This window comes from Uloborus diversus, chromosome 7 (genome assembly GCF_026930045.1).
Source record: "Uloborus diversus isolate 005 chromosome 7, Udiv.v.3.1, whole genome shotgun sequence".
NCBI classification, from domain to species: domain Eukaryota; kingdom Metazoa; phylum Arthropoda; class Arachnida; order Araneae; family Uloboridae; genus Uloborus; species Uloborus diversus.
In genome coordinates this window covers 141,223,257-141,367,435 of record NC_072737.1, presented here as the reverse complement: position 1 = coordinate 141,367,435, position 144,179 = coordinate 141,223,257, and the positions used below count along the sequence as shown (strand labels likewise).

Sequence of the window (144,179 nt, the reverse complement as noted above, 5' to 3'; positions counted from 1 at the left end):
TGTCAGGGGCTGGATGTTGAGTGCTGGATACTGTTTTCGTGTAAAAAAGGATTGTGTCAAGTCGAGAAGGTCGTTTATAAAAAAACGAAGTTCAACTCCTAGGCACATGGACGCCTGCATTATAGGCATAGAAAAATAAAATTAAAGGATGGACCTCATTCAACGGTCACGTACTGTAGCAAGCAATTCGTGATCGCGCAAAAAAAAAAAAAAATATGGAGGGAAATCATAAATGGTTATTATCCAAAGCAAACTCAATCCACAATAAGAAATTTTGCTTTGAGTTTCCGTAGTACTTTCAGGCATATTTGCCGTCATTTCATCAGCTGTGTCATGTCAGCCTTAAAACAGAGCAGGTGGACTCAGGTCTATGTATAACGTAAAGTACACAGCCGATACGTAAACTTTGCTGATTTATTCCGAACGCGTAGCGGAAGTTAGTTACTGGGATGACAAAAGAGGAACATTTGCCCGCTATTTGTTTATACGTTGTTCGCCAGGGTGGTCTTAAAAATTCAGAAAAATGGATACTAATGACTATGCTATGCATAAACTACACCAGCCCTAAATCCAGGTCATGTTTTCGCAAGGGTAATGTGTTCGTTTGGGTTCCCTGATTTTTTTTGTGGTGATGTTTTTCTCTTGAGAAATCTTAAGGGTAAAAATTGAGCGTGGAGAAAACTTATGTCGAAAGATATTTGGGGCTATGCTCCCCATGAAATCATGGTTTCAGTGTCAAAATGGTTTTTTTATACAGTTGTAATAATTTTATTTCATGGAAAAAAAATACTTGTAACGTCTTCCCAAGGTTGATATGGAATTGGCAAACGTCCAGTTGAAGCGAGTCTATCTGAATGAGGGGGAAAAGTTAAAAAAAAAACACACATTGAGTCTGCTTAATTTAGAGCAATTTGGGACAGATCAGGGAATTTAGGAAACTTTATTAATCAGGGAAATATCAGGGATTTTCAAAAAAAAAAAAAAAAAAATAATAATAATAATAAATAAAAATTCAGGGAAAATTGAACAAATGAAGTTTTTTTTTTCTTTGCAAAATTATGTTATAATGCTTTTCAAAATTCCCCATCATTTTCCGCCAATTATCTGTTTGGGAAAAAAAAGTAAAATTAATGAGGTGCGATTGCACACTGCCGCATATTTGTGCCCCTTTTTTCATCGACGTCAAAGTTGTGAATCTATGAACTTATTACCCACGGGGTGAAATTCATAAGATTGCGTCTGTGTCTGTAAAGTTGTTTATTTTACTTAGCGTGAATTTCCTTTAACGCGTTCCATGCTAAGTAAAATAAACATCCCTACAGGCAAAGAGGAAGCTGTCATTAATGCTTTAGTTCCCTTGCCTCATTGTCTTGAAGTAATTAGCGTACTGTAATCCCGATTTCAAGAAAGAAATCTTTGGTTTTTAAATTAATACTGATAAAAGCTTAAAAGTTATTACTTCCCGTTTTTAATTTAGTTACTAAATTTGAATGGAAATCAAAATCAACTTTTTTTGCCATATTATTTTTTGATGTCGCCTCAAATTATACGAAGTTTTTTTTTCTTTTTTTTTTTTCTTTTTTCAAACCTTGAAAGTTCTTTTGTTTTAAAACCAAGTTATATGCAAAAATATATTGAAAGTGATTATTTTTTGCATTTCAATGTCGTTTGTTGAAAAGCAGATCTTACGGGAGGTTTTTTTTTTCCGACAAACAATGAAACTGAGTTAACCCTGTGTACATAAGTAAATATTTTTATTATTTAAATAGTTAAAACGCTGTATACCTTCATTAAAACCTAAGTTCTTGATTAAAGAATAGCTAAATATGATTGGTTGTTAAAAGGTTTCAATTTGTTTTACATAAATATGTCTATTTTACGTAATGAAAGCTACATTAGTTCTACACTTTCAATATCACTTGTTATTTGCAGCAATAATTATACTGCTTGAAAGTTTGCTTAAAAATTATTTCCATTTTAACTTTTTAGTTTTATCATGGTAAGATTAAGAGTGGTTTTAATAATTTCTTACAATTCTTATGCTTACTGGTTATTGGAAATTCAGTATTTGTTTTAGATTTCCTATAACTTTTCCTTGTAGATAATTTAATGTACTATTTTTACTAAAAAAAAAGAGCATCTTTTTAAAATATATTTTTAATTAACAGCTTAAAACATTTTTAACACTGCATTTCATTAAATATGCAATGGTTTGCAAGTTGGGCAAACAAAAGAAACCATTATCTCTGGTAACGCAAATTAGGGAAATTTGGTGAACTTAATCAAGAACAAGTCAGGTTTTTTTTTTTTTTCCCCCCCACCGTTCCTGTGGCCATCCTGTAAAGGGTAACATATGTCTGCAAAAGCGGACATTCCCCAAAACTAGTTTGAGAGAGAAGAGGATATCCTTTATGTTACAGTCGGACCCCGATTTAACGAACCTCTTTTTAACGAATTTCTCTTTATCTCCCACTAAAATGAAGGAAAAAACCCCTATTTACTGAACAATAAACCCCGAATTAACGAATTATTTTAACAGCCAAAAAATTTTTTATTTTGTTAATTTGAATTTTGAAATGTTCGATTGTTTTCCAAATGTTACATCCATGTGATCCGAAATAGAAAAAGAGTTTTTTGGAATCGGAAATTTTTGACGGGCGAGAGGGCAATCAACGAATATTGATTTTGATACACAAAACGATAATGAAACTTCCATTAAAACTTACTTTTTCGAATGCTTTACATGGCCCGGAAAACTGTAAAAACATATCTCGTGCAGCAGGCTGCAAATGACACAGTATTTTCTTCTCTCCATTAAGTCCATAGAGAACTATTTCGAGTCGAGTATTAAGGAAATTGTCAAACATCTAATACTAGTCAGTAGTTTACAATTTCAAATTAACTAGTGTGTAACAAGTCATGAAACGCTGAATAAAATGTGTACACTTTCTAATTATGGATATTTTTGAGCAGGTGCTTTTTGGGGGTTTTAGATAAGGTAAGCGCAGTTTTTTTTAATTTTTTTTCACACGCCGATTTTACGAACAACCCCGATTTAACGTATAAAAGTTTCGGTCCCGACGAATTTCTTTGAATCGGAGTCCGACTGTATTTTTTCTCGAACTGATGACTTGTTTTCTCTAACCAAATGCGAGAACAGAAAGCTTAATTTTGGAAAATAATAGTTATCCTTTTGTTTCAGGAAACATGAAAATACCCACTCCGAAGTACCATTGGTTGTGCGGTGCGGCTTCGGCTGGCTGACCTTCATCGCCGAAATCCTATTAGCTGGATCCCTCGGTCTCGTCCTCTTCTGGGTCTTCAACTATCACGGAGGTGTCGCATGGTCGGGCGATGGGTCCAAGCAGATGAACCTCCACTACGTTCTCATGGTGGCTGGATTCACCTTCATGAACGGTCATTGTGAGTATTTTTAGTCGAAAATACATGTAGGTCACCTGCTGAAATCCACTGGATGTTGCAAACGGTCGTATTCACCGACCGATCCGAACCTCTGTCAAACGCCCGAAGCGCTGGTTGACGCCTACATACGATCATTTTCACCAACCAATTCGAGTTTCCGTCAGACGCCCCCCGAACGACTGGCTAAAGACTTCTTCAACCAATAAGATGGCTTCATTTGGCAGTTCGGCAGGCGCGACGAGAGACCATGTCAGCCTTTTCGGAAACTAAGGGGCCGGTGACACAGCCGGGGAAAAATAGGGGGGGGGGGGGGCTTTGAATAAGCGAAAAGATAAAGTAAAATTTTTTTCCTTTAAAATCTTTTTTTTTTTTGAGAGAGAGAGGCCCGGCGACATAACTGACAAGTGGCCCGCCTTGGCTCGTGGCAGCCCTTTGGTTAGGATGTCTGACGGAGTTTCCGGGTTGGCTGGTGAATAAAGCCGTTGTTCGTGACAGAAGAAATCGATCGGTGGTTCAGGTATCTGCAGGGGAGTGCACAGGGGAGGAGGGGGGCGAGAATGGACACTTGTCGACCGAGATTTTTAAAACGAGGTGTGAAATATATGTAGAGATGTAGTGTAAATAATATCGAGGGGGAGCCCGTAAAAGTCATTTGTGACGGGTCTCAAAATTTCTTTGCACACCCCTGGGTATTTGACAGGGTTTTCGATTTGACTGGTGAATACAACTAACTCTAAGAAAGTAGTGTATTTGAAACACCAAACGCATGCAATGGCGAAAAAATATATATTTGTTGACTTATTGATTAATGAGAGCAATTTTAATAGGCTTTAGTAAAAATTGCCGTTTGGGGGTTTAAAAATAACCCATGATACTTTTTCGTTACTTAAATTATACCGAAATTTAAGTACATTTATTTTTTCGTGATTACAGTACTTCCTTTACTTTGCAAAAGGAAGTTGAAATCCAAACATTCGTCATCATCATCTCCTTCAAGGATTAGGTATATAGCCTGTTCCGGCTTCTTGGTCGCCCCACCGTTTCCTGGGCCTTCCACGGTCTCGTTTGCCCCTTGGTCTGTAATAAAAGTCAGCTCTTGGAAGTCTTCCTCGTGCCATACGTCGCACATGGTTTTTCCAATCGTTACGATATTCCGTAATTTTTTCATTGAGGCTGAATATCTATAATACCCTTCGAATAGATTCATTCCTTATTTTATCTAGGATATTTCAGTTCTTCAGTGATCGCAAATACTTCATCTCTGCTGCTTGAATTCTACTAGTTTCTTGACTGTTCAAAGTCCATGTTTCAGAGCCGTATAGTAAGGTTGGCACCGCCATAACCTTATAGAACTTCAGTTGTGTTTCTTTCTCGTATTTCCCCATAGGGTTCTTGTAAGGGTTCCACATAAGTGTTGAAACCTATGTAGTTTGTTTTGGACATCATTGTCGTGGTCAAAGGTGATGTCACATCCCAGGTAGTTGAAATGCTTCACCTGTTCAATAATTCCATTATCAATAACAATTTTACTTCTAATTGGCTCTTTACCCCTAAATGCCATTGTTTTAGTTTTCGGGATTGAGATCTTCATATTATATTCTTACCATATCTTGTGGAGTATGTAGGTGGATCTTTGAAGATCGTCTTCATTTGATTGGATAATAATCTGGTCGTCAGCAAAGAGTAATGTTTTAACATAGGTTGACATATTTAGGTTAATACCAGCATTAACTAGCGCTTTCCAAGTACGCAGGATATCATCAATATAAATATTGAAAAGGGTTGGGGATAAACCACAGCCTTGACGTGCTCCTTGATTAGTTTTGATCCAAACATTCATTTGCATTTTTATTCGCTGTATCATTGGTAGATACATGGTAATTCACCCTACCCATTGCCATCGCTTGAAATATTTTCTGAACATTTCCATTGCATCCCTGAAAGTCTTTATTCGTATTGCACGTGACAGCAAAGTGGCTTTCAATGACAAACTTTCACAAGAAGTTAGCAAATGTGTTTTAAATAGCTCGTGAACTCTGGTTTTAAACACGCCATTGCGTGCATTAACTAACTACCTTTTTCTTTTTGTTTGGTTTCGCTTAAGAATGCATTGCTGAAATTAATGATTTCTGTTATTAAAGACTATTTCTTAAATTAATTTTTCTGTCATAAGATCTGCCGATTCCGCCTTTTAATTGTTTCCGAAAACAAAAATGAGTAATGGTAATTATAAAGTTAACAAATTAATTTCAAGGATGAACTTATGCTAAAATAAATTCAGATTTCTGAATTTTTGAAACTATTCAGATGGTACAGAGGTTTTCGAAGCTCTCTTTGATTTCAATTAAGTCATCAGTTTAAAAGCAGTTCTAGAAGGGTTCCCCCCCCCCCCCCACCGTTTTGTTCAAAAATGTTTTTAAATTTGAGTATACTAACTTCTAACATTTAGAACTGGAGAGAACGGCACAGGAGAGATGGACGGGTATCCTTAAAGTTGTCTTTTTGTGGAAATTTGGGCTATATTATTAGAATTTCACCTCATTATTGACAGGGATTCCCCCCTAAGAGCAAGGGCGCAACCCCCCCTAAATATTGCAAAGATCCTCCCTTCCGAAAAAAAGACCCCCCCCCCCCAAAGTTAAAAATTACCCCTCAAAACAACTCCCTAAAAATTTCAATGGCACAGACTGCGCCATAACCCTCCTCCCCCCCCCTAGGTGGGCACCCCTGTTATTGATTAAATTTTCTTCTCAAATAAATTCGGGACACGGCCTCAACAATCAGGACCGATGACCACAGTAGATTCCCTCCTTCCAATTCACTCATTTTATTCAATTCATTCTTGCGATTGATACATTTTAATATTCATCAGTATGAGAAAAATTATAGAACGCACTTAAGTCGATTCTTCTTTCTTTAACGCGTGAATCAATCGATCAATACTATAATTTTTCAATTGATCGATAATTTGGAACTGAGAACAGTGTAAGGACAATGCCCCTTCACTTCTGAAGGTTTGGGGGCATTCGCACCCTTGCCCTCCCCCTCCCCCTGCGAGCCGCCTATGGAGAAGTTATCCCCCGAACCTCGCTACACCATAGAAGTTGCTAATCTATATTTAAATAAAACAAAGAATATGTGTGTATATATGTATGTTCCCTATATAAATCCAGTTTTCTTCGGATCTGGACCAAATTTGGCAGGGAGATACTTGGACACCCGAGAAGGAACGTAGGGGGGTTTTCGAATTCCAAAAAGAACCGAACGGTTCAAATTTAAATTTTAGGGCCCGAAAACGGCATTAAATGGCTCTTTCTACCCGAAATAGTTATCCGATCAGTTCAAGTTCAGCGCCATTCGAAAGCCCGCGAAAAATACTCCTGAAATTGAATAATTCTTTCGAATTTCCAAAAAAACCAAGGCTGTAAAATAACACCGAAAAAAATTAAAAGCATTATTAAGCCTAATGTAACAGAATTTCATATCGGAAAATTATCGTTTGCGCCATCTCATTTTAAATTAGCTTAAATAAAACCCTTCAGAAGGTTGCCACTATTATTTCTCGACTGTAACTATAAATAAAATTTTGTTTTTGTTTCGAGATAAAAATTTCTGCTTTTGATTATTATTTGGCGGTTTATCTTCTTTGTTTTTCTTGTAGTGCCAGCAAACGATAATCAGGAAGATTGCGTTTAATTTATTCGGGAATTTTTGATTTGCCGTTTTCTTTCTTTAAGAATGATTATTTTGACCGGAAATTTTACAGTATTTTTTTTTTCTCTGATTGAAGCTTGATTGTTGAACATGCGGCATTTGGCGTAACTTTCATTTTCGAGGTAGACCGTGCAAAGCCGGGCAATGCAGCTAGTGTTTCATATTTAAAACAATAACTCTTAATAAATATAAATGCTGTTATGTAAATCTAACGTTACGTCTATACATATAATAAAATAAGATGTTTGTGTGTGTGTGTGGCGCGCTTCCCGGAAAAACGGTAAGGCTTAAAAAGATGAAATTTGGTATACAGGTGCTGTTTTTGCCGAAGATGTGCACCTCGGGCTTCGATTTTTGATATTTTAATTAGAAAAAAAGTTATTTAATGTTTTATGTGTTTTTTTTGCACTTTTTAGTAATTTTTACCTCACAGATCCCGAACCAATCGCACCACACAAATATTTTTTGTACTATAGTGTAGGAAATTTAGTTTGAAGATAGAGCAATTTTTGTATTTTTTATAAATTTTTGAAAAAACCTTTAATTTGCATGTTTTCCTGGGTTTTATTTTTTTCTAACATCATCCTGCGAGAAGTATCAAAGCCTCATTTCTGAAATTTAAGTTGGTCATAGTAAAAACATTTCGCCCTCTTCAAAAGAAAAAAGTTTTTAAAAATACGCAATAGTTTTTTTTTTTACAATTTTTTTAATGCTGAACACATCATGTCCTTTTACGCATCAGTCGAAAAAAGCGTTCTTCAATCTTTTATGCCTGTGACGTCACTACTTGGATTTCGATTCGATATTTACGAGTGGAATCTTAATCGCAAGCAATGTTAATCTTTTTTTTTACTATATAGATTACATCTACATTTTCTGACGTGATGACCACGTGTTTTTTCCGGCAGCGCTTACGTTTTTTCTTTCCTTTTTTTGTTTTATTTAGGGATTGCATTTATTTCTTTTTCCATCCTGCCCCCCCCCCCCCCAAGCTGGACCTTTCGCTGTATCTATATTACGTTACATTTCATAGTTGTGCGCATTAATTCAATAAAAACAGCGATATATTTTTTTTAACTTTGTCAAACCTACTTTTTGCACACTATGGGGAATTTGGCCTTTTTTTTTTTTTTTTTTTGCTCAACTTAAATAAAAAAAAAAAGCGGTTTTTTGAGTGATCTTTGTTTTTATTAGGAAAAGGGCGGGGAGGTCAAAATAAATAGAGATGGATTCGAAAATGTAGAGGTAGAGGTAGATTGTAAAAGTAGATAGCCGCCGAAGGCGGCAATCTTGGCGTAAAAATGTGAATGGCACAAAAAAAAGATAGAGATGGATTGATTAATACTGCTGCCAAATTTATTTAAACAACCGCCGAAGGCGGCAAACTTGAAGTAAAAAGGTAAATGACAAGTTAGCCAAACAGCTGCCGTAGGTGGCTGCTTGCACAGAAAGGCGAATGGCGTAAGAAAGCGAACCAGCTGGTCGCCGCAGGCGGCTAGTTGTATAATATAGTTATTAAGGTATAGTTTCACTTTACAAAATTTTACATTGCATTGCTTTCTCATATTCAGGGGTGCCCATCTAGGGGGGGGGGTCATTGTGCAGGCTGCGCCCTTGAAATTTGGGGGGGGAGGGTGTTAAGCGATATTTTTCTCTTGTTTTGGATGGGGGCGCCCTTGCTGTTAGGGGGGTGGGCACCCGTGTCATAGTGCTTTTATTTGACTGATGAATCTATTTTTTCAACAGTATTAACGAAATATCGGTTTACATTTAAAACGGAAGAGGGGAAAAATTGCGTAGGCGAATATCACTTCTTAAAGATCCATCTCTTTAATCGAAAAGACATCGTAAATTTCTGATGAATTACTGATGCGTTGACTTTTTTAATTTGTACTTGGCTCAATAAATGACATTTCACCCTTGAATAAATTTTGAGATTTTCCTGTTATGGGGTTGCGGAGCTTCAAAGAACAGGAAAACCCAACGCGTTCGGCACACTCACGCTTTTCTCATTAACCTCGACTCGCGATGGGCAAGTGCACTTTACTGTTGGTTCCTGTTGTTTCTTGAAAATACTTAATCTTCAGAACAAAAATGTACTTCTGCGCGTGGGCAATCGCCGCCGATGCCGTATCGAGTCGAATTTGAGATGACCCCAAGCGTAGTGTCAACTGATATCAAATGCTCCAGGGGAGAAAAATTGATTTATGCGTCTTTTAAGTGATAGGTGAAAGAAGGATGCCCTGGAAATGTTTCAAATCTTGCCTGCAAAAATGTTCGTAATATTCTTAGAAACAAACTTGACCCCTGACGGCGCGCTGTTACATTCAAAACGTATTTTATCTTATTTATAAACAAGGGCTGTCCCGAACCTAAAGTTTTTAGGAGAGGAAAATTCTCAATTTACTGAATGAAAAATAAATAATGCGTGCATGCGTACATTTAATGAAAAGAGACGTTAGACATCATTAAGAAATAATAAATAACAATTGCTATAGTACTATCTTCAAATTTTCAGAACCGCCAGACAAAATTTTGCCGAATGAATTTTTTTTTTTTTTTTTTGGGGGGGGGGGAGGGTCATGGTGACCTGAAGAAAATCGGGGTGTTTTCGCTTATATCACTTGCTAAACAGTATCATCGCAATAAGTCCATGAAGACGTAATTGAATGGAGAAGGAAGCAGGGTTCGCCGATATATATCATGATATATATCACGATATATATCCGATATTTATTTTGACAATATCATGATATTTTGATATTTATTTTTTCAACTATGGTATATGTAAAAATTTTATATATCATAGTAATATTGTTTACTAGCTTTTACCCGCGGCTTCGTTCACGTTGATGTAGTTTTTTTCAATCGATTCAAGTTAATGGTCAACACAGACATAGGTCATATACTTAAGAAAAAATGGTTTGTCTCCAGTTTCGCCGAAATTTCAAATTGCCTGCCCCCTCCCCCCCCCCTTTTAAATGTATCAAAAGGTATGATTAAAACTGAAAATCAGGGGGAAGGGTGGCAAATGAAATGTCGGCGAAACTGGGAAGACACTCAAAAAATCACACAAAATAAATCTTGGAAACGTTCAGGAGTTGTAAAGAAGGTAGTTTGGGTAGGGGGCAGACTCTATTTCATGACTTTATTTAGTTACCAGATAATTGTACGTTGCCTGGGTCTGTAATAATTATGAGAAGCAATCGCTACTTTTATTCGTTCTCTGCTGTAAATGAAATAACTCAAAAGACACCGCTTTGACGTGATTAAAAATAGAGCTTCTTCCTTACCCATAAAAGTAAAATAGCAATAAGAATAAAGAACAAAATAGTACTCTTTTAGAAACGAAAAAACGATATTTAAGCATATACAAATTTGAGGAATTTCCAAATATAAAATTAAACTTCACTTGTTTAAAAAGACTTATCTTTTTCTCTTTCTTTTTAGTCTAAAACCTTTTCTGTGTTGCTACTGAAGTACAAACTTTTAAAAAGTGTAGCTGCCCTTCAATCCCTTACTGCGATTTAAAATTTTATTAACTTTGCGTTAATCGTTTTGGGATACCTTAAATGAGGCTCCTCCTCCCTACTTTGTAAAACTGTGTGTTACTAATTTTCATCGAAGAGATAAGAGTCGCCAAATACAGAGATACTTCTCTGGTGATTATAAAATGATGCTACCCGAAATGTTTCCAATAAACAGTAAAAATTTGGCAATTGTTTGAAATTGTGTGCGAAGACAATTTTCTGCTGTTTATGGATTCGCGTAATTTAGTTGACGAATTATTTTACCTGTTAACAAATTTAAAGAAATAAATATTAAAGAAATGGCGATATTTGGTTACATGGTGAAAACCGAGAAACAGTATTGCGTAGTCTTTAGCTTCAAAAACAGCGACAGTTGAAAATAATGCCAAATGCCTTAGCTATTGAAATGTTTCCACAAAAAAAGTTTGGCTAGATTCCTGCTGATCGATTAAATACCCAGTCAACACAAATAAATAAAAAAAAAAACATTAATTGCCTCAAAGTTGAATTAAAATGGAAAATAATCAGCCAAATCCATGTATTATTTGCCAATCTTGTGCAAAAATCTTACTTCAAGATTTGACTTGAGAAAAGCTTTGAACAGTCACGAAAGGCAAAGATAGTCAACAATACAACAATAGTCGCTAACGACAGGGAGTTGAGATGATACACTAAATATTGTATTGAGTTGAGGAAAGCCTTCGAACATGGAACTAAAAAGCTCATAACTCGTTTTTTATTCTACTTAGGAATTTCGAACAGGCGCAATCTTCAGCAGAAAAATCAGAGCTTTCGATGGACATATAATGTTAATATGTGCAGGTATTTTTTCATCCCCATATTAAAGAATTTATACTAAAATTGTGTTTTATTGCCTTCCTAAGGGGGTTTTGCCCCCCTCATAACGGGACGAAAACTACCCTATGTGTTATTCTGATGCATAAGCTACATTATTGTAAAGTTTCATCAAAATCCATTCAGTAGTTTTTGCGGAAAAGAGTAACAAACATCCATATAAACTTTCGCATATATAATAGTAGTAAGATTTATTATTAATAATGACCAAAAAGTTATGTACTATATTTTTATGATTACATCATTAATATAACAAAGTAATCTAGTACCCTTTTTTTAAATTTTATGTACATAAAGTTATTAGTAATGTAACAATTGTAAGTCATATTAAAAGTGCCTAGTTAAATATTAAATGTTGGTCAGAAAAAAAGAAAATGTCTTATGACTATGCACCGATCAAAGCATATTTTTTATTATTGAATTATTAGCTGTGTAAAACTAGCTAAAACTAGTATGTTGAGGCCATCACGAAACTTTCTTCTATATTTTTCTTTTTTTTTCTGATCCCTCCTCATGCTTGACGAGGAAACAATATTCCCAACAAAAACAAAACTACCCATGCAAAAACTTGACGACCATCCCAATGTCTGCATTATTGCAAAAGCAAAGCAAAGAGCGAAAATTGAAAGTTATTTTAAAAGCCTTGCTTGAATTAATTACAAATATTTTATTTGTTAACAAATATAAGATGGCAACAGTTAAAAATTTTAAATCATTGAGATAATATTTCCGATGCATATCGACCGATCCCAAGCGGTAATTCTGTAATCCACGCTATGGCTTGGTTTCTTCTATGCTCGATAGATGGCGCCACTACTTTTTCATGAATTTTTTTTTTTTTGCTTTCTTTTCAAAAATGTCTTACGATCAAAACGAAAATTTAACTTACAGAGTAAAAGAAATCACTGATGAAAATGCTGAAAATGTAAGTTTTAAATTTTTTTTTTTCTTAATTTAATTGCGGATAATCCCGGGAAAAAAAATGTTATTAAAGGGACAGAACAGCCGATTTAAATTATTCGAATTTAAGAAAAAATGTGAAAATGCATGTGCCTAAAGGTTTAACGTTGTAATTAATAATTTAATCAACGGTCTAATTGATACAACTATATCAATTAGGTAACATTATATGCAGTATTCGGGGGGGGGGAGTATATATATATATAGTGTGAAATGTAAGTTAGAACAGCTCTTTTACAAAAGTACTCCAATAGGCTTTCCAGTTTTTTATTTATTTATTTTTTTTTTTTTTTGAAAAACACAAAGACACACATATATAATATATGCTAATGATTTTTTTTTTTTGGTGTGGGGGGGGGGGTGTGATCGCTTCCTTTTGGGGGGGGGAGGGACACATTCACCCTTAGTTTTATTTACCCATGTTTTGTAGCATTTTTTAAAATTAATTTTCTGTTTAGTTTGTTCTTTGACTTTTGTTGTTTTTTCCACCAGTACTTACATGTTCTTTACTAAATTGCTATGTTGGGCCTTTTTTGGTTAAAGATTTTTTAGATTGTATTTGTGTTTCATTAAAAATTGAATTAATTTCTCTTTTGAATGGCTTATACAGATTTAACTTAAATATGCTTGTTAATTTTATACACAGAACTGGTTACATCAACCGATTCCGATCCGCCAATATCAACTAATTCCGTTCCGCCGGTCGAAATGCGATCCGAAAACTGCTGGAAACGACAGTCCGTTTTGGAAAATTATAGGCTATTTTTTACTTGAACTTTTTGATCGCCAGAAAAAAAGTCTTTGTTCAGTAGAAATATTTTTCTAAACAATCGGGACTGAACCCCATTCGGATAATTAGAACCAGAAAATGTTCTATTGAAAAAAAAAATAATTGAGTGTATGTGATGTTACTTAGTTGTAAAATATTTTATTGAAAATGAAATAATAAAGTAAAATTGCAAAATTAAGGAATAATTATTTGAAAATGGGACTGATATTACACCAAAAAAATTATAATTTAAAAATGAATAAATAGAAAAATGAAATAAAAATGAATTATAAAAAAAATTGTAAACAAATTTTCAGAACTTATAAAAATTCTCCCCGAACTTCAAAAAATACCCCCTGGAATCTGAAGTAACGGGGGACATTCCCCTTCTAGAAATTGAACCTTATTTCAAACCCTGTTATATAAACATTTAATTGAAAGTAACTTGCCTTTGCATTGTGATTGTCAATTTAGCAGTGCATCCTGTATGCTTTGAAGGACCATCCCCAGAAACTCTTCTGTCTGTCTTATGCACACAGCGATAGCTGATTTTGTATTTATTAAATCTCCCTGATTTCGGATATGTTGTTGCAACATGCCAAGTACTTTTTGTATCTTCACTGTGTTGCTGTAACCAGTTCCGTGTATAAAATTAACAAGCATATTTAAGTTAAATCTGTATAAGCCAATCAAAAGAGAAGTTAATTCAATTTTTATTAAAACACAAATACAATCTAAAAAATCTTTAACCAAAAAAGGCCCAACATAGCAATTAAGTTAAGAACATGTAAGTACTGGTGGAAAAAACAACAAAACTTAAAGAACAAACTAAACAGAAAATTAATTTAAAAAAAATGCTACAAAACGTGGGTACATAAAACTAAGGGTGAATGTGTCCCCCCCCCCCAAAGGAAGCGATCAACCCCCCCCCACCACCAAAAAAAAAAATCATTGGCATATATATATATATATATATATATATATATATATATATATATTATATATATATGTGTGTGTGTGTGTGTGTGTGTGTGTGTGTCTTTGTGTTTTTCAAAAAAAAAAAATAATAATAATAATAAATAAAAAACTAGAAAGCCTATTGGAGTACTTTTGTAAAAGAGCTGTTCTGACTTACATTTCACACTATATACATGTACTCCCCCCCCCCCCGAATACTGCATATAATGTTATCTAATTGATATAGTTGTATCAATTAGACCGTTGGTTAAATTATTAATTACAACGTTAAACCTTTAGGCACATGAATTTTCACATTTTTTTTTAATTCCAATAATTTAATTCGGCTGTTCTGTTCCTTTAAGAATCTTTTTTTTTTTTCGGGAATATCCGCAATTAAATTAAGAAAAAAAATTTTAAAACTTACATTTGCAGCATTTTCATCAGTGATTTCTTTTACTCTGTAAGTTAAATTTTCGTTTTGATCGTTTGTAATATTAATATTTGAATAAGTAAAGCCGGATGATAAGCTATCCATGGTTAAAACTTCAAAAGACACAAGACATTTTTGAAAATAAAGTAAAAAAAAAATCATGAAAAAAGTAGTGGCGCCATCTATTGAGCATGGATGAAATCAAGCCATAGCGTGGATTACAGAATTACCGCTTGGGAACGGTCAATATGCATTTCCGATCATTTCCATACAATTAAAATCACGAGAAATACGCAGACGACAATCTATTACGATTTATCTTTCTTATTGTTGCATTAATAAAACTATTTTTATTCGCTAAAAAATAATAATAATAAAAATAAATCAGCACCTCTTGGCGCGATTGGCGCCAAAATTGAACCAAAGCCTGTTTACATATGGATTCACATATATTCCAAATTTCAACCAGAACGTAGCATTACTTTTTGAGATAGGGCACTCACAATGGAAAAAAAGAACGGGCGATTGCGCTACCCCCTTTTTAGCTGTTGACACCAAAATAAAATCAGCTTTTATACCCACTAAGGGCTACTTGCCGATAAATTTTTCTTTTCATTCCGTTCATTATTTCTTGAGATACAGCAGTCACAATTGACGACAAAAAACGTTCTATAGCTCAACCCCCGTTTGAGTTATTGACACCAAAATTGAATCAGCACCTGTTCCTGTTACTGGCAACATATGGACCAAATTTTGTTTGATTCCGCCAGTTACTTCCTGAGGAATAGCAATCACGCGTAACTCAAAAAACGTCCCATTGCTCCACCCCCTTGGAGGAATTCGCGCCAAAAACCAATGGGCACAAGTTCACATAGGGGCACATATGAGTACCAAGTTTCGTTCGATTTCATGCGGTAGTTTTTGCTGTAGAGCGGCCACAAAAAACTGGTCACACACAGACGTGACACACATACACACACACATACACACACACACACATACACACAGACAGACAGACATTTTCCAAAAATAGTCGAAATGGACTCAGCACACCTCAAAACGTTCGAATCCGTCAAAATTCGAAATTCGAAAATTTGCACGAATCCAATACTTTCTTCTATATATTAGATATAGAAGAAAGTAAAAAGAAAAATGAGTTAAACAGCTAATGATAAATTGACTTCATTAAAATTGATTAAAACGTTAAATGAAATATTAGATATAGATTGTTCAATAGCTGCGATAGCGGACTGTATTTTTATGCGGAAAGGTGCTGGTAAATGCGGGGTTGTTCATATTTATGCGATGTGATGAAATTTATGCGATATAATGAATAAAATAAGACAACTGACCACACATCATCCTTGTTCCACCATTTATTGCGACTTAAAAAACAAAACAGAATGAAAAATGCATGCCAAAATAAAACTCGTCTGCAGATAAAAACCATCTGCGTTATTATTCAATTCAGAGCAAGGCTAAACTTAAGCAGCGGAACTTCCCTTAACGCTAAACACACAACATTCCGCCCGTCATTGAAAGAATTTTCAATAATTGTCACATTATATGAGATGAGTTTTTTCACAAAAAAAAAAATTGTTAACACTCCTTTTGTCCTGGCAGGACACATATCTTTGATATCCCTCTTGTATAAATATTTGATGAGGTTTTTACTTTGACCACCCTAATATTTCCATCTGAACCAGGTGTAGTTTGTATAATTCTGCCCAAGGTCCATTTACCTGGGGGTAAGTTATCATCTTTAAAAGAACCATAGTACCAATAGGAATATTACCTTGTTTGAAACACCACTTAGTACGGTTTTGGAGATGATTTAGATAATCTCTTTGCCAACTTTTCCATATCAATTGCGAGTACCTTGTAAGTTTTTGCCATCTTGACAAGTGATTTTCATTAGTATCAATTAATTGTGGCTCTGGAATTGCGTTAATTGGACGACCGATTAAGAAATGGCCTGGAGTGAGAACTTCGTATTCATTAGAATCTGATGGCAAGGGAGTTAAAGGACGCGAATTTAATGTGCCTTCTATTTGAATAACGATAGTCAAAAATTCTTCTATTGTAAGTCTATTGTTTAAATTTCTTTTCAAATGGTATTTAACCGACTTAACACCAGCTTCTCACAAACCTCCAAAATTTGGGGAATTGGGAGGAATGAATTTCCAAATTACTGATTCAGAAGTTAAATAATTAAAAAAACTGCTATTTTGCTTAGTAACAAGTGATAACAATCGTTTTAACTCCGAATCTGCACCTTTAAAATTAGTGGCATTATCTGACATAATAGTTGAACTATTCCCTCTGCGAGCAAAAAAAAACGCTTTAGAGCAGCTATGAAAGCTTCTGAAGTCAGCTCTTTGACTAATTCAATGTGAATAGCTTTTGTAGCCAAACAAATAAATAAAGCTAAGTAAATTTTGGAATAGATTCCCTTTCTTTGGTTCTTGTATTTAATTTCAAACGGACCACAAAAGTCAACTCCCGCAACATTAAATGTAAAATTAGGGTTGGTCCTTTCAGGTGGAAGATTACCCATAATTTGTTGTGCAGTAACAGGTTTATTTTTGAAACACGTAATGCATTCATGAACTATCTTTCGTGCAGTACTTTTACCATTAATTGGCCAATATTGCATGCGAACATGATGCAGCAATGATTGTGGACCCAAATGTAAGTACTTTTTATGGAAATATTCAAAAATTATTGAAGTGAGTTTATAGCTCTTAGGTAAAATAATTGGATGTTTATGATCAAAATTTAAGTTGGAATTACTTAACCTACCTCCCACTCTAAGAATTGAGTCCTTATCTAGAAATGGATTTAAAAATTTAAGTTTACTTTTCCGAGCTACCGATTCGTTTTTCTTCAGCAGTTCTATTTCTTCTGCGAATTCCACTTCTTGAACAGATTTAATCAAGAATTTAGTGAATTGCTCCAACTCTTGGATACTTATCTGACCCTTAGAGCTGCTGCGGCCCTTAGCAAATCTGAAAATAAAACATAATGTGCGAATAATTTTAGAAAAACTGTTAGAAATATTTAGGACTGTCTCAATAAACGAAGTGTCATTCGTTAATGTCAAATAAATATTCTTTTTGAGTTCAATTTCATAGGTGTTAGAGTCTAGATAATTTGTAGAGGTTTCTGTCATTTTCTCTTCCGACATGTCTTGTTGTAGAAATTCTGGACCCTTAAACCACAAAGATGAGAGTTGAGAGCTGCTTGCTGCGCGTGAGATCAAGTCTGAAAGGTTCTGTTCGGATGCTACATGTTTCCATTGGTAGGCTTCAGTAAGTTGTTGAATGGTAGAAACTCTGTTGCCAACGTAGGTCTTTAATTGATGCGAAGGAGTTTTGATCCACGCAAGTGCAATGGTGGAATCTGACCACAAGATGACTTCCTTGATACTTATTTTCAAAGATTTTAAGGTTTTTTGTGTTAATTCTGCGAATAGATGGGAGAGTTCTAAACGGGCAATTGACATTTTTTCTTCAGTGGAGCTACCCGAGATTTGCTACATATTAGATGCGAGGACACTTCATGAGATTCAGAAATGCTCTGAAGATAAATAGTTGCTCCGTAAGCAGCTTCTTAAGCATCTGCGAAACCGTGTAATTTTAATGTGTCACCGTCTTCATTTTCTAGGTAACGCTGCACTTTAATATTTTCTATCTCCTTTAAGGATATCACAAAATTACGCCATTCGGTTGCGATTGAATCTGGTAACTTGTCTTCCCATTTTAGTCTAAGTAGCCACAGTCTTTGCATAAAGATTTTTGCCTTGCATATTATGGGGCCAATTAAGCCAAGAGGATCATACAATTTTGCAATGTCAGATAGAACGTCTCGTTTGGTGTAACTTATCCTGGGTTTCAAGGAAACCTTGAAGGAAAATTTGTCTTCTGTTGGATTCCAATTTATCCCTAAAGCTTTTTTCTCATTTTCCGATTTCTCGTCAAAACTATGATTTTCTCCAGCCGAATTAAAAATGGAATTGCTGACATTTGAGCTCCATTTATGAAAAAACATGCCACTGGTTTTAAACATTTCCAAAAGTTGTTTTTGGACCTCTTCAAATTCCTTAATGTTTGAGGCTCCGGATACCACATCATCCATATAGAAATCACTTAGAGTTACAGCAGACGCAAGAGGAAATTTTGATGCTTCATCATATGTAAGTTGTTGAAGCGTTCTAATAGCTAAATAAGGGGCACTTGATGTCCCGTATGTTACAGTCTTTAACTTAAATGTGAGAACAGGGTCTTCTGCCGTCTTTTTCAACAAAATTCTTTGGAGATTTTGCTGAGATGGATGAATTCCAATTTGCCTGTACTTCTTCTTAATATCGGCTATGAATGCGTATTTATGTTTGCGAAATCTGACCATTATGTCAAAAATATCTTCTCGGACGTCACCTTTCAATAAAATATCGTTAAGGGATTTTCCAGAAGTTGTTGCGGCCGATGCGTTGAAGACGACACGTAATGGAGTTGTCTGATTTTCTGGTTTATATACTCCGTGATGCGGCAGATAATAAGATTTTTCTTTGATATCTTCATCTGAGATAACTTCCATGTGATTTAGATCTTCGTATTCTTGCATGAAGTTTTTATATAATTGCATCATTGTTGGTTTGTTTTTCAATTGCTTCCAAAGGCTTTCAAGTCTTCGTTCTGCATTTGCTCTGGAATCTCCTAAGCAGGAAAGTTCTTCTTTAAGAGGCATAGAAACAATGAATCTACCGTCATTATCTCGATTATACGTTGATGTAAAATATTCTTCGCAAAATTTCGCTTCTTCGCTAATGATGCGTTTATCGTCTTCCACGTTTTCAATGTTCCAAAATTTCTGAATACTTTGTTCAAGAGAGTCCAAACCTTTAACAAAACCACAAAATTTAAATTCGGATGCGCTTGTGCTTGTTCCAGTAGCTATATAGCCAAAAACTGTCTCTTGAAATCTTAAATCCGGTGAAGGGGTTCGAAATTGTCCAGTTTTTATGATTTCCCAAAACAACTCTGCGCCAATTAATAAATCAATTTTATTTGGAGTGCCAAAACCCGGGTCTGCTAGGATTACACCTGGAGGCAATGTCATATTTTCTGTACTTATGACATAGGATGGGATGACATCAGTAATTCTTGAAAGAATTAATAAATCTAATTTTCTATTAAAAGTGCGATTTTCATTCGAAATTACTGCTTTTATTTTTGAAATTAGTTTCACTGTACTACCATTGATGCCCGAAACGGACGCGTGAAACCTTTCTTTCCTTAAATTCAATAAATCAGCGAATGCAGCTGTAGTAAAGCTGCTTTGGGAACCACAATCTAGGAGAGCACGTCCAATAACTGGATTTCCAGAAGCATCTAAAACTGAAACAAGTGCAGTTGACAAAATCACATTTCGCTCTGCTGAGGGAGTGTAGCTAGCGAAAGTCCTAACGTCTTGGACAGCGGGAGAACCATTGTCTGGGAACTGCAGTTTTTCAATTGTATCCAAAGACTGGAGAGGGGGTGTGGGTTTCGTCGTCTCTCTGACTTTGTGCAATAAGCTGTTATGCCTTTTCCCACAAGTAAAACAGAAATGTTTGGATTTACATGAATTAAGTTGATGCTGATAGCTTAGACAGTTAGTACATAAATTATGTCTCTTTACTGTGTTCCATCTTTCTTGAACATTAAGCTGTAAAAACTGCTTACATTTAAATATTGCATGATCGGGAGATGAACATAAAATGCACAAATTTTTATCACTATTTATCATTAACGATTTTGAGTTAAATTTTTGTTCTGACACATTTTTTGAAGTTTTATGATAAACATTCCTCGATACATTGTCCAAAATTTGACACCTTTTTTCTAAAAATGATAGAAGCTCTTCCAATTTCGGAACTTCTTTGGAGCTTGCGTTTAGCTCAAATTGCTTGCGAGATTCTATGTCTAGTTTTTCTAAGATGATATTTATCAATAAAATATCACTTAAATGATTTCTCTCATATTTGAGGACTTTAAGGGCACGAATATTTTTATTAATAGTGTCAATTAGATGTCTTATTTCTTTAGTAGATTGTTGCTGAATTTTAGAATACTTAAGAATAGAATTTATGTGTGTTTCTACAATTATTCTTTCGTTTTCATATCTTTCTTCTAAAGCTTTAAATAATGAGTCGTAAGTGTCTTCTGCTGACATTAAATGTTTTGCTTCACCGAACAAGCAAGATTGTAAATACTGAAGTTTGTGTACATCTGATAATTGGTTGTTACTATTAATTATACTATTGAATTGCATTTTAAAATTGTTCCATTCTTCAATTTTACCTGCGAACTTTGAAATCGAAAGTTCCGGTAATCTATAACTAATGCATTGTTTTTACTTTCATTGGTAGAATTATTTTCTTCATGCGTTGAAAGAAATGTATAAATTCTTACCTCTAATTCTTCAGTTTTCGATTCTAATTCATCGAGATCCTTTTCAATTGGAGGCAAATCTTCATCTTTTTCAATTAGCTGATAATACTGAGAACGCAATTCTGAAGCACTTCTTTCAAGGCTTTAAGTTTAATATCCAGTTCAATTTTTGAAAATGTCCATTCTTTGTCCTCGAAGAATAGTCCTAATTTAGTTACTTGCGTTTTTAGTGCGCCCTTTTGGCGGTTTAAGGCAGTTATTTTCGCCATTTTCTACTGAGAACAACTGTTTTGAAGTTCTGTAATGCGATGCAAATAATCAATGTTCTGCTGCGAAGACGGACCAATTTGTTCAATAGCTGCGATAGCGGACTGTATTTTTATGCGGAAAGGTGCTGATAAATGCGGGGTTGTTCATATTTATGCGATGTGATGAAATTTATGCGATATAATGAATAAAATAAGACAACTAACCACACATCATCCTTGTTCCACCATTTATTGCGACTTAAAAAACAAAACAGAATGAACTAGTATGTTGTGGCCATCACGAAACTTTCTTCTATATTTTTCTTTTTTTTTTCTGATCCCGCCCCATGCTTGACGAGGAAGCAATATTCACAACAAAAATGAAATTACACATGCAAAAACTTGACGACCATCCCAATGTCTGAATTATTGCAAAAGCAAAGCAAAGAGCGAAAATTGAAAGTTATTTTAAAAGCCTTGCTTGAATTAATTACAAATATTTTATTTGTTAACAAATATAAGATGGCAACAGTTAAAAATTTTAAATCATTGAGATAATATTTCCGATCATTTTCATACTCAAAGTTAATGCCAACAAAAGTATAGCTACCTGCTTTTTTTCAAGAACAACTGAGCTCCCTCCTATTAAACTGCATCTTTATACCGACCCGATTGACTGGTCTCAGCGGGCGAAATATTTAGGCATAACGTTCGACCGTAATTTAACCTGGCGACCTCACATTGAAGAGGTACGCAAGAAGTACCTCACTTCCAAAAAACCACTAAATTGTCTCCTGCACAAAAAAAGCGTTTTATCAACGGATAATAAACTGCTCATTTATAAGTCCTGCCTAAGACCCATTATTACCTATGGAGCGCCCATATGGGCGACTTCTGCAATCTCTAACTTTAACAGAGTTGAGAACTTGCAGAGAGTGATGGTTCGAGCGGCGGGCGACCCTCCCTGGTACGTCCGTACGGACAAGCTGGTGGAAGAGGTTGGCATCCCGACACTCCACAACTTTTGCAAAAAGCTCACCAAGAGATTTCACTACAACATCCCCCGTGTTGGCAATCCACTACTTAACAACCTTCCAAATTACGATCCATTGGATCCGGCAAATTCTCGCAGGCCTCGCGCTCTGCTAGCTTAGTTTCAATTTCGAAACGGGGTGAGTGAATCCCTTATCGGGTTCATACCTCGTTTCGACTCTAGTTATTGTGCTACACTCTGGCTGGGAGCATGCTCCTATCTATTTTCATTTCACTATTTTCTTTTTAAATTTCTTATCAACATTTTATCATTGTCTTAATTTTATTTTATTTTTATTCATTCAAATAGCCTAGAAATCCCCCACGGGGAAAAAAAAGTATAAAACTTAAAAAAAATATGTAGGAAGCGAAAAAAAATAATACTTAAACTTATTTAAATAAAGAAGAACTTTAGTTGAAATTTACTTTGAAGAGCCTTCGGCTAACCATTATGGTACTCCCGTTAGAGGAAGCCACATCTCTCGTACATCCACGCAACCATCTTCTGCGCCAAAATAAAGCCATGGCCCCAACCGGGGAACTATCAACATACCACACCAGAGGATAAGGGGCAGAGCCCCAGGTGCCTCAAGCAACGAACTTATATTTCCGTGGCATTTTCATACAATTAAAATCACGAGAAATACGCAGACGACAATCTATTACGATTTATCTTTCTTATTGTTGCATTAATAAAACTATTTTTATTCGCTAAAAAATAATGATAATAAAAATAATCAGCACCTCTTGGCGCGATTGGCGCCAAAATTGAACCAAAGCCTGTTTACATATGGATTCTCATATATTCCAAATTTCAACCAGAACGTAGCATTACTTCTTGAGATAGGGCACTCAGAATGGAAAAAAAGAACGGGCGATTGCGCTACCCCCTTTTTAGCTGTTGACACCAAAATCAAATCAGCTCTTATACCCACTAAGGGCTACTTGCCGATAAATTTTTCTTTTCATTCCGTTCATTATTTCTTGAGATACAGCAGTCACAATTGACGACAAAAAACGTTCTATAGCTCAACCCCCGTTTGAGTTATTGACACCATAATTGAATCAGCACCTGTTCCTGTTACTGGCAACATATGGACCAAATTTTGTTTGATTCCGCCAGTTACTTCCTGAGGAATAGCAATCACGCGTAACTCAAAAAACGTCCCATTGCTCCACCCCCTTGGAGGAATTCGCGCCAAAAACCAATGGGCACAAGTTCACATAGGGGCACATATGAGTACCAAGTTTCGTTCGATTTCATGCGGTAGTTTTTGCTGTAGAGCGGCCACAAAAAACTGGTCACACACAGACGTGACACACATACACACACACATACACACACACACACATACACACAGACAGACAGACATTTTCCAAAAATAGTCGAAATGGACTCAGCACACCTCAAAACGTTCGAATCCGTCAAAATTCGAAATTCGAAAATTCGCACGAATCCAATACTTTCTTCTATATATTAGATATAGAAGAAAGTAAAAAGAAAAATGAGTTAAACAGCTAATGATAAATTGACTTCATTAAAATTGATTAAAACGTTAAATGAAATATTAGATATAGATTGTTCAATAGCTGCGATAGCGGACTGTATTTTTATGCGGAAAGGTGCTGGTAAATGCGGGGTTGTTCATATTTATGCGATGTGATGAAATTTATGCGATATAATGAATAAAATAAGACAACTGACCACACATCATCCTTGTTCCACCATTTATTGCGACTTAAAAAACAAAACAGAATGAAAAATGCATGCCAAAATAAAACTCGTCTGCAGATAAAAACCATCTGCGTTATTATTCAATTCAGAGCAAGGCTAAACTTAAGCAGCGGAACTTCCCTTAACGCTAAACACACAACATTCCGCCCGTCATTGAAAGAATTTTCAATAATTGTCACATTATATGAGATGAGTTTTTTCACAAAAAAAAAAATTGTTAACACTCCTTTTGTCCTGGCAGGACACATATCTTTGATATCCCTCTTGTATAAATATTTGATGAGGTTTTTACTTTGACCACCCTAATATTTCCATCTGAACCAGGTGTAGTTTGTATAATTCTGCCCAAGGTCCATTTACCTGGGGGTAAGTTATCATCTTTAAAAGAACCATAGTACCAATAGGAATATTACCTTGTTTGAAACACCACTTAGTACGGTTTTGGAGATGATTTAGATAATCTCTTTGCCAACTTTTCCATATCAATTGCGAGTACCTTGTAAGTTTTTGCCATCTTGACAAGTGATTTTCATTAGTATCAATTAATTGTGGCTCTGGAATTGCGTTAATTGGACGACCGATTAAGAAATGGCCTGGAGTGAGAACTTCGTATTCATTAGAATCTGATGGCAAGGGAGTTAAAGGACGCGAATTTAATGTGCCTTCTATTTGAATAACGATAGTCAAAAATTCTTCTATTGTAAGTCTATTGTTTAAATTTCTTTTCAAATGGTATTTAACCGACTTAACACCAGCTTCTCACAAACCTCCAAAATTTGGGGAATTGGGAGGAATGAATTTCCAAATTACTGATTCAGAAGTTAAATAATTTAAAAAACTGCTATTTTGCTTAGTAACAAGTGATAACAATCGTTTTAACTCCGAATCTGCACCTTTAAAATTAGTGGCATTATCTGACATAATAGTTGAACTTTTCCCTCTGCGAGCAAAAAAAACGCTTTAGAGCAGCTATGAAAGCTTCTGAAGTCAGCTCTTTGACTAATTCAATGTGAATAGCTTTTGTAGCCAAACAAATAAATAAAGCTAAGTAAATTTTGGAATAGATTCCCTTTCTTTGGTTCTTGTATTTAATTTCAAACGGACCACAAAAGTCAACTCCCGCAACATTAAATGTAAAATTAGGGTTGGTCCTTTCAGGTGGAAGATTACCCATAATTTGTTGTGCAGTAACAGGTTTATTTTTGAAACACGTAATGCATTCATGAACTATCTTTCGTGCAGTACTTTTACCATTAATTGGCCAATATTGCATGCGAACATGATGCAGCAATGATTGTGGACCCAAATGTAAGTACTTTTTATGGAAATATTCAAAAATTATTGAAGTGAGTTTATAGCTCTTAGGTAAAATAATTGGATGTTTATGATCAAAATTTAAGTTGGAATTACTTAACCTACCTCCCACTCTAAGAATTGAGTCCTTATCTAGAAATGGATTTAAAAATTTAAGTTTACTTTTCCGAGCTACCGATTCGTTTTTCTTCAGCAGTTCTATTTCTTCTGCGAATTCCACTTCTTGAACAGATTTAATCAAGAATTTAGTGAATTGCTCCAACTCTTGGATACTTATCTGACCCTTAGAGCTGCTGCGGCCCTTAGCAAATCTGAAAATAAAACATAATGTGCGAATAATTTTAGAAAAACTGTTAGAAATATTTAGGACTGTCTCAATAAACGAAGTGTCATTCGTTAATGTCAAATAAATATTCTTTTTGAGTTCAATTTCATAGGTGTTAGAGTCTAGATAATTTGTAGAGATTTCTGTCATTTTCTCTTCCGACATGTCTTGTTGTAGAAATTCTGGACCCTTAAACCACAAAGATGAGAGTTGAGAGCTGCTTGCTGCGCGTGAGATCAAGTCTGAAAGGTTCTGTTCGGATGCTACATGTTTCCATTGGTAGGCTTCAGTAAGTTGTTGAATGGTAGAAACTCTGTTGCCAACGTAGGTCTTTAATTGATGCGAAGGAGTTTTGATCCACGCAAGTGCAATGGTGGAATCTGACCACAAGATGACTTCCTTGATACTTATTTTCAAAGATTTTAAGGTTTTTTGTGTTAATTCTGCGAATAGATGGGAGAGTTCTAAACGGGCAATTGACATTTTTTCTTCAGTGGAGCTACCCGAGATTTGCTACATATTAGATGCGAGGACACTTCATGAGATTCAGAAATGCTCTGAAGATAAATAGTTGCTCCGTAAGCAGCTTCTTAAGCATCTGCGAAACCGTGTAATTTTAATGTGTCACCGTCTTCATTTTCTAGGTAACGCTGCACTTTAATATTTTCTATCTCCTTTAAGGATATCACAAAATTACGCCATTCGGTTGCGATTGAATCTGGTAACTTGTCTTCCCATTTTAGTCTAAGTAGCCACAGTCTTTGCATAAAGATTTTTGCCTTGCATATTATGGGGCCAATTAAGCCAAGAGGATCATACAATTTTGCAATGTCAGATAGAACGTCTCGTTTGGTGTAACTTATCCTGGGTTTCAAGGAAACCTTGAAGGAAAATTTGTCTTCTGTTGGATTCCAATTTATCCCTAAAGCTTTTTTCTCATTTTCCGATTTCTCGTCAAAACTATGATTTTCTCCAGCCGAATTAAAAATGGAATTGCTGACATTTGAGCTCCATTTATGAAAAAACATGCCACTGGTTTTAAACATTTCCAAAAGTTGTTTTTGGACCTCTTCAAATTCCTTAATGTTTGAGGCTCCGGATACCACATCATCCATATAGAAATCACTTAGAGTTACAGCAGACGCAAGAGGAAATTTTGATGCTTCATCATATGTAAGTTGTTGAAGCGTTCTAATAGCTAAATAAGGGGCACTTGATGTCCCGTATGTTACAGTCTTTAACTTAAATGTGAGAACAGGGTCTTCTGCCGTCTTTTTCAACAAAATTCTTTGGAGATTTTGCTGAGATGGATGAATTCCAATTTGCCTGTACTTCTTCTTAATATCGGCTATGAATGCGTATTTATGTTTGCGAAATCTGACCATTATGTCAAAAATATCTTCTCGGACGTCACCTTTCAATAAAATATCGTTAAGGGATTTTCCAGAAGTTGTTGCGGCCGATGCGTTGAAGACGACACGTAATGGAGTTGTCTGATTTTCTGGTTTATATACTCCGTGATGCGGCAGATAATAAGATTTTTCTTTGATATCTTCATCTGAGATAACTTCCATGTGATTTAGATCTTCGTATTCTTGCATGAAGTTTTTATATAATTGCATCATTGTTGGTTTGTTTTTCAATTGCTTCCAAAGGCTTTCAAGTCTTCGTTCTGCATTTGCTCTGGAATCTCCTAAGCAGGAAAGTTCTTCTTTAAGAGGCATAGAAACAATGAATCTACCGTCATTATCTCGATTATACGTTGATGTAAAATATTCTTCGCAAAATTTCGCTTCTTCGCTAATGATGCGTTTATCGTCTTCCACGTTTTCAATGTTCCAAAATTTCTGAATACTTTGTTCAAGAGAGTCCAAACCTTTAACAAAACCACAAAATTTAAATTCGGATGCGCTTGTGCTTGTTCCAGTAGCTATATAGCCAAAAACTGTCTCTTGAAATCTTAAATCCGGTGAAGGGGTTCGAAATTGTCCAGTTTTTATGATTTCCCAAAACAACTCTGCGCCAATTAATAAATCAATTTTATTTGGAGTGCCAAAACCCGGGTCTGCTAGGATTACACCTGGAGGCAATGTCATATTTTCTGTACTTATGACATAGGATGGGATGACATCAGTAATTCTTGAAAGAATTAATAAATCTAATTTTCTATTAAAAGTGCGATTTTCATTCGAAATTACTGCTTTTATTTTTGAAATTAGTTTCACTGTACTACCATTGATGCCCGAAACGGACGCGTGAAACCTTTCTTTCCTTAAATTCAATAAATCAGCGAATGCAGCTGTAGTAAAGCTGCTTTGGGAACCACAATCTAGGAGAGCACGTCCAATAACTGGATTTCCAGAAGCATCTAAAACTGAAACAAGTGCAGTTGACAAAATCACATTTCGCTCTGCTGAGGGAGTGTAGCTAGCGAAAGTCCTAACGTCTTGGACAGCGGGAGAACCATTGTCTGGGAACTGCAGTTTTTCAATTGTATCCAAAGACTGGAGAGGGGGTGTGGGTTTCGTCGTCTCTCTGACTTTGTGCAATAAGCTGTTATGCCTTTTCCCACAAGTAAAACAGAAATGTTTGGATTTACATGAATTAAGTTGATGCTGATAGCTTAGACAGTTAGTACATAAATTATGTCTCTTTACTGTGTTCCATCTTTCTTGAACATTAAGCTGTAAAAACTGCTTACATTTAAATATTGCATGATCGGGAGATGAACATAAAATGCACAAATTTTTATCACTATTTATCATTAACGATTTTGAGTTAAATTTTTGTTCTGACACATTTTTTGAAGTTTTATGATAAACATTCCTCGATACATTGTCCAAAATTTGACACCTTTTTTCTAAAAATGATAGAAGCTCTTCCAATTTCGGAACTTCTTTGGAGCTTGCGTTTAGCTCAAATTGCTTGCGAGATTCTATGTCTAGTTTTTCTAAGATGATATTTATCAATAAAATATCACTTAAATGATTTCTCTCATATTTGAGGACTTTAAGGGCACGAATATTTTTATTAATAGTGTCAATTAGATGTCTTATTTCTTTAGTAGATTGTTGCTGAATTTTAGAATACTTAAGAATAGAATTTATGTGTGTTTCTACAATTATTCTTTCGTTTTCATATCTTTCTTCTAAAGCTTTAAATAATGAGTCGTAAGTGTCTTCTGCTGACATTAAATGTTTTGCTTCACCGAACAAGCAAGATTGTACATACTGAAGTTTGTGTACATCTGATAATTGGTTGTTACTATTAATTATACTATTGAATTGCATTTTAAAATTGTTCCATTCTTCAATTTTACCTGCGAACTTTGAAATCGAAAGTTCCGGTAATCTATAACTAATGCATTGTTTTTACTTTCATTGGTAGAATTATTTTCTTCATGCGTTGAAAGAAATGTATAAATTCTTACCTCTAATTCTTCAGTTTTCGATTCTAATTCATCGAGATCCTTTTCAATTGGAGGCAAATCTTCATCTTTTTCAATTAGCTGATAATACTGAGAACGCAATTCTGAAGCACTTCTTTCAAGGCTTTAAGTTTAATATCCAGTTCAATTTTTGAAAATGTCCATTCTTTGTCCTCGAAGAATAGTCCTAATTTAGTTACTTGCGTTTTTAGTGCGCCCTTTTGGCGGTTTAAGGCAGTTATTTTCGCCATTTTCTACTGAGAACAACTGTTTTGAAGTTCTGTAATGCGATGCAAATAATCAATGTTCTGCTGCGAAGACGGACCAATTTGTTCAATAGCTGCGATAGCGGACTGTATTTTTATGCGGAAAGGTGCTGATAAATGCGGGGTTGTTCATATTTATGCGATGTGATGAAATTTATGCGATATAATGAATAAAATAAGACAACTAACCACACATCATCCTTGTTCCACCATTTATTGCGACTTAAAAAACAAAACAGAATGAACTAGTATGTTGTGGCCATCACGAAACTTTCTTCTATATTTTTCTTTTTTTTTTTCTGATCCCGCCCCATGCTTGACGAGGAAGCAATATTCACAACAAAAATGAAATTACACATGCAAAAACTTGACGACCATCCCAATGTCTGAATTATTGCAAAAGCAAAGCAAAGAGCGAAAATTGAAAGTTATTTTAAAAGCCTTGCTTGAATTAATTACAAATATTTTATTTGTTAACAAATATAAGATGGCAACAGTTAAAAATTTTAAATCATTGAGATAATATTTCCGATCATTTTCATACTCAAAGTTAATGCCAACAAAAGTATAGCTACCTGCTTTTTTTCAAGAACAACTGAGCTCCCTCCTATTAAACTGCATCTTTATACCGACCCGATTGACTGGTCTCAGCGGGCGAAATATTTAGGCATAACGTTCGACCGTAATTTAACCTGGCGACCTCACATTGAAGAGGTACGCAAGAAGTACCTCACTTCCAAAAAACCACTAAATTGTCTCCTGCACAAAAAAAGCGTTTTATCAACGGATAATAAACTGCTCATTTATAAGTCCTGCCTAAGACCCATTATTACCTATGGAGCGCCCATATGGGCGACTTCTGCAATCTCTAACTTTAACAGAGTTGAGAACTTGCAGAGAGTGATGGTTCGAGCGGCGGGCGACCCTCCCTGGTACGTCCGTACGGACAAGCTGGTGGAAGAGGTTGGCATCCCGACACTCCACAACTTTTGCAAAAAGCTCACCAAGAGATTTCACTACAACATCCCCCGTGTTGGCAATCCACTACTTAACAACCTTCCAAATTACGATCCATTGGATCCGGCAAATTCTCGCAGGCCTCGCGCTCTGCTAGCTTAGTTTCAATTTCGAAACGGGGTGAGTGAATCCCTTATCGGGTTCATACCTCGTTTCGACTCTAGTTATTGTGCTACACTCTGGCTGGGAGCATGCTCCTATCTATTTTCATTTCACTATTTTCTTTTTAAATTTCTTATCAACATTTTATCATTGTCTTAATTTTATTTTATTTTTATTCATTCAAATAGCCTAGAAATCCCCCACGGGGAAAAAAAAGTATAAAACTTAAAAAAAATATGTAGGAAGCGAAAAAAAATAATACTTAAACTTATTTAAATAAAGAAGAACTTTAGTTGAAATTTACTTTGAAGAGCCTTCGGCTAACCATTATGGTACTCCCGTTAGAGGAAGCCACATCTCTCGTACATCCACGCAACCATCTTCTGCGCCAAAATAAAGCCATGGCCCCAACCGGGGAACTATCAACATACCACACCAGAGGATAAGGGGCAGAGCCCCAGGTGCCTCAAGCAACGAACTTATATTTCCGTGGCATTTTCATACAATTAAAATCACGAGAAATACGCAGACGACAATCTATTACGATTTATCTTTCTTATTGTTGCATTAATAAAACTATTTTTATTCGCTAAAAAATAATGATAATAAAAATAATCAGCACCTCTTGGCGCGATTGGCGCCAAAATTGAACCAAAGCCTGTTTACATATGGATTCTCATATATTCCAAATTTCAACCAGAACGTAGCATTACTTCTTGAGATAGGGCACTCAGAATGGAAAAAAAGAACGGGCGATTGCGCTACCCCCTTTTTAGCTGTTGACACCAAAATCAAATCAGCTCTTATACCCACTAAGGGCTACTTGCCGATAAATTTTTCTTTTCATTCCGTTCATTATTTCTTGAGATACAGCAGTCACAATTGACGACAAAAAACGTTCTATAGCTTAACCCCCGTTTGAGTTATTGACACCATAATTGAATCAGCACCTGTTCCTGTTACTGGCAACATATGGACCAAATTTTGTTTGATTCCGCCAGTTACTTCCCGAGGAATAGCAATCACGCGTAACTCAAAAAACGTCCCATTGCTCCACCCCCCTTGGAGGAATTCGCGCCAAAAACCAATGGGCACAAGTTCACATAGGGGCACATATGTGTACCAAGTTTCGTTCGATTTCATGCGGTAGTTTTTGCTGTAGAGCGGCCACAAAAAACTGGTCACACACAGACGTGACACACATATACACACAGACAGACATTTTCCAAAAATAGTCGAAATGGACTCAGCACACCTCAAAACGTTCGAATCCGTCGAAATTCGAAAATTTGCAGGAATCCAATACTTTCTTCTATATATTAGATATAGAAGAAAGTAAAAATGCATGCCAAAATAAAACTCGTCTGCAGATAAAAACCATCTGCGTTATTATTCAATTCAGAGCAAGGCTAAACTTAAGCAGCGGAACTTCCCTTAACGCTAAACACACAACATAGATAATGAAAGAAACCTTAATTTTAAGGCTAAATATTGTAATAACAATATTCGCAACTCCAACGAACTATAGGGGGCACTGCAGTCACTGTCTAATGGCCAACTTAAAAACTAAAACAAACGCATGTGGTAACGAAGAAAATGCTAAAAGTGTTGAGATTTTTGTTCGTATGTATGATTTTTTCGCTTTATTCATTTGAAAAGATTTTTCAAAGTCTTTTGGTTATTCTGACCCATATAGAAAGAGATTAGAAACCAAAAAGTATTACGAAAGTAAACAATTAATGCAGAACACACAGTAAGTTGTTCTGAAGCAGCCGTTTTCACGATGTTGAATTCGGAATTCATAAATTTTTGGTTCGCTTCGAACGGCATTTTCATTTTGTACCGTTTTTCCTATACATTAGTACATATTAAGTTCAGTTTCGTGACATTTCCGGCATTTGTTGACATTTTTGTCACATAGTGCACATACGTGGCAGACTGTCAAGAGTAACGTTTAACACTAGATAATTTATTTCTATGACTATATGATTGGATATCCAAAGAAATCATGCATTTAATTCATTCGTCATGGAAATGATTTACCTGATATGCGAAATCTTGTCAAGATACATTATTCTTTCACACAATTTTAAAACCTTAACCCTATGAACAGATTTTTGGCGAACTTTTATTTTTTATTGTTCAAATTCTTAACGTTCTTTCTGGATTTTTCAATCTGTTCTGCGATAAATATTTTCAAGAAAATTTATTTGCATACTTTCTATTTCAGTAGGATACTGTAGTAACAAAGGTTATTTAAATCATTTATGTGGAATTAGGTTAAGGAAAAGTGTCCAGTCAATGTTGTTAAGTTCGTTTTTTTTTTCATCGAATTGAAAAACTGATATTTATTCAAATTCACTCAGAACAAAATAAATAAAATGTGTACTCACAGTTTATATATGGTGGTAGTTTTCTTTTCAGTTGATTGACCATTATTTCTTTTTACTTATCGAATTCTGTAATCTTATTATCATTTTATTCCACTCATGATAAAAATGGTTTAACTAAAAACGCGAAATCTCGCCAAGGCTACTTTGCTCGCACAATACTAAAACTATAACCCTAAACAAATTTGGCGAAACCTTTCAGTTGAGAATAAAAAGAATAAAGTAAATTCTTTCTCAGTTAAACATTTTTCATTTTGTTCTACGATAATAAATTCCAGAAAATATTTTGCATACTGTCCATTCCAACTAAATGCTGCTGTAAAATATGATTAGTTAAATTAATTTAAGATTTAAAAAAATTCATATTCTTACAAATTCATACAAAACAATAAAAAATTTTACCTGGTATAACGTTATCCAATTTTGTTAATCCAGAGTTTTCTTGTTTACGCTTCCACCATTTAATACTTTTTTGAAAGAAATAAGGAAAACTAACATTATTTTGAGAAGCTCGAGAATACTACTAAGGGACGAATTAATTTCTGTAGCTGAAAGCAAACTAAGACACATCGATTGCGTTAATAAATACTCAGAACAAACTGCCTGTGTTTACGTCAACAGACACACGTGGAACGCAACGTGGCAATGTTTTAGTTTCATCGGCAGTTTTGTAAATCACCGCAAGGTAGCGTATTCGAGCGCTGGAGTTCCGAATAAAAAAAGAAAGTGATTTGAGGATGCATTTACTCGTTTGAAGACTAATTTGTGCCGATTGAAAGTATCGGATATATATCAAAATATCGGATATTTTCGAAAATATCATGACGTTTTCGAACCCTGGAAGGAAGAAGTAAATCAGGTCTTGAAAATAGAGTTCTTGTGGACTCCTAAGCAGTCTAAAATGGAAATATGTAGCAATCATCTTCATATATATATAATAGCCAATGATCAAGTAACCCGCGAATTTCAACAATGAAACTCGCACCACGGCATGATAATTTGATAATGTGTTTTGGTAATGTTTAACATGCACAAGGTTCGTACACTCCGTGAAAACCTGGAATTGCAGGGAAAATGACACGGTTAATAATGTCACAGAAAAGTCGGAGAATTTTCCAAATTCGCCCCCCCCCCCCTCCATTTTTTTTTCGAGGAAACGTTTACCATGAGATCTAATCTTTATTTTTATCTATGTTTCCTAAAAATAATTGTAAAATTTTGGGGCAAAATGACGCTGGCAATAAAAAAAACAGGATTCGTACGCTCCTTTAAAACTCCTCCAATACTCCTTCATTCGGGAAATTTTTTTAAAGGGCCCTTCAAACTCCTTCATTTTGGTTTTAACTCCTTCAAAACTCCTCCTGTTTTAGTTCAAGACTGCATAATTTTCCTCTATGACAGTAACTTAAAATACTTCGATTGACAACTTAACATCGTCACAAGGGCAAGGACAAATGTATAAGGACGATTTTGATGTTGTAATTTTGTATTTTTATTTTTTTCAGAAAGATGTGATTTACAAATTGATCATAGAAGTCGTATAAGTTGAGGTGAAAATATTATTTGATGATTAAGACATTCTTTAAGTGAAGTAAAACATGCTTAAATGGTGCTTGGCTATTTTTTTCAAGTTTTATGATTATTGCTTTTCCCTCTACCACACTCTCAGCAGCAAGTCAGTTTGTCTAATTATTATTTAAAGATTAAAAAAAACATAAGTAGATATACCATATTAAATGATTGTGTTAAGAAAAAACAATTGTTTAGTAAATTGCAGTTATGATAGTGTAAAAAGGGTCATTCACATCCACAAGTGATATCATGCCTTGAGGGGGAGAGGGGTTCATGAAGTCGTGACAAGGGGAAGGTGACAAAAAGTGACATCACACAGCTATTATGACAATATGTTTATAAAAAGTATGACATGTGACAATAGTAAGAGTAGTAAGGTGTGAAGTGTAACACTTTGAGACAAAAGGAAAGGGAACTGAATATGTTAAAAAAAGTGCGACATCATTTAAGGACGGCCCATTAGTACTTCAAAATCTCATTTTACTCCTTCAAAACTACTCCAAAACTCCTTCATTTTATTTCTGAAATTAAGTACGAACCCTGAAAAAGTGGCAACCCAAAAAAAACTTCCACAGCCGCCATTTTTGGCCCTCAATAGTTCCCAAGAAAAATTCCTCGGGTGAACAGGAATTATGCACAAACTCAACAGAGAAGAAGACAATTTACTACTTCGGAAACACTAGCCTGAAGATGAGGGTCGATCGGGGGAAAATGGTTTTTTTTTTTTTTATTTAAAAATACATCTGCAAGATGGGATATACCAAGGGGTTTTTCCCCTTCCAAGGCGTGAAAACATAAAAACATTTTTTACTGGTATGAAATTTTGTTTGAAGGAGTGAAATACATGAAACCAAAATAGAGATAATAGTAACGAATTCCACAAAAAACTAATATTTTAAAAGGATGAAATGGAAGAGAAGGGAAAGAGAAGTGTATTGTTGAGCAATTATGATTGCTTATTGTCCTTACTTGACCGTCTTTGATGTCCGGTTCCTTTTTTAGCTTAGATCAGGGTTTTTAATGTAAGAGTAAAAGTTTCAGTTTTTCCGCATTGCTACTTTAAACAATTTTAATTACGTACTAGCTGCGTCGCCCGGCTTTGCACGGTCCACCTCGAAAATAAAAGTTACGTCAAGTGACGCGTGTTCAACACAAAAAAAACTTAAACAAAAAAAAAACAGTAAAATTTTGCTGCAGATTGCGGAAAAATGACCAAAAAGTAAACATTTTAAATCCCCCGATTACAGGATAAGCCTTTGAAACAAAGGAAGAATTTTACTTGTTCATATTCGAAAAAAAAATGGCAACAGATCTTTCGTCTCAATGATTTTCTTCACGCTATAAATTTCAATAAAACAGGGTGGCGACAGATCAGGGAAAAGTCAGGGAACTTTATTAATCAGGGAAATAACAGGGAATTTTGAAAAAATAACAAACAATCAGGGAAAATTGATTTTATGAAGAATTTTTTTTTTCTTTTTGCTTTACAAAATTAAGTACTCTAATTCCCTACGCATTTATCTGTTAAAAAAAAGTAAAATTATTGAGGTGCAATTATACACTGCCGCGTATTTGTGCATCTTTTTTCCTCAACGTCAAAGAATTGAATCTTACTTATTAACCACAGGATGAACGTCCTAAGATTGTGTCTGTTAGGTTGTTTATTTTACCTAGCTTGAAATTTCCTTTTACGCTTTCAATGCTACGTAAAATAAACAACCATACAGGCGAAGAGGAAGTCTTTATTAATGTCTTAGCTCCTTTGCCTCTATTCCATTGTCTCGAAGTAATTAAGTACTGTAATCACGATTTCAAGAAGAAATCTTTGGTTTTTAAATGAATACTATAAAAGCTTAAAAGTTATTACTTCTTTGGGTTTTTAATTTAATTGCTAAAATTGAACTTTCAATAAAAAATACTTCGTTTTTTGCCGTTAGACTATTTGTTGTCACCGCAGATTATAAAGGTTTTCTTTTCTTCAGACTTAAGTAATTCTTTAATTTTATAACCAAGTTGTATTCTTCTTTTATATATTTTTAAATTAACTAATTACTTTTTTTTTCTTGCATTTCAAAGTTGTTTGTTACAAAAGGAATCTAAGATTTTGTTTTGTTAAAATACTGAAATCATTTGAAATAGAGTTAACTTGTGTACTTAAGTAAATATCTTAATTTTTTTATTGTTAAAATGCTGTATTCATTCATTAAAACCTATGTTTTTGATTAGAAAAAAGCTCCCTATGAATGGATGTCAAATGGTTTCATCTGTTTTGCATAAATATGTCAGTTATATAATAATAACTTCATTACTTCTATTCTTTCACTATTACTTGTTATTCTTGCAACAATTATTATACTGTTTGAATACTTAGTTCAAAATAATTTAAATTACTTTTTAGTTCTATCATAAATACACATATGTTTTTAAGAGTAATTTTAATAGTTTCTCAAAACTCTTATGCTAAGTGGTTTCTGGAAGTAAAGTTTTTTTATTTTAATTTTCTATAATCTTTCCTTTAATATACTGTTTTGTAAGTCCCCCCACCCCAAAAAAAAATATTTTTATAACTATTTTAATAAAAAAGGAGCATCTTTTTAAAATATATCTTTAGTTAAACAACTTTACACAACGTAAAACGTTTAAAATACTGCACTTTATACAAACATACAATGGGTTTCAAGTAGAGCAAAGAAAGAAAACCATTATCATTGGTAACGTAAATCAGGGAAATTTGGTGAACTTAATCAGGGAAAAGTCAGGGAACTTTTTTCCAGTTCCTGTCGCCACCCTGTAAAAGCATTATTGTGGAAAGTTGAGATGAAGCACTGAATAATAATTTAAATGGAGGAAAGCCTTCGAAAAATAGAGATTTTGTGTCGAAATCTAAGTGTCATAATGAATAGTTTTTAATTGATATCTCTGCTAATTATTATCGGAGGATTATGTTAAGTAGCCAAACATAAAGACGGGAAGATTACGAATCCATCGATACCTGGTTCGATAGTCAGTTCACTGTCGTTCGGGAGAAAAAACTTGGACATATATACGTAGGTACATACATAGATACATACGCTCAGTTTTTAATTATATAAGATTTTGAAAGTATTGCTATTTAAAACTTAATTTTGAATCAAGCGAGTAACCTGGGCTTTTCTAAAAAAACCATCTGGAATATTCAGGGAATTTTTTTTAACCACAAGTGTATGAACCCTGCATTGCAGGGAAAGGCTTTATTGTGACAAGGCTGAACTGGATCCGGTAACTTAACTGTTTTACTGGTAAGACGGTGTCATTTCAGGGAAATGAAAAAATGGTCAACAATGAACGCTATCCACTGGAGTTAGGGTTGATATTTCAACTATCAATGGCAATGGCTTCGTTCAAATTTAGAAGCAATTTTCACCCGTTATTCATTGATGGGCGATTTTCTAGTTATACAAGAATGGAAAAATAAGTTTTCAATGAAAAAAAAAAGATTATGAAGATCTATAATTCTTTCAGAAAATGTAATTGGAACTGAAAAATTTTTATTTCTTTTATCTATTTTTTAAATTTTTTGAAAAATACAAACATAATCTTTCCCATTTTTTGGTGGACGAACGAATGGTAATCTCTTTTTTTTTTCTCCTTGAGTACATTCACATCAAAGGCCCCGAGAGGGGAGGGGGTGCAACAAAGGGGCAAAATCCATAATGTCCGACCGCAGAATCCTGGGTAAAGGGCAACCAAGGGGATATGCGTAAGAGTTTGGTGAAGGCCCGAATGTTGGTATTTTTGCACCGGGCCCGGGCGCAGCCGTTAGCTCAAAACTGATTCTGTTTCCGTCTCATTTTCCAGCCATGCTCGTGTACCGTTGCTTCCCTTGCTGCAAGAAAATCTACAGCAAGATCGTGCACGCCATTCTTTTTGTGATGTCCATTGCCTGCATCGCCATCGGTATGTACGCCGCCATTGATGCGCACAGTGATGGACCCAACCCCGTCCACTTCTACAGCATGCATTCGTGGATTGGACTCGTGGCTTGCGGACTCTTCGCACTCCAGGTGAGAGCACTCGATATTAACAGGATGAACGATTTTGAAAAAATTCTTCCCTTTAATGCAGAGATCATTTGGGCGAACGGGGGGGGGGGGGCAGTTGTCTTCATTAAGAAATGAATATGTTAACATAAAAGTGGGCGTGGTTTTTGTTGTTTTCCGATGTAGTTTGCATTGAGTTGAGTATGTATCCTTTTCCACCTACTCCCCGTTCACTTCTACAGCATGGACTCGTGGCTTGCGGTCTCTTCGCACTCCATGTGAGAGCACTCGATATAAACTTAATACCAACAGGATGAATGGTTTTGAAAATGCAGAGGTCATTTAGGGGAAGGTTGCTTTCTTTGGGAAATAAATGTATATACATAGAAATGGGCGTGTTTTTGGTTGTTTTCTGGATGTAAGTCAACTCTCGCTAACTCGGAAGTCCCAAGGACCGGATAAACTAAAACGTTCGATTTATTGATAGTTCGAGTTATGTGAAGTTTCCACAGCAGTGTCAAGAGTTTGGGACCTAATAAAAACTATGAGATAAATGAATATTCGAGTTATAAGCTTCGAGTAATCGAGATCCGACTCTAATTTGTATTGAGTTGAGTATGTATCCTTTTCCATCTACACCCTATCCACTTCTACCGCATGCCCTCGTGCATTGGACTCATGACTTGCGAACTCTTCGTACTCCAAGTGAGATTGAACTCTCCCTTAATGCAAACATTGTACCAAAAGGAATAATGAATTGGGGAAAAAAAGCTTTTAATGCATAGGTGGCCGACCTTTCCAAGAAGGTTCTAATATCTGGTGAGAAAAATTGTGTGTCACTTTCAATTTTATCCTACATGGTGAATTCTTCCAAAATTTGAAGAAATGATAATTGCAGGGTGGTTGTTTGATTTTTACTTAAGTAGCACTTTTTTTCCCATGTAAATCCGAGCGGTGAATATTTCAAAAATTATACAGTAAAATAAGTACATATAAACTTTAATTTTATTCTATGATTAATAAACATTTTTATGTTCAGTCATTCAAGTTTAATGCATGCAAAATAGTATTTAGTTTTCGATTTTTTTCCCCCTTGCGAAATTGATTCGTATGATTAGTTTTGAATTGACTTGCCTTTAAAAAAATTAAAAACATATTTTTCCAAATGCGTAAAACTACTTCGGTTATAAATCGATGAACAAACAAAAATTTCATTTTCGAAGCAAATAAAAAAAACATAAAACATTTACAACACAAATACAGAAGACCCTTTTGTATTGTCTTTTTTTTTCTTAGGTTTTAAGCTGCATAAATCAATAAACAAATACAAACATCGTTGGTTTTTTTTTTATTATTTTTATTAAGAAAAAATGTTTTAAAAAAAAAACGCTTTTACAAATAAAGAAAAATCAAGTTTTTATGATCATATAATAAAGTACAAAAGAACTTATTATTTCCTAATGAGAAGTATTTGTTTATCTGAAAAAGACTTGCGTGGAATAATGAATTTCATTGTGTTAAAATTATAAAGCGAATGTTAAACTTTGATTTATGTTACTCAGTTCTTTGTTGTGTAGATAGCCATCATTTCATTCTCGCTTTCTATGAGCTCCAGAAAAATTTTACTCTCTCTCTCTCAGGAAGAAAAGGAAAATGAGCCTTTGTTAATGCCTATAAGAGTGATGTTAGATAAAAATAATTTTTGCTTGATTGCGTGTAGAATTATTAGAAAAAGGAAGGCACTATAAGCAAAGTCGTGCGAACCATCGCTTTACGGAGCACGATCCGTTCCAAAGTCTTTTTCGTAATGAGAAATGCTCGTTAGGTGCCACAGGTATTATATAATGTAGCACCCTGGCTTAGGGTGGATTAACTGTTACAGAGGTTAATAAAATAGGGTAACTGTTAACAATCTTACAAGTCAGTCTGAAAATTGATGTTATTGAAACCATTCCACAAGTAAAACAAAATTGTTAACTATCTGTGAAGCTGAAACACAAATCAAAACTAAAAACAAGAATGGAAGTGCAAGTTATACAAAGTAGATGTAGAAGGTATTTGTAAAAGTAGAAGTAAATTGCAGAGTTGGGGAGATGTTTTCCCCTCTTAGTCATGAAAATTCCCTCTGCAGTCATGAAAACTCCCTCCTCCCTTCAACCATTCAGGTTGATTCTTCTGTTCTTGTCCTTTTCCAGTTCATCACAAATATAAATACTTAATCAAAATAGGTTACTGATTTTATTTTTACAGTGTGCGGCGCAAAATGCATTATATATTTTATTTATTAAAACATTGAACTCTATTACATGATTATTCCATTTCATATATTCGAGAATCCCCCCCCCCCACACACACACACCATAAAAGTGATGGTGCACCCATAAAATGCTATAAAGCGTTCCCCCCCCCTTAAAAAAAGCAACCCCCTGAAAATGTCAATGGCACAGCCTGCGTGGCGAACGCCCCTCGTCTTCCCCCCATATGTACATTGCATATTAATAAAATAGTTTTTTAAAAAATGATCACTTTTAAAACAATGACATGAAATAATATTACTTTTTATTTTGGCATGTAAATGCAGCTGTTCCGTTTTTGCCACTGACTCATTCCTCCTGACTGTCCTACATTAAACTAGTATATCCACGAAGGAAATGTTAGTTACGGAACAACTAATGTCAAGAAATTTTTTATGTTAACCACATTTAACAAAATGAATAAGCAGATGAATTAATTGCATAACTATGTTGCTTACTAATAGATAACTGGGTCATTTTCCAATGGTATAAATATTTTAAAATGAATGAATAAATTATAATAAAAAAAGATCAATAATACTGGCACATTTTTGTGAAGCATATTACAATACAGTGCCCGCCGCTTATTAAAATCACATTGGTTCTGAGGACATTTGATTTTATAAAGCGGCTGATTTTATAAACCGGCACACATGCACTGAAAAAAATAAAAGGTTTTTAAGTATAAATACTCTAAAAACGAAATAAATTACGATTAGTTAGTTGTATTGTATTATTTTAGTTCAGTTGCAAAATACAGTTGACATTTTAACTTACATAAGGTACATTTTTAAAATTTCTCAAGGGTCTTAAAATATTGACTTATTGTTGTTTGAATAAGAGAATTTGAAAGTAAAGATTGAGAAATCCCTAATTTAATTGCAGCATCACACTAACTACATTTAGGAAGCTTGTCATACTAATTCAAAATTTCGAATTAATCTTTCACACTCAAGTCGTCACGACTTGCTAGCTAACAATTTTAACTCAATTGTAAAACTGAACCGTCAACCGCTGTAGATAGCTGAATGAGCACGAACTGATTGACTCTGCGAAGTGGAAACAGGCATCAGCACCAACTAAATATATGGCTCTGAAACAATTATCTTGAGACTGCTTCATTCTTCTTTTTTTTTTTCATTCAACCCCCCCCCCCCCCCCCAAAAAAAAAAAAACGTACAACCTTTACCTTTTGTTTTCGGTTTTGTAGAATTTGTTATTTTATTAGTGCTGTAATGTTTTAAATCCTTGAAAGAAAAAATAAAATCCTGGTTCTATTCAGAGAAGAATTAACACATGCTCTCTAAAAGTTTGATTTTATAAAACGGCGAGGATGATTTTATTAAAGGATAAACCTAACATGTTTTGATATAGAAATGATTCTGTTCTTCTAGATTTGATTCTATAAAGCGGCTGATTTTATAATCCAGTGATTTTATTAGTGGCGGGCACTGTACTAGAAAACATTTTTTTTTTTTTTAACCAATGTAGTATATCCAAACCGTATTCGAGTATTTCAGAATAACTTTTCTGTGATTGCTTTTCAAATATAAATCTTCTTTCTTTTGCGTAATTAATCAGTTTCAATTGGTTACAACAAATAGTACACTGCGCACATAGGTATATGTAGGATAACTTTAAATTAATTAGATAAACCCAAAAACAGTTACAATTGGAGCCTCATCAAATGCAAATCAGCAAAAATATAAATGTATATAACATGTTTTAAAATATTCATTAATACTTACAAGTGAACAAGCGGAATAAAATCTAAGTACCTCCATTACAATTGGATAAGAGTAATCCAAAGTGTTTCGTTTCATAAAGTATAGACGCGGGTGTTGAAGTTATTCCTTCTTAAACATATGTCTAATCATGGTTGCACTGGAAATTGTAAAGAAGCAAATCGTTATTAACTAACTTAATAGCTGGGAACATAGTTTAAAAAATCAAGGGCAGTCCAAAATGCAAAGGTGCAAAATTAGTTTTAACACATATTACTACTCTCTAGACATGAAATAACAAGCAATCCAATGCTAAACAGTTGCTGACTGCAGCAACCATAGATAAGAAAAAAAGAAGTTCTCGTTATTTCCGACTCACAGGCGCCCATGTTGGAAGGATAAAATACGTTTCGAAGCATTGCGTCACCACTTCCGCTTCTAGATTTTTTGAAATAAGAAAAAGCTTTCTGAATAATGAGGATTTCGCTATTGGATGAAGGATTCTTACTATCGGAAACGTTTCCGATATATCAAAAAACGTTTCCGAAATTTGTTACAGTGTATGCCCGCCCAACCCCCACGAGCGATGGCGCACCCGACAAATGCTAAAAAAGATCAAAACCTTCTAAAATTAAGACTACCACAGACAGGGCCCGATTGAAGCAAAGGCACATGGGGCACAGGCCCAGAGTACCAAGATTTTGGGGGCACCAAATCAATAGCAAAAGTTTTTACAAACTGCGATAATTCTATTTTCTCATGTTTTCACTAAACCAAGATGTGAATATTAAATCTAGGAAAACATTTTTCTCTATACAATTTTATAACCGTTCTAGCAGTATTGACATTTAATTTTTTAACTTTATTCGAAGGGCTAAAGAAGAGTTAATCGTTTAACTACTGTTCCACCAAATTTAGAAACCTATTTATCAGTTACTATCGAACTTAAAAGAACCATTTGAATTGCAAATTACACATTAAAAAGAATAATTCTGTAAAGTTTGTCTGGTCAGTTTTAACTACTTCATTTGAATTTGCATTAGCATTTAAATGTTTTTAAAGCGACGGGGGGGGGGGGGGGTAAAAAATTGATTGTTTAAAAAATGCAAAGAACCAAGGTTTTTTTTTTCTTTATTTTAAAGAATCAAAACATTTATTTTAAAACTAAAAGTAAAATGTACTTTCAAAGAATGTAATCTTGTTTATATTTGAGAGAAATTTAAATTTTAAACTCATTTTTGAATGAAAGGCAAAATTAATGAATAGCATAGTTTTCATGCATTCTAATTCGTGCGTTACATTTTTGTCCGGTTGCGAAAAACACGATCAACAAACATTTTTTTATCAGATCACTACAGATAGTATGCGAAGGAGAAGGGCACCAAATAAATTTTATGCCCATAATATTTAAAAGTCATCGTCAGGCCTTGACCACATCACAGGCCCGACGAGAGGCCATGTCAACCTAGTCGGAAACTAGCTCTGAATACGAGAAGATGTGAAGATCAAGTAAAATTTACTCTTTTAGTATTTACTGTTGTGGCATTGAAAATAGAGTTAATTGTTTTCTAGTAAGCAGTTTTGATTTTTCTCCCCTTTTTACCCTTTTCTTTTTTTGGGGGGGGGGAGGGGCCCGCCTTGGCTCTCTGCGGCCCTGCCACAATAGTGGATGTTTTGCGTGATTGAACTTTACGAAAATAATGCGTTTGTGATTGCTTTCACTAGCTTTTCTGTAGGTAATATGTTTTCATCCATAGCAGCTTCTTGCTGCCATGAACTGGAACAGTGGCTTAGACTTAGAGCATTTACGAATACGTGATTTTGGTTTATCAAAGCCAAGGCTATTGACTTTTAGATTACGAACTGAATAAGGATCCTGAGAAAATATTGTCATTTTTTTCTTCCTATTATTATTGACATAATTATCTCCATAACTTACACTTTTCAATCTTTTCCCTGTAGTTTATCTTTGGCTTCTTCACCTTCCTCGTGCTGCTGTGCTGTGACGGCGCCACTGCCAAGTTCAGACAAGCTGTGCTGCCGACCCACGTGACTTTTGGATTGGTGATCTTCAGTGTTGCCGTTGCTGCTGCGCTGACAGGCCTGACGCAATCGGCAAGATACAGGCTAAGGTGAGAAGTTCCATTCTATAGTTCAGTGAAATATTTCCTCAGATTTGTAAGAGATAATAAGAAACACATAGTTCCAAGTGCGGTTCTAAAATACAAACTTCTATTTTCCATCAACTAGCCGCCTTCGGCGGTGTACATTGGGAGCTCCGCTCCCTCCTTACCGCACGCATCAGTTCCACTTCCGCTTGAAACGGATTGAAGGGAGGAGTGAATGAAATGCAATCTACCAGTAGATTTCGGAGGGAGAAAAAAAAAAGTTTTCAATTTTTATCGCCTTTAATTAAAAACGCATAATTATGCAACCTAGCCAAACACGTAACCTAAAAAATTGCGAATCTATCGATGCCTGGTTCGATGGTCAGATCAGTGTCTTCACCAGGAGTAGCGATGACATAGATGCATACATATGTTCATACGCTCGTTTTTTAATGAGTAAGATAGTATATACTCGTACACTTTTCATTCTCGGGTAACAAAAGGTTCTGTTTTTGCTGTCTTGCCTTTCACTGTAGAAATTTTCAACTAATTCTAATCAATCACAAAAAAATCCGTCTTTTCGGAAATTTCGTTATTTTGAGGAAAATTCGGGAGACATTTTCTTCATTAGGGAGTTCCGAGGAAAACATTAAAATTCGGAAGTTGAGTAAAATGGAAGGGTTGGCAGCTCTTGCAATGTTATATTTTTTGCCTGTTATTTTTCAAAATAGCTAACAAATGTGCTCTGATTGCAGTGGCAAGGACGGAAAGCCGAACTATAAGGACTTCCCGGAGCAAGGTATAGTGATCAACGTTCTTGCAATGTGCCTTATTGCTTTGGCCATCATTCTCCCGTACATCATCAGGAATAGCAACTACAAGAGATACACCACGTTGACCATCAACTGAAAAAATTGTGACTTCAAATGAAGGGAAGATTTAGTTGGGTGAAAACCACAAAGGGGATTTGTGGAGCCGGACAGTCGAATTTTGTATTCCTCTGTCAACTTTTCTTTACTGCCGCTCCTTATCACAAAGCTATTTTATCATAATTAAGGGTGTCCTTGTAATTTTGAACTTATTCCAACTTTTAAAGCAAGGACAAAGACACATTTGTATGTGTATTTGATTTTTTTTTATTATTATGTAAATTGGAAATACCTTTAATATTCATACTTAGTATTATTCATTCAATAATACGTCAGATTCAAAAGAAAACTTCGGCAATAGCTGGAATTACTTACAAGTTAAAAATACTTACTGTGTTCATGACTGCTGCTAAGTTTTTACCTAATGTATTTTGTATGGTGTCTTACTCTATAAGAATTTTCTATGCTATTTTTAAAAAAATTTTAGAGACATATTGTACAACATACGTCATCATTTTTATGTGCTCTTTTCAAACTAGCTTAAAAATATTTTTCATTTGTGTTAGATAAAAAAATTAATAAATAAAGTGGCTTAAAGAAGCAAAGGAATGGCTTTGAAAATTCCAACGAACTCATTATTTTACTATGAAATATTCTGATTGAATGACGCGTTGTTCTTTTAGCCATCTCGAATTCATCTCTGTTTCCACTGATTTCTTGATTGTATTATTAATTTCTGGGGGGTTAATATTAAAACTAAGTATTACAGACAGCTATATTATTGTTTTTTTAAAACATGTCTTGCACGTTTTAGTGAGAACAAGATTTTATCCGAAATTTTCAACATTTTAACGTAAATTTAAGATGAATTTTCTCTTATTAAAATAGATGAATCAATTAATTAAATTCTAACTCCCCTTGACATAAGTAGCTGAAATAAAGTACTCATTCTTTTATCCGTTTTTAAAGTATGACAAAATGTATAACTGTTTTTAAATATATATATATATATAAATACATTTTTAAAACTTCTCCTCTACAACTTTTAAAACTTATAATTTTTACCAAAGCTGTGTAAATGCTCAAAAAGCATTTTGAATTCGGAAACTTTTACATGCCTTTGTATTATGTGCTTATGCAAAATTATAGAAAGTTTTGATCGTCTTCGTACTTTTATAGTATCATTATTTTAATCAAAGTATTATTCGCCTGATTTTTTTTTTAAATCTATATCTATATATTTTTTATATCTACTATATTTTTTTATGATATATAATCGCTAGGAACGGAAAACAAGATTTGGCTTCCGCCTGACGAATTTGTTGATTTCTAAATTAATCTCGACTTTTATTTGAACTATTTAATGCTTCTCCATAAACTTTTCATATAAAATGGTAGCAAATTGTTTGTTTAACGTTAAAAGTGGAGTAACAAAAATGTAAAAACTCCAAACTAACTTCCAGAAACAAATTTTAAATTAAAATTTCCGACTTTTATGTAAACATTTATTTACATTAGATGCGTTCAAACTTTTATACAGCGAGATCTTTCATCCTATCCCGGAAGGCCATGATCCTGAATGCCTCAAGAACAATCAATTTCCAGAGGGCGATTTATATAAAAATACCCAGGGTGCCTTGTTCATATTACTTAAAAGTTACTGCTGATCGTGATACTGTGGATAAGCTATCAGCACTTCTGTTAATATTGGCGTCGCATGACAAAATAATTATTGTCCTCTTGGCTAGAGAATAGGGCACTTTAGTTAGAAGACCGACGTATCTACCATTTCGGATCAAACTGGCACATTGGCGTGGTTGTCTTTTCTGGTATGATGTCGCCTTTTGGCGAAATTTCACTGTGAGCAACTGGTGTTGCTGTTTTTTACACTACATTTGAACTAAGCGAAATCCGCGCTGTGTAGTGTGTAGTGCTAAAATAGTTTAGATCTGTAGAACCCGTAATATTTTACCCCAAAAACCGCGTTTTGAAATCGGATCTACTGTTCCAACATGGCGAATATATGTTTTTTTCTAGCATTTAAACGTTCATCAATTTGATGAGAATTTGCAATGTTCGAAATTTCAATTTGTAAATCCTAGCGTTTTAACAATGGGCAATCTGATCCAAAATGCACGTGATGCGTCTGCCCATATATCTATAGTGCATTCAACTAGAAGTGATAGTTGAAGTAAACAAAACAACGTGAAACTTGGCGATAGCGTTGTCTGCTTGGCGCTGGAAGGATTGAAAAAAGTGCCAATCAGACACGCAAATGTTCATGAACTCTAAAGTGAGAATCGCCTATCTAATGAGTTATTGATGAAAGTGGCAAATGTTGACGTGAAATAGCAACCCTCTTTGTTTACTTCCGCTATCATTCCTTCCTGAATACTCTATACTGGCATCAATCTTGGCTGGATTGGAGGCACCATGATTTTCACCTTGATTGCTTGAGGAGATCAGTCGTGTGTGGGTTGTCAGTGATTGTTTTTTACCTATTGATGCCTCTATTCTGCTGAAACGCAAGATTGTTTTTCTCTAATGAATTTCATTTTATTTTATGTATTCATGTGTCCTGTGTGCATACTTACTTTTTCCATTGTCATATAACATTATGAACGTATTTGTATTTATAAAAAATTGTATTAGTTTGAATGTAATAAATTTCTTTATATTTATTTGCCTGTTTAGTGTGTTTTTAATTTTAGTTCATTTCATTAATGACCTCGCACAAATTACAAATTTTTATTGACTAATCTTTAATATTAATCCTGTACCTGACTTACTCCAATTTAAACAATGATTGAGTTACGCGTATATCAAATAGTTCGAATAAGTTGAAAAAGTGCTTTTTAAACTATGACCAGTGTTGCTAACTGCTGAGCTATCTACAGTGGCTCCCAAAAGTGTTCGCACACCTTGAAATTTTGTAATAAAACCAAAATAACGCGAAATTGAATTCGAATATGAAGTCTTTTTTTTCTCCCCCCCCCCCCCCCACACACACACACAACATTCCCATGCCATTCTAAATGAAACTCAGTAGTGTTTTTCAAAACATTGGCTGATTTTATTTTTGAAATTTGTCAAAAAAAGAGAAGAGAGAAAAAATACGCCACAAAAGTCATCATACACCGAAATATATTTTTGAATAAATGCATGTTTAAAATTATCACATGTCGTTTTTTCAATATTTTTTTATTGTGTTAACAGTGTAAAGTCGTTTGACTGTTTTTTATATTCCCTAATATTCTGCTTATTTTAAAATGGCTGTTATTCATAAAAAACAACAAACACCATTCGAAATTTGTTTTTTTTTCCCTCCCAATACCGGTAAATTGGTTTGAAATGTCTCTAAATTAATTAATTTATGCCATTCTACAGTAAAATGCTTTAAAAAAAGAATCTGATCGAAAACAAGGTAGGCAAAGTTAACAAAGCGTGTGATCGGAGATTTACAGTTAAAAAAATTATGAAAAATACACATTTGATGGAAAAAGTAAAACATTCCGTTCCACGTGTGTTCTTTCTGGCAAATTACTGGCTTCAGACAGTTTGTGGTGTAATGTAATTTCAGAGGAATAGAAAAGAAAGCTTCCCAAAAACACGAGGAAAAATTACTGTCATTCACTAAGCTTCAAAGCAAGTTAAAAGTTCCGGTATGCATTTGTTTTACCTTTTTCATTCGCCAATAGACAGTGGCTGCAGCGCTCCTATCAGGGCCGGATACAGGATTTCATTTTAGGAGGGGGGGGGGGCGTCATGCTCAAGAATGTACTCTTACGTACAATTTTCTTGAACCGTAGTGTCTTTTGGTGTTAACAAAAAGCACATAATCGGCTATTTGTTGGCTGAAAACTTAGCTAGTTTTAACTATTAGAAATTAATATTTATATTAGGATTAATTTAACTTACTAATAATTTAATACATTAAAATGACTTAGTTAATTTGTATTATAACCTGTTCTAGACCAGCATTCGCACAAACAAACACAATAAATAAATAAATATTGCGGAAATCTAATAAAAGTTAAAGTTTCATGAATATGATGAATTCAGATATTGATCAAAATTGAATGTTAGCAGGACACACGTCCATCTTTGATTATAAATTTGCATGATACTCGACACATCCATTTTGTATGCAGAAAAATACTATTAAAACTTCACATAATATATTAGTAAAACAATCGGCGAAAATCTTTAAAATTAAATATTTTACGAATATAATCCAGACATTGATAAATACTCGCCGATTTTTTTTTTTACTTTCTTCTATATCTAATATATAGAAGAAAGTATTGGATTCGTGCAAATTTTCGAATTTTGACGGATTCGAACGTTTTGAGGTGTGCTGAGTCCGTTTCAACTATTTTTGGAAAATGTCTGTTTGTGTGTGTGTATGTGTGTCACGTCTGTGTGTGACCAGTTTTTTGTGGCTGCTCTACAGCAAAAACTACCGCATGAAATTGAACGAAATTTGGTACCCATATGTGCCCCTATGTGAACTTGTGCCCATTGGTTTTTAGCGCGAATTCCTCCAAGGGGGGTGGAGCAATGGGACGTTTTTTGAGTTACGCGTGCTTGCTATTCCTCAGGAAGTAACTGGCGGAATCAAACAAAATTTGGTCCACATGTTGCCCCTAACAGGAGAAGGTGCTGATTCAATTTTGGTGTCAGTAGCTCAAACGGGGGTTGAGTTATAGAACGTTTTTCGTCGTCAATTGTGACTGCTGTATCTCAAGAAATAACGAACGGAATCAAACAAAAATTTTTTAACAAGTAGCCCTTAGTGGGTATAAGAGCTGATTTTATTTTGGTGTCAACAGCTAAAAAGGGGGTAGCGCAATCGCCCGTTCTTTTTTTCCATTGTGAGTGCCCTATCTCAAGAAGTAATGCTACGTTCTGGTTGAAATTTGGAATATATGTGAATCCATACGTAAACAGGCTTTGGTTCAATTTTGACTCCAATCGCTCCAAGTGGTGTTGATTTTTTTTTTGCGAATAAAAATAGCTTTATTAATGCAACAATAAGAAAGATAAATCGTAATAGATTGTCGTCTGCGTATTTCTCGTGATTTTAATTGTATGGAAATGATCGGAAATATTATCTCAATGATTTAAAATTTTTAACTGTTGCCATCTTATGTTTGTTAATAAATAAAATATTTGTAATTAATTCAAGCAAGGCTTTTAAAGTAACTTTCAATTTTCGCTCTTTGCTTTGCTTTTACAATAATTCAGACATTGGGATGGTCGTCAAGTTTTTGCATGTGTCATTTTGTTTTTGTTAGGAATATTGCTTCCTCGTCAAGCATGGGGAGGGATCAGAAAAAGGAAAAATATAGAAGAAAGTTTCGTGATGGCCACAACATACTAGTTTTTTTTAATTGTAGAAAAATCAGAAGCAAATGAGAACGTCTCCGAGTCTGATACAAGAACTTCGGATATGTTTCCCCATCAGTTTGGGTTCTTCAATTTTTTTCATATTTTCAAAAAAAAAAAAAAAAAAAACAATGGTTTGTCACCCGAACGCTTTTTTTTTCTTTGTTACAGGTAGTCTCCCCCCCCCCTTTTTTTTTTTCTTTTTTTTGTTACAAGTAGTCCCTTTTCTAACCAGCCCGGCTTTTTTCAGCACAGTTCCGTCTGAACCCTCGTATAACTAGGTTTTGGGCTAACACGATATTAAAATTTTACATTTTTTGCCCGACCATAAGCTTAAAACACTAATTTAAACTATTAATAGCTCATCTAAAAATAAACTTAGTACGAACAAAAACGAAACTATCTAAAAATCACATCAGGAAGGAATCGGACGGCATACACTGCTTTGTTTTCATTGTATTGGCGCCTAAAGACAGCGCTGTGAAGAAGAGATTGTCTTAAGCAAAGCCATTTCACCGTCTACATATAAATAGAAAAGTGACATGTAATGCCCCCCCCCCCCCCTCCAAGAAAAAAAGAATTCAAAAATTATTTATTACTTTTTTTCGGATTTTCTTCTCGTTCTTTTTCAAGCAGTTATTTTCACTGCTCAAATGCGATGAACCTTATAATAGATTACAAAGTATTGTCGCAAATTTGGGGGACGCCCCCTCTTGTGTCTCCTCCTTCATGTAATGCCATAAAACATTGAATTCAAAAAGACATTTCCTTTTCTTATGGCTTCATTTTATTTTAATTATTCCACGCAAACATTCAAATATTACCACGGGTTAGGGGGGTTCATGACCCCCCCCCCTATAGTTTATTGGAATTGCAAATTAAATGGGCTGAGTGGTTTTTTTTTTTTTTTATTGAGCAATATTGTTTGTAATCAAGGCTGGATGTAGACTTAACTTGGCTCTAAGCTATTTTCAGTCGTTCCGGACAATTTTTCTGTCGGTGGCGAAAAAGGCCATTTTTTCAACACCATGCCTTACTTATTTTGTGTCGTTTTAATTAATATGTTGACTGCTGTCCTCCTGAAATTGAACTCGGTGGCGTTTTTTTAATATAATAGTAGAAAAGTAATGACTTGTCAATAGGAAAAAACTTTAGAGGAGAATTTTTATTCATTCTGCCAGCAGTGAATTTACCCTGTCAAAACTATCAGTGACCCCGAAGGAGATTCATAAATGCACACGATAAATGATTTACTTAGTTCTGTGATGGACAAAGAGGAGCCAAAAATGCATTCCGCCGAGCCTCAAACTTATAAATCAGTCCCGGTTTTTCCTATAGAGTCTTCAGAGGGCCTCCAAATTATTGTGGGCCTAGGGCCTCAATTTTAATTAGTCGGACTCATTTTGAATAATAAAGGTTTGATTTTCAATTATAAAATATCTGAAAAAAAAAAAAAAAAACTTACCGTTCTTGGAATAACTTTTCTTTTCTGTGTGAATCTAAACAAAGTTCTAAGTAAGCAAATCTTCTGACCTCAATTAGTAATATTCATGAATTCATTATGCATTACATTCTGCACTGCTAAATGTAAAAGTAAAGTAATGTATCATTCTAAATTTCTTTTAGGACTGCTGACTACGTTTCCACAACGTTCATTTCGATTAAATAGTAGTACTTATTCAGGGGCTCCCCCCACCTGAGAGCAGGGGCACACCTCCTAAATATCACGAAGACTCCCCCAGAAGTGAGATCCCCAGCCCCCGAAGAAAGGAAAAAAATATCCCTTAAGACACCCCCCCCCCCTTCCCCCAAAATTTAATTGGCGCAGTTTGCGCCACGACTCTCCCTAGGTGGGCAACACTGACTTATTTAATCTAAAGCAATATAGAGTTATGAGTTGAAATAAAATCTTTCCTCCTCAACTTAATAACGACTGCTGTTGGAAATTAACAAACGCTGCAAACTAATACAATTTTTTACATCATTGGAAAAAACAGCATTAAAAACAAAACAAAAGCACTTTAAAAATGATTAAGTATTGTGTTTCTACACTTATAATAAACAAACGGGGGTGCCCACCCCTAAAGGCAAGCCCCCCCCCCCAAATACTACAAAAACCACCCAATCTAGGAACCCCCTCCAAAAAAGAAAATACCCCTTTAAAAAAAACCACCCTAAAAATTTTAATTGCGCAGCCTGCGCCATGACCTCCCCTATGTGGGCACCCCTGAATAAAATGTACTTTATTTTTCTGCAGAAATCGGAGTTCTTACCAGAGCCGAGGAGCGAGGGACTCACCTTTAAGAAGGGTATAAAATATCCTCAACTTTCGGGGGTCTGGGGGTTTCTCTCCCGGAGGAAATTTTGAAAATTCGATATAAAATTCTGCATTTTGAAGCCTTATAAGAGGTAATTGAAACTATAAAAATATCAGGAAAAAAGGCAGTAATTAATATTCGCAAATCTTATATCTTTAAACGAGCAATTCTTGTGGGTATATATATATTTCTTATCTCGGAAATGGCTCTAACGATTTGGATGAAATTTTGGATTTAATTGTAGTTTTGCATTCCAAGTTCATCTACATCAGTGTTTTTTCTGTAAAAGCGCGATTTTTTTTACGAAAAACAGTTATTTAATATAAAGTCAAATTGAGTTAAGCCTTGAAGTAAACTGTGAGTTGACGCATCAGGCAGACGATTTGCAACCATAACAATGAAAATTTGTCTCTTCTCGCTTTAAAATTTTATACTTGCTTAGGGTTGCCAGGCTTGGCTGATATTGGCCACTTTGGCTAATTTCAAACACACTTGGCTGAAAACAAATTCAAAAGCATTATGTAAGTCGATGTAGGCTTTTTTTCTTTTTTAAGTGAAACTATTGCTTCACCATCCTATTTTATTTTATTTTATTTATGTATTTTCTTTTTACACTTCAAATAGTTTAACATGTTTTTTAAATCACGCATCTAAATTTTATTTCGAAGAAGTGTATGTCTTGAGATTGTTTATGTTTTGTTAAAACAGTTATCATTTGTTGGAATGGTTTGTGGATCATCAGTTTGGATGGATATCATGCTGTATGTAGCATTTTCTGGCGTAAAAACTAAAAGTACTTATTCAAAAAGAAAATCTCAATTGGGATAAAATCGTGAAACGCATCATAGTATGAAAGGAAGTATTCGGTTAAAAACCGATTTCACCATAGCAAAACTAAGGTCAAAATATTTTAATTACTGACAAGAAAATTGTATAGTGGAAACAAACGTAACAGATAGTTTAAAGCAAAATGTTGATTTAATTACATTCAGAATCTTCTTTTTGACAAAAAATAATTTCTTTTAAAGCCGAGCGGGACTCGGTCGTCCAGGTACTTAAGATAATACGCCGTAAGAATTGTTTTTGATTCGACAAACAAATGACAGCAGTCAACAGAGAGAAAAAGTGAAAGAGGAGAAAAGACAATGCATTCATCGGCTTTCGGTAAAATTAGCTTTTGATCACCCCTTCAAACCACTGACAAATGAAACAATGAATTAAACATAAAATGATCAATAGTAAAAAATGCTTCTAACGAAATGTTGTGCAGATTTATAAAATAATTCACAAGAAAGAAAAATACTGTGTGCATATGGGTAGTACAAAATTTATTTACTTGGTAAGAAATAAAATAGAAGCAATCGTTGTTTAGGAGTTTCAAACGCATATCTTATTATTTTCAAGGACTCTAGAAGAGTTAAAATTATTTAAGAAGCTTCAATTGCATTTTCCAGTCTCTGACATCTTAGTACTCGATTGTATAGTTTTACCGAATTGTTATAACTTAGTCAGAAACAGCTATTTTAAATTTAAAAGGAAAAAAAAACTATAGATTTCTCATTAGAACAACGTTCTCAATTACAAGTAGTAAGTAGAAGCAAGATAAAAGCAAGCACTAACAAAAGAATTCCCAAAAAATACTGTATTAGGGATTAAATATGAGTCACAAAAACGGGCAAGATTATGAGTCACAAAAACTTATCTTAAGTAATAAATTACAGAAACGTGAGAACCATAATTTTTACATTTTTAATGCATGATATGTAGCAAGGAGCTGAATTTGAGATAGTTTGGAATCCCCCCCCCCCTTTCTACATCATTCTGCTTGCTAGAAATTTCAAAATTCAAGATTTGTAGCACGCTTTTCCAAAGTATTCTAGCACTTGAAAATTCACGCAATTCGCCGCCTCTAAAATTAAGTTGAATTTCTAGTAAAACTTCGGACTATGTTTTGCATATCCCTCCAAGCACTGTCACACTCTGTCCCCCTGCCCCAACCCGAGTTGAAACTGAATTTTATAGCACTGAAACAAGTATTCATTAAAAAAAATGTTTCGACTTTGACATTTGCCACCCCTAAAATCTGCCGCCCTAGGCGGCTGCCTAGGTCGCCTACCCCAGGAGCCGGGCCTGCATCTTACCTTCGTGAAACTCGTACTAACCGCCTGCGTGAGGTCACGTGACACTGATTTAATTCAACCGTGAGTTCAACGTTCAGGCCTGATATATAAATAAGAATAGCACTCCAACTAGACATACAGATCTGTACACTATTTCAATTGTGCTCCATATGTTTCTTAACTCTTTAAAACAGCCTGAAACAGTACAATAAACCCGAAACTATAACTCTGGGCCGTGGTAGCCCGATCGGTAGAGTGTCGGATTCGGGGCCGGAGGGTCTTGGGTTCGAACCTCGATGGTCGAAGACCCACCGTCGTCATTAAAGGGGACTGGGCGACGTTAAATATGCTCCCCAAACAGCACAAATCGTCCTAAAATCGTAGAAGTAATGTAACATCAACGTGATCACATGTACCGAAATCCTCTTAAATTCGTAGAGAACTGGTTGATAAAACAGCAAAATGTCCGCCCAGCACAGCGATTTTACGTGAAATCGCTGTAGATATGACTTTCAACATTTTTGGGAGCAATTATCAACGTTTTTTGGATGTTTACAAAATATCAACGATATTTCTATTTTGGTTATATTGTTCTCTGGAGGAGTTTTCAACGGATTTAAGAATTTAAATGGATTTATCTACTAATATTAGATGAACTATCAACCTGTTTTAGAGGATTTATCAACGATTTTCTCATGTGTTTTTGTCACGAAATATCTACATAAACTGCATCTTGGTCAATTAATTACCAATAATTTATAGACTGTTTGCACACTTTTTGAAAGTCTTAAAAACGTTTTTACCCTCAAATTTTTTAAAACAGTAATATACTTAAAAAATTTTTAAAATCATTTGAACGAAATTCAAATTTGGAATATAACTCAAAAAAACAATTAAAAAAAGACAAGAAAAATTAAATAATTTTTAAATTAATTTCAAATATAAATAAATATGTATATTTTCTTTACTAATAATAAAGCAGAAAGTCTCTCTGTCCGGAGGATGTCTGTAGGATGTCTGTAGGATGTCTGTGACGCGCATAGCGCCTAAACCGTTTGGCCGATTTTCATGAAATTTGGCACAAAGTTAGTATGTAGCATGGGGGTGTGCACCTCGAAGCGATTTTTCGAAAATTCGATGTGGTTCTTTTTCTATTCCAATTTTAAGAAAAAAAACTATCATAAATTACGAAATTATCATAACGTGGAACCGTAACATGGGCACAAGCCAATTGGCGAGATACGAAATTATCATAACGTGGAACTGTAACGTCGGTAAGAGCCAATTGGCGAGAAAATTCACCATACATTATTTGTAAATATACAAGCGAACCAAAAGACCTTTAATTTTTCTATTACGGGCGAAGCCGTGCGGGTACCACTAGTATTTAAATAATTTAAGAAAATAACTATTTTTAGCGTTTTAAAGAAGTAATTTTAAAGATTTAGGACTTCCAAGAAACATGCAAGTAATCTATGAATCATTGATAACCTATTTTGTATTCATATTTAAGTAGACAATAAACCATTTCTTTTGTATGCACAATTCAAATTTTATTCCAGCAATAATCTGAACAAACAAACAAAATAATAATAATAATATGAAAACTTTTAATTCAAAGCTATCTCTACGTCGTTTGGACGATCAGAACATTGTTTCTTGAATTTAGAAAATAAAATAAGGGCAATAGAATAAGGGCAATAAACTACGTTTAGGGACCATTTATAGGCCACCCAACTTAAGCCAGGGTCAAGATGAACAGATGTTTAGTATTATTAGTGACATTTCAAGCAAGGGGTCAGTCATTACAATGGGAGATTTTAATTTTCCAGGGATTGATTGGAATAATTTTTACCATAAAAATAGCAGAGAAGAGGAATTTTTGAAAGTAATTGGTGACTGTTTTTTAGATCAAATTGTAACTTAGGGTACTCGACAGGACGTGATTTTGGATCTATTTTCTGTGATATGGAAGGTTCTGTTCAGGGATTATGTGTAGGGGAACACATTGGAGACAGTGACCACAACAGTATTGGGTTTGGGATTAAATTTGATACGCACAAAGTAGAGAATTTTAGGTTTGTGCCCAGTTTCAGAAATACTGATTTTGTGGCACTTAGGCAGAGTTTGAAAGCAGTTTTTTCTTCTGGATTGGACAATAGCGATGTGAATCTTCAGTGGGCAGAGTTTAAGGAAAAGCTAGCGAAAACGGTTGGGGATCATATTTCTTTTAGGAGAAAGGGTGTCAACACTAAAATTTGGCAAATGTGGTTCTCCAGGGAAACTAAAGACGCTCTAAATTACAAGCAAGCTGCTTTTCATAGGTTTAGATAAACTGGTCACAGTGCAGATAGGCTCCAATATTGTAAGGCAAGGCGTAAATTTAAGTATTTGGTACGGATTCAGAAAAGAGAGTTGGAGTAAAGACTGGCAGATAACATAAACAGGAATCCCAAGAGGTTTTTTGCATACGCTAATTCGGGGAAAGTTCGAAATAGTCATATTGGGCCACTGGTTGATGAGCACGGAATTTTAATTCAGGACGATAGTGATATTGCTAATGTTCTTAATAACTTTTTTTCGAGTGTTTTTAACGATAACTGTATCGCAACAGTTGACTCCAACAAGACACAAGGTATAGTACAGATTAAGGACTTTGTATTTTCCAGGGATGACGTTTTACTTCATTTGAAAAAAACTAAAGAGACTAAGGCTCCGGGGCCAGATAATATTTATCCGAAAATTTTAGTTGAATGTGCAGAGGAATTAGCAGATGTAATCGCAAACATTTTCAATGCTTCTTATAACTCGGGGACAGTGCCAGAGGACTGGAAGCTGGCTAACATTACACCACTCTTCAAGAAAGAGTCTAAAGGGAGTGCGGGGAATTATAGACCTGTGAGTCTAACTTCGGTGGTTTGCAAAATTTTTGAAACATTGATGAAAATTAAGATAGTAAATTTTCTAGAGACTAATAATCTATGGACTAGTTTTCAGTACGGTTTCAGGAAAGGTAAATCTTGTGCAACTAATTTATTACATTTCTATGACAAAGTTACCATGGCTTTGGACAATAAGAAGCCTGTAGATGTTGTTACATTGATTTTCAAAAAGTTTTCGATAAGGTACCGCATGTTGCTCTACTTGGCAAATTAGCTGATATAGGAATAGGAGGGAAAACTTTCTTTTGGGTAAAAAACTGGCTGACCGGAAGGAAACAAAGGGTAGTTGTAAGGGGAAATTATTCTAATTGGAGTGAGGTTTTAAGCGGGGTTCCTCAAGGATCAGTGTTAGAGCCTGTTTTGTTCATTGTTTTTATGAACGATATTCACAAAAATATTTCTGGGAACATGAATTGTTTTGCTTATGATGTCAAAGTTATGGGCACTGTAGAAAATGAAGAACAAACAAAACAGCTGCAAGAGGATCTAGATCATATTACGGAGTGGGCTGATAAATGGGGTATGGCTGTTAATGTTGGGAAATGTCAAGTGCGACATTTAGGGCATGGAAATAAGTGTACAAGTTATTATTTGTAAGGTTCAGCCATTAGTCAGGCAGACAAAGTTACTGATCTGGGGGTCTTAATAAGTCAGGATTTAAAGTTTAGCCAACAGTGCAGCATTGCTAGTAACAAGGCCAATAAGATGCTTGGGTTTATCAATAGATCTATTTCAAAAAAATCTAAAGAAGTTCTTCTGCCCTTATATAGAAGTTTGGTAAGACCTCATTTGGAGTATGCTGTTCAGTTTTGGTCTCCTTATCTTAAGAAAGACATTAATGTATTGGAAAGGATTCAAAGGCGAGCTACAAGGTTAATAAATGGACTTTCTCAGACTATGATTCCAGGCTTAGAAGGCTAAAAATGTACAGTCTTGAGCAAAGAAGAGACCGAGGGGACATGATTCAGTTGTTTAAATTTATTAAAATGAAAGATGTTACGGGGCTGAAGTTTAGCACTGAAAACAGGACAAGAGGTCATTGTTTTAAGCTATTTAAATCTCAGGCTAACATGGATCAAGGACGTAGCCAAGGGGTGGGTCCATGGGGTCCGGACCCCCCCCCCCCCCCCCTTCCCGAAAGACTCCTCTCCTTTTTTCTCAATTGTTGCATCTCGCATCAACAAAAATTTTCCGAAAGACAATAATTTTATAAAAGGCAGCATTCTCCCCTTAAATATTTCCAGTAATCAGCAATTTTCTCAGCGCTTGAGTCAATTCAGAACACGAGAACCTCGTGCAACAACTGCAGGTTCCCAATTTTCGTCCGTTTTTTGCTGTGTCACCTACTCCGTCCGAAACGGGGAAATGTCCCTTTCGACTTTCAAACCAGCTGGGTCCTGTGACCTTGAAATTCAGCCCCTCTCCTTGGTCCATCAAATTGCCATTGGCAAAGTAAAAACAAGCATTTATTGCCACTTCCGCCGTATCCCACAGTCTAATTGGCGTGGTTTTCTTTATTTCTTTCTCTTTTCTTTTTGGATTTTCGTGGATTTCGTAGACGCATGTTGTACGAAAGACAACCAGAGTGAGGTGCGTTCCTGGTGAATCAGTAATTGAATTCCGATACTTTTCTGTTTAAACACGCAGTTTTTATCTATGTCATACTTATAGGAAACATATCTTGAACAAAATTGTATGCAAAAGAAAATTAAATTTACCCAAACTAGGTAAGTCGCAGTGCTCCCTTTTAAAGTTTTCTTGATAATACGACCAATTTTACGTGTTAATGTGTTTTTCCATTTAAAAACTAATTTTAGATTCTAAGCCAGCAGCGAAAAAAGAAATTCTACACATTTCGTGTGTTTGAGAATGAGAAAAATAATTATTGATTTTTTTTTTCATTTTAACTCTATATTTTTGGCATGGTTCATTTCAGATTCATTTTATATTTTGATAAAAATTTTATTTGAACTTTTAGATTACTTTTAACATCTCTCTCCTGTCTGAGTAACAAATTACGTGGATTTTTTACTGATGTTTTCCCCCCAATATTTAAGCATGATCATGAAACATATTAAATGCCCCCCCCCCCCCAAAATCGTGTTTGAAGGTAAAATAAATAAAATAAATGAATAAATAAAAACTTGAAGTTGATGTAACAAACTTTTTACGGTATCAAAGTTTGATAGAAAAATTAAATTGAAAGTTACTTGAATATTTTACCGTGATCAGTTAATGAAATTACAAGTTCGGTCATATTAACGCATGTAATAAGTAATTTATTAGAAATTATTGCTTTTAAATATTACTGAATTGTGATTCTATGATCCCAAAAGAAAAACAGTTAGTTTTTAATTGACGAAAAAAAATCTTATTCGATGTTGTTCCATAAAACATATTTGTATTTGCATCATTGGAACACATTTTCTGATTGTTATTCACTGGCTTTGTACTAAGGAGTTATTTAATTATTAGCATCTATGCATCCATCTTTAGTAAATTGTGAAGGTAGCATTAAACGTAACAAAAAACAGGCATGTGCATTTAACTATAAATTACTAGGTGAAAATTACCGCTATTTACTGCGTTACAAGCAAAGAAACAAAAAAGGTGAATACGAGGTAAATGTTTTTTAGCTTTTCTTTTATATATTGCCTTTTTTTTAAACACTTATTTTCTTCAAGCTAAAGATATTTACTATTTCTTGCAATAGAGTGTTTTGCTAACATCGTATTAAAGAAAAAAAATCATTACCTGCGTCGTAAAATATGATATGTACTGTTGTTAAAATTAACAACATGTTGTTAAAATTAACAACATGTTGTTAAAATAAAATTACACAGATGCTTAATTTAATTCATTAGGTATACATTCCATTAATCGTCATGTAAAAGATCCCTTAGGTCGTTTGACTGTGAATACTCTTGACAAAATTAAATTCCTTTTGCAGTTTCGCATCGAAGAGAGCTCAGGTGTTTCCATCTGGTGGAAACTGGGCATGAAATTTTCCTGTGACATTCACATCCGCGCCTTAAGGGTGGCATATGAATGACTGGATGCCATATCGTTGGTTCGCACTTGTTCCGCAAAAGGCTAAAGCCTCTAACACAGCCCCGTTAGAAAGAAAAAATAATGATAAAATACGCCTTTTCCGATATTTAAATTTTTTTCGAACAGCTTTCACCCTTTTTAGGAATAGCGACTTCACTTGAGAACACCATTTATTTCTTGCTTCTTTTTTTTTTTTTTTTTTTTTTTTTTACAGCTAACTGAAATCACTGTGTCAGTTGGCTGAAGAAAGAAAATATATATATATATATAATGGTTGCAACAAAGGAAGCCTCCGTCCCTCAAAGAGTTAATAGTTTGTTCAAGCTTTTAATTGATGATTAGGAATGATAATTAGAAAACGGATAAGATTGGAAATATCATTCTATTTTGTGTTATCAAAAGAATATTATAAATGTAAATAAATAAAAACCAATTCAAGCTTTTTAAATGAAACCTTGTTAATATTTTCGTTGAGAGAGTTGTGGGATTTTGTCTGAAATGTTGTTCAAATCGGACAGGGTTACGTTATGTAACATTCATATAGTTATACATTCGACTCCATAGATATAGATTTATTTATCCTCATAAAAATAATGCCGATGATCGAGTAACCCGCGTGTTTCAACAATGAATTCGCACCACGGCATGATATGTAATTCGATAATATGTTTTGGTAATGTTTAACATGCAAGGAAAGGCTTTATTGTGACAAGGCTGAACTCGATCCGGTAACTTGAACAGTTTTACTGGTAAAACTGTGTCATATCAGAGGAATGAAGAAACGAAAACAATGAACGCTATCTACTGGAGTTTAGGGTTAATGCACTGGTGTTAGAGTTAAAATTTCAACTATCAAAATATCACCAAACAGGCAATTGCTTCGTTCAAATGAAGAAGAGTTGAAGCAATTTTCACCCGTCATGCCTTGACGGGTGACTTTCTAGTTTTCAAATAAAATGGCATAAGTACAATTGTACATATTTTGTTGAAATATATTACAAAGCTTTAATATTTTATTAAATTATCGCATGCATTTTCCAAGTAATTTCTAGAACAGTTTTCGTTTTCCGTTTTTCTTTTATTGTGCCCTTTTTATTAATAGAAAATATATCACTTATTTTCAGGAGGACAAAGTTTTACCCATATTTGGAAACTTTGTATGTGATAACCTTCAGTTTAATGTTAATTTACAAACTGACAATAATTAATTTACCACTTAAAATAAACTTTTTGTTAACTAATTTTAACTAATGACTCTATTAATTTCAATTATTTAATTAATTTTAATTAATTATCATATTTTAATGATCAGTTTTAATTGGATTTATCTTAGTCTTGTGTAATTATCAGCTACTAATTCTGCTTTAGCATGCCTCCTCTTTTGAAGTTCGTGCAACCTTGGACCCTCCCCTTAACAAAGTTCTAGCTACGTGCCTGCATGGATGTTAGGAAAAATTATTATTTTAGCAGGGTAGTGGAACCTTGGAACAGTTTACCGGAAGAGGTGGTAATGAGCAAGGGAGTAGATAGTTTTAAGAGGGCCATCGATCTTCACTGGTGATTGTGAATTGACTAGGACCAGTCTAGCTGGGCCCAGAGCCTGTTGCTGTCGTCACTTTTGTATTTGTATTTAAAACATAATTTAAAAAAACTTAAAAAGCAGGCAATTACTTACTTCACGTTAATACAAGAAATCGCTAATTCATTTACACACTCACGCTCGCAACAATACACAACCCGACAACTGACAACGTGGAACATACTACAGTCAGTAAATAGCCATTTTTTCTAAACTGAAATTGTTGCGCATGAGCAGATTAAACAGTTTTCAGACATGTAAAAACTCGTCAAAATTATTACAAAAATTAGAGATACGTTATATACTATAAATGTAAACTTTCAAACATATTTTGGATTTATTTTGAAACCTGTGCCAATTTCGTACTTTTGTCAACCATATTTGGAAAAGCCCAACTACGTGAGGAAATCTACATCGCGTCGATATCCGTTTGTGATATGTCATGAGCTTTGCAACCAGTTCAACGATATAACAACGAATATTGGAAGACCTGTGCTGTCTGGGTCAATACTAAAGAGAAAGGTAAAACATTCCATTCCACGTGTTTTCTTTGGGGTAAATTTCAGGCTTTAGAACGTTTCTGGTGTAATGTAATGTAATTTCAGAAGAATAGAAAAGAAAGCTTCCCACAAGCACGATGAAAAATTACTGTCATTCACTAAGCGTCAAAGCAAGTTATAAGTTACGGCATTTGTTTGTTTTACCTTTTTCATCCGCCATTAGACAGTGGCTTCAGCGCCCCTATAGTTTATTGGATGCGAATTCAGTTCTTTGGGAAATACGTGACAGTTATAGTTTGATGGTATTTTGTGCTCTTATTGATCCGTTCTCTTAATAAGTCCTTCTATTTTCGTAAACTGGAATTTCGGGTCAAATAAAAAAGTAAAATACATTTAAAAAAATGGATTTTACTTTTAAAAAATTGAGAAAGCAGCTCGTACTCCTAATTCTGTTTTTAAATACCTAATATTTCTTAAACCTCACAATCCATAATTTAAAAGGCTGATCTTTACAGTATCAGTATAATATCTGGCATTTACAAAACTCCAAAAACGCGTCATTTTGTGTAGCAGAATTAAATGTCTAGATATGATACCCACGATTTATTTTTGAAATTTATTGCACAAAATTTAAAATATTTATAATATGGCTGTCAATTAATTATACGATTCTAAAATTTTTGAATTCTCCGGGAAATTTTAATTCCCTTAGCTCGAGATGACCGTAATCAAGATGGAGGTTTGGTGAAGTATGTCATAACAATTTTAACTTCATTTTAATTATTTTCATGGTGTATTTTACATTTATTTGAAGAAAAATAGGCTGCTGTTTTTTGCATAAAGTAATTTAATGTGTTAATTTTATTTATTTATTTATTAGCAAATTGAAATCAGGTTTTTCAATATATTGATGTTACGCTCTCATGCAATGTTTCTTCACTTTTTGTCATTTGTTATTCTTTCTTCTAAAATTTAGTTTTAGTTCTTTCCACATCTTTTTAATAGTACATCAGTTTTTATGTATTATTACTCTCATTGTATTCTGAAAGTTATACTTAAAGCTTTATTGGACACTTCCGGTAAATTATAAGTGATACACTTTTCAAAACTGCTAATATAACTTACTATCTAAATTGAAATTAATGAAGGGAAGATTTCGATGATTGAGAATCCGGCGACCTTTCTTAATTGGCGTCAATGTTTGGTTTCAGCGCCTGCTTTGTACTCAAGTTGTTCTTGTTTCCTCAAAATAAAAACACATTATTAAATTGGACCACACTCATCTTTTACTTCAGCTAATAATTTGTAACGTTGTTAGTAATTTTTGTGGTATTAGTAATCAAAGATAAAAGGGAGCACGTTTTTTTTATAAATATGTATTTTGTCTATTTATAATGTGTAATGTGAGTGTATTGGAGGTGTGATGTGTTATGTCGATTATGAATTATTGCTGGGATTTTTTAGCGTGTAGTTGTGATATCTTATTTTCTTAATATCTTTTATTGATTAATATGGCCTTTAGCATTTTTAATGAAAAAGATAAAATTGGACAAAAATTAAAATCAGAGCTATTGTGTATTATAGTTTTAATAAAAAATCCACATTGTCTTGTTTTTTCGAAGGTTTGGGCCTTTCAAGGCAGCCTCCCCCAACCCTTAAAAAAACAAAAGGTCAAGATTGGGAAAATATTCTACTCGTCAGTTGCCAATAGTAATTACACTCTTATGGGCTATTCTTTCTTTTGAATCACCAAATATATAGTTCAGCTTTTCAATTACTTTTAACACTAGAACGCCGACTGATGTCATTTCGACACTGGTCAAAACTAAGTGAGATATTCGAACAAAATAAATGCAATTTTCTTTTTAATATCTTTTTAATTTGTAAATAGTAATAAAATAATAAAATAACATCAAGTTGGATTGATAGATGAATTATTATATCTATAGGGAAAAAAATTATACAGAATATCTTTTTCAGAAAAACTTAACTACATCATGTACATTAAACACAGATAATTTATATGTTTGGTGCACTTTCCATATTCTACTCTTTTACCTCTTTTACATGAAAAACATATTTTGATCGCTACATTTCCAATACATTTTTTACCTGACATTTTTTGTGCTTTGGTTGGCTGTTTTGAATTCATGTTCATTCCTTTTTTTCCCCCTGCAAATTATTAATATGGGCCATTCCACTATCATGTATGTAACATTTGTAAAAAAAAATTCAACAAAATAAATTTTTTAAATGGATTTAAACTAAATATTTTCATGATTTTTTTTTAATTTGGTAAGAGTATCCTACTACATTTCTATACAAATTTTTTCATACACATTGCATGAATTAATTAGATGCAAGATAATTAAATTGTATCTATCGTGTATGTGACAGTTTTTGGAAGTCCCTTTCCACTTTGAAACTTTCAATTAATTTCAGCAAATGTACAAAGATTTCAATGTTGATATTTTTTGTTTATTTAACATCTAAGTTGAAGTTAATAAAAAGTTTTTTTAAGCTTCTTCAGGCCCAGGTACATTTAAAAAAAAATAAAAACCAGGTATCGTGTTTGTGATATTGCAATCATGTGTGTGACAGAATACGAAATGAATGCAATATTTTAAGCATAGCTTTGCTTATATAAGTTCTTTATCTGTAAGAACGACAAAATTATTTTTGACATACATCTTATATCTTTAAACGAGCAATTCTTGTGGGTATGTATATATTTTGTATCTCGGAAACAGCTCTAACGATTTGGATGAAATTTTGGATTTAATTGTAGTTTAGCATTCTAAGTTCATTTACATCAGCGTTTTTTCTGTAAAAACGGGATTTTTTGCAAAAACGAGTTTTTTAATATAAAGTCTAATTGAGTTCAGCCCTGAAAAAAATTGTGAATTGACACATAAGGCAGATGATTTGCAACCATAACAATGAAAATTTGTCCCTTCTCGCTTTAAAATTTTTTTAACTTGCTTAGGGTTGCCAGGTTTGGCTGATATTACCCACTTAGGCTAATTTTAATCGCACTTGGCTAAAAACAAATTCAAAAGCATTATGTAAGTTGATGTGAAGTTTTTTTTTTTTTAAGCAAAACTATTGCTTGACCATCTCATTTTATTTTATTTATTTATCTTCTTTTTAACATTACAAATAATTTTATATGTTTTTTAAATCACGCATCTAAATTTTATTTCGAAAAAACAAATGTCTTGAAACTGTTTATATTTTGTTAAGACTGTTATAATTGGTTGGTGTGGTTTGTGGATCATCAGTTTTTATGGATAGCATGTTGTATGTAGCATTTTCTGGCGTAAAGTGACCAACTACACTAAAAGTACTTATTCCAAGTGAAAATCTCGATTGGGATAAAATCGTGAATCGCAACATAGTATGGAAAGAAGTATTGGGTTAAAACCGATTTCACCATAGTAAAATTGGCTCCAAGTTTAAAATCCTTTGTACAGTGGAAACAAAAATGTAACAGATAGTTTAAAGCAAAATGTTGATTTAATTGCATTCAGAATCCTTGTTTGGTACTTTAGTGTTATAAGATGGTCGCGGCACATTTTCAATTCTAGCAATTTTTTCATATTTATTATTGCAATGTTTGGTCTTAGTTTTGGCAACACCGTGCATTAAATATGTATACGAAACCAGCTCGGAGCTTCCCTATGTGGATGACTGTGGGGGAGAGGAGGCCTATATTCAGTAGTAGACTTCTTATAGCTGAAATGATTATAATGCTGATGAAATGATTACATGTATATCTCTCGTTTCTCGGAAGCATATCCAACGACTGGTGAGAACCTTAATATATCGTTAACGTGATGCTTTTCAAGCATATTTGAAAAAGTATCAAACCTTAGAAAAACACGAGTTGACCAAAAAAACAAAAAACTTTTAAAGCCGAGCAAGGCTCAGTCGTCCAGGTACTGATTTTAAGATAGAACATAATAAATTTGCGTTAAGTTTAATTTTACAGTTTCGTGTCTACCCAAATTGTGCATCGACAGGTTCATTGAACATTACAAATCTATCAGAAATTGTAGGCAAACTTGTAGGTAAATTGTAGGTAAGACTTTCACAATATCACTTCTAGACACTTGATATTGGTCAGCATTCTCTACATAGGAAAAGCTTGTTGCTGATCAGGTTTGGCTTTCTGCCGGCAGAAACTGGTTTCTGCCCTGCCTTTGGCAAAAATTGGTTATAACCGGTAAAAAACGTCAGAAACTGGCAAAAATTAAAAAGCATCTTTATTAATTCAAGTAATTACAAAATGATATCTGTTAAGTAAACTAAAAATTGTAATCCCATTTCATCATTGTAAAAAATGAAACTCATTGCTCTTGATTTAGTTTGATCAGAAAGAGAAATGTTTGATTGCAGGTGCTCATAACATTTAGATTAATCTAAAGATCGAGAATCTTAAGGGCACTTGAGAAAAAGAAGTGACATACAGATTTAAACAGGCAGTTACTGTCTGACCACGGATTGTATGGAAAGACAAACATCCATTTTACAGCCGGAAATGGACGAATCTATTATTTTTTTACCGATGTCAGCTTTTCCAGAAGCAGAGTCTCGTTCAAATGAGCGAAATATGCTCATCAAATTTTAACTTTTCCCCCTTATTCACATAGATTCGTCTTATCTGGACATTTGAAAATTCCATGCAATCCGTGTTTGGACAGTACTGGTCGTCATTTGCTAGCTTATACACGTCATCTAAAATGCTCAAGATTAAAATTATCATCTGCTCAAGAAGAAAATGCCAGAATTTTACTTGCCGATAGTAACCTCGATTTTATACCTAATATCACAGCTTTACGAAACAAACTGACCCTATTTCCCAAAACTTATTTTTCCGGTCAAGTTTTAAAACCACCCCAGTTACTACATAATGGACCAGTTTAAAAAATATATACAACTGATGAAAGTTTTATGAATCTTTGCTGGATCCTTGATGGCATGCCATCTAGTTCTTCTGTTGCAAGAGTATTCTGTAATTTCTCCTCTATTCATATTAAATTAAGAAATCATTTACATTTTCACTCTACCTTTCTTAGAGACAGCTGCAGAGTGCAAACAAAAAAAAAAGTTTGACTTTTAATGATATTGTAATTAAACTGTGCTTTGGCTAACATTTCATTATTTTCCCGTGCTAAATTCCTATTAGAAACAAAGATTTCTTTTGTGACATTTTTTGAGTTTTTGCCAGTTTCTGCCACAAATGTGGCAGAAAGGGGTTTTTGCCATGCCGGTTTTAAACGGTTTCTACCAGTGGTTTTAACCAACCCCGGCAGAAACTTGTCAACCCTGTTGCTGATACTTACTTTAGATACGAGACAGTTAAGTCATGATTTTCATCTTCGGGAATTTGAAACTTAACATACAAAATTTTGCTATCTTTTTTTCCCTGCAACTTTTACTAAAAGGAATGAACCTGTAACAATTACTTTTGACATTCGTTTGTTATCTACTTCTAATTATCTCAAAATGAATGCGGTTTCTTTACAGCCACAATTAGTGTAGAAATGCAATTCAGAATTTTCAAAAATAATCGCATGAATACTTTGTATTCCTTTCACCTCTCGCATTTTGACCAATCTATAGCTTCAGATTCTTCATCGATTTGATGTTGCATTATTAACAGAACTGTGATATTAGGCATAACTTTAGCAGCCACTCTCAAAAAATCTAAAGCTGTTTGGACTGTTTCTCATTTGGCCATAACCTCTGCACGAACCCGTACTTTTGCTGATCCACTGATACCATCGACAACTCCTTTGCCATGAGAAGTGGCAGTATATTTTCAACTTATGTTATGAAATTTTCCTTGGAATTTAGTTCATGCAGTAAATATGCCATGTACCGATTCTGAAATTCACTCGATGGGCCATCGGTCCAAATTATTAATTTTGATCTATTATTAGCTGGAATTACATTTAGGAGGTTAGTTAAAAACACTGCAACAGTGTTTTTACTTTTATCATTAGTGTCTGATTCAATAAGAAAACAGGGTATTTTGTGCATCAAACAATGCTGCAGTAAACAAAGTAACAGAGCTCTGACTCCATAATGCTGACAGCACCTCTCCTTGCCACTCACACCCATAATTCATCGCAAAATCTAATTGAACTAAACCATGCTTTTTGTCGTTCTCGAATGCTGATGCTTGGATTCGCTTAATGCGAGCATGTTCTTGAAATTGTAGAAGAGCAGTTTTAATATCATTCAGTATCACTCTAAGGATAAATTAAATGTTGCCATATCTGGAAAATTATTTATTATTCTACTGTTGTACTGAAAATTGTACTACTGTAAGTACAATTTTTAATATATTTTCTAAATAGCAATTTTAAATTTAATTTTAATTGGCTTTACTTTCATTATACGTACAATGTCACATACATGATTAACTTTGAACTTTGTCACATACATGATAGCTTGTATCTCTGTAACTAATCGTCTGAAAAATTAAAAACATTATTTGACATAATGTGACCAATTGTGCTTTGCATAGAGTAATAAAAAAAATTTGCTTTACAAATGACATACTTATAAGAATAAGAACAAGTCTTTATCATGTATGTGACATATAAATTTGATGTGTTCCATAGACATTGATTTAGCCAAAATCAATTCAATGAATGTCAATTTTTAAAGTGTTATTTAATACGTAACAACATGCTAATATTAATTTACAGTATTAAAAAGATTAAAAATAATCATTATTAAGTTTAATTATTTTTTAAAGATGAAAGTTGAATACCTGAAATATGATCATTTTTAAGAAACCAAATTTGAAGCATTCACTTTAAGGCTTAAATATTTTTGTACATAAATAAAAACAACACCATTGGAAAGAGCATGTTTTTGACATACAAAAGTGATTGTTACCCATTAAAAAAAATAAAAAAATGTTCACTCTGGTTTCATTTTTCCTGGAACGGCCCATATATTCTCTGCGTATTTCGCCCTTTTTTGCGATACATTTTTAAATTTTCAAACTATAATAACATAAAATGCTGGAATAAAAAGCATCATAAGTAATCCAAAGAACTGCCAACACGTGTGCAAGCGTATCAACTAGTTCAGCAAAAAAGAAAATCCAAAAGCCTGGTGCAATTGATAAATTATAACACGAGCGCTCATATGGCATCAGAAACTATCACGTGATAAACAGGCAGGGTTGGCTTTCTGCTGGCAGAAACTAGTTTTTGCCGTGCCAGTGGTGGAAACTGGTTATAGCCGGTAAAAACCGGAAAAAACTGGCAAAAACTTAAAAGTGTCTTAAATTCTCAAGTAATCACTAAATGATATTCGTATATGTAAAATAAAAAAAAAAACTTCATTTCATCATTTTAAAAAATAAAATCCTAGCACTTGATTTAGTTCGAAAAGGGAACTTTTCAATTGCTAATGCTCGTAATATTTGGATTAATCTAACAAAGGAAGAAAAATTATATAGGTGCTTAGGAAAGAGGAGTGACTAAACAGGCATTACTGATTGTAATTTGCTCGCTTATATGCTTCATCTAAACTGCTTGTGATTGAAATTAACGTGTACTTCAAGAAGAAAGTGCCAGAATTTTACTTGCTAATATTAACGTAGATTTTCTACTTAATGTCACAGCTTTGAGAAATTGGCCACCCTTCTCAAAACTTCTTCTTCCCCTCAATTTTTTACTATTACCCCAGTTACTAGTTGGTCCAGTTAAACAAAATATACAATAGAGGAAAGTTTCACGAACATTGCTTGTTCCTTGATGCATTGCCTGCTAGCTCTTCTGTTCGAAGAATATTCTAAAACTTTTCATTTGTACATATTAAATTTAAAAAACTGTTTAGATTTTAGAAACCACGTTTTCCAATGGGTAACTGCAGGGTCTAAACAATGTTACATTTTTGATTTTGAATTGTGATGATATTGTAATTAAATTGTACTTTGGTTAACAACTAATTATTTTCTCCATGCTTTTTCTATTGTATGTCAATAATTAATTTTTTTAGTTTTTGCCAGTTTCTGCCACAAATGTGGCAGAAAGTGTTTTTTGCCATGCCGGTTTTAACTGGTTTCTACCAGTGGTTTTAACCACCTCGGCAGAAACTTGCCAACCTTGTAAGCAGGTGTGAAAAATTAAAATTTGCTTACACGTATTGGTGACCTTCAGTACTCTGAGGCTTATTAATGAACTGCTGTTTAAAAAAAAAAAAAATCAGTATATTGGAGATAAAATTATTGCAGTGTCGAAATGACACCGCACCGACCGGCGTTCTAGCTAAATTCACCATAAGATCAATTTTTAAAAAGCTAATTTCTCATAACTTTGTGCGTGAGTTTCCTTTCATATTAAATAAAAGTCATGAAATTCGAATGGATCCCATGCAAATTTTACATTTTGCATAAATTTTAAAACACTGAGTTGTCGAAATGACACCTTTCAGCGTTCTAGTGTTAAAACATAAGGCACTTTTTTTAATGGTCGAATAATTCAGCTTCTAAATTGCTTTTAAAACAAAAAAATTATCAGTTAAAGTAAATGATAATGGGTAGAGATTCACCGAATACCATATTTTGCTGAATATGAAATGTTCGATTAAAATTCTGATAAAACATTTGGTTGAGCACTGAATACTTGGATAAACTGTTTTAACTGCAATGATTGTATTTTTATTTTATGCCACATTAAAAAAATATATATATATATATATTCATCTATTTTGTGTCTTTTCAAAAGTGCAAATGAACTTCCATCAAATATCGTAAATTTAGCTACATTATTACTAATTTGAAATAAATAAATATTTAAATCATTGGGAAATGGCAAAGCTAATGGCTAATTTGGATCTGTAATTCTGTATAATTTATTCATTTCTTTTCCGCTTTGGTTTATTAACTGAAATCCCAGGGTTGCCCATCTTCCCCAAGAACAATGGCATACCCCCTTAAATGTTGCAAAATACCCACTTCCAGAATGAGAGCCCCCAAACCCTGGCAAAGTAAAGAACAATTATCCTTGACCTCCCCCCACCCCACCCCCTCTCAAAATTTCAATGTTGGCAGTTGCGGACATCGACCCTTCCTAAGTCCTCATTGACACTCCTAGGCAATCATGGTATCATGTTTTGTCAGAATCTTGCATAAAAAAGAGAAACAAGTTGCTTAAAACATCATTGCAATTTATACAAGTGATTTTCTGCCCTTTTTTGTTTCTTTAGTTAACAGAACAGTTGCTGATAACAGTAGCTGATAATTGAAAGTGTTTTCTTTATCATTAAAAATACTTTGAAAGTGGCAATATTAGTAAGTAACAATTTGAATTCATTTTGTACTTTTCATTCATTATATTAAAAGCATTTGTTTACCAATTGTCAGAAATTGTGTTTACTATTCGGTTACTGAATATTAAAGTATTTGGCTGAACCAAGTATTCGGATTGCCTGCCAAATATGTAACATACAAAATACTAAACAATTATTCAGTGTATCTCTAATGATGGATCTTATTAAATGCATTTAACATTATTATGAAAATACAAATTATTTATTTATTGCACAATAAAACATTTATTATGAAAAAAAAAAATTCATGTTTTTAAAATGGACTAAGAGTGAGGGTCAATGTTACAGGATATATTGATTTATATAGAAGTTTGGTAAGACCTCATTTGGAGTATGCTGTTCAGTTTTGGTCTCCTTATCTTAAGAAAGATATTAATGTATTAGAAAGGGTTCAAAGGCGGCTACAAGGCTAATAAATGGACTTTCTCATTTAGACTATGATTCCAGGCTTAGAAGGCTAAAAATGTACAGTCTTGAGCAAAGAAGAGACCGAGGGGACATGATTCAGTTGTTTAAATTTATTAGAATTAAAGATGTTACGGGGCTGAATTTTAGCACTGAAAACAGGACAAGGGGTCATTGTTTTAAGCTATTTAAATCTCAGGCTATCATGGTCATTAGGAAAATTATTATTATAGCAGGATAGTGGAACCTTGGAAATGGTTACCGGAAGAGGTGGTAATGAGCACGGGAGTAGATAGTTTTAATAGGGCAATTGATCTTCACTGGGGATTGTAAATTGACTAGGACCAGTCTAGCTGGGCCCAGAGCCTGTTGCTGCTTGTCACTTTTGTATTTGTATATAGTACAGTTAGTGATGTGGATCGGGTAAATACCCAGCGGATAGGTAAATATTTTTTGGGTATTTACCCAGGTATTTACCCAAGGCCTGGGTAAATACCCAGAAACTGGGTATTTTACAAAAAAATGCAGAAACTGAGTGGGAAATTTTTTTTACAAAATCTAAATGTGAAATAATTGGTAAAACTGATGCATATGTATTACACAGTTTAAAATATTTTTTATTGAAAGACTTGATGAAATTATAAAAGAAACATATTGTGAACCAAAGAATCTTTCTTTTCAATGTCATAACTCGAGAAGTATGAGCAATTCAATGATGAACTTCAGGATTTCAAAATCAAACCGTCATGTCCAAAATGAAAAAAAAAAAAAAAAGGAAGCATGAGGGATGTTTGGAAGAATAAACTGAGAATTTATTAAGACTATGATGTTATTTATTTTATTGCTGTTTAAGTGACAACGTGGTAAATATAAAAACAGATTGCACACATTAATAAGCAAAAAATAAAATAAAACCTCATGATGAAAATTTATTCATCATGAAGTTGTATTGAATTTCATCATTGAATTGCTTATACTTCTTCCAATTATGACATTGTACGCATCTCAGATATATATATATATATATATATATATATATATATATATATATATATATATATATATATATATATATATAAGATGCAGAATGCGCCTGAACACTTGAACTAGGTTTGGAGGAAATTTCTGCAAAAGATATTGGTAAATAAATAGTAATAATAAATTGAGCGACATTTCGTTGCATTTTGATGTCATGCAGGGATATATTACTGGGTTATAAAAGACTAGGGCCTTAAAAAATTGATGTTTGCTTTTTTTGTAACCAGTTAAGCTTTTTACTTTTTGTAGAATGACTTTTTATGTCTGAAATTTCGCTACCAACATTGATTAGGCATATCCAACACATTTAATATGAATATCATATTAGATTGCTAAGTTGTTTCACACAATAATTCTTTAAATATGTGACCAAAATACAATTTTTGGGCAAAAATGTATTATTTTGTATATGGTTGGTTATATATAATACATAGTGGAATACATACACAGAAAAGTATTTTAGTTGAATATAAATTTTTAAAATAAATACCCGGGTAAATACCCAGTTTGGGTATTTAGCCGGTATATACCTTGGGTATTTACCCCTAAAAATAAATACCCGGGTATTTTACATCACTAAGTACAGTACACTCCTGATTATCTGCGGAATTAGGTGGCACAGGTATTGCGGATAACCTGAGAAAAGGTTTAAAATGAGGGGCAAAGCAGATAAAAATTCTCTTTTACTTAAAAATGGTTGTAGTGTACATAAAACGTGATACTGGTGAAAATAGGTTTAGTTTAGTTGACAACATACATTTCGAGTTCGTGTACTTGGTCACACAGCACCTGTTTATGAACTCACGTCCAATATGACAGTACAATGCAGGGACATAGTGTAGGACAGAATTAACAGCACAGAGAAGGAAATTACAACCAGGGGCTACGGGTGGGAATCAAACTCACCACGTCGGGATTACTACAATGACGTGCCAACCAACTGCGCTACCGAGGCCGCGAAAACAGGTTCTTTATTAAAAATTATTGCTTATGTATGCAATGGCTTTAAAAGATCAATATCGCTGGCATACATTTAAACTGTATAGCTAAAACAATAACAGTGTGTGTAAAAAATCAATGGAAAGAATAAAAAAGATCACTCGTTATTGAAAGCGGATTACACACATATGCAAGCAAAGCGTGCAGATTTACTGAGACGGATCAAACTAGGTTATACCAAAAAGATCGGGGGCGGGGGGTATATTTTTTCAAGACTAGTCGGGTCACTAGTTTTTTCGTATATTCGTGAAGTGATAAAACTGATTCAACAACTAACCTCCCTTATTTGTTGAGAATTGCATTACAAACAAAATGCAAATTCCGACATAAAAATTGTCATATGATATAAATGTACGACATTTATGTGTTGGGAGGGCAGATAAGCTTTAATCTAAAATCAATTCAGATAATTTTAGAAATAATACTTGTAGCATTAGTTATGTTTCAATGTGTGAAGAGTTTTGCTAAAATTTTCCTGCCAAAAAGTGAGAACCAGACCTGTCATTTCAAAGTTTTCCAGGGACCAGCAAAATGGATATACTTAATGCATTTTATAGGAAAAAACGTTGAAATGCATAACTTCATGATGTTTTTAAAATCCAGAGGGGTCAATGACCCCCTCCACCAATTGCCCAAATGAGGAGATTGAGGGGCCTGGTGGAAACTTCCAAAATAAGACTGACGACCAAATGGCACGAACTTGAGGGTCATGGATTTGGATAAAATTCTAGATATAGGTCAAATCCCACTAGATATGAACCCTGGTAAAGCAGTTAGACTGCATAGGCCCTAGTTTGGCTGCAATTGGGGTCCAAAGTTGCTAATTTTGACCCAGAAATGCAGACATTTCTATTGAAATTTGGGATTTCGGCACAATGTTCGTTTTCCAACGCACTTGGAGCATCTTTTTTTAGTACAACGAGTGAAAGGGAGAAAGTCGATTTATTTATAGGCATTTTTAAAGTTATTTGAAAAGTTGAAACGTTCTTGTATTTTGTTTTTTTTATATGCCATGTGCAATAAATCAGTGTTTTTTTTTCCTCTTTGATTTTTTGCTTATCATTGTGTAATATCTCTGATAGCAAATGATAAACATCCAGTTAAAGTAAATTTTTTATCAACAAATGATAGATATTTTTTATAGCAGACAATTAATATAAAATGAAAATAAATAATTTCATTTTGCAAACGATAAATATCCTGCAACTATGTTAATACAAGAAAAAACTTATTTTTAAACATCGCTTAGTTTTATCATCGAACATTCAATATTTTATCGTAAAAAGATTCTTTGAATGTTGGCAGCAAAAATATTTTCCTTTGGATTAAATAGAATTCATAAGCAATGTCTCTGATTTGTACTTTTTCCACCACTCTTCCATAGTTTGTAAAAATGTAAATATAAAATGTTTTTCGTATTTAAATCATTTTGTAAATATTTTAGTTTACCCATTCTCTTATTCCTTCTGCCATATTTTTAAACATTTTTGACATGAACTAGTAATCATAATGCAGCACATCAATAAGCACAGAGTTATACGCGATTTGGTTACAATAATGCAAGACAATTTTGACATGAATGTTCAAGGTCACTTGTCGAGCGAAAAAGTTGCCTTGGATAGAATTCTAATTTTTATGAACCATGCTTCGACAATGACGAAATTGATGGTTTGGATGTAGATCTTGAAGATCAAGATCACTGCGACAATGAGCTAGACGAAGACGAAGAACTGGCATTTTTTTATTACTTTGATCGCCCTATGATAGAAGAAATTCATGATGATCATACTGAAGGAGAGCAGAATCCATCTTATGCTCTTCCAGTAGACAAAAAACAAAAAGTTGAATTATTCACTAAAGACAGTCCAGAAAATCTTCAATACAATCAAAGGATATCCAAATTCCAGTATTGAGTGGTTATCTAACCGCCTATGTGTGTCTCCAGCTACGGTGTCCAGATACAAGAAGCAACTAGCAGAAAGTTCATCTCTTTTGACGTAATATCCTATTTTAGATGAGAACTGTTTGCACGTTTCTGTAACATTCGCAACATGGGTACTCTGATTCGTGATCACGATCTCCGACAAATGGCACTTGACATTGCTCGAAAGCTCGATATTCCACCGAACAAATTCTGTGCGTCCTCTCGATGGGTCACAAAGTTTAAAAAGCGAAGACGAATTAAGAAGCGATGAGTAACACATTTTTACACTCATCGACAGCTGGTTTCCCTAAATGAGATTGAAGAAAGTGGCAAAGACTATATCGAAAAAGTTAATTCCATGCTTTCCATGTACAAGCCGGAATGCATGGTTAACTGCGATCAGTCTAGCTTCTCCCATGAAATCCATCGCAATATCAAAATGGAAGTAATTGTTACGAAGAAAATAATTGGTAAAACACATAAGATCAATGCAATGACCCACTCATACACTATCCTCCCTCTCCTCAGCCTATCAGGTCAGTTGGCACCAAAGTTGTACATAGTACTTCAGGAGAGTTGGCCATTTTCCACCAACACTAGTAGCAAAGATAAAGGAATTGGTCATTGCTCTCGGTAACATTTTCGTTGCGTGCACAACCTCCGGAAAAATGGGGACGAAGGAACTTCGTCACTTTTTCAACATTTGCTTTTGGCCATACGCTGCCGATAATGAGGATAATTTATTGAGCAGTGATAGCTGGACACCTTTTAAAAATGAAAGCAACTTTGTCGCACCAAGTGGTTCTAGGAAGACTGTCATTATTGCGAATATTCCACCGAAGATCACCTATGACCGGCAGCCTTTCGATCGCCAGTTCTTTAGAACATACAAAGGCATGGTTAAGTACCTGTCGGATTACTCACTTCGCGATAAAGATTTTAAAAGCAAGCTGCATCATTGTGAAAGCGTAATGTTGATACACTCTATAGTATATAATCAGTTTTCCTCCCATAGATTTGTTTCATGGTTGAAAAGAGCTTGGCAACTGTGTGGGTTCAACATTGATGCTCCGTCAGAAAGGATACACACGCAACAGTTTTGCTTTGAACTGAAGGAATTCTTGAACTGTGACACATGGAATTGCCCAAATATTTTTTAGCCGCTGTAGCTGGTGTAAGCGTTTGGCTTGCTTTAACCATTATTTTAATGATGAAGCTTTTCATTTTTCCACTTGTAAAAATTGTATCCGGTGAAATTTTACTGTAACTTGATACATTTTGTAATTTATTCCAACTCCAAAGCATTAAAATTAATTTTATTCTGTTAAATACTTCATCTTCCGACGTCTTTTCCAATTGTAATTTGGTGGCTTACCACCTTTCTCACCCTCTTCGTATATTTGGAAAACTTTTTTCACCTTTGTGTACACTGCATTTTTCTCCACAATTTATGGTGTTTTTGGTATGAATGTTTTTAAATAACACTTTATTTCAAATTATAGGATTAACTGAATATTTTTGTCATGAAATTACGAATGGAAACATTTTGGCATTCGAGTTATTGAGTTTAAAAGAACAATCCAATTTTAATTTGAGAGCTACTTATTAAAAATTTGTATTCCAAATATTTAATTCAAAGGTAAGTGCTACAGTAAGATAGCAGAAAAAGAAGTCAAAACGGTAATTCTAAAAGAAACTCCATTGCATTTCTGGGTCAAAATTAGCAACTTTGGACCCCCGTTGCAGCCAAACTAGGGCCTATGCAGTCAAACCGCTTTGCCGGGGTTCATATCTAGTGGGATTTGACCTATATCTAGAATTTTATCAAAATCCGTGACCCTCAAGTTCGTGCCGTTGGTAGTGAGCATTCCCTAACTTCTGAGTTTAATCAAGCTCTGAGTGTTGTGAATTGTGCTCTATAATCCTCCCTTTTGACTCATAAATGTTTTTACCCGACAGGTGGACCGAACTCCAAGATGTGAGTGAGAGAGAGAAGAAGTGTCCGAGCCTTCTCTGCCCTGGCATCGTTTCGATGCTAGCTGAGCGTCCAAGTGGCCTCCACCCTGTGCTGCGGCTGGGACACCCACCTGCCATCACAGCAGGAGGCGAGGATCCCGAGGACGAGCCCCCTCCACCTCCCCAGAGGACTGTCTCTTCTCCTACAGGTAAAAATCTCCTATAACCAACTCGCCTGATTCAGCGACAATGCCCATCACTCCCTAGTACTTGAATGAATTAAAAAAGGCAGGAAACAAATTTTTGCCCTTACACCATCATCTTTTTATTTTGCATGTGATGAAACATAATTATTCACTCAAAGAGGATATAAAATAACTGTATTTTTAGAATATTGCTGTTAAACACAATGTTTTTCCGAAGGTTAAAAATCTAATATCTTCTATGAATGTCCAAGAAAAAAAATTTGCTTAAAAATAGATGGGAGCTTTACTGTCTTTCATTACAAGTATATATATATTTTTTGTTTGTTTAACTAAATAAGTAAATATGACTTTGGAGTTGATATTTTTCTGAATGATGGACATCATTTAAAATTTTGATGCAAACTACAATATCAATTGTTATTGAATTTTATTGGGTCATAATCTTCAAACTTTTAGAATTTTTGAAATTATTTTTTAGGTTTGTCCTCTCCCACCTCCGCACCTCCACCTGCTCCTGCTCGCAGGCCTTTGTGCTTACAATCTCGCTCTAGCCTTACTGTCTCAAAGACTGAATACACTCTTAATTCATCAGAATCATTAATTGTAAAATGGGACATCAAGGAAGAAATATCATCTTCTGATTGGATTGGATTGTATAAAACAGGTAAGAAATCAGTTCTACGAGGAGGAATATATTTCATTCAGGGTTTGAAAATATCATAATATTCTCCGAAATATTGAAAATATTCAGTATTTTGATATGTATCATATTTTGATATATTCAGTCAAGACAAACTCTGTTTTTTTAAATAGTATCAACATGCTCAAATCACTGTTACTTATTTTCCTGATATAATCAGGGCTGCGGAGTCGAAGCCAGTCATTTTTTTCTCCAACCAGCCTTTGACAACTTTGACTAAAAATCAGTCCCGACTCGGACTCCACAAGCACTACCAAAGTTACGGACTTTGATGGAAAATTACTGACTCAGACTCTTGACTCTTGAAATTTTAAACCTTTGACTAGGGGTTGCATAGCGCGCTACAAATAGCGATGCTACTATAGTAGCTACATTTTTTAGTAGTTTGTAGTGTAGCACACTACTGTTTAAAAAAGTAGTGTAGTGAGTAGTTCGATACAAAAAAATAGTTTGTAGCGATTTCTGGAAACTACATTTAAATAAACTTTTAAAAAAAACAATCAAGGTTCAAACGAATTTGAATAGTGCAAATTTTACACAAGTACATCAGTGGATGCAATGAGAATGACTCATAAAAATACGAACTGACCTCAGTTTTGGCACTGTACGTTCTATCTGTTTGGTGCCATCAGTTTGTTTGCTATTGTAATTTTTATATTTTGCCAATAGTTCTTGGAAAAAAGCACTCATTTTTGCAAAAATGAAAGTCAATGATTTCGCGAGTTGAAAATTTTGTGAATTTTATATAAAGAGACCGAAAATTGAAAAACAATATTTCGCGAGGCTTTTTGTGACTACGACGGGCACTCGAAAATAAGTGCTTTTAACAGTATTCACCAAATAAAGAAGCTACTGCAAATATTATAGAAGAGGATGGTATTCAACTGTTCTGGCAGGCTTACAATAAATATGAGCATTACAGTGTATGAGAGTATGATAAGGAACATTTTTGAAAAAAGAAAAAAAAGAAATAACTGATACATTTTAGTTTTCGGATGAGCTAATTTATCAATCTAAACCTTTTTTCGTTCCATCCTCTTATGGTGCGTGTGTCTTAGGGTGTCGCAAAAAAATCACAAGTTGATTTTTCAAGTCGCACACCCTCTTATATTTTTCCTTTTACGTCAAAACAACTGTAAAAACGTTTCATATAATTTGAACAATGCCAACCAGTGCCGACTTGTGTCTGAAAGGGTGAACCAGCACTTGTAATTCTTGGCCAATTTAAAAAAAAAATTTTTTTTTTAGAAACTCGAAATTTCTGTTAGTAAAACGTTGTCCCTAAACCCCCCCCCCCCCCCCTCCCACATGCATCACAAAAACATAAAAACATTTATTCAAATTAAAACATTTAGGTATCCCACAATTGGCCTAAAATTTATAATTTTCTTCAAAAAATTATTATTTTTTCAATAAATATTTTAAAACGTAAGGTTAATTTTACGAAGTTATTAAGGTAAAAAATATAAATAGTAAAGTAGGTAATAAGTGTCAAATTAGAGGTTCTCAAACTTCTTTGACTCAGGGCAGGCTCTGTAGAAATAGAACTTTCTCTCGCCACCCCCAGTCCGTGTCTATTATATAGGATAAGTGCACCAAATAAGAGCAACCTGAGGTTCATAACCTAGTATCTCGCTCATTTATGATTAAATTGGCTTCAGCTTTTGCATGTTCATCAGATGACTCATGAAAACTAAGAAAAAAATTAACAAGTGAAAGTTTAAGTTTTAATTATGTTTGTTTTTCAGAAGTTTTAACAAAGGAACTTTAATTAGGCTTCAAGCACAATAAATACCTTTTTTCATACTAGTAACCTACAGTAATCCATATCGAAACAAAACTTACCCTAAAATAAGGTCAGGTAGTTTTAACATCACTTTTCTGTAATAACTTTTGTTACTAAGTTTCTATTTGTTTCTATTGCCAGGTAATTGGAAACTGGCTTGTTGTTAACACTTTATCATCAGTTAATGTTTTTGATGACGATGAAGTCACGACTTAGTAAATTTTTACTAAGCTACATCAATAATGGGATGAACTTATTGGTGGAAAATACAATATTTTGCGCACCCACCTTCAATATATATTGATACCATGAACACTTCACACAACCCCCCTTTGGCGTCAGAGATGGGCATATTAGTATTCTTAAATTCAAATCCGAATTTTATCCGCAGCATTTTAATCTGTCAACCCGAATACGAATACATTCATATTCACTAGTGTGAATTTGAATACATTCATATTTGCAAGTGTGAATCCGAATACGAAGTTTGGATTCACATCTATGAATCCAAATCATTTTGGATTCACATCTTATGAATAGGAATCCATCTGGATTCACTGAAAAAATCAATTCAAAAGGCCAATATAAGTAAATAAATGTCTGTCCCTCGCTACAGGTTGAGTTTTGGGTGTTAGGGAATTTTCGGATGTATATTTATTGGCGTCAAACTTAGCAATTGACCCGAAAATGAATTTCCTACTATTTGGAGCTCCAAGTGGTATGTGACTAGTCCCAGGTTTTAGGAGTCCATAAATAGTTTAAAATATCTGATAATTTTTTGTAATAAATTGTATTATGAACAAGTTTATCAACCTTTCAACGAAGTTAGTGTTTTTATTATTTAGTTTTAGTGTTTTTATTTATTGAGAAATATTATCTTATCTAAAATTATATTAACGAATCAAAGTTTCAATTTATTTGTAAATATAATTTTATGTAACATAATTTTTCTCAATTTCACAACTTCAAAATATAATAAATATACAAGTTATTTGATGTTACAAAGGACCAGGGCCGATCCTAGCAGGTGTGCAAAGTGTGCACCGCACAAGAGCGGCCAAAGCAAGGGGCGGCCGCAGGCCGCATCATATAGTTATTTTAATCAAGCAAAATTCCTCAAGAATTTCTCACAAGATGACATAATAAGTCGAATAAATATGCAGAATTTTAAATGTTTTAATTATCAAATTAGGTGCAATTTTCCAACAACATAGCATATTTTTAAAAAATGCAATGTTAGAGCACATTGTGTTGCTCAATTATCCATTAATATCAACTCTTTATTCACATGCTTTATTTGGTTGCAAAATTTGTGACAGAACTGGTAATAAGGCATGGATACAGGGGAGGGGCAATGACGGAAGTCCCCCCACCCCCCAAAGCATGAAAGGGTGCCTTCCAAAGACCACTAATGCTCATCCCCAGCCTCCCAAGCTTTTATTGACCCTTAACATTGAAGACATATTTTGTGTAAAAAAAAAAACCTATGCTGATAGGATACTTTCGCAAGTGTTTCAAACTACAAATTCTGTATTCAGCAGTCGTAGATGCGTAGAGACTGGAGAGACAATGGAAAATTGCGACTCCCCTGAGAGTCAAACATATATAATCAACGAACTAAAATTTTTAATTTTCCCCCTTTACTGCAATTTTTCTAATTAAAATCAAGAATGAACTGGTCGGTTTCAGATCAAGTAGGAGGACAGGGCCCTTGCCCCGGGCTGCAAATTTTAAGTTTGACTTCAAAACGAAGATCCAAAAGGATGCCTTGACGAGTCTAAAGAAGGCTTCAAACTGCGTTTTTAGGACTTTAATTCCGGAAAATTTCGCTGGTTGAACCACCGATTTTAAGGATCCGATTAAGTTTCTTATTCACCCTTTCTACCTTAATGTAATCAAACGTAGCCTAAAAATGATGGCTCCAAAATCCAAAATGTCTTTTCTGGGGACAGCCCTTCCTAACGTCATCAAAAAATTGCTCAATGGTATTTTTCGAATTTCTTTTTTGAAATTTTTGCGGTAGAGGGCCCTGAAATTCTTTCCCTAAGATTACTACCAAAGATGGTCTGAATTAGCGTCTCTAAAGAGGCCCCCAATCCTACCCACTTAACGTATTCAAAAACAAACTAAAATTGCGTTTTTCAATCATCAGTTTCGACGAACTTTGGGAGAAATACCGCGGTTCCCCCTTAACGTAATCACAATAGCTCAAACTTTCGTTTTTAGATGGTTCCGTGAAGCCACCAAATCCTTCCTGCCTAAACTAGCCTGAAATTGACTTCAGTTTCAAAAAAAAAACAGTTCTTGAGGGCACACTGAATCCCCAACTGCTCTTTGTCCCATCGTTATCAAACAATGCCTAAAAGACGATTTTGGTACTTCTATTTCTAAAAAATTCCGGATGGCTTACGTAAATTTTCACGGCACTAGGGCATCCCTCAACAATCGGAGACAAGTCTTTAGTTGTATTTTTCAGATATTAATATCGAAAAATATTCAGAAAGATCCGCTGAAGCTTCTCGGTTTCCTTAACGTCACCAAAGATAGTACAAAATTGCGCTTTTTAGAGCCCTAAAACCCTTCCTTCACAAAAATAGCCTAAAATTGATTTTAATTCCGAAAAATATTTCCTCAGTTCGGAATATTTTCCCCTATCGTGTCCAAATCTAGCGAAAAATGTGTTTTTGAAACAATAGTGCCGATAAATTATCAGAGGAAAGATGCCAGACCCCCTACTGTCACCAAAGACAGCCTAAATTTGAGTTTTAAACTTCAATTTTGAAAACTTTCGATAGGAGACAACCGAATCTCCTTCCCTCCAGCAACGTCAACAAAGATAACCCAAAATTGTTTAAAACTTCCGTTTCAGAAAATTTTCAGGGAGAGCGCCGATCCTTTCACTATCGGTCCTTTGCTAAGGTCACAAAAAATAGCTGCAATTTAACATCAATTTTTAAAGAATTTTAGGAAAGAACTCCAACAATACTTTCCCCTCAAGTTTCGAAAAATTTCCTAAAATTGCAATTTTTGACGTCAATATTGAAAATTTCTCCATGGACCTTGAATGTTCCCGACTCTTTTGTCCTTGCAACCAAACAAAACCAAAAATTAATTACAACTATTTTTCATACGCCAATTTCGAATATTTTCTGGGGGCGATACCCTCCCCCCCCCCCCCCCCCCCCCCGCCCTCCGTTTCTTCCTCCTCCGTCTTTCTTCTGACGTCACCAAAGGCTATAAAATGCGTTTTTACTACTATTACCATTTTAACAAATTCATCCTTATGTTTTTTTTTTTTTTTAATTAGAACTTGATGGGCAATTCCACGGTGTCGGACGTAGAATTTGCACGAAATTTACTAATCAAGGTTCATATTTTTCAGAGTTAAAATGGATGAACTGAGCCAATTTTTTTTCTCAATACTTATATGTGTAGGAACAATATAAAAACTTATAGAATTTCTGAAAAAAAAATTCAAACTATAAATATTAAAAATAAAAAACCTCATGGTGTCGGACGTAGATGAAAGGGGAACTGAAAATTGACGTACGTTGAAAAAACCCAAGTTTCAGTTCAATGAACTGTTTTCAGATTTTTTGAGTACTTGAATGTTGAAAAGTAAAACTGAAATATGAATAATTTTTCCTTTTTCACCAAATTAATTCACGGATAAATAGCACAATTTTTTTCCCCTTGGTGTCGGACGTAGAATAGTTGGTGTCGGACGTAGAATGTGCAAAGCAGACAACATCCGACATGAAATAAACATCTTAAAAAGCTGTTTGACTCTTAATTTGTTTATGGAATTACTAGTGGCACCCGCACGGCTTCGCCCGTAATAGAAAAATTAAAGGTCTTTTGGTTCGCCTGTATATTTACAAATAATGTATGGTGAATTTTCTCGCCCATTGGCTTCTACCGACGTTACAGTTCCACGTTATGATCATTTCGTATCTCGCCAATTGGCTTGTGCCCATGTAACGGTTCCACGTTATGATAATTTCGTAATTTATGATAGTTTTTTTTCTTAAAATTGGAATAAAAAAAGAACCACATCGAATTTTCGAAAAATCGCTTCGAGGTGCACACCCCCATGCTACATACTAACTTCGTGCCAAATTTCATGAAAATCGGCCGAACGGTTTAGGCGCTATGCGCGTCACAGACATCCTACAGACATCCAGAGAGACATCCTACAGACATCCTCCGGACAGAGAGACTTTCTGCTTTATTATTAGTAAAGATATATTATGGTATTTTAAAGCATAAAAAAGGGGAAAATATGCATAACAGGAGTCTGTTCAGAATTTTTCCCAGGGCTCCATTTTTTTGTGAAAAATCAAACAATTTTGTGAAAATTGAAATAATTTGAAACTAAAAATTTTATGCAAAAAGAATGTAGGGAGGGGGGGGGGGGGGGGTCATGGCCCAAGTTATGTCATAGAACTTGTTTACAAGGAATGTTTTTTAAGACATTTCTTTGTTTTTCTGACAAAATATTATTCTTCTGGATGTTCTTGAGGGATTTGGGGGGGGGGGGGGGCAGAGGGGATCTCATTGCTTTTGGGGAGATGGGCACCCCTAATGTATCAATATCTGTATACCATTCCAGGAAATTTGTATTTTAAGTCTTCAGTCATTAAATAAGGAAAACATTATAACGAGAACAAGAGAGATTAGACGCATTTTGTCAAGTTTTTTTTTACAATCTCTATGTGAACAACAAAAAACTCAATCTCTAGGGTAAAAAGAAATGAAAATTGATTTGTAGAATTTTAATGAAGAAAAATCTAACTTATTAACAAATAATAAGAAATTTGGATGTTGGTTACAAATTGTTGAAAACGAAACTGTGCATTTCTAGGCACAAACAGGGCTTGTTGTGAGTTCACCAAAAATACCTGAGAGTTTTTAAGTGAAAACTGGGGAAGGGGGGGGGGGGTGTTATTTTTAAACTGAGAACTCTAATGCTTCTTAAATATTCATAACTTTATACATAACTACTTTAATCGCTATTGATAAACATATGAGACTCATTTCTTATCTTCAGATATTTTCAGCAGTCTAAATATTGTGTATATGTTTTTTAAATTTATGTTATGTGAAATATAAATATAAATACATAATCAGGCATGAATAGCATGTGTGAATTATTTAATTTAACCAGGAATGTTCGTATACTTATAAACCTAGTTTCAGTTAGGAAAATATTGGTTTCGGACGTAGAAATTTTTTTGACCATTTATTTTAGCATAACTAGTATTTTGAAATTTAATTTAAATGATTATTTTTAATTGCATATAACATCTTTATTTGCAGACAAAATATTTTGTAAAAATCTCCACTCAGTTTTACATAATATAAACTTTCAGCCAATTTGGTGTCAGACGTAGAATTACAAAAATGCCTTATATGAAAAAAAAAAAAAAATCCCTAAAAATTAAGTTTTGCAGTTAAAGTGCAACTTTTTTGTATATAACTCTTCTAGAGAGTTCTGAGAAGCATATTTAAGAGAGAATATTTGAAAAATGCGACAATGCAAGTATCAAACAGCCATTCTTAAGTCGTACAAAAAAAGTTACTTGTAAGAACATGGTCATAGCAACCTGATTTGAAGCCTCAGAACTCTAATAAATTTTGCTTTTGTTGCATATTTTTGTTATTTCTATACACTTCAGATAATTACCTTTCCATTGATACCAAAATTGTGAGAAAAAGATTATTATAAAATTTTGCCACCTTTTCCCCTTTTCTGTGGAATTGCCCTGATACAGAAATTTGAAGAAAGATTTATATAGATTTATATGGGCGTTATAGTCAAAATATGCTAATTGCTCTTCAGGGGCGGCACATCAGGTCTTTGCACACGGGCAGCCGACACCCTAGGATCGGCCCTGCAAAGGACCAAATTTGATTGTACAAATTTGTTGGAGTTATTGATACTTTTGAACTCTTGTACCATTGAAAATGGAGATTTTCTCAGAAACGTTATGTTTATAAAAAAGAACAAATATATTATGATGGAGGAAAAAAGTTTTTTGTTCAATAATACAAACAAAAATTAGTAAATAATAACAAAGATAAGATGGTTGAAAGGTTGAAAAACTTGTTCACAATGAAAATTTGGTAATGTTCATATCACGTGAATCCTATTGATAAAAAGTGTAGTAAAGTAACTTGCATAGCAAGTGTACTCTAAAGGATTTCGTTGGCTATAGTCCTTTGAATTTTGTCTACAGAACCCTTAATTTAGGAGAAAATCTTAAAAAGAGTTTTATACCCTTACCCAGTTCGTCGAGATCTATCGATTGATACCCCACCCTGGAGGATTCAGAATACTTTATTTTTCAACTACACATTAATTAACTAGAGATAGTTATTTTGAGCTGCCAATATTTTTAGTGTGTTCGGGTGGTTGAGTTGTACATGTGTCAAATTTCAAGGTTGAATAGTGTTGCCTCAATTTCCATGGCACAGACAGACACACGAGCTTCCCCATGAGGGTTTCTGGTTTAGTAAACCAACGAAACCCTAAAAAGGTTTTGTCATGCAGCATGACCTAACGAGCGAGCGGATTTTCGATGACTCTGAAAAATTTACCACTACCCATAATTTTGTTGCTGATTTTATAACGATTTGTAGCATTTTTTAACGAAAAAACCAAAATCTGAACATAGATAGATAGAGATCATTTATTGTAGAAACCATAGTCAATTTTATGTACAAGGTAATTTATGCTTCATACTAAAGAGTTACAGCATATTGTACAAATTAAGTAGAGGTCATAGACATGATATTAAAAAGTCAATTTTAGATAGGTACAGGATAATTAATTTTATATATATACTAGACTACCAAAAATGTACAACAAAAATCATATTACAATTATTTATTGTTGTTAATTGTTATTATAATTTATAGTATAAAATAGAGTATAATTAATTAAAAACTCATAACACATTGAGATCTGCTTCTAAAGATTCATCAAAGCTATAGAATGTCGTATTTGTTAGAATTTAATGCACCAGTAGTTCAGAATGTTTTGATTAGCTTTTAGATGATTATACTTGGTTGCTAATAAAAGGTGTGATCTTGTTTTATAATTATGATTTTCATTTGTTCTAACAAATTTATCTCTATTTTTATGAACACAAACCAAACATTGAAGAATGTACAAAGAAGGTAAAGTTAATATTTTTAGTTTATTAAAAGACAATTTACAGTTTTCCCTGTATCCAATATTGTCGAGCACCCTTGTTACCCGTGTTTGGATAGCAAATATTTTTTCCAGTGAAGGGGACACTTTCTTGTGCTTCAAAAAGGCTTTTCTTAGAAATCATCCTTATGTGATTCTTGATTTTTTGCTGAAATAACCAATTTTAACATGGAATATGTTTTGCCATCATCATCATCCCAAAAATCACCGAAAAAGGCACACAAAAGCATTACGAAAAAGTGCCCTGATCATTTTTACTTATAACCAATTGGTTGCAAAGATGTAATAACTTTGTCAGTTTTCAGTTCTCACTAAACGAAAAACCTTTATTCATTCGATGGAAAGCTCTCAATTTATTCAGTAGTTTTCTTGTAGTTACATATTTACTTAAAATCAACTCATTGTGAAGCTGGAATACTTCAATAGTTACTTGTATTTCATTATTGGATAAGATTCGTCCATTTATTGACAGCAACAGACTGTGAGTTACAAACATATTCCTAAATTAAGTTACATAGGTACAAAAACTGATGCCAAACGTAAGAAAGTAGTTTAGATCAGTATAATAAAATACGTAGTCTTCCCAAAAACATCTTTTATGCAATAAAATTAAACAAACAGTATCTGAGGTTAAATGCTTTAATAGATTGTGGGATGCGAAAACATGTTCCATGAGCTTTCATGTTTATACATACATGAAAAAATGTTAAACTTTGGGTTTTGCTTCAAAATGGATTTTGGCATAAAATTTTTTGAAAAATTCCACTTCTAAAATTTTTCGACCCATCGCAATACCGTCATTTTCTTCAGGAATTGGCTAACATCCAAATCTCGACCTTTAACAAGGTACAGACGGACATTTATTAATTTATATTGGCCTTTTGAATTGAATTTTTCAGTGAATCCAAGTGTGAATCCAAAAGGATTTGTATTCATAGATGTGAATCCGAAATGATTGGGATTCGTAGGTGTAAATCCGAATGGAGTCGGATTCAAATTTATCGGTAAGAATCCAAATTTCGTATTTGGATTCCAACTTGCAAATATGAATCAATTCGAATTCACACTTGTGAATACGGATTGACACATTAAAGTGCCGTGAATCAAATTCGGATTCGAATTTACGAATACGAATCTGCCCATCTCTGCTTGGCTTCTCTTCCCACGACACCCCAGGGTGCCATGGCACCCAGTTGTAAAATGCATGTGTTAAATAAATTTTTTTGCTCTCCTACAATATTTAAGTCTCCCATGTAGTATTCAAAGATATGGATTTTTCCAGGTTAAGTTAAATTTTTCATTTTAAATATCATATTTTTTTATTATTTGTTTGTAAATGTTGATCTGAAAATGTGTTAGCTAATAATTTTTGAACTTGATTTATTTTTCAAATTTATATGTGATTTTTTAAAATATAAGTAGAAAAAATTTAATTTTTTAAAGAAAATTATAAATTTTAGTGTAGGATATCTAAATGTTTTAAATTTCGAATAAATGTTTTTGTGGTACAGGTGGAGTGTATAGGGCAACGTTTTATCAACAGAAATTTCGATTTTCTGAAAAAAAAAGTTTGATTTGGCCTAGCCTACAAGTATTGGTTTGCACTTTTAGACGCAAGTCAGCACACTGTTGTTCAAATTATATGAAACTTTTTTTTCGCAATTGATAAAAGAGGAAAAATATAAGAGGGTATGCAACTTGAAAAATCGACTTTCATTTTTGTGGGACACCCTAGAGTGTATGCTCTTTATTTACTTATTTTTTGAAAGGTAGAAAAAGTAGCGACTACATTTCAAAAGTAGTTTGTAGTTGCTACTTTTAAAAAAAAGTAGTTATAGTTGTAGTTCGCTACAAAAAAATGTAATTTTTCCAACCACTGCCTTTGACTCCCAATTCGAACTCTTCTACCCCAAATTCAGTCCAACTCCTCAGCCATGATTATAATTATAATCAACTTAAAATTGATATTTCTCACTTTATTAGCATTTATTTATTATTATATGTTCCTAACATCAAACATTGCAGATGAAACTGATCCAGCTAGATTTCTGGAGTGTAAAACTAGACGCCCATCAACAACTGCAAGAGGTCAAATTTCATGGACAATAGAAAAGGATGACTTCTTTACTGAAGGTTAGTAAAGTTTTTCATAGCTTCTAGTCAGTTGGATGGCTAGTTTTGAGTGAAGGTATTTGTTTCCAGAATTTTGTGGTTTTTGAAACTTTATTTTATTTTTCTTTCAGATCTAACTAATGTGTGCTTTAAATATTATCATGGATTATCCGGAATGTTGCGAGCAGTCAGTCCCGTGGTTACTGTTAAAAGGTTCCCAGATTCCTGTGGACCTCAAGTAAGTATATTTAATTAGTTTTAGTTATAAAATTCTTTTTTGCTTTCTTTTGGGATCTGTTAAACAAATAAAAAATAGAGCTCTTCAAAGATAAAAATTCCAAAATATTTTGCTCTATGTCATTAGTATTGTGGTCAGTAATGATCCAAATTATAACTAGGATGCAAAGAATTAATGAGATACTGATGAGGATACAGGTTTGCAATGGTAATAGTCGGAGTTGCCAGTGGGGGGGGGGGGATTTTTCTCATTGCTTGTAAATTTTCCCGAGTTTGAGTGATTTGATCTCTCATTCGCTCACTCCTTTCAACAATATGATATCTCAAAATACTTGACTTTTCAGGTGCATAATTTTAAAGTTTTAAAGACAACATCTGTTAAAGATATACAGGGTGTTTTTAAACTCTTTTGTAAAAAACTTTTAGAGTGATAGTACATATCAAAACAAATAATATGAAGTAAAAAGTAAGGGTCCCAAAAGTCTTCCGAAGGAGAGAGGCGCCATTAAAGTTTAGGGTCCAAAATTTCATATGATCATAAAAAATAGACAAATAAATTGGTTGATTAGTTTGCGGTTTTCGCTAAAATACGTTACTCATTCGTGATATTCTAAAAACAAACATAACTCCAAATCGTTAATTTTTGAGTAATGACATTCTTGAAAGGAATTAGCAAATTGATTATGTGGGGGGGGGGGGTAACTATTGAAGGGAGTGGAGCAGTGATACATTGGTGTAACGAGGCTCTTTGTCGCTTTCACAATGCTGCCAGGTTTAGTTTGCCCCAACTATAGTTAATTCTTTGTTTCTTTTGTATAGGCTTCTATTTTAGCTGATGGATTATTAATATTCGAGATTTTTAAGTAGACAAATGATAAGTACTAAAATTGATCTCTCAATAATTATATCGTTGTAATAAGTTTCTTTAAAAACTGTGTAAAAAAAAAAAGTTCTGTCCTTCGGAAAAAAAAAAAAAAAAACCCTGTATGAATAAACTTGATACTTTTGCTTGATATGATTGATAAAACTGTGCAGATAGTACAAAACGAACAAGCACGAAAGATGTAAAGAAAAAAATTATATTCAGAGTTAGAGCAGGTAATTTTTTTTTTCGCTATTTGTTTTTGTTTTTTTCTTCAATGCAATATTTTATATAGTCACTGCATGTGCATGACAGAAACGTCCATTCGAGGTTGCTTAACCAAAGAATTATATTTTATCGAGAATATTTATTACCATATACATTAGGAATGTATCTTTTTTGTCAATAAAATCTAAAATCCAAGAATTTGAAACAAAATCCAAGAACCGTACGCCTCTGTTGAAAACCCAAGATCTTTAGAGGAAAACCCAAGTTTTTGCCGCCCAGGTAGTGACGCAGTCAAACCATGGCCGTATTTAAGGGGTGTATCTTTAGGGTTCAAATCCTGTCCGAAAATTTTCAAAATTATTCTAAAAAAATGCTTTGCATTATACTTGTTTGAAAAAAAAACCACTACTATTTTATTAGTTTTTTTTTTTTTTTTTTTCATTTTCATGAAATTATCATTGAAAAATTTTACAAACTCATTGCTTTATCTGCAATAGTTATTTGTATTCTAGTTATTGTGAAAATCATTTCTTACAGAGCACTACAGCACTCTCTTTTAAATTTTGATTTCCAGGCACTAAAAAAAAAAAAAAACTTAAAATTTGAAAATGCCAAATTCTGTATTTAACATGAGTGTCAAAAAATATAAATATAAGAAGCTTATTTAAAATGCAAGTATATGAGTACACACATCTATTCTTTTGAATTGTTAAGGAAATATCAAATATTTAACAAGGGAGAATATGTATGTAGTACACTTGTCAGTTTTTGTCTTTCATTTAATAGTTGGGGCATTCCACAGTATTTTTGACATTATGTAGAGTCCGTAACATGACCTTTTTTTGCCATAACTTTTTAACTTACCATTTGATTTGCAAATTATTTTAATTTGAGCTGGTGTGTTGGCAGGAAAAGATCAAAATAAAATAATATGCTAATCAAACAGTAAATTAAAAAGTTATGGCAAAAAAGGTCACATTACGGACTCTACATAAATGTCAAAAATACCGTGGAATGCCCCAGTTACATCATCTTTTACATTTGCTCATGTCGATGATCTTAAAGCAGCATTCCATCATTGAAATAACCTGTTGTTGCAGAAATCAATAGAATGTACAAATGAAATAAAATTTTATTAATCATACAGATTTCACAAGAAATGTGTTTTCTAAAACCGTACCCAAAACAGAAGTCTGGTTACAGCTCTGAGTCAAACTATTACAGTACTCTTAGTTTTTCTTCGAATTTTCCGATAAAGTGTATGTACAGTAAAAGTAAAGTAATATTTCTTTATTCCCTAAATAAAATAATTCTTGTTGTATTTATTTGCTGTATTGAACATGTTAAGCTATAATCTATATTTAAAAAAAAAGTTTTTTCATTTCACAGTAATAACTTTTCATCTACAGGGTTGCCAACTGTTCCGCATTTAGCGGAGTTTGTTAAAATAGTGGAATTCTGCAGCTCCGTAAAGAAGTTGTTTTGCTCCGCATTTCCTGTTTGGTCTAAATGCTGACCAGACTTACCAAATATTTTAATAAAGTTAAATTTATTTTTATTATATTCTGCTAGTTTATTATGACAGGCATGTTAATAAGGCAAAATAAACCTTTGTACTCAAAGCATGACATAGTGTTTAAACCTGTTTTATTAATTTAAAAATAATTATTCATAAGCTGGGGCTTCAAATGCTCAAGCTCAAAAATAATTTTGGATAAGAGGTTTAATTTTTTTAATTTATTTTTATACAAAATACTGATCTGCTCCGCAAAATTTCAAAACGCTCCTCAAAATCACCGCAGATGCTCCTCAAATTGTTTCTCCAAGGTTGGCAACCCCCCTACTTCATAATTTATGTTTTTCTGTTCTATTAGTGTTACTTTTTTTCTCCTCAGAATAGTCATGGGACTGATGATGTGTTGGTGGGATACTCCTCTCAGCAATATCCTGTAGAGATGGTGAAGTTCACTTTATCTAGTAAGAACACTTTATCTTACTTCACTTTATCTAGTTTCATAAATTGCATGTGTTGTGCATACAACGTAAAAATTGTTTATTTTCTTTACTAATAATAAAGCTGAAAGTCTGTCTGGATATCTAGATCTGTCTGTCTGTCTGGATCTCTGTTGTGCCCCGTTCTGGCTAGACCGCTCGGCCGATTTTCATGAAATTTGTCGACAACACAAAGTTAGTTTGTAGCATGGGGGTGTGCACCTCGAAGCAATTATTCAAAAATTCAATTTTGTTCTTTTTCTGTTCCAATTTTCAGAAAATTTTACCAAGCAAATTATCACAATGTGGAAGAAAATTGCGAAAAATCTGTAAATTACAAAATTACATCATGGAACCGTAACATTGGCGAGCAAATGAACATAGCAAATTGGCAAGAAATTCGTCATCGATTGTTTGTAAATATACAGGCGAACAAAATGACCTTTTAATTTTTAACTACAGGCAAAGCTGTGCGGGGTACCACTAAATCCAGAAAGGTCCATGACCTTTCTGGATTTTGGAATATTTCGGATATTGGATTCTGCCTGAAAGAGTAGTGAAAACTCTCCTATCATGCAGTATTTGTCACTATTTTCCAGGTTTCCCTGATGTTGTGCTAAATTTCTTTTATTTTGTTATTAATCTGAATGAAAGTATACTTTATAATGCTAATAAAAAGTATGAGACAATTTTCTTCAGTATTTAGTCCACTGATGTTTATTTTTTATTATTATGCAATGTGCTGCTTGATACAATAAATAAATCACATTATTACAAATTATAGTTTTGTAATTTTGTTCAATAGGCTTTGTATTGGTTACTTATGAGGAAAAAAAAAACAATTATTGCCAATTAAAAGTGTATGGAAAAAATTGCTGCACAATTACAGCAAAACGCTTATTTATGCATAACACGCGGCAGGGGAAAATATTGTTTTTTCACTAAATAATTGCCAAATGTAAAAAAAAATAGACTTAAAACTGGAAAGAAAGAGAAAAAAAAATTTTTTTTTTCATTTTTTTTTTTCATTTTTTTTTTTTTTTTTTTTAAATTAAGGAATGAAGTTCCAGTGTTTGGATCTTTCTGGCTTGGGGATTCTGAAATCGGGATCCCATACTGTTTTTGATTGTAAGATTTGAATGAAGCTTGAGAGTAGAAGAACAAAGATTTGTTAACATATACCATTGAGGTTTTGTTTGTTGTTTTAAAAAAAAGTAGATTTATGTGCTGATGTAGTATTTAAATCTGGAACAATGCTTTACTTTCTGATTTATGAATGCTAACATCAATCCGCTTCTGGTCACTAGTTTTTATTTTATAAGCAGAGCCCAGGCAAAGGTACACTTAAGAATCACATGATTATGATCTAAAAATGCCTTAAGATATTCACTACAACTTACATATGCACTAATTATTCGTTTGCATAGAGAAAAGTTATTATAGTTGAATACAAAAAAAAAATCTGAAGCAGTTTATCGGACAGGAGATGTGTGTTAACTTGATAATTGCTTATATTCCTTTAAATATTTTTTCTTTTCTCATTAGCTACCAAAAAGAACAAAATTTATTATTCATTTCCACAAAATGACTTTTTGTTTGTAGTCCCACTGTATTAAGTTTGTAGTAGTTTCATAAACTGGTAAATTGATATAAGGAACATACAAACACACGCGACCACAAACATCCATCCATTTTTATACACATGCATGTGCACTAAGGTCAATCAAAGCAAAAATATCAAATTGTGTATCGAACAATGTTAATGCATATAATCCAGGCTATAAAAGTATTCAAAAGTTTTAAGGGTAGTTTCTAGTTACATAATGTGCCTGTATCATACATGTAAAAATCCGTTATCAAAGAAATTTAACACTGACTTTGATGAAGGAGAAATTTGGATCACGCTTTATTGTTTCGTCACTTTTGCATAGAATCATGGTTACTGTTATTTTTCAGATCTCCATGCAAGAAATTTGAAAAAGGGGATGTTTTTCAACCCTGATCCCTATGTCAAAATATCTATACAACCTGGAAAAGGAGAAGGTGTTTTACTTTTACCTCATCATGGTCAAGTTTGTCGAACTGGTATTGCTGAATCAACAACGCATCCATCTTGGCCAGGACAGGTACAAATCTATTCTTTTGATTTCAAAGTAGATAAAAATGCCTAAAAATGTTTATTACTTTTGAATTATTATATATAGTGGCTTCATATAGTTTTTGAAGCTATTACACTGTGTGTTAATCCCATGCATAAGCACAATAAGTCACCAACTGGTATAGCATAAGCTGCCAACTCTCCACATTCATTTGGGAAACTCCTAAGTTTTGATGCTTTCTCCTGATCTCCATAATGAAGTAAATATCTCCTGAAATTTCATCAAACCAATGAAATTCCCTAAAAAAAGATTTTTAATTTTCCTAATCTGGGGAACAAAACAAAAGGATTTCAAAAATAGCAACTACAAAAACAAACCCTTTTCATACACAATTATGAAAAATGCATACGTTCAATCATCTCTGTAGTATGTCGTATTCCATTTTTCTTCTTTTTAAAACTTGAATTTCCTAAAAAAATGTAAAATATTCCCAATTTTTCTCTGAACTTCATGAATTTTTATTTCTTTCTCATCTTTTATCATTTAAAAAGGAAAACAAACTTAAGCCTCTTGTAAAACATTTTTTTGGCTAAATTTAAGAAGTCCCTGCTTATATTTAAAAAATCCTTTACACTCAAACTTGTGTTGTAAAATGTTTTTATCTCCTCACAAACATGATATAATTTAATTGTATTAACTTTTGTCAAATGGTTGCTAGCTGTAATCTGTTGTTGAAATTCATTCTGCGAAGATTAGCCCCATAAATCCATCCTAGAATTTTTTTCTTTTTAAGTATTTAAGCTGAAGGTTTTAGAAACTTGATTTCTGTGATGCTTCAATACTGAATTCAGATAAAACTGTTATTGTGGGAACATTCTTTTAATTAAAGTAGTCCTTAACAATGTTTTTTTTTTCTGTCACTACTTTTGATAAATTAAGCATATATGTTGGTGTAATTATTCACTTTTTTTGTAACATAATTCAAAACGTTATGAAATATAATATGAATAAAATGCTGTTAAAAATTCACTTTGTTTTCATTGAATACATTTTCTTCTTTTTTTTATTTTGTAGTTTGAATTCATAGCCTATCCTTCTGATATTCTTGACTTTGAAGTGAAAGATAAGTTTGCTAAAAGTAGGCCAATAATTAGTCGTTTCTTAGGAAAATTTTCTGTGCAGATTTGTCTTTTGCTTGATCAATGTACTGGGTATGTAGATATCAGCATTGAAATGCTTAATTTTCTTTTCATTAGATTTATTTCTGTTTAATAATTGTATTTTAATTCATTTATTTTCAATTTCAGTGTTCCAATCGAATTCAGTTTCAGTTTGTGCAATAAAAACCCATCTGATCATGTCACAGGACAATTATCTTTTACCTTTACATTAGAAAATGGTCCAGGTATTTTCTTCTTTTGTTCGTGTTTTATTAAAAGTTTTTTTTTTCTTCTAATTTTAAATAGTTTCTTAATAGATGTTAGCATAATGTGCAATGTTTGTTTTTTTAAATTTTGTTTGAAAATGATTTAAAGTACTCCAAATAAAAATATACATACAGTGGCTCCCAAAAGTGTTCGTAAACCTACGACTTTCAATGAAAAAGGCCCCGTGCATTGGTTAAAATTAATATTTCAGAATAGGTATTTAATTACAAGATCTATGATCTATTTTTAACAAAACTACATGAAAATTTTTAATAAAACATTAAAACTTATTTTTTTAAAAATCAAAAACTAAAAAGTGCCGGAAATTTTATCTCACAAAAGTCTTCGTACACTTTGATAAAATGTCAAAATAATAGCAAATAATAACTTTTTACAAGTTTATTATTTAGTAGAATATCACACAGTATCAATAACAGCTTTTAAACGTGTGGGAATAGATTTCATTGTTTAATATTTTCTTTTTTTATGCAATTTCTGAGTAAGTGTTCAACCACACTTCGAGTTTTACTGTTTCTAGCTCTATTTTCGTTTCAGAGCTGTATATTTGTAATCTAGCCTCCAAATATCTCTAAATATGTTACATTAAGTTGAACTCTGGCAATTTAGGAGATATTTCTAGTTTTAAGGACAATTTTTGAGACATCAAACGCAAACATGAACTTCTTATCGTTATATTGATAAAAAACAAAGTTGTTTCCGATTACCAAATTTTGGGCTAATAGTTTAAAATTGTGTTTTAAAATATTTAAATGAACAGCATGATTCATTACTTATTCTAAAAATTCTAAATTTCCAAGTCCTGATGCACTTATGCACCCTCACACAAGAACACTTTCACCGTCCTGATTAAGTGATCCAACTAGGTTCTTAAGATTAAATTCCTAATTTTTTCTTCTATTGACAGATATACAACAATTTAACCTAAAATGTTGAATTTATTTTCCTCTATAAGTAAGAAGTTGTTCCAAAACTTCTTGAGCTTATTTATCATTGATTTTACGATGGAAAGCGTAAGCTTACTGTTTTTCTCACGAACAAGAAAATTTCTGCATGAAGAGATCCCGCTAATCAGAGAACTTGACGAACAATTTTAGGTGAAAATTAAACATAAAATGTTTCATTCAATTCTGCAGAAACTTTTTCAGCACACAAATGTGTATTTTTCATAATTTTTTTAACTGTAAACCTCCGATCAGACTTTGTTAACTTTGCCAGTTGACCTTTTCTTACCTTGTTTTCGATCCGATTCTTGTCTTTAAATCATTTTTTTAAGCACTTCACTATAGAATGGTATAAATAAACTAATTTAGAGATATTTTAAACCAATTTATGTCTACTGTGAGGGGAAAAAATTAAATTTCGAATCGTGTTGTTATTTTCTACTTAAAGCTGCCATTTAAAAATAATAAACAGAATATTAGGGAACAAATAAGCAAAAAATTAAAGGCAAATCACTTTACAGTGTCATTACATTATAAAAATAACAAAAAAAAACCACATATGATAATTTTAATCATCAATTTATTCAAAAATATTTCAGTGTACGATGGCTTTTGTGGCGTATTTTTTCTTCGTCTCTTCGTTTTTTGACAAATTTCAAAAATAAAATCTGGCAATATTTTGAAAAAAACTACTAGGTTTTTTTCAGAATGGCTTAGGAATGGTGTGAAAAAAAATTGGACTTCATATTCGAACTCAGCTTTGCGTTATTTTGGTTTTACTACAAAATTTCAAGGTGTACGAACACTTTTGGGAGCCACTGTATGTGCAATTCTCTAGATCTAGAAAGGTGCTATTTCGCAAAAAAAGCAAATGCTTTGTTTTAACCTAAAGGGAAGGTCAAGCACAGTTAGCTATAGTTTAAACAGAGCCTATCAAGAACAACGCCCTTCATCATGGGGGGTCAGAAAGGTGCAATTGTTTCCTCCCATCCTGTGAGAAATTAATGTATTTACATGTAAATGAGTGTGGTTTTTGTTGTTTTTAGATATAATTTACATTGATTACATATCCTTTACCCCTCCCCTCCTGAAAATATAGGGGAAAATAATGAGCCTGTCAAGAACACTTGTGGTACAGGTTAGTTGTGGACAGTGGTGTAGCTAGGGAGGGGTGGAGGGGGCAGTCCGCCCCGGGCGGCACTTTTTGAGGGGCGGCAATTCCACACTTTTGATGCGAAAAAATTAAACGCTTTTTTCCCAATAAGGAAATCATGCCTTTGATCTATAACTAGAGGTAAAAAAAAAGAAAAAAAAAAAATCTTCGAATTGTAAGGTTTTTGTACAACTATGATAATTAAATTACTCTTATACAAAACACGTGTTTTTCTTGTGGACATCTCAGCACTATTATTTGTTTTTTCTCTTCCTTCATCTGAAGCTACAGACTGAGGGAGATGGTAGTGTAAAGTCAAGGGACCATGATTTTTTCCTTTTACTGTTAAGGTTCACCATTGCGAAAGAAAGTATACACTTCATAACGTTTCGTTATATGATGAAACTATCACTTTATTTTAAGAAAGTTGATTGGAGAAACCACCTTTTTTTTTTTTTTTTAAATCACTTTTTTTAAAGGAAAGTGACAACAAGAGTAAAAGGAGAGAGGTCTCAAATGGTGGGCGGTTTCTTGCTTATTTTGAAGATAGTAATATCTGTTTCAACAATTGCTTTGATTGATCATTGATTACAAAATTTTCACTAAGACAGAATAAATTTTATATTCATTTAAAAAAAAAAAAACTTATTAGCAACTCAAATAATAATTGCTTGTGTTACTGTTTTATTTTAGCAAAATCCTTTAAACAAATGAGTTAAATGAGTTTCAGTGAGAAACTCATTTAGTCATTCATTTTAAGGAAAGGTTTTTAATCAGTAAAATTTTCTCTAGGCAAAGGCTTTCACATTTACATCAAAAGTAATGATTTTTGATGCTCAACTTTTTCTTCTCATGAATTATATCATGGTGAATCAAATGTAAAGGGCCTCTTTATCTTATCGTCCTCAATCAGTAAAAAATAGAATCATCCAAATTTGGCAATATAACAGTACCGGATCTAGGGAAGGAGGAGGGGGTGAGTCTTGCTCGTACCCTGGGTGGGAACTTCTGAGTTTGTCAATATTAAGTGATTTGCTAAAGCACGGATCCAAAAGGGAGTTATAAATCCCCCTGAGAAACTAAATTGACCCATAGGCGGATTTAGGACCGAGTTCCTGGGGGGGGGGCAGGGTTTTTTTTTTGAGCAACATTTTGAATTCCCCCCCCCCCATGTTTTTGGTCTGTTTTCCTGCAATGCATAAGGCCATGCTTTCACTCTTTTTTTCTTTGGTGTGTCGTTTTCATTAATGTGTGTTTTATTTCTGTCCTTTTTGAAATGACCTTAAGAGAGTGACGCAGGGGTCACTTTTAAGTGGGATAAAGAATATCTCCAAATTTAGGGGGTTCGGGGGTTTCCCCCGGAAGAAATTTTGTAAAATGGATGTAAAATTGTGCATTTTGAAGCCTAATAAGGGTTAATTGGAAAAACAAAAATATCGGGAAAAAATAGACAATTTTTTTTTATTTTTAAGTTTTATGATTTAAATGTGCTTTATGATGTAAGTTAATACTTTTAAAAAAATGTTGTACAGGATTAGAAAATATGTAACATGAGAGTAACATACTACTTATTAGAACAATTCATAATTTATACACTTGATAAGAAATAAAATCGAAGCACACTTTGCTTAGGAGTTTCAAAGACTTGTCTAATTATTTTCAAGGTTTGGTTGGTTAGATTGGATGTTTTAGCCCAAGAGCCCTAGTAGGTTATACTGTGCCAATTTTTTTTCAAGGATTTTAGAACATTTAATAATTTAAGGCACTTCATTTGCACTTTCCAATCTCTGAAATTAAGCACTAGATTATGCAGTTGTACAGTAATATTCAAACTTTGTAAAAAAAAAAAAAAACAGCTATTTTAAGTTTAAAAGAAAAAATAAACTAGAATTTTCTCATTACAACAACCTTTTTTTTTTAATTATAAGCAGTGCAGAAAACGAAAAGGAATAGAGGTAGTGTATCATTTTTTCCGGGCTAAACGGATTAACAATATGCAGTAAATGCAAGATAAAAGCAATCAATACAAAAGAATTTCCAAAATACTGCATTCGGGATTAAATAAATAGCAAGATATGAAACATGTGAGTCACAAGAATTTATTTCAAGTAATATGTTACATACGTAAGAACCATGATTTTTACACTTTTAATGCACGATGTAGCAAGGAGCTAAATTTGACATATTTTGGCATTCCTCCCCCTACCATTTGTTAGAAATTTAAAATTATTTTTTGTAGCCACGCTTTTCCAAATATTCAAGGTTTTCAAGCACTTGAAGATGAAATTAGTTTTTTCAAGCACTTTCCATTTTTCAAGGAACAAATCATGCAATTTTTTTACGAGTTACGGACCCACTTCAAAGCAGTGGCCCGAAGCTATAGCATGTTTATCTTATAGGCAAATCCGGCCCTATTATCTGCAAATTTTTGTAATTTTTACGAAAGTTCGTCAGTTTTTACGGTTAAAGGATTTTTACAATTTTACCAATCTGAACGTGTGAATCCATAAGGTTCTTCAAAATCTTTCGTCTGTAACAGCACAAAATATCTAGTTTTTGAAATCACGCAAACTGAAAATAAACATTCTGAACAGAAAGAAAACAAATCATAAGGAGCAGATTGTTCTGTTAGCGCAAATGGGGGAGGGGGGTTCCCTTTATTTTTAGTTCTAATTTAAAAATAATCGTCAGTTATAAGTGTTGCAACTGAATGCATAGCTCGTTTTGACTTTATTTTCATTTGTATACTTGCCCAAATGGTTTTCAGCCCAAAATAGTGAATTTAGGCATATTTTCAGCACCCCAGTGACAGCTGTACTATTTGTATTTAATGTTCTTTTTTTCCTTTTCTCCCATCAGAAAAGAACATTCACTATCCTCTTCATTTTCATTGAATTATTCAAAAAAAAAAAAAGAAAAAAAAATGATGATTTTTTGTTTTAAGATTTTGGAAGATGTGTCGTTACTATTTAAAGTCCTCCCAAAACTGGTGGGCATTGCCCCTATGGCCCCCTCCTATAAATTCACCCATGCCCTTCTGAACTAGTCAAAAAAGAAAAAAATAATGTTAAAAAATTTTTGGAAGATGTGTTGTTACTACATAAAGTCCTCCCAAAACTGGGTGGGGGGGGGGCATTGCCCCCCTCTGCCCCCCATAAATCTGCCCATGAATTGACCCTGAATTAGCGTTTCTAAAACTTAAAATTAGGAACATTTCTCCGACCTTTAAGATCTTTCCTATACTGTCAGAAAGCTTAAAACGTATTTTCAGGACTTGAATTTTGAAAAATTTCCAGATGAGAGCCACTAACTATCCCATTCTCTTTTAACTTGGCCAAACATAGCCTAAAACAGCGTTTTGTGGGGCTCCATTTTCAATCCTCCCCTTTTTTGCAGTCTAACGTTGCCAGAGAAAGCTTTAAAATGTATTTTAAGGGCAGAAAGTTTTGACCCACCAAAAACAGCTTAAAATTGTTTTCTTAAACCCTCAAAAATTGTCAAATTTTTCGGGAAGAGCAACCGAACCCTCCTATCTCTTAACGTCACCAAGCAGCCCAAAAGTGCACTTTTAGGCCTTGAGTCTCAAAACATTTCCAAAGGATAATGCCCACCCCTTTCCCATCTCATCTTTTAGCCTATTATTGAGTTTTTAAAACTTCAATACCAACAAATTCCTGAGGGCGGTCAAGCTCTGACGCTTCCTATAACGTGATTAAAGATAGTCTAAAATGTGTATTTAGGACATCAACTTCGAACTTTAAAATCCCCAGCTCACCCATTGTCTCCAAAAATAGCTTACAGTAGGGATTTTGAAAGTTAAATTTCAGAAAAATTCTAAGGTAGGTACTCCAAATGTCCACGAAATCACCTAATGTCATCACAGTTGGCTCCAAACTTCGTTTTTTAGAAATTTCTGAGGGAAGACTACAAAGTTTTTTTTTTCTCAGTGATGAAAAGTTTAAAATGAGCAAGTTTCAAAAAAGATTTTGGGTGGGAAACCCCCTTCCGAACCCTCTCTCATAATGCTGTTTGCCAAACAACAACTAAAATCTCGTTTTTAGGACGTCATTTTCAAAAAGTTTCAAGGGGAGACGAGAAAACCATTAGACTTCCCAACATTTGGGAACTTATGCCGTCAAAGATAGCCTTTGCGTTTTTGAAGCTTCGTCATCGGAAAATTCCAGAGAGCTCCCGAACGTTCCCTATTCTCTTTAACGCCATCAAAAATAGACTAAAATTGATTTTAAATCAAAAATATTTCAGGAGGAAAGTCCAATCTGTGTTGGAGTTTGGGGAGGCCCTTACACCATTAGATACAGCCTACAGTTACGTGTTTTTCAGTTTAATTGAAAAGCTTTCCGTACAGCTCCCCCGAACCTTCCCCAGTATCTTCAAGTATTTAAAAACAGCCTAAAATTACTTTTTTTAGCATCTCACTTTCGGAAAATTTGCTTGAGAAGTCCGGACCCCCTAACGTCACCAAAGAAAGCATAAAACTAATTTTAATTTTGAAAAAAAAAAAAATCTGGATTGAGCTCCAAGTCCTTTTTCTATAAGCGTTACTTAAAATTGCTTAAAATTCCGAATTTTGACTTAACTTTCGGAATATTTCGTTGGGGATCTGAATTCCTTTTTCTTCTACAGGAAAAATACGAAAGAAAAAAGATAAGTTTCTTTTCTTCTTTTTAAAAATCTTATTAAATACTTTTGCCTTTTTAATGTATTAACTATTTCCCATGAAAAGGGCGGCAAATTGAGGAACCGCCCCTGGCAGCAGAAAGTGTAGCTATGCCACTGGTTGTGGATAAACTTACTTGCTAAATTTAGGCCATAAAATTTTAAAAAATAAAAATAAGTAATATGACTTATATTCGGAGAGTAAATAACCCAAATTTGCACCCAGGCCTTGAATTTTCTTGGGCTTTAATTAAGTATTGGATACAATTACAAAGTTCTCTGGATCAAATCCCGCCAGATTTACATCACTCATTCTGTCCCCCAAATTTGTGCAACACTAATTGTTGATCCGGGAACACAATAAATGGCTCCATGTAATGCAGCAATAGGAAGAGGAATTATCATACATCTTAGGTTCTTTATTCTTCACTGCAATAGCTTCTACATCGCTCACTCGTCTACCCAACTGCAAGAGCTCACTCTCAAATGCCAAACTGCATTATATTCTGCAGTGGCGGCGCTAGGCGTCGGCGACGTCGGCAACTGCCGACGGCCTCGCGCAGATAGGGCCTCGCAAAATTCTCAGAAGTAAATTCTCAGAAGTTTTAAGATATTTCCATGTTTTCGATTGAAGCTCTCATTAAATATAACAGACGCAAAAGTAATCAAAATAGTGCGTGCAGGAGAGACTGCACAGAGTCAGCCTTAGCAAATGTTTGGCCCAATTCTGTCGGGGCCTGAATTAAAAATATTCATTGGAAACAGCTAACTGATCAGCTAACTCTATCCCCCCCCTTTCTTTTTTCTCTTCTTTTCAGTTCTTTTCTTTTTTCTTTTGTTTCCTAAGTTCATCTAAAAGTAAGAAAATATCCAAAATGCTTCTCCTCCAAACTCTTCCCCCTCCACACACACACACACACCGAAAGCATTATGGAGCAACTGAAATTTCGTTTCCAGATCTTAAACTTCGCGATATTTCGAGCTTAAAGCTCCCAAATGCTCAACAACGTCGAAAGTCGCTTAAAATTGCGTTTTTTTTAGCTTGAATTTCAAAAATTACCGAGCGTAATATTACAAAATATAGCAATACAATCGCATTTTTAAGGATTGAATTTCAGAAAATATTCGGGCAAGGGTCCCCATATCGCCTTTCTTTTATATCATAAGCAATTAGGCTTTTTAAACTTCATTAACAGAAAGTTCTAGTGGAATGGCTCCTGAATATAAAATATTGCTAAAGTTTTTAAGACCATAATTTTCAAAAATTTTCGAGGGATCTCCCTTCCTTCCGGGAAAATCTTCAAAGTTTGTCTAAAATTCCGTTTTTGAAACTTCAATTTCGAGAATTTGCAGGAAATTGATTTTGACTTTTTTTTAAAGAATCGATCTGGGACAGTCTCTGACCCTAAAGTCAATAAATATGGCCTATAATTGCATTTTTAAGGCTTCAATTTCTAGAAATTTCCACCGAGACCCCCTGTACCTTTTTTACCTTAACATCAGCAAAGAAAGCCCAAAATGGCGTTTTTAAACTACAAATTTCGAAATCTTTCCGGGGGAGAACCCCCCAGACCCCCCTTTCTATCAGGTAATTTTTTCCACAGTCAAAGTGCCAGCTCCTCCCCCCACAACGAAAAAAACTTCTTTTTGACTGTGCTACTAATCACGAAATGTTTTTGTCCCAGCAATTAAGTGAATTGGGAACCCTAAGTGCCAATAGTTAGTACAAAAACTAATTCTATGAATTCAATTATTTGTCTCACAATATTTTATGATTAAAAGGGCCTCGCAAAACTGCATCGCCGACGTTTACTTTTGCTCTGGCGCCGCCACTGATATTCTGTAATCTAATACATTAATATTCTGAATATTAAAATTTCTTATTTATTCAGTATGTATTTTTTCTTAATTCTGTGGCAATGCAGTGATATTGGAGAAAGACGTATTGATGTTAAAAGAAAAATTCTGAAGATATGCTTTTTAATTTTTTAGAATTTTCTCTTAAAAGTTATGGATAAAATTTGTAAAAGCAAATGAAAACAATTAAAATTTTTAAAATGCTCACAAGGCTTGTTCACAAGGCTTCAAAATTAGGGACATTAATTAGTTTCTCTTTTTTTTTTCCCCTAAAAATATCTTAATTGCATATTTGTCATTTGTTTTAAAGAAACTTATGCTGTGAAAAAGTCACTTTGTTCTGATTTTCTTCTAGCAGACCGAAGTGCTAGAAGAAAATTTAGAATTCAAGTTGGATTTCTAGTACCTTTAAAGGCTCTTGAATCTGTCCCAAGTTTCTTGAATTGAGTAGATTTAAGATAGTTGAAAAGTACCCACTTTTATCATGTTCCCTTCCTGCGAAATTTTTCTTCTTTTCATGTTCACCTTTTAAGATGTTTATAAACTTCTTTGAAAGTATTTTATGAGAACTTAAAAATTTTATCATCAAAGAATGACAGCTGTCTTGATTGCAAAGCAATACCTGTTTTCATGTGCTATCTTCATTTAATTGTATTTTATTTATTTGCTTTCTTCTCCCCTTTTCAGTTGACCCTTGGACTCACATTAGACAAGTTCATAATCCAATTTATGCAACTGATCTTTCTGATTCACAAATAACTGGGTCTTCCGTCCCAAATACGCCTCAACACATTGTACTTTCTAGTCGATCAGCTCAAATGCCAAATGGTAATTTGTCTGGGAATGGCAGCAGCCATTCTGTTGCTGGGTCTCGTGCCTCTGAATCTTCAAGAAGAGAAGGACAACCTCGTAGTATTCGCTCTGGGTCAGATCAGAGCATAAACAGTATTACAGCAGCTCCTCCAGCAAGTAGAAGAGCATCACAAGCTTCAGTTACTCGATTATCTATTGCATCAGTACCTGCAACAACAGCTAGCAGCAGCAGTATTTGCAGCATCAATTCTTCCACAGTGGCCTTTACTAATATGGAATATGTACTTCAGCCTGCAACAGATGCTGCCAACAGTATTGAACCTTCTCCAAATCCAACTCCAGCGAAAGAAATGGATGTTCCCCCACCTCTTCCACCTAAACAAAAATCAGCAAAAGGGCATCGTCCATTAGAGCGATCTAAAGCTCACCTTGTTGGGCCCAGCACATCACAAGAGAGCTCATCTACTAGCAGAACAGAAACTGTGGATTCTAGTCAGGTATCTACTCAGAAACCAAAACTAACTAAACCGGAAGACAGCTTTTTGCTCGAGATTGTCGATACAGATGAACAAAATAATAACGCAGATGATGATGATGCCACTCCGTGCATTGAAAGTGATGAAAATGTTGTTACATTGCCAACGTCTGTATCAGTTCCTCTCCTCAGAGATTCTAGTCCTCCACCTCCAGCATTACCACAAAGAACGTCAAGTGGTGCCACTAGACCAGTTGCACTACCTGTTCATCCTATTGGTACAGATAATTATACAGATGGGTATTACATTAATCAGACTCAAATGCATGAATATCAAGGAGCACAGCGCACTGCTCCATTAGCAACTCCTGAGCATGATTCCATTCATGAGGGAGGCCCATCTCTCGAAAACATAAACGAGGCAGTCAATTTTGAAGGTGAAGATGAAACGCCTATATTAAATTACTCGGAGTTAGAGCCGAGCATTAATGATTACAGTTCTTCAGATCTCGACCACGAGACATATCTCAGTCTCAGTGAGGCTAGCGATTTGGCCCGCATTGCGAATTCCATGGATCAGATGACATCCGAGTTTGGTGAGCTTAACATCGATAATGATGAAATCCCTGGTAGTTACAGTGTTTGTGTACCTGATGTTGTCACTCCGCCGTGCAGCAGCCCCTCATCCCAAACACTTAGTGCCAGCGAAAATGAAGAGCCGCCGTGCGACGGAGACAGTGTGCAAAGAAACGGTTCCTATGGCTCAGACTCTGATTCCGTTGACAGAGACAATGCGCTTGCGTATCACGATGCCATTGCACAGGAACCGTCCCTGCCAAGTTGTGCTACAACACCGGACATGCCCTCAACTTCCAGAACTGGGATGCATTGTAGCACCAGCTCTCTCAGCTTATTATCAACACCAGATAGTGTTCAGACTCCGGTTTCTCCCGGGTTGGTTGTCAGTCCAGCTAGTGATGACCTCAGCCCTGTAAGCCCCACAGATGAAACATCTGACGATGGCCCCTCTCCCTTAAGGACTTCTCCATCTTCCGAAGAGAGGGATAGCTTACCTGTGTCACAATCTTGTGTTTCAAATCATGTTTCATTCATTAGGCCAGATTCAGATTTATGGGCTCAAAGAAGAAATTCTCTAGGGTGAGTTGTTTTCTGTAAATACTTGATGTCCATAACGTAAAATTTCATACTTATATGTATTACCCTGTTTTTGGAGAAACAATTTCAATACATGTTTTTGTACTCAATATTAACATTATTTTTTTGTCATTTTCAGCATTTTTTAATTTTTTTTTTGCCTAAGTAGAAAGTAGTTGGGTAGCTTTTAAGAGTTTTAGTCATTTATAGTGGAATTAATCCGTACAGGTTCGACGGATGGGTGTGCTCGACCATTTTTAATTTTTTTGAAACTCATACCATTGAAATCTGCATGTAAAAGATGCTTAAAACCTCTTTTATTTTTTCTCTAAACTGGACCTTTGATTTTTTAGAGGTCATCAAAAGTGATTTTTTGTAGTCAAAACTGGGACTTTTAGACATTTGCATTTTGGTCAAAATCTATTTTGAATTACATTTATGGCAGTTAATTTTACTTTTTGATGTTTAAATGCATAACATGATAGTCTTACATGCTGAGTTACGTGGCTGTAACTTAATAATTAAAGTAATGGCAACAGATTCAAGTTCAAGGTCAAATGTAAAAATTTTACTCTTTTCAAAGGGGGATAACTTGCGTACGGGACGGAAACACAAAATGAAATGCGGCAAGGAACAGTATAGTCTATAAATTGACCTAAGAAGTCAATTCAGTATGAATTAGTCATTCATGTCCAAATATTTCTAAGTTATCAAATAAAAATAATTATTTTTATGCTTACAATATGTTTTTTCAGTATAATATGCTATCTAGAGCATAATGAAAGTAATTTAAGAAGGTGCAATGAAGTTTTCACACTTTTTATTTCTGTTTTAGTCTGTGAATTAACTAGCAAAATTGCTCAATTTCAAAAACCTGTATCTTTTTTACAAACCAAATACACCAAACAATTTGTATAACATGTATAGTACTTGGATTGAATATTCAATTCGGCCAAGAATTTTTTTTTTAATTACATCCCCTTTTGGTTTACAGGGGTCTAAAAATAATTTTTGTCATTTTTCCCGATTTTTGAGGAGCTGTAGTCTATAAAGGGAGGAAAAACACACACAGCAACAGTTACATATTCTTATTAGCATGGTTCCAGTGATTGCTTTTTGCTGTATTTCATTTTGTGTTTCCATCCCCTACGCGAGTTATCCCCCTTTGAAATGAGTAAAATTTTTATATTTGACCTTGAACTTTAACCTGTTGCCATTACTTTAATTATTAAGTTACAGCCACGTAACTCAGCCTGTTAGAAAATCATCTTATGCACTTTAACATCAAAGAGTAAAATTAACTGCCATAAATATAATTCAAATAGATTTTGGCCAAAATGCAAAGGTCTAAAAGTCCCATTTTTGACTACAAAAATCGCTTTTGATGAACTCTAAAAAATGAGAGGTCCAGTTTAGAGAATAAACGAGCTGATGTGTGCATTACATGACTTCCTTTTACTCCAATTTAATGTCATTTTCTCACTATTGGCAGTTTTAATGTGATTCAATAGTTTACTTTCTAAATATCAAAAAAAAGTGGCCAAATTAAAACAAAATTATTTAAAAAAAATCGCCAAGTTGGCGAACAAAAGACTGGCGATAGATTGCCAAGTGTCCGCCAAATTATAGCACCACTTGAGACACATCGAAATTAACAATGATCCCCCCCCCAAAAAAAAGGGGCAAACGACCCACTTTGGAGCATCCAAATGCAACCAAAAAGGGAGGTGCACAACTAGACTTTACTAGGAGTCTACGTACCAAATTTCAACTTTCTAGGACATTCTGTTCTTGAGTTATGCGACATACATACACACGTACATACAGATGTCAAGAGAAAACTCTTTGTTTTTTTTCCGAGAATTGCCAAAATGGTTATTTTGCGAGTCTATACATTCTTAGGCACTTATCCACGTGTGGTCGAGTCGAAAAAAACCCTCAACATTTGTTCGGGGTGAGCAGAATGGAAATTAAGGTCGATTTTTGAGTGAAATTTTTTTTGCGAATATTTCATTTTTTTTAAAGGAAGCAATAAAAGTGATTTTAAGCATCTTTCATATGCAGCTTTTAGGAGCATAAGCTTCAAAAAAAAATTTAAATGGTCGAGCGCACCCATCCGTTGAACCTGTATGGATTGACCCAGTGCTGAAATATGCTTAATCATCGCCTTCTAAACAAGGAAAGCCAATGAGCTTGAAATTAGTTTTGCCCATCATCAATCACCCTAAAAGATGTTTGAAAAGAAAAAGCTACAAAATTATTTTTAAAAAAATGGTTATCTGAACAATCACCATTAGAAATTTTTAATTTATTAATGCTCAAACTGAAGTTCAAAACATACTTCAAAATATGACAAATAAATGCTGGTAAAAACTTATTCAATTTATACAGTGCAGAACCTTTTATCCGGGAATCAAAAAACCGGGAAACCAGAAAACCGGCAACCTTTTGCTGATTTTCCCGTCATTTTTTAAAAATGCGCATTTTTTTTTCAATTTTTGAAAAACTAAGCATTTTTTTTTTTTTTTTGAAATACCTAAAAGAAAATGAGCGGTTTCTTAATATATATCATATTACTGAGCTATAACTCGGGTAATCATTTACAAAATGAACTTCAAAGGGTTGTCTTTAACGCAGGGAAAATTTTCCAGAATATTTTCTTGAACTAAAGTACACACGTAAGTCTGAAACTTTTGTGTTTTATTCCAACTGAAAACTAAAGAAATAAATATTGTCACATTATAATGCAATATTTTATTGAACGGCCTTTAATTAAAACCGTTTAGAGCGAAAGTGACGTCGCAAAAACGCGTGAAACGCCGCGATTCTCGGATTTTCCGGATAGTTGATGGTGGAATGTAGAAATCGTTAAACACAAGACTATAATAAGGGTGCAGGAACTCATAAATTAAATTTCAATTGGTATTAACTTAGTGCAAAAGCAATAGTTATCAATAATCGCTAACGCCAAACCTTTACAAAAAAGTGAAAAAACAAAACGCGTTCATGAAAACAAAGACTAGAGTAGAAGAATCGCACATTTACGTTCAAAAAAACTTGTTTCTTGTCCTTCCCTTCATTATCTTTAACTTTACAACATCGAAACTTGGTGTTTTTCTTTCCTTTTCAAAATGAATATGAGGGTCTCAGGTCTTATTAAATAACTTAGGGTTTTTGGTTTTTAAATTATTCTTTCACTAGTAATTTTTAATGTTTCGTTATTGATAAGCATTTCCGAACTGTTTTCTTCTTATTTAAATAAGTATTACTATTTATTATAGTAATTCAAGTTTTATAAACAATGGGGCAAAAGCTCTTTTTAGCGATCCAGAAAACCGGGAAATTCAAATATCCGGAATAGCTATGGTCCCGAACTTCCCGGATAATTGGTTCTCTACTGTACGTGTTTTCTTGGGATTTTTTAAAGTTAAATATCATGTCCCTATTTTTGAACATTGGCGGGTTAAGGGTTCAGTCTTTATTAAGATAAACAGAGCTTTTCCTGAAGGGGGGGGGGGGGCAAAATTTTGTGTTTTGTAAGCATGCAACCTAGGCGAAGAACCTCCTGTTTCTCTAACATTGAGAATTTAGATGAAATAAGCAAGATATATCCTGAAAATTAAAGCAGATATGAGGCAGTGTGAAGCAAAGGGATGCAAGTGGATGATTTCAATTTTCGAGTAAAACGCATTTAAAGTTCAGATCCTAGTTAGATTTACATTGAATTTTTTTTCTAAATCATGCTATACAGCAGCACCTACCAGGGCTACTAGTACTATCTCTTGCCCCAGTACAGAGCAAAGGTTCCCTTATCATATGACTGATTACCTCCAAAATTTTAAATTTGGCTCTTACATCTCCTTGCTTCTCACGGATTCGTATGTATTATATTAAAGAATATACTGGTCTGAAATGTAGAAAAATGAACTTTTAAACTTTTTACAGGTTAATTGTGATTTTCGTCATTTCTTTTGTGATTTCTGTAATTCCTTCAAATAGAGAAAAATAACTTAAGTTCAAGAGCCTTAGAGTGTGTGGGCATAAAATGACTCTAACACCTGCACTCTTTTTGGCTTACATACACTGTATACACAATACAGTCAGAGCAAGAAAAAAAAAGGATGAATCTAATTTTGAAAAGCAATATTATTGATTTATAGTATTATGGGGGTATGAGTTGTTATCCCCTGTAGGTTAATTTTAATGACAAAAGCTTTATTGAAACATGTTTGAAGAAAATTTTCGTTATTTGAATTTGTACACTAAAAAAGAAATAAATTGGATTTGTGTGGTAAAGATTTTGTTAATCCATTGACATTATTAATAATAAAATTAATCAATAGAAGATTTTTGTTTTATTTATTTTGTATTTGAAATGCATGTTAACTGCCCAACTATGCTCTTTTATGTGCAGTATACTCTCAATATCGCAATGTCGAAGGAACGGTTAAAACAAATCAAAATAACAAGGTCATAGTCATAGTAAAATAATATTCTAAAAATTAGTCATGATTGTTAAAACTAAGTGGAAACATGTAATGAAAGTTGGAAAAGTACTATAACAAAAATTTTAATTTTTAAAATGAACCAAAAATAATAGAGAAAAAAAGAACGCTGTAGTGAAGTAGCAAAATGTAGTGATTTACCACAACTAAACTTATCAAAGATTTGGATTACCAAGTTGCATAACGGTTTCAAAAGAGTTTCGAGCACCCCGCAGAAGAAATTGGTTTAAAGGGGCTTTCCGTCCATCTTTCCTTTTTATGGAGGGTGGAATAGAGTCGTAAGATCCAACAAAATGGCGTAAGAAGTAGGCAAAAAGTTTTAGATAGGTTTTTTGGCTTCTCAGGACTTACATTTTCCGACACTCCCGGGCTCTAGAATTAAAATGACGGTAGATAAGCTTCTCCAAACCATTCGTAACCTTTGAAAAAAATAATGAAGGGAGTAAGAAATTTTGCAAACATTCCTTAAGTTGCTTTGCAACAATAAAAACTGCAGTTTTTCCGGAAAAATGATATTTGACTTCGAAAAATATTCGACATAACAAGGTTTTGATTAAAAGCGCTTTGACATATGAATGAAAAATAACATTAGATAAATATACAAAATCAAAGGGAAAAATAATTTTTCTTCATATCAAGGTTTTCAAGATATCGAAGTTTGAGATATCGAGAGTAACATACAAATGTGAGTAAGATTTAATGGAGATTTTTTTTCTAACAGCTGTAGCTGTATAACAAGTGTTTAAATAGTTCAGTTAATAAATTTATTCTGTTATAGAAATTTTGCATCTAGGCCTCTCTTATGTACTGGTCGAGATCAGTTTCAAGTTTCAACTTTACAACATTTTCCTACTACACGATTGCCTTCTATTCCGGAAAGAACAATTAGGTACCAAAGGGTTGATTTGGAAGATCCATTACCTCCACGTATGTGCAAAAAGTTTTCTTTTCCTATATGCTTTAACTTTTTAACATTATTAGTTGAAGATGAGACAGACTGAATGTGTGTAGGATAAAAGCTCTGAATATGGGGTACCTTTTATTTTTGTAACTTACAATTAATAAAAATTAAGGAAAAAATAAAAATATTGAGTTTGAAACAGGGTTGGCAAGTTTCTGCCGAGGCGGTTAAAACCACTGGTAGAAACCGGTTAAAACTGGCATGGCAAAAACCACTTTCTGCCACATTTGCGGCAGAAACTGGCAAAAACTTACAAAATAAAAAAAAAATTAAATTATTGACTGCAATAGGAAGTGCACGGAAAAAAGAACTATTAACCAAAGCACAATTTAATTACGATATTACCACAATTTAAAACCAAATGTTACATTGTTTGGACACTGCAATTGCTTCTTAGAAAAGGTGGTTTCTAAAATCTAAACAGTTTCTCAATCTAATATGTACAAATGACTAATATGTACTTTAGAATATTCCTGAAACAGAAGAGCTAGCAGGCAATGCATGAAGGAACAAGCAATGTTCATGAAACTTTAATCAATTATTTATTTATTTTTTTAACTGGTCCACCATGTAGTAACTGGGGTAGTGGGAGAAATTCAACTGGAAAAATAAGTTTCGAGAAATAGGGCTAATTTGTTTTGCTAAACTGTGACATTAGGTACAAAATCTATGTTAATATTGGCAAGTAGAATTCAGGCACTTTCTTCTTGAAGCACGTGATAATTTCAATCACAAACAATTTAGATGAAGCATATAAGTGAACAAATTAAAATCAGAAATGCCTTTTAATTCTGTATATCACTCCTCTTTCCTGAGCACCTATATGATTTTTCGTCCTTTGTTAGATTAATCCAAACATTACGAGCATCTGCAATTGAAAAGATACCTTCTCGAACTAAATCAAGGGCATTAGCATAGGATTTTATTTCAGGGTGGCGACAGGAACTGTGAAAAAAAGTTCCCTGACTTTTCCCTGATTAAGTTCACCAAATTTCCCTGATTTACGTTACCAATGATAATGGTTTTCTTTCTTTGCTCTACTTGAACTCCATTGTATGTTTGTATTAAATGCAGTATTTTAACCGTTTTAAGTTGTGTAAAGTTGTTGAACTAAAGATATATTTTAAAAAGATGCTACTTTTTTAATAAAATGGTTATAAAAAAAAAGACAATTTTTTTGGAAGGAAAGAAAAACCAACAAAACAGTATATTAAATTTTTATACAATGGAATGATTATAGAAAATTCAAAAAAAAAAAAAAAAATAAATAAATAAATAAATAAAATAAAAAATACTTTACTTCCAGAAACCACTTAGCATAAGAATTTTAAGAAACTATTAGACTTACTCTTAAAAACATATGTGTATTTATGATAGAACTAAAAAGTAACTGAAATTATTTTGAACTAAATTTTCAAACAGTATAATAATTGTTGCAAGAATAACAATAGTGAAAGAATAGAAGTAATGTAGTTATTCTTATCTAACTAATTGACATATTTATGCAAAACAGATGAAACCATTTGACATCCATTCATAGGGAGCTTTTCTCTAATCAAGAATATAGGTTTTAATGAATGAATACAGCATTTTAACAATAAAAAAAATAAAAATATTTACTTAAGTTCACAAGTTAACTCTATTTCAAATGATTTCAGTATGTAACGAAAAAAAATCTTAGATTGCTTTTGTAACAAACAACTTTGAATGCAAGAAAAAAAAGCAATTAGTTAATATCAAAATATATAAAAGAATACAACTTGGTTATAAAATTAAAAAATTACTTAAGTCTGAAGAAAAGAAAACCTTTATAATCTGCGGTACAACAAATAGTACAACGGCAAAAAACAAAGTTTTTTTAATTGAAAGTTATATTTTAGCAAACCCCATTGATCAAATTAAAAACCCAAAGAAGTAAAAACTTTTAAGCTTTTATAGTATTAATTCAAAAACTAAAGATTTCTTCTTGAAATCGTGATTACAGTACTTAATTACTTCGAGACAATGGAATAAAGGCAGCGGAGCTAAGGCATTAATGAAGGCTTCCTCTTTGCCTGTATGGTTGTTTATTTTATGTGGCATTGAAAGCGTAAAAGGAAATTTCAAGCAAGGTAAAATAAACAACCTAACAGACACAGAAGCAATCTTAATAAGTTCATCCTGTGGTTAATAAGTAAGATTCAATACTTTGATGTTGAGGAAAAAAAATGCACAAATATGCGGCAGTGTATAATCGCACCTCATTAATTTTACTTTATCGAAAAGATAAAAAATGCGTAGGGAATTAGAGTATTTAATTTTGTAAAGCAAAAAAAAAAATTTTTTTTTCTTCATAAAATTAATTTTCCCTGATTTTTTGTTATTTTTTCAAAATTCCCTGATATTTCCCTGACTAATAAAGTTCCTTGATCTCCCTGATCTGTCGCCACCCTGTATTTTTTTAAATGATGAAATGAAGTTTCATTTTTTAGTTTACTTAAACGAAGATCATTTAGCAATCACTTAAGTAATTAAAGATGTTTTTAAGTTTTTGCCAGTTTCTGCCGGTTTTTACCGGTTATAACCAGTTTCTGCCACTGGCACGGCAAAAACTAGTTTCTGCCGGCAGAAAGCCAACCCTGGTTTGAAATGAAATTCAGATTCTGGGATAAGAACCATTTAAGTTTTCAAGCATGAACCAAAAATTCTGCTTATAAATTTTAATTTAATAAAAAATTAGGAATAGGTTTGTTTAAATGACATGTCTCCTATTTTATTACCACTAAAATAACACTAGAAAGCAAGTTTTCATTTCATAATTCATTTATTTGCCTTTCAAACAACTGATATAATTTTATCTACTGGCGTTGCAGTTTATGTGAGCAGATTTGAGGTGTTTTTGACTCCAAACATCCTGTTCACTCCCTGATCATTTGAAAAGGTCTTTGCACGAAACTCACATACAGCATCATTATTATCTTCCTTCTACTTTTATCTTCTTCCTTTTTCTTAGGGGGAAAAAGTTTGGTTCACCCCGTATTGCGGGGTACCACCATTGGGAGATGGGTGCATTTCATATTGCATTTTTCAAAAATATATTTAGGGCTGTCCATAAAAATGAAGTTAGCCTTTTTTTTAACATTTTTGTTCCCCTCTTAGTCTTAAAGTCATGCAATTTTTTGTAAACACATTCTTATAAAAAAAATGCTTTCTTACTTATTACATCCTCTCTCCCCTTTGTCACAAAATGTCACAAGTTCATGAACTCTCCTCCCCTCAAAGAATGACATCATTTGTCGATGGCCACTTTGCTAAAATTTCTGATTAAAATCGTAGGAATTAGGTTTTATTAAATCAATATTTTCAGCCATTCTTTAAATTTACTTTCCTTGTGTGGGAAATAGCATGTATAAGTTTATTCCATTGCTGTAAATGTGCAGCAATCATATAGCATCTTAGTATTTCCTAAGTAAGTAGTCGAAAAAACAAAGAATCATTTTTCTCTACTGGGATTAAAATTTACTAAATAATATAGTTCCATGAAAATGAACAATAGACAAATATGCATGAATTTTGAAGGTTTAAAAAATGTGACCCTTCTGCCCCCTGACTTTTGTTTTGATTCGATAGCTTTTACGTTTCAAATAGGTTCTTGCAAACTATTCCTTACCATTTCAATTTTATTTTTAGATTGGGAAGCACGAATTGACAGCCATGGTCGTATTTTTTATATTGATCATTTGAATCGTACTACAACATGGACAAGACCTACAGCTTCACAGCAGCTTACTCTTGGAACAGCTAGTGAATTACAACGTCAACAATTAGACCGCAGGTAGGGCTTCTTTTTTTTTTTTTTGTTTTTTTTTTACAGTTTAAACATGCTATTATTTAGATAACATACTTTATGTGTCATATGATACAAACGTATTCCTCGTCGACAACGAGAATTTTTTAAAAGGAAATATCGACTTCGTTATTGGCTACTAAATATTGTTTCGAGAATGTTATTACATCACTTTAGCATCACTGACAGTGAAATATCTCACACCAAACTAGTCTATGCATCCCGTTGTTAGTGCATCAAATAACCACTCAGCATCTTTCTTTTTTTTCATTCTATTTGTTAAAGTTGATGAAATATAATGACACCTTAATGCACTGTTTCATTCAAAATTTGAAGATGAGATGAACTAGAGAGTTTCTGCCAAAAAAGGTTAAGATTCTCCATATGCTTGAACAATTACAAAACTTCAACGGTAACACGACAATAAGTATGAGTGAATATTCCATATGTACAATTAAAAGTCAAAACAAAAAGATATCCGTAAAAGTTCCGAATTTAGTTTCAATATTGAAGCTTGCAGAGTAGTGTCTAAGTAAAATAAATATGTATTATAAAATGGAAGCTGATCTTGTACTGTGGATTAAAGAGATCAGGAAGAGAGACTGTTGCCATAAATGAGAACGTTAGAAATGAAAAGGCAAAGCAATCGTATTTGAAAATGTATTAAAATAGAATAACAATCTGATCATGGAGCATAAATCATCACCATCAATATTTTTCAACTCATGAATATTATTACTACATACTGTGCATGCCATGTTGTTTTATTTTATGTCTTTCATTCCCATTAATCATTCATTTTGTGCATCTTAAAGTATTTTATGTTGAATAAAACAGCTTTTTTTTATTTTTTAAAAACAGTTAAAGTTCAGTTCTTTCTGTAAGAGACTGTAATGTATAGTTGAAGAATGCTTTAAAGCAGTTTAGGGGATGTTTAACAGTGTCTAAAAGAATTTGTTGTGTTTCTAAAAAAAAATGTATGTGTGCATTTTTCTACAACGCGAAATTTCGACTTATACTAGGAGTCTTGGAATGCATCACTCACGTAAGTCAAGTGTTGACTGTACCAAGTTATCCGAAAGGATTAGTCGCCTGTGCTCTGCTGGACACCAACTTTAACCAGTTTTTGTGATTTTTTTTTCCCTGCAAGCTCCAATTTTACTGCTTTTCTTGACAGCAAATACTTAACTCAAGAAATGCTAGAAATTTTTCAAATGTTTAATTTTATGTGTTTAAAGCTTTTTAATTTTCTCTAAAAAGTGACAGACACCAAGAGTTATAGAATAGAATCTGTCTTTGAACTGAAATTTTATGTATGTACACTATATCTCTAAAAGGTATTAGGACACTTTCAAAAATTCACTTTTTTAAAGATTTTTCAAAAATTAAGAGACCAATTGTTCTGTAACTTTTATCAAATAAAAGGTATGCTCCAGCTGTCATTTTCCAATAAAAATTAAATCAACCAGGAATTTGGGAGACCAGTAACAAATTGAGAAAACAAAAACTTTTTGATCAACTTACATCATAAATAGCTAGGAATAAGCTATTAATTTCAGAAATATGTTTACTTACTATGTAGAATTTATTTTTTATCTTTTTGTGAAGGTATCACTGTTATTCACCAAAATCTGAGTATTTATTTGAAAAACACAAATTTCATTTCAAGGTTTTTGGCTCATCTCATGGAGATTTTTCCGTCACCCCTTGCCAAATTTTCAGAATATTTGGCAGCATACAAAAGAAACATAATACTAAGAGTTGAAGTTCAAATGTGGAAAATTCGATGAAATATAAACGTTTGAAGCAATTAAGTTTTCACTGATCATGCGTGAAAGATACCAATCTATAACCTTTACAATTTAAAACCCAAGTAGATCTCCCAGCTCATACTCAAATTCCGCTCAATATCTTAAAGATTTAGAAAGATATTGGCACATTATATTTAATGAGCCAAATTTCAAACACTCCTGGATAGGTGACAAATAATTAAAGGTCGTTCTCAAATTTGCAACACTCTGTAAACTTTCAGTGTGATCCATGATAAAAACAGATCTTTTGTGAACGATCCCTTATGTGTCGCCTGTCCAAGAATTATTGAAATTTGGCTGTCTGATCAATTTTTATCTCATTTGACTTCTTGTGTGACTCGTACGGACAATGAATCCTCTGTGGTTAACCAGTCGTATTATTCATTTTTAGGTACCAGAGCATAAGAAGAACTATAACATCTCGTGCTCACGAGGAAAATGCAACTAGTGTTACTCCTGCCTCTACTTCAACAACAGTGCCTTCTTCATCTAGCCCAGAGAACCAAAGAATCTTGTTATTGCGGTCACCCGCTGTCCGTTTTTTGACACGTCCAGACTTCTTAAATGTTCTTCATATGAATGATGTAAGTTTTTTTAGATACTAGCTGTGTTGCACAGTCTCTTTTTTTTTTCTAAATTTCTCGAATTATACGCAAGTATATGGTATGATGAAACCATTTTAAAATAAGAGTGAGACAGTTTAGAAAAAAAAGTGGTGTATTAAAATTACCTTGCATGACATTAGTCAGTTTCCGTTTGATTATTTTCTATTGTATTTTCAATCATTTAAAAGTATTTTAAAGGGCCTTATTTCAGCAAGTAAATAATGAGAATCCTGAATAGGGATAGTTTTTGAACTTTTCTATCTCTATAGTCAGGGGTCTGGCCAGAGGATATTTGGGTCCGTTAACGGGCCCTTCACAAAAATCCGATCAACCAAAACGGACCTCTCACAAAATCCCGATCAAACAAAACGGACCTTTCACAAAATCCCGATCAAACAAAACGGACCCTTCACAAAATTCTGATAAACAAGATCGGATCTGTCACAAATTGTTTATTGAAAGAGCAAATCTGAAAGTAAAATAACGCATATTTCTGTGTATAAACCGATAATTTTTGGAACCTTTTTTAAGTCAAATTAGAGAGATCAGCTTATACAAAATCGGCTAATTTTGAAAAAAAAAAAAATCGGCACTCTTGCGATGCTCCTGCTCCTGCAAGCGATAAATAATTGCTACTGCCAAAGAAATATAATGGTTGTTTGTTTTATCACAGCTAATTAGCAGCGGTGTTGTTGTAAACTTTTCTGAAAAGGCATTGGTAAGCACTTTTTCTCTGCTCATGATTTAATAAACAATAATAATATATATCTGCGAAATGAACTTAGAACTGCAAAGGGATAGTAAGGGTGAGGAAAAAATATGATCGCTTCAGATAGGGTTACCAACTTGAAAACTATCACCACTTAGCGTCTGGCGTTGAACCTTTATAATGACTTGATTGGAAAATATTCTCATCATTTTGTTGGCTTGTCAATATTTGCGTTTTTACGGTGCGATGTTTAATTGTTATTTAGGGAGAAAATTATATGGGTTTTGATTTTTCGATGCTAACAAGGATGATTAACTTTAAATAAACTTTTAATTACCGTTTTTTTTCCTTTAGATGTCTGCATTTTGAAAAATGCAATCTTTTAACATCCGATATGAGAATCATATTTTGTTCTTTTTTCAAACTAACTTCGCTTTATTAGGATTCAAATAAATGAAAAGTCTCTTTATTTCTGTTAGAACTCTCATTTCAAGTTTTTAAAGCAAAATTCCATTTTCTGTTATGAGTCAAAAATTAAAATGCTGAATAGATGGTTTATTTTATTTTATTATTATTATTATTATTTTTTTGTTTTTTTGGGTCAACTGTGTCTACAGATATTAATGATATGTTATCATAAGACTCTAAAATGCAATTTTAAAATAATTTTATCAAAAATATTTCTTTTACAAGCCGTTTTTATACTTTTGATGCCTTCACTTTGAGAATGCGATCTCTTTGCATCCGCTATGGGAATCCGATTTTTCGAATTTTTGATGATTATTACGCTTTGTTAAAAGGTAAACAATTGAAATATCTTTTTATTTTTGTTAAAATCACGGAATTTATAAGTTTTAAAAGAAATTCTGTGCTTTTTAAGAGTATCTTGGGTCAAAATGTTGAATGCTGAACCCTATTCTAAATTTTGTTTTATTTATTTATATTTTTGTTACAATTATTTTAAATATTGTACAGAAATATATTTAGTATAAAATTTAACATAATGCAAAATGGTAGATAAATACTGATACTTGAAAGAGCGATGCACCCCCCCCCCCCCCCCCCCCCCGCCAAATATCAGAAAAAAATCCAGAATGATTTTCTCGTCATAGAAGAGGAAAACACTCAACTTTAAGTTTAATTGATGCAGTTTGTGCCATCTCTAAATTCTAAAATTTCGTTTTAACAAAAAAATTTTTTTTTTTGCGAAATTTTTTGATTGTTCACAAAATTAATTCTATTTTCACAAAATTATTTGATTTTTCACAAAAAACAGACCCTGTGAAAAATCCTGGACAGACCCCTGATAACTTTAATGCATAAAAACTTCCTTACTTAACAGTTGGCAGAGTTATAAAAGGAAATTCAAAACACTACCAAGACAACTAATTTCATTTCCATTTACAACTTACAGGAATGTTATTAAACTTGCAATATTTAGGTGCAAAAAAAAAAAAAATGTTAATTTTTTTTAATGGTTTGTAAAAATAAGTTTTACATAATGTTTTAACAAAAAATTATTTTTTTAATCATAGATAAAAAGGGAAAATTGATGACAAAACACTTGTATTTTAAAACTTGTGCCATTTTTTTTCTTCATATTTTAATATAATACAGTCAGTAACTACAAAAAAATTGTAATTTATTGTGTTTAAGTCATTTACTGCACTATATTTTGAACACTTTAGCACGCATGCATAACTGTTAAAATTTTTGGTTTATGGAAGAAAAAAACTCATGGATACAAACTGAAATTTTGAATGAAGAATTTTAATTTCTACGCAACTTGTAGATTAAAATCAGCTGTTTAAATAAGTTACATATATATTTATACTTGAATTTTCACATTGAATAAATATATTAAATAGTCAAAAAAATATATAACTTTGACATATTTTCAGTTTTTGATATTTTCTCATAAAATATAGTTCCTCAAAATGTAGTTTTAGATACATAGAAGGGTTTTGAATAGGACAGTAAAAACCTTGCCAACCCTGCTTTCATTTCCACACATGCATAAGCAATATCAAAATTTGGTTACTATTAACAAAAAAAATTAATTAAAATAAACTCATGCATACAAATTGAGATTTTAGTCAAGAATTCAACTTCTGTGTATTTAATTAGATTAAAATCAACTGCATAAATAAGTTAAATGTTCACATTGAATAAATGTTTAATATATAATATAGTTTTAGGCACTTTCGGACACTAGGGTTTTGGACAAGACGGTAAAAACCAGGGTTTTTACTATAGTGTCCAAAACCTTGCCAACCCTGGTTACAAGTGTTTATCTACTAGTTTATTTCTGTTTATTGTGATCTATAGTCGAACCTCTGAGAAACAAAAAAAATTAAAACTAAAATTGTTTTTTGTTTTAGTTTATTTTAGGTTTTAATTTATAAGAATGTCAAAATGAATCTACTTCCTTAAAATTATCTCTTGTTGCAATCATTTTTATTCAATAAAACATGAATATATATATATATCAGGGGTCTGGCCAGAGCAAATTTGGGTCCGTTAACGGACCCTTCACAAAAATCCGATCAACCAAAACGGACCTTTCACAAAAATCCAATCAACCAAAACGGACCCTTCACAAAATTCTGATAAACGAAAACGGACCCTTCACAAAATTCTGATAAACAAAAACGGACCCTTCACAAAATTCTGATAAACAAAAACGGATCTTTCACAAATTGTTTATTGAACGAGCAAATCTCAAATTAAAATAATACAGCATATTTCCTGTAAAAAAACGATAATGTTTGGAACCTTTTTTAAAGTTAAATTAGAGGAATCAACTTATACAAAATCAGCTAATTTTGCAAAAGAAAAAAAAAAATTGGCACTCTTATGATGCTCCTTCAAGCCATAAATAATTACTACGGCCAAATAAATATAATGCCTGTTATTGGTTTCTTTGAAAGAAATTAATAGCTGAAAGTCAGTTTGGTTTATAATTTTGCTAGTTTGTTTTATGCAGCAGTGTTGTTGTAAACTTCTTTGAAAAAGCGTCAACATTCTCTGAATAGGCGTAGTAAGCACTTTTCTCCTCACTCATGATTTAATAATCAATAATATACAGCGAAATGAACTTAGAACTGCAAAGGATGGTAGGGGGGGGCGGGGGTGTGATCGCTTCAGATAGGGTTACCAAATTCTAACTAATCGCCACTAAGCGTTTCGCGGTGCAATGTTTAACTGTTTATCGCCACTTAACGACTGGCGGTGCAATGTTCAACTGTTAGTTTGGGAGAAAGTTATATGGGTTTGGTTTTTCGATGCTAAAAAGGATAATTAACTTTAAATAAACTCTTTTATTTACCGTTTTTTTTTCTATAGATGTCTACATTTTGAAAAACACAATTTTTTTTACATCCGATATGAGAATCATATTTTTTTCTTTTTTCAAGCTAACTTTGCTTTATTAGGATGCAAATGAAGGAAAAGTCTCTTTATTTTTCTAACAAAGGTTATTTCAAGTTTTTAAAGCGGAATTCCATTTTCGATGGTTTATTTTTTATTTTATTTATTATTATTATTTTTTTGCTTCAACTGTGTCCAGATATTAATGATATGTTTATCATAGGACTCTAAAAATGTAATTCTAAAATAATTTTATCAAAAATATTTATTTTACAAGCCGTTTTTTATACTTTTGATGCCTTCACTTTGAGGATTGCAATCTCTTTGCATCCGCTATGGGAACCTGATTTTTCGAATTTTCGACGTTTAGTACGCTTAGCTAAGAGGTAAACAAATAAAATATTTTTTATTTTTGTAAAAATCACGGAGTTTATAAGTTTTAAATGAAACTCTGTGCTCTTAAACCGTGTCTTGGGTTAAAAAGTTATATGCTGAACCCCTGACTGAATTTTTTTTCTTACAGTTATTTTAAATACTATACAAATAACATTTCAAGTATAATTTAACATGATGTAGAATGGTTGATAAATATGGATACTTGAGGGGCGCCCATCTCCCAGTGAGCGATGCCTCCCCCCCTCCTCCCCAAATACTAGAAAAACATTCAAGAATGATATTCTCAACAGAAAAGAGAGAAAACACTCAACTTTAAGTGTTAATGATGCAGTTTCCACAATCTCAAGAGTCTTAACTTTCGTTTTTACAAAAAAGGAAAAAAAATTTGATTTTTCACAAAATTAATTGACTTTTCACGCATTTTTTTGATTTTTCACAAAAAACGGACCCTGTGAAAAATCCTGGACAGACCCCTGATAGTTCATGATATGAAACATGTTTTGAGGTTTTAATGTTTGTGATTGAAATATTAAAGAAGTGGTTTTAGGTTAGTTCAAATAATATTCTTTTAGATACTCTAATTTTAGTTTCAAATTTCATTTTCATTGATTGATAAGTATTAAGTTTTATAACTTCAAAAATAATTTCTTAGTGGCAATAATTTTCCCCGTCATTTTTATACCCATGTAACAATATTTATTTATTAAATTTTTAGGAAGCTTTAGCAGTCTACAATAGAAGTTCTTCATTGAAACATATGATAACAAAAATAAGAAGAGATCCTTCTGGATTTGAAAGGTATAATCGAAACTCCTGTTGAATTTTGCACATGATATAATTTAATATTTTTTTCAGTCATGCAAAATTATGGAGGAGGAAGAAATCATAATTGGCTGTCTACACATAAATGTTGCATCTTTTTCCTCCCCCCCCCCTTGTTACAAAGCGTCCCACTTCACCTTACCCCCCTTTCCTTGTCACATGTTATGCTTGTTTTCATTAGCAACGTTTGATAAAAAAAGTGATGTCAAACTTCTTGTTACCCCCCTTCCGCTTATCACAAATTCACTATTTCACGAATTCTCCTCCCCCCCCCCCCACAAAGGGAGACATCATTTGTGGGTAACCCCTTTTCACATTATTCATGAAGTTGAGTGTTCAGCATGCAAACTGGTAATGATTGTGGTAATAAATTACTTAGGACAAAGTTGTGTAAAATATAGACAGTTACTTTAAAATTGAATTTCAAGATCTACCAATTTACTTAATAAATTGTTCTAGGAAGATTTTTTTTTAATGTAAAATCATGCTTTTTAAAATTTTATTATTAGCAGAAAGAAAAAAGGAGACCCCTACTTTTTATATATATATATATATATATATATATATATATATATATATATATATATAAAATAATAATAAAAGTGAAAAATATTGAAAAGACCACACCAAGAGCCCATAGATGCGCATCGCAGCAAAACTAAAAAGCCAAGTAAATATAAAATTAAGCAAACAGAATTACAAATATTAAACAAATTATAAATAACAAATGATGAAAAAAAGGAAAAATGCAAACAGCTATTAAGTAGGAATAGAAAAAGAGTGAATCCAGAGCTCATCAGCCGTGGAGGATTCATTAATTATGGTCAAAAGACCAAAATTTTAACTATAAACTAGAAGAGAATGCTTAAGCTCCAGTACATGTAATATAGAGTAACAATGGGCAAACGCACCACTTGTTAAGCTAAAAACAGTAAACTAGAGCTCAAACCTAAAACTAAAAGCAGGGGGTTTCGCCTCGACTAATTAGGAAAACAAGTTCCGATAATTAGCCTTCCACGGAACAGTGCCTGCCAATAACAAAATTGTCTTACCTTGAAATCCAAGTAAACATATCCAGTCCGTTGTTCAGCATGATAAAAAAGCCTATCCATTCGTCAACAAAACATTAAAAATATAAAAACCATGTCCAAAAAACAGTCCAAAGACGTACCAGGTCACCTGTTTCGCACGTGTAAAAATTTTATCCACTACGGTGATTCATAAAAAAATGGTTTGTCACGGTTGTATCATACATTTACACAGTTAAACTGTTTCAAAAGAAGCGAAATGTTCATCGAAGGCTATACTTAAGCAGATGTTTTCAACTAGATTTTTAGGGAAGTTATTATGAAAAAGTAAGTTTTTGAGTACTGAAATTACTTGCTTAAATGCAGAAATGGTGTTGCAAATTCTTTTAATTCTGATAGCTTGCGAAACAATAATGCCAATAAAAACCTTTTTACTAAGGCAGGAGGAGAAATCTTGTAAACTGTTAACTGCGAAATTGAATTCACGTCTTTTATCATAGATTGTAGTGGAACAATTTAAGTGTAGTGGAACATTTGTTGTTTAATATTTGTAATTCTGTTTGCTTAATTTATATATATATATATATATATATATATATATATATATATATATATATATATATATATATATATATATATATATATATATATATATATATACAGTAGAAGACCATTATAACGCCGACCTATATAACGCAATTCTCTATAAAACGCACAACTTTTCAGATGTAAACAATATGTTTTGAAGTTTAAAAAATCCCTCTGTTTTGCTTTGCAAGCACTAAAATTGTAAGGAAAATCAAATTTTGAAATAGTTTCTCATCTTCCCATCTTAATTCAAAGCTTTTAAGGGAAAATTAGTACTTACAGTAAATAGAAAATACCAGATGGCTCTTGAAAATGCAGCTGTTATGCAAACCATGAAGCTAGCAGAAGTGCAGGATAATGCACTTTCTTTTGATTGTGAAACATATTTATTTGTGAACAACTAATTGTAATATTGGTGCTTTAATACTCATTGCAGATAAAACTCATTCTGAAGTGCTAATATATAGATATGTTCTGAATATTAGTTTCAAAATTTGTGAAATGATCTATATAACGCAAAAGCTCTGGTCCCAAGATGTGCGTTATAACGGTCTTCTACTGTGTGTATATATATATATATATATATATATATAAATATATATATACACACACACATAACAATGTCCAAGAAATTTAAGTGAATGTTAAATTCTGCTATTCTTATCTATTTTTGACTTATGTTCAAACAGGGTCTCCCCGATGGACGGTTACAGGGTTGTCATTGCCCTAAAAATTTCCTTATTCAGCATATTTTGTATGACGATTTGGCAAATTTGAATTCAGTAATGCAATTTTGCTGGAGTATTTTCATATTTGCATAATTTTTTAATGGTGCTTGTGTCTTTTCCTGTTAGATGTATTTATTTGCATATGCTAGACTTTTATTACTTGGAAAAATTCAGAGCTTCATTCGCTGAAATGAAAACTTCCCCCCTCCTAAAAATTTAAGTTTAGGGCACCCCGTGTTCAATATTCCCGGTTGAGCTTACAGTTGAACTCGCTCACTCGAACTTAATACGCTCACGTTTAATACAAAGTCACGGCTATAACGAACATTTTGTTAAGTCTGGTTTGCTATTTAATTGCATAAAAAACTTCACTTATAATACATACATTAAATTGAAAATCTCCGCTAAGAGGAACAAAAATTTGTGACCTTTTTACTAAAAATATTTGTGGTTGGATACCATAATTTTCTTCCATAGAAATTATTCATCATTTTGTTAGGTAGTAGAAGTCCCATTGTGTGTGGAAAAGAAAATAAGAATTTTGCATAGAAAATAAAGGCCGTACATTTGTTTACCTGTGGACATTTCAATTTACCTGAAGATTAACTGTTCATTTAAATAATTGATCAAAACTGTGAACACTGAAGATTCAGTTTTATCTTCAGTGTTCACGCAGTGAAGATAAAACTGTGTAATGCTTCCATAGTGCATTACATCCTGTCCATAATTGTTGATTATCATCTTCCTTTTTCAATATTTTTCAAAAACATTCATTTATAAGAAATGAGTGATATTTTTCTGAATGTACTAATAGTTAGATTTCAATATGTGTTAGTAATAATAATTTTTTAATATAGTTAAGCATTTCTTCGCTTTTACTCCGTATCATTCACTCACGGTTGTTGAGAATAACGGATAATGCGAACAAATTCGCGGATTTTTGACCGTTCGTATTAACCGAGTCCAACTGTATTTTCTTATGCAAAAATGGAAAATGCATTACGATTAGTGTTAGATAAACTATTTGAATTTTAAAATCAGTCTTTCTCACTATCCAGCTTTTCTTTCCCATTTACTTAGTGTACTACAGTAAAACCTGTAAAGTTGACCCCCCTGGTAAATTGACCACCAGTCTAAGTTGACCACTTTTTTCAGGCACAGAATTAGTCTTTATCATATAAATCAACCTCTATAAATTGACCACCTGTTTAAGTTGACCACTAAAGTAGTGCACCGCACATCGCAAGTGGTCAACTTACACAGGTTTCACTGTATTTATATTGTGAATTTCTCTGTACAAAATGCTTTGATTTATCCACGTCCAAAGACTATTGGTCGTTTTCCTTTCTTGTTGCATCACATATTAAATTATTTATTAATTAAATGATTTCATTTCAAGTTTGTTGATATAATCAAGGTACAATTGTACACCTGGTGGGCTTATCATATGATGTAGTGAAAAAGTGTACTCAAAGTTTAATCGATTAAAAATTGCATTGACAACAGAAATATATCAACTTTGTTTAAGGGACTATTTACCTCAGTATATCATTATATGGATTTCTGGTATATCTAATACTAAATTTCCTTTTATTAAGATAGTTTTATTGCTTTTTTTTTAAATCAAAATTTTCATTTTTACAGGTCAGAACTTTTTTTATTGAAATTCTGGTCAGTACATTGTTCTTTTGTATCTTAAACTCTCAGTTTTTGCCTTTGTGGAGATATAAATATATATGAATGATAAAACATAATATATGAGTCCTGTTCTACATAGTAGAAAAAATAATTGATTTTTTTCCCCTGATTTATAAGAGTTGCTTGTGTTCAGTGTTTTTTCTAGCTTGCTAAATTTTTATTAAATTCATATATTTTTTTATTGATTAGTTATCAATACTATCAATGAAATAGACTCCATTTTAACACAATAATTCTTCTGGATCTCATTTAGTTCTTTGTCATTGTGTAAAATTTAAAATCTTGTATTAATTAAACACTGTCAAAAAAGATCTGGGCAATTTTTATTGCAATCTGTTCTAACCTTTTATGCTAAATGAATGATACTGATACCCTGATAGCAGAAACGGAGAGAGGTGTCCAGGAGATTCCTACAAAAGTCTTCAGACCATTTCTCAGTTGGGAGGGGGGGGGGAGGAAAAACAACCTCCAATTTTTGAAGGAAAAAATCTTTAAATTTAACTAAGATTTATAGCATGTTTTTTCGTATAGAGTCCACAGGTAGCATTGCTTGTTTTAGCATCTTTAAGCATTTCTCTGTACTGATTTAGATTCTTCAATCAACATAATGTCAATTTTCTTTTTCATATTAAATTTGTGTTGTAAACTACTGCAAAAAATGCTGTTACTGGGACTAATACTGTAATGTGAAGGTAAAGGGCAGTACCAAAAAATTTTTCAGTTCTTTCATCTTTTCTACATTAACCTTACTATACAAGCTTGCTTATTTGATTTCCATGGAAAATACCATCCTCCCTTCCCCCTCCCTCCCAAAAAAAAAAAAAAATCTGAAGTCCTACATTTCCCTGTTGTTAATATGGAATACAAAATGTGTTTATTTCAAATACCTCAAGAAGTCATATCTGCAGATACTGCCCTTTATCTTCCCATGGCAGGATACTAATGAATAAGTTTGATTTTCAACTCACAATTTTGCCCAATTAAAATTGCACGGTTTCCTTACTTTATTTTAATTTTAAACAGGTATCAGCATAACAGAGATTTAGTAAGTCTTCTGAATAAGTTTGCTGATACTGCTCGTGATTTACCCAGAGGTTGGGAAACAAAATTGGATAGAGCTGGTAAAGTGAGTATATACATTATAAACTAATTTTAAATTGTCTGACAAGTTCTCTTACATTTTAAAAAGAGATGAAAGAATAAACTAAGCCTTTTCAAAAGCTGTTAATATATTTTTTGCCATGCGTTTTTTTTTTTTTTTTTTGACATAAAAAGATTGCATGATTTGAATTTTTTGTTCCATATAGTTTTCTGATGTGTTGATTTCATTTACTCCGTATACAACTTAGGTAACTGCTTGGTAATTGCACTTAAAATGCCTTATTTTAAGGGTGATGAATATAGCTTGTGTAATTTTGAAAGAAAGATTTTATGAATATTTAATGTTAAAAGGAAAAACAAAGCAGAGGGTTAGAAGAGTGAGGCTGGATGCAGCAGAATTTGTCCTTCAGAACGGGGATGTAAAAAAAATATTATTGATTGTTTTGCTATTTCCCCTACCCTATTCTTAACCATCCACAGATAAACTTAGAAAATAACTACACCACTGTGGGGTCATCATAATGATTTTCAAGCAGTATATGTATATGTTGTGGTAAATGTAATTAATCCGGAGATTTTTCAAATTCTCTGGTAATCAGGGCCGGATTTGGAAGTGTGGAGGCCCCGGGGCAACGAAGGAGTGGAGGCCCCTAATCAGGGTTCGAAAAGATCATCATATTTTCGAAAATATCCAATACTTTGATAGATATCCGAGCATTTCAATGTGTATGTATATATCCAATATTTTCGACCCGTGAAAGTTAGGATATTTTGTAAAAATTTTATTGTGGGGGCCCCTTTGTTGTGGAGGCCCCGGGGCAGTAGCCCTGCCTGCCCTCCCCTAAATCCAGCCCTGTTGGTAATAAAACATAATCGCCACTAAAATTGGTTAATGTGATAAATTCCAAATTTACCAGTTTATGTGTATAATATCCGACTTATTATGGGGAATGTAAAAAAAGTTCACAATTTTGCCAGAATCAGCTCTTAATTTGGGATTTTTTTTTTTTTTTTGCTTGACAATGTTTTAGATATTGCGATTTCCCTTCTCGATTGTGTTAGTGTGTTATATTAAATATGCGTTTGCATGAGTCAATGAAAGTCTTTTAAGTGTAAACCTAATAAGTTTGGCAAACTTTGTAATTCCAAAACTCTTAATAGTGTAATGAGCCCAAGTTAGTAATTTTTATGAGTAGGTGTGTGTAAATTCTTTTTTCTACCAAATATGGGTGAATTTGTTTTGGATGTAGAACTGTTTTAAAAATGAAAATGTTCTTTTCATTCTGGCGCAGTAGCCTCTCGTTATGTTGGGCTTGTTAGGAGACAGTTAAAGAGCGTGATACAGTCAAATTCTGACTTACGCGAGGGATGCGTTTCAAGACCCCCTCGCGTTAGTCAAAATTTCACGTTGTGGAAAAGAGTGTGTAATTTTTTTTATAAATATACCTAATTATTTTAGATACTTGTTAACACCACCTCAATCTGTTTTAAACCATTCCTTAACTATACAACACCATTTCTTACATAAAGAATTGAATTTTCATTTCTATTTTTAAAATGGCTGTCTTAATCAACATAAAATGCTGTTTCCATTCACAAAATCAGTGATCAACGGGAAAGGGAGATATAAAATAGATGAGTACAGTACGTACAGTATGTAGTAATAATAAAATGTTCTATAATAATACTGTGCAGTAGATCCAGTAATGATATTTGTAACTTTAATAAATGAAGATGTTGATTATTTATGCTGTGTGATCAGTTCAATATTCTAATGTATTTTTAAATACAGTTGCTTTGGTATTTCTTTTATAACATTTCCATCTGCAGCAACATCCCTCTTCTTGGTTACTTAAGTCCTCAAAGAGAAGCTTCCTATTTCATAATTTTTGCGTTTTTCATCGACACTACTTGGTGAACTTTTACGGATTTCCTTATCTTGACTTTTAATTGTACATATGGAAGATTCACTCACACCTAATAGTGTCATGCTACCAGAGATGCATTTTTTAGTTGTTCAAGCATATATTGAGAACCCATAGTTTTTCCTTAATTGTTATAAACTTTCTGTTTTTCTTTGTGTTGTGTTTTTTTTTTTTGTGTTAACTTTAGATGGATCAGTGCTCTTAGGTGTCATTATATTTCATCAACTTTCGCATATAGAATGAAAAAAATACGTGAAATACGGAAAAGTTATTTGTATGTCCAAAGCTATGTTCAGACTAGTATGGTGTGGGAACCTTCGCTGCCAGTGATGCTAAAGGGATGAAGGTCCATTTACGAAAAAGAAATTTTTTGTAGCCAATAACAAAGCCAATACTTTCACATCGAAATTCCTTTCTGAAAATTTTCGTGTTGCGGGAGATGAAATCGCGTTATAGCTATTTTGCGCAAGTGGAATCGTGTTGTAGCAGAAGTCGACTGTATTTCCGAAAACGCGATGTAACCAAGGTCGTAAAAACTATGAATTAAAGTAACATTCAAGCAACAGATATGCGAGCCTACAATAAATGTAACTTATTCTTATATTAGGACGAATTTTCGAAAGAAAGCAACAAAAGAAAATTTTCTTACCATTTGGTTTTTTAATTGTATAAAAAAATTTGAAATGCTCCTATATAGTTCTTTGGTAAAATAAAGATTTAGACCATTATAACTAAAGAGTCAAAAGAATGAAATCCGTCCCTGTTTTGTTTGTGAGCTGCAAAAGGAAATAAAGAATTTTCTTGAGAAATACAATGTTCTTACTATGCAAGTGTTCTCAAATTTAGAACTAAGTTTGATTAAGTTTTAAGTTTTCTGGGGACAGAGGAGATGAGCAATATATCCAAATGTGTAATATAACGAGGAGTTACCGTATTTCATTTAACTAGACATAAAACATATCTAGAAATAATAGTAATTCTTTAATTCCAAATTCTGTTTTGTTTAGGTATAAATGAAGTATTAACTGAATTATCATGCTTGGTTTTATTCATTTATTTTCATTTTGTATTTTTCAATGCCTTTTATGACGTATATTACAAAACTTATGCTGTTATCTAATTTAGCTGTTCTATGCTATCAAATAGCACTCTTATTAAATTTTAAATTGAAGTATTGTTGGATGTTTTAACAGCCCTCATGATTTTCTTTTAATTCTTAACAAATTTTTCAGTTAATATTTTTTTTTTTGGAATTAAGATCTTGTTACTCCACAAAATAATCAGAATTCATTGCATTTCCCATCATTAGTCAGGAAAATAAATCTTCAAATAACTTACATTTTCCTTTTATTTCATGTCAAAATGAAATTTCTCTGCTGATGCTTGCAGAAACTCAGCTTAACTTAAGTCTGTAAAAATCGGATGGAATAGAAAATTTTAAAAGTAAAAAACCCTAAAAATTTGCTTTCGTAACAAGTTATGAATCCTTTATGTGCTTTGTTTGTGGGATCAATTGCATTTTCAGAGTTGTTGATTTTGTTCACTCAAAAGTAAGCATGTATTAAACTCATGTTTTATGATTATTGTTCAAAAACTTTTAAAATTTAATTTTTTTGGAAATTGAAACTAATGGGTCAAATTTGTTTTATTTTTTCTTAGCAATTTTTCATTGATCATACATCTCGAAGTACAACTTTCATTGACCCAAGATTGCCTATTGAAACCCCTTTTGTCAATCCAAACAAGCTTCCTGTTCCCCTTGCAAGGAGAAGAAGTCGTAGTGCTGGTGAAGAAGAAATAAGGCCTGATACAATTGTAAGGGTGAGAAAGTGAATGTGTTTGAAATGATTTCTTTTTAACAATAGTAACTATCATATGTTTTGTAGTCTGAAAATCATTAATATCGTACTTAAGCTTACATTTAAAAAAATAAATTAATAAACAGTTATTGTTGAAATTTTAGAAGTGGGAGTGGGACATTCTTGAACAAACTGTAATATCGTTACTTAAACCAAGGCTTCACTTGATATGTGTTTCTATCAGACTCTGTCATTTCAGTAAAAGCAGTGTGAAATCAATCAAACAAAAAATCCGGTCCGACTCCAGCGACATCTGTAGAATTTTATGATAACTTTTAACTATATAAAAATCAGATTATTTTATTTATAAAGTGAGAATTCAAAATTGAGTTCTAATGTGCTTATGTTAATTTAAAAGCAGAGTTTTTGTTTCTGAAGAAAAGTGTTGAAAAAGATATTTTAGGCAAAAAGTAAATAATATGAAACTTTGCTTTAAAAAAAATGAATAAATAAAGAAATAAGTTTTAAAACAAAATCCCATGAACATAAGCTGAGGAAAATGTTTCTCCGCTACTAATTAAATCCATGTAAAATTCTTTTAATTAAAAAAAGTTTGATAATTAATTCAAATTTTTTCAATGAAACATTTTCAAAATTAGTTGAGTAATGTAACTTAAAGCCTCAATAAACATAATTAGAAGTTAGCTACATTGAGTATTAATCACTTCTTAATGTATGCATTGAACAATCTTTCAAACAAGCTTAAAAAGAAGTTTGCTGTTTGGCAATGTATGTTAATAAAATGTTTTGGTTAATTGGTTTGGTATAAAAAAACTGATAGTATGTCCTTATGAACAGAATGCATTGCAATTCATATCATAAAGGAATACGTCATATGTTGAAAAAAAAATTTAAATCATTTTAAAGTTTGAAAAAAAAAGTTTTACATTGAACCAATTATAAATTCACCTGGGGAAACATGCCAATAAAAATGTCAAAAAGTCAAAAAATGGTAACTTTTCCTAAAAGATTTTTATAAACCTACTTTTTAGTATTCAGAGAAAGTTTAAAAAATTCCTTCAAAATTTGCTGGAATAAAACTTTGCTTGTTTAAAAATAAATAAATGAAATAAAATAATAATAATAAATAAATAAAATTGTGCCTGTTTAAAATGTAAGTGGTATTCAAATGCTTAAGCATTATGAGGAAATTTAACGAAAAAAAACACCTTATTGTTGTAAAAATTAGCGGTAGAATTAACAGACATGAAACATTTGGTGCATTGTAAAATTTTCTTCAAAATAGTCCAACGTTGCCAAAAACATGCAATGCTGCGGAAGTTTAAAATTTAGTACCTATATACATTTTAAGCAAAACAAGTTATTCGACGGGACTCATTAAATTGAAAAAAAAATCCGCCAAGTAAATATATCAATTGATTAAAAAACAATAAAAGTTCTATCAAAAATGGACAATAGTGGTAGCAATTTTATTAATAGAAAAAGTTTTTCCCGAGTTGACATGTTCCACATCCTGATAATTCTCCCCAGATTTTAATGTGAATATTAAAAGGCAAGAAATCTAATAAGATAAATAAATACCTTTGCGCTGAATAGTAAAGTCAGACCAAACAACGTAAGTAGAAGCACAAATTTGTAAATTACAGCAGACACGTGTTTCGGCGTTACAGGGAACGCCTTTTTCAATGCAAAAATAATGAGCTTATGGATGAAAAGACATCCGACAAAAGCCAAGAGCAGATAAGCAAGCAGCTTAAAAGATAAAAACAGCGGATTAGCCAAACACCAATGACAAAGTTATAAACCGATCAGGAACCAATAGGAATGCAAGCAAAGGTCAGGAGCTTTCGCTTAGGTACGAACCCAGAAAGAAAGAATTCAATTGGACAAGGATTAAGCCGAAGCTTAAACAAAAAGAAAAGAAATTGTCAGTAACCGTGAACCGCAAGAAAGGAAAAGCAGAATGGAAAACCATGAAATAAGATAAACAGAAACAAAAAATATTCGAAAAAAGGAAAAATAAATATAAATAGAAGAAAATTGGGGGGGGGGGGGTGTCAATCAAGACAAAAAGGCAAAAATAAACAAATGAAGATAGATAAAAATGAGTGGGGGAAAAAAAAAAAAAAAAAAAAAAAAAAAAGAGGGGGGGGGGAATGGGGAAAGGGACAGTATTAAAGATATGGGATCCAAATGTTAGAAAAATATGGAACTGCACTAAGATCGTTAACTAAGTTAGAACTGTTCCTCAAAATATGAAAGGATTCCCAAAAGTCAAGATCTGATGAATTGGGGCATTTTTGGATAATCTGAAAAGAGTTAAAATCAAAAGAGTGATTCGAATCCCAACAATGTTGAGCAATACTAGACTTATTTAATTGTTGTTTTTTCACATAATTTTGATGCTCTTTCAAGCGAATTTTTAAAGCACGCCGAGTCTGTCCAATATAGGCAAGTTTACAACTACAATTAATTCTATAAATTCCACAACAATTAAGAGGGTGAATAGGATCTTTAAGAGAAGAGAATGAAAGTTTATTAATAGGAGAGAACACCACCTGGAATTGGAAACGTTTTAGAATCTTAGCAACCTGATAGCTTACAGATGGAAAGAATGGCAAAACAACCAAATTCTTTCTGATGAAGGTTCGGTTAAGAACATTAGTTTGGGATTTATTTGAAAGTTTTTTATAAATGGAATCAATCAAAGTTGGCGGATAGTCTCTATCAATTGCCACAGCTTTAAGATAATTAAGTTCCACTTTAAGAAGTTCCGACGAAGAACAAATATTAATTGCGCGATAAACAAAAGAATTGAAAGCAGAATATTTTTGATTTGGAGGATGAGACGATAGTCTATGAGGAGGTAAAGAGACAGCAAAAGGTTTGCGATAAACAGTAGTTTCAAAACCAATTTCTGTACGAGAAACAAGTACATCAAGAAATGAAATGCAATTATTCCGTTCTTTCTCACAAGAAAACTGAATATGAGGATCAATGGAGTTTAAAATAGATAAAACCTCATCACTCTCAAACTGATTCTGGTTCATTAGAACAAAACAATCATCAACATACCGAACATAAAATTGGAACTGCAGTTTTTGGAACAGCTTAACCTCAAAATAATGCATATAAATATCACTAAGAATGGGGCTAAGTGGGTTACCCATAGCCAGACCATCTAACATAATATAAAAATTCCCATTAAAAACAAAAGAACATTGTTTAAGACAAGTACGGGTAAGGAAAATTAAATCCTCAATTTCCGTATTGGTGAAATGAAATTCAGAAAGTCTTCTACGAAGGCATAACAATGAACCCTCGACGGGGAACGTTCGTAAATAAAGAGTTAACATCAAAAGAAGCCATAAAAGAATTCTTTGGAACGAAACTATGAATTTTTTTAACAAACTCAACAGAATTTTTAATGGTAAATAAATTGTGACTCCTAAGGGGAGAAAACACAGAGACTAAATATTTTGCAAGTTTGTACGAAGCCGTACCAATATTGGAAACAATCGGCCTGAAAGGAATACCAGCTTTATGCACCTTAGGTAAAGCATAAAATCTAGCACAATTAGCAATAGATGGAACAACAGAGCGTTTAACATTTGAAGGAATAGACTGAACAGACTTAACAGCAGATGCAATAGTTTTTAACTCTTTATCACTAGGATCTTTAGAAATTTCAGCATATGGCCCAGAAGAAATCAAATCATTAGTTTTATCAACATAAGATGATTTGTCAAGAACAACAATTTGGCCACCCTTGTCAGCTTTGGTAACAACCAGGTCAGAATTCGAAACTAAGTCTTTAACAGAACGGCTAACAGTATTAGCAAATACAGGTTTAGAAATTTTCGAGTTAAAGTCAATATTAGAAGCTATAAGATGCCGAATCGAATCTTTTTGAGAGGAAGTTAAGGCACTAAATTTAAAAGCTTTCTCAACAGGAGCAATAAGCTTTGAAAAAGAAGGATTAACACTCACAGCAAAATTATCATTACATTTTAGAGCCTCAATTTGAGAATTACTTAATGGAACGCTAGAAAGATTAACAACAACATTCTTATTAACAACAGGTAAATTATCAAGAGGAACGACATGAGAAGATTTACAAAGCATAGCTAATTTCTTTTTCAAAACAATTTGATGTTTATCAGAGGAACGAAGGGTTCTAGACCAAGAATTTCTGTCAATAATGTTAAAGTTCGGAATAGAATTAGAAACCGAAAGATGTAAATCATAAAGTTCACGTTCAATAAACGATAAATGTTTCCTAGTTTCCTGGATCGAAGCTCTGAGTAAAGCCAATTTCGACCGAAAAATTACTTTGTCAATTTTTACAGAACGTGGTAAATTACATTTCAAAGAAATAAACTTCGGAATAATTTTCTTGCGCCTACACTCTTGAAGAAATTTCAAATGGTTCAAAAAACGAAATTTCTTAATCCGAAGATTGGCAAACCTATTGATTTGAGACATAATCAAAAGCAAAACCAAAACAAATGAAAATAAACAGAATCAAACAATAACAGAATGAATAAGAAACAAGAAGTAAAAAGTCACGATCAAAATACAACAATAGACAAAAATTCCGAAAACAAAAACAAAAACACAAATTGCATAAAAGGCGGAAAATGTAAACGTAAGGCCCGTTTAAGCCACAAATAAGATAAATAAATACCTTTGTGCTGAATAGTAAAGTCAGAAAAAGGTATTTATTTATCTTATTTGTGGCTTAAACGGGCCTTACGTTTACATTTTCCGCCTTTTATGCAATTTGTGTTTTTGTTTTTGTTTTCGGAATTTTTGTCTATTGTTGTATTTTGATCGTGACTTTTTACTTCTTGTTTCTTATTCATTCTGTTATTGTTTGATTCTGTTTATTTTCATTTGTTTTGGTTTTGCTTTTGATTATGTCTCAAATCAATAGGTTTGCCAATCTTCGGATTAAGAAATTTCGTTTTTTGAACCATTTGAAATTTCTTCAAGAGTGTAGGCGCAAGAAAATTATTCCGAAGTTTATTTCTTTGAAATGTAATTTACCACGTTCTGTAAAAATTGACAAAGTAATTTTTCGGTCGAAATTGGCTTTACTCAGAGCTTCGATCCAGGAAACTAGGAAACATTTATCGTTTATTGAACGTGAACTTTATGATTTACATCTTTCGGTTTCTAATTCCATTCCCAACTTTGACATTATTGACAGAAATTCTTGGTCTAGAACCCTTCGTTCCTCTGATAAACATCAAATTGTTTTGAAAAAGAAATTAACTATGCTTTGTAAATCTTCTCATGTCGTTCCTCTTGATAATTTACCTGTTGTTAATAAGAATGTTGTTGTTAATCTTTCTAGCGTTCCATTAAGTAACTCTCAAATTGAGGCTCTAAAATGTAATGATAATTTTGCTGTGAGTGTTAATCCTTCTTTTTCAAAGCTTATTGCTCCTGTTGAGAAAGCTTTTAAATTTAGTGCCTTAACTTCCTCTCAAAAAGATTCGATTCGGCATCTTATAGCTTCTAATATTGACTTTAACTCGAAAATTTCTAAACCTGTATTTGCTAATACTGTTAGCCGTTCTGTTAAAGACTTAGTTTCGAATTCTGATCTGGTTGTTACCAAAGCTGACAAGGGTGGCCAAATTGTTGTTCTTGACAAATCATCTTATGTTGATAAAACTAATGATTTGATTTCTTCTGGGCCATATGCTGAAATTTCTAAAGATCCTAGTGATAAAGAGTTAAAAACTATTGCATCTGCTGTCAAGTCTGTTAAGTCTATTCCTTCAAATGTTAAACGCTCTGTTGTTCCATCTATTGCTAATTGTGCTAGATTTTATGCTTTACCTAAGGTGCATAAAGCTGGTATTCCTTTCAGGCCGATTGTTTCCAATATTGGTACGGCTTCGTACAAACTTGCAAAATATTTAGTCTCTGTGTTTTCTCCCCTTAGGAGTCACAATTTATTTACTATTAAAAATTCTGTTGAGTTTGTTAAAAAAATTCATAGTTTCGTTCCAAATAATTCTTTTATGGCTTCTTTTGATGTTAACTCTTTATTTACAAACGTCCCCGTCGAGGGTTCATTGTTATGCCTTCGTAGAAGACTTCCTGAATTTCATTTCACCAATACGGAAATTGAGGATTTAATTTTCCTTACCCGTACTTGTCTTAAGCAATGTTCTTTTGTTTTTAATGGGAATTTTTATATTATGTTAGATGGTCTGGCTATGGGTAACCCACTTAGCCCCATTCTTAGTGATATTTACATGCATTATTTTGAGGTTAAGCTGTTCCAAAAACTGCAGTTCCAATTTTATGTTCGGTATGTTGATGATTGTTTTGTTCTAATGAACCAGAATCAGTTTGAGAGTGATGAGGTTTTATCTATTTTAAACTCCATTGATCCTCATATTCAGTTTTCTTGTGAGAAAGAACGGAATAATTGCATTTCATTTCTTGATGTACTTGTTTCTCGTACTGAAATTGGTTTTGAAACTACTGTTTATCGCAAACCTTTTGCTGTCTCTTTACCTCCTCATAGACTATCGTCTCATCCTCCAAATCAAAAATATTCTGCTTTCAATTCTTTTGTTTATCGCGCAATTAATATTTGTTCTTCGTCGGAACTTCTTAAAGTGGAACTTAATTATCTTAAAGCTGTGGCAATTGATAGAGACTATCCGCCAACTTTGATTGATTCCATTTATAAAAAACTTTCAAATAAATCCCAAACTAATGTTCTTAACCGAACCTTCATCAGAAAGAATTTGGTTGTTTTGCCATTCTTTCCATCTGTAAGCTATCAGGTTGCTAAGATTCTAAAACGTTTCCAATTCCAGGTGGTGTTCTCTCCTATTAATAAACTTTCATTCTCTTCTCTTAAAGATCCTATTCACCCTCTTAATTGTTGTGGAATTTATAGAATTAATTGTAGTTGTAAACTTGCCTATATTGGACAGACTCGGCGTGCTTTAAAAATTCGCTTGAAAGAGCATCAAAATTATGTGAAAAAACAACAATTAAATAAGTCTAGTATTGCTCAACATTGTTGGGATTCGAATCACTCTTTTGATTTTAACTCTTATCAGATTATCCAAAAATGCCCCAATTCATCAGATCTTGACTTTTGGGAATCCTTTCATATTTTGAGGAACAGTTCTAACTTAGTTAACGATCTTAGTGCAGTTCCATATTTTTCTAACATTTGGCTCCCATATCTTTAATACTGTCCTTTCCCCATTCCCCCCCCCCTTTTTTTTTTTTTTTTTTTTTTCACTCATTTTTATCTATCTTCCTTTGTTTATTTTTACCTTTTTGTCTTGATTGACACCCCCCCCCCCAATTTTCTTCTATTTATCTTTATTTTTCCTTTTTTCGAATATTTTTTGTTTCTGTTTATTTTATTTCATGGTTTTCCATTCTGCTTTTCCTTTCTTGCGGTTCACGGTTACTGACAATTTCTTTTCCTTTTGTTGAAGCTTCGGCTTAATCCTTGTCCAATTGAATTCTTTCTTTCTGGGTCGTACCTAAGAGAAAGCTCCTAGCCTTTGCTTGCATTCCTATTGGTTCCTGATCGGTTTATAACTTTGTCATTGGTGTTTGGCTAATCCGCTGTTTTTATCTTTTAAGCTGCATGCTTATCTGCTCTTGGCTTTTGTCGGATGTCTTTTCATCCATAAGCTCATTATTTTTTGCATTGAAAAAGGCGTTCCCTGTAACGCCGAAACACGTGTCTGCTGTAATTTACAAATTTGTGCTTCTACTTACGTTGTTTGGTCTGACTTTACTATTCAGCACAAAGGTATTTATTTATCTTAGATGATTATGACTTACCTTACTTTTTAAACAGTATTTATAAAGTAAGTAAAATTGTACTCTCCCTCTAAGTAAAAAGATTCATTTAATCAGAACTCTCAGATAACTGAAATTTATTCAGTTTGCGATAGTATTTATTCTCTCTCTCTCTCTCTCTCAAAAGAGAGAGAGAGAGAGAGAAGGAAAAAAATCTTATGTTTTTTAGAATTTCTCAAAAGGCCAATTAATATACTAAGAATATAAATATTATGCACAAATAAATACTTGAAATGTGGACACAAATCATAACGAGTAGGTCGTTCTGTTAGCGCGAATGGGGGAGGGGGGAGATTTTCCCCTTTGCTTCAGGTTCTAATTTGTTAAAATAATTATCAATTATTATAAGTGTTGCAGCTTAATGTATAGCTCGTTTAGCCTATATTTTCATTCATACACTTGCCCAAATGGTTTTCAGTCCAAAATAGTGAATTTAGACACATTTTCAGCACCCCAGTGACAGTTGTACTATTTGTATTTAATGTTCGTTTTTTCCCCCTTTTCTTTTCTCCCATCAGAAAAGGACATTTGCTTTTCTCTTCATTTTCATTGAACTATTCAAAAAAGAAAAAGTCATGTCTTTTTTTGTTTTAAGATTTTGGAAGCTATGTTATCTTACTAATATTATATATGCGAAAGTTTGTCTGTATGGATGGATGTATGGATGTATGGATGGATGTATGGATGTTTGTTACTCTTTCACGCAAAAACTACTGAACGGATTTTGATGAAACTTTACAATAATATAGCTTATGCATCAGAATAACACATAGGGTAGTTTTCGTCCCGTTATGGGGGGCAAAACCTCCTTAGGGGGGCAATAAAACACAATTTTTGTATAAATTCTCTAACATTGGGATGAAAAAATACTTGCACATATTTACATTATATGTCCATCGAAAGCTCTGATTTTTCTGCTGAAGATGGCACCTGTTCGAAATTTCTAAGTAGAATAAAAAACGAGTTATGAGCTTTTTAGATCCATGTTCGAAGGCTTTCCTCAACTCAATACAGTATTTAGTGTATCATCTCAACTCCCTGTCGATAGCGACAATTGTTGTATTGTTGACTTTCTTTGCTTTTCGTGATTGTTCAAGGCTTTTCTCAAGTCAAATCTTGAAGTAAGATTTTTGCACAAGATTGGCAAATAATACATGATTTGGCTGATGATTTTCCATTTAAACGGAACTTTAAAGTAATTAATGGTTTTTATTATTATTTATGCTAATTGAACACTTACTCATTATCCAAACAACCAGCAGATCGCCAAAATTTTTGCAGAAAGATTTCCGTAGCTGATGCATTTGGCAGTTTTTTCAACGTTGCTGTTTTTGAAGCCGAAGACTACGTCATAATGTTTCTCAGCTTTCACCATGTAAAGA

The 144,179-nt window shown here is 33.3% G+C and overlaps 2 protein-coding genes across 2 annotated transcripts in view; both read left to right on the top strand.

Moving 5' to 3' along the window:
- The window catches only part of LOC129227014 (plasma membrane ascorbate-dependent reductase CYBRD1-like), a 143,067-nt gene extending 94,872 nt beyond the window's left edge, over positions 1–48,195 (top strand). Inside the window, exons 2-5 of the mRNA XM_054861644.1 lie at positions 3,203–3,423; positions 38,338–38,543; positions 44,500–44,669; positions 45,401–48,195. Of these exons, the coding sequence (XP_054717619.1) occupies positions 3,203–3,423; positions 38,338–38,543; positions 44,500–44,669; positions 45,401–45,554 (751 nt within the window). The 3' untranslated portion in view covers positions 45,555–48,195. The remainder of the gene's footprint in view (positions 1–3,202; positions 3,424–38,337; positions 38,544–44,499; positions 44,670–45,400) is intronic.
- A 30,972-nt stretch (positions 48,196–79,167) lies between these two features.
- On the top strand, positions 79,168–134,953 carry LOC129226914 (E3 ubiquitin-protein ligase HECW1-like). The gene is made up of 15 exons (XM_054861544.1): positions 79,168–79,300; positions 79,776–79,961; positions 91,025–91,132; positions 91,243–91,349; positions 94,334–94,415; positions 96,387–96,556; positions 97,604–97,740; positions 97,837–97,934; positions 107,293–109,051; positions 114,332–114,480; positions 118,184–118,328; positions 120,543–120,735; positions 125,946–126,028; positions 131,118–131,220; positions 134,780–134,953. The coding sequence occupies exons 1-15, from the start codon at positions 79,168–79,170 to the stop codon at positions 134,951–134,953; spliced, it is 3,627 nt and encodes a 1,208-aa protein (XP_054717519.1).
- The last annotated feature ends 9,226 nt before the right edge of the window (positions 134,954–144,179 follow it).

Coding starts and splice junctions, on each gene's coding strand:
- LOC129226914 (XM_054861544.1), top strand. CDS start 79,168: ATGCTAGCTGAGCGTCCAAGTGGCCTCCACCCTGTGCTGCGGCTGGGA. Junction 91,133..91,242: donor GGATGACTTCTTTACTGAAG/GTTAGTAAAGTT, acceptor TTTTTCTTTCAG/ATCTAACTAATGTGTGCTTT. Junction 97,935..107,292: donor TACATTAGAAAATGGTCCAG/GTATTTTCTTCT, acceptor TCCCCTTTTCAG/TTGACCCTTGGACTCACATT.